At 38.7% G+C, this 121,896-nt stretch overlaps 4 protein-coding genes across 4 annotated transcripts; all 4 read right to left on the bottom strand.

Annotated features, from left to right (window-relative positions):
- Positions 1-1,802: 1,802 nt before the first annotated feature.
- LOC102795931 (T-lymphocyte surface antigen Ly-9-like) lies at positions 1,803-84,274 on the bottom strand. The gene is made up of 12 exons (XM_087836072.1): positions 84,173-84,274; positions 40,213-40,500; positions 39,893-39,969; positions 38,949-39,123; positions 38,299-38,586; positions 7,530-7,609; positions 6,909-7,074; positions 5,519-5,589; positions 4,819-4,993; positions 4,654-4,710; positions 4,441-4,517; positions 1,803-2,902 (listed from the first exon to the last, which is right to left on the bottom strand). The coding sequence occupies exons 1-11, from the start codon at positions 84,252-84,254 to the stop codon at positions 4,447-4,449; spliced, it is 1,530 nt and encodes a 509-aa protein (XP_087692198.1). The 5' UTR covers positions 84,255-84,274; the 3' UTR covers positions 1,803-2,902; positions 4,441-4,446.
- LOC148096305 (cell adhesion molecule CEACAM5-like) lies at positions 20,912-30,084 on the bottom strand. The gene is given in 8 exon segments (XM_087835764.1): positions 20,912-21,027; positions 22,627-22,695; positions 22,787-22,801; positions 26,344-26,509; positions 29,174-29,206; positions 29,208-29,254; positions 29,469-29,756; positions 30,021-30,084. Coding segments are annotated over 8 exon segments (795 nt in total). The 5' UTR covers positions 30,082-30,084.
- Positions 60,760-66,962, bottom strand: LOC148096304 (T-cell surface antigen CD2-like). The gene is given in 4 exon segments (XM_087835763.1): positions 60,760-61,002; positions 61,340-61,419; positions 61,636-61,918; positions 66,879-66,962. Coding segments are annotated over 4 exon segments (690 nt in total).
- Positions 79,122-82,405, bottom strand: LOC148096303 (T-cell surface antigen CD2-like). Its single transcript, XM_087835761.1, has 5 exons — positions 82,303-82,405; positions 81,223-81,519; positions 80,921-81,000; positions 80,406-80,583; positions 79,122-79,204 (listed from the first exon to the last, which is right to left on the bottom strand). The coding sequence occupies exons 1-5, from the start codon at positions 82,403-82,405 to the stop codon at positions 79,122-79,124; spliced, it is 741 nt and encodes a 246-aa protein (XP_087691887.1).
- Positions 84,275-121,896: the final 37,622 nt, after the last annotated feature.

Below are 121,896 nucleotides of genomic sequence, written 5' to 3'. Positions count from 1 at the left end.
TGTTGGCTACTGCTCACCGCTCGTCTGCAGGCTTTATGTAATGGAAAACTTCCACAACACGTTTTATTAAATTAATGTAGGGTTACAAATTCACCCACAGGAAGCACAGCAGGGGTTTAGTGTGATGTGGACTGCTCAACAATGAGAGACCCTGGTTTGAACCCCAGTTGACAAGAAAGGTTTTATACATCGAACATCACCCAGCAAGGCTGGTCCAGGATACCCACCATGATCTGTCTCTCTCTCGATGGCACCATCTTTAATAAAATGATCAATTTTAACATTAAGTCCAACATCCAGGCATCCATGAAAACAGAATTTATGAAATTTAACAGAGTTAGAAGTTAACAGGAAGTTAGCTCGCTAGTTTCCCCCTAAACATGACATACCATGTTCTGACTGAGAGATTTCTGAAAAAATGAAAACGTACAGCTCTGCTATCACGTCCAACATAAATGAAGACAGAAAACATAACAGCAGTGACTTTTAGGGTTACTGAAGTTGGACTAGCTGCTATATAATGATGTGCTATGTCAGCAGTCCCCAACCTTTTTTGTGCCATGGACCGGTTTAATGTCAGACAATATTTTCACGGACCGGCCTTTAAGGTGTCGCTGATAAATATAACAAAATAAATGATACGACCAAGACAAAAACGTTGGCATTTTCTAAATATAATAATAAACGTGAATTCACTGTGTAACTTTATTAGCAGCGTCCTCCTGAAATGCGCCAACAACATTGAGAGTAACATCCTCCTCTCTGCCCCTTAATGCTCTCTGGTCGCCATGGTAATGAGTCAATATTTCTTTCAAAATAAGACACACAACTACAACACGGGAAAAATCCTGTCAACCACAAAATTTCACACCTGAACTCTCACGGTCTGGTACCAAACGACTCACTGACCGGTACTGGTCCGTGGCCCGGCGGTTGGGGACCGTTGTGCTACGTGATCTCTAGCGACACAGTTATGTTAGCATGACATAAACACAGTGAAGCTGGAGGATGAACACTAACTATTTTCCACTCGATAAAAGTTAACGCGAGAGTTCCCGATGGTTAGGGACAAATGCAATTGCACGTCAGGATGCTGTAAACGGACCAAACTTAAGTCAGGAGAACAACTGAGATAATCCATCCACAATATGAGGTTAGTTATTAAAATACTGCAACAACATGGGAATAGAGCAGCTGTGAGAGAATTCAACATTTATGAATCAATGGTACGGAAGTGGAAGAAGCAAGAAGAATGAGTTAAGTAAAGCTTGTCTTATCTGTTTTGTCTCGCTTTATGTGCCCTATAATCCAGTGCGCCTTATGGTCCGAAGTACCATTTACTTCTCCAGCCTTTTGTTACCTGTTTCTACAAGTTGTGAATTCAGTGTAAAGATTAAACGTTTGAAGATATCATTTTAAAGATTTGACATGTTTCCTGTTTGCTACTGTGATTCAAACATAGATTTATGAGATTTGAGATCATCCTAACACTTTAGAACATTTTAGTATTATATGTAGTCTGCTTCAAACCAACTGGTCCTCACTCTTGAATTGTATGAGGTCTGTGATAGACAGTCTGTCTTAAAACTAAAGAACATTTAAACTGCAAGACATAGGCCTTTAGTTAGGCCCTTTTAGTGGTTTCAATCATAACATTTTACAATTCAATTCATTTTACAAGTGTGAGGTTTAACAGTGCATGGAGTCATGACTTTTGATCTGTCTAAACACTTCTTTGACACTTGGGACTCGAATATATGAGCATATACATTTGGTCTGACTGATTACACGGGGACTTGTGGTGCATCAGCACATTTTATTTTTGTAAATATATTAAGAACATTATAAAAATTGATAAAAAAAAACATGGTCATATACATATCAGTATAATATATTTAAAACATTCAACTGAAAGTGTCCAAGTAAATAGACTTATTAATTTTATTTTTGGTGAGGCATAAAGAGGAATACTAAGAGAAATATTCATATTCACATGACCACAATAAATCTATTCTGCTCTTAGTTTAACCAAAACACACACTTCTGTTCTTAATTTTTAATCCTTAATTCTTTTCTACAGCTCTGTATTCACTGAAAACCACAATGATGACGTTTAATCAAGTCATTTTTCCTCAGACTTGTTATCTTTAAGGATCCTTTTAGACGCACCATGCCATCATCCCAGGGAGGGAATCATGTTTTTTTCTTTGAGAAAAAATATTTTTATCATTTTGCTTTAATTTCAAGGTTAATTTCTTGTCCAGCACGTGATTCAAACATGAAAATCTCCAAATTAGAACAAAGAAAAATGCACAACAGATACTAATAAAATCCTGAATTGTCGCTCTCATTAACAATATACAGCACGAACCTGCCTAGCAAACAAGACTGAAGCTTATTTCCTCCAAAATGAAAGACCTAAACAAAAGCATTAACACATATAGCATAAACAATATTTCTTTGTGAAGGTCTGCTTACAAAACTACACATCAGGAGATGTTGTAATCAAATACATTAGTTTTACATATCACTGACAATCATAATAAGGTTTGCATTTCTGATCTAATCACTAAATGATCGTTAAATGACCCACTTATTTAGGGTTAAATTCCTGTAATCTATAATTTTCTTTGTACATTCGCAATGAACCTGACAAACATCAAAATGAAACTCTGTGGGCGTCCTGCGAACATCACGTCACCTCAGCACTCAGATTGAATGGTGTTTATGTCGTATCCTGTTTCCTGTTGTCTGTCTTCAGACCACAGGCTGCATAGAAGTATGGCTCTGGGACTCTGCTGAACATGTTGTTTATAGTGGTTTTGTCAAGTGGTTCTGCTGAAGGTGATGCTGTTGCTGTTCTTGATTCGTCCACTGCAAACAAAGGTCTCTGACCTGCTATCTGTTGAAATAAGCATAGGCGGCAGGTCAGACCTGCAGAATCATCTTTCAGTGTTTTAACAAGAAAAGAGTAATGCCTGCCACTGCTAAGAATATGTAAGAATATGGATTTGACGGGCCTGTGTCAGCTTAGAAAAAATAATAAATATAAAGAATCTGATTTCAGCCATATTACAAAGAATGAACAATGTTGTATTGTCAATCAGAGCTGGCAATGGCCCCTGGATCCCAGAACTGAAGAATCTCAAAGCTCCAAGTGTATTTAATGTTAACTAATGTAATGCTAATGTAAATAAAAATGACTCTGGTGCACTATTATTTGTTAATCTTGTTTTAAGACCATCATTATTTCAGCATGTTGCCAATAAGCATTGTTTGTCAGATCTGGTTTAAGAACCATGCAGTCCAGCTACAGCAGGAAGACAGCAGCTAAGAGACGAGATGTCATTTAAATGTAGGGATAACAGCAGAGTTTTATAGAAGAAGCAGTCGCAGTGATGTTGTTCAAATGAGTGTCACAGCTTCCCCATATTTCAACAAAGTAACAAATACAATGTAAACAAATGGCATAAAATGTTGTTTGTTTATTTAATGATGTAACATTATTATTATTATTATTATTATTATAGTTTAATGTCAGAGTGAATAATACACCCAAAAATGAACTCATCGTGCCAGAACAATCCAGCAACTTCTCAATTAAAAAATGAAGCTATGATTACCTTACATCTTATGATCGTCTGTAATTGTTTAGAGTAGCTACACAGCATTTACTTTGTGTTAAGAAACACACCTCTCAGCTACTGTTTACATTTCTGTGCCAGGGACTGCACAGGTCCTGGTACTTCCATGTTCATTTAAACAATGTCCCGGAAGATGAATAGTGAACATGAAGCTTATGCATAAGTTCAGTAAGAAACATCTGTAATCAGTTTCTCTGGGTGTTTAGTCTCTTCTGTCAATTTCAATACTGTCATCTTTACTCTAGTCTAATCTACTTCCTGCTCGCCTTCTTTGGGCCAATCAGCCTCCAGTTTGTGTGGTTTAAATCTCTGCTCACCATTATTCTACCTTTCAGACTGTAATTTGTGCAACCGACCTCCATCTCCATCTCACAGACTCCATCAAAGGCTCAGTCTTTATCTTCACCACCCCCAGCATCTAGACACTGGGGGGTCCTGTCCTAAACCCAGTCACTGCTGGGGCTCTGTGCAACTTGAAGTCTGAAGTCCCTTGAAGTGAATCATTATCTGCTGTATGTAAATATTTTGAACTGAATGCAAGTAATCTTAACCATAACCCCTACAAAAATAAAAGTACAAATAATATAAATCTAATGGACCTAAGACTGAGCCTTGGGGAGCTCCTCAAGTAACCTACATGCACAATGAATGGTGAATGGATGGGCTGTACATGGGTGAACTAAGTCATTTACGTAAGTAAAATAGTTTTTAAGATGTTCTGTCTTAGCGCAGTGGCTTATATTTTTAACATGAACTAAAATAATAATAATAACAATATATAAGTAAATACATTTACCGTTTATCATATGCGTCTCTTTCGTCTGGCCCGGACACAACAAACTGTGGCAGTGACGATCACCAAAATAAGAAGACCTGATGGAGAATAACATCAATTGTATTACACATGGAAAAAATAGAGAATTCATTGGTTTTGTATGTGAAGCTTGATTTCAATGCTTTTTAGAGTAACTGCATATAATCTGACGACTGCACAGAACATGACACGTACCTGCTCCGCCTCCTATGAAAACCCAGATGCTAATTCCAAATAATTCTTTAGGAAAAGCTTCAGGAATAAAACAAGAGAAGAAGAAATAGATTTTATCATGACATGAGTGTAAAATGGTCAGTGTCATAACTATTTGAATGGACAGTCGATAGAAATAATACTTACAGGGTTTTGGGCACTTTTGTACAGCAAGGTCACTGATCTCAGAGCTGATGGAGTTTGAAACATTGCAAAAGAAGTTGGTGTTTACCACATCGCCGGTTTTCCTTGTAAGTGTCTCTCCTGATCCCTGCAGCTTGTTTTCCTCGTTAAACCATTTAAATTCCAGATTATTGTCTTTCTGTTGAAAAAAAGATGATTAATTTTGACGGCAAATATATATTTTTAAATTTTATTTAGTTATCCAGTGTGTGTGTGTGTGTGTGTGTGTGTGTGTGTGTGTGTGTGTGTGTGTGTGTGTTTGTTTCAGTGTCGGGATCAGAAAAAGGCTTGTAACAATCTTTCTTTTGAAATTGCAAAATTACAGCTTTATATATGTGTGTGTGTGTATATATATATATATATATATATATATATATATATATATATATATATTGATACATTTGATACATATATCAAATGTATCAATATATATATATATATATATATATATATATATATATATATATATATATATATATATATATATATATATATTGATACATTTGATATATGTATCAAATGTATCAATATATATATATATATATATATATTGATACATTTGATATATGTATCAAATGTATCAATATATATATATATATATATATATATATATTGATACATTTGATACATATATCAAATGAAATGTATTCAACATTGTTCTCACCTGACTAACAGAGCACGTAAATGTAACTTCGGACTCGCCCATACAGTTCACCGTCACGTGAGGTTTCTGCACTGAGCATAGAAGATTTGGTTGCATCAATATTAAATACACATTGATTACACAACAAAGTTATCATCTATTGGACCAAACAGGCCACAAACATCGTTTGAATCTTTGAATAGAAAAGAAGAAATGGCAAGAACTGAAAAAACTGTACTTCAAAAGTCCTGAACTGTCACTTTCACAATCAATAAACATTTAAACTAAGGCAGCAGAAAAGTGTATTTCTGTCAACACGTGACAAACAATTCAGAAATTAATCGATTAATCAATAAATAAACCATCTATCCATCCATTCGCTTATCCTTTTCAGGGTCGCGGGGGGCGCTGGAGCCTATCCCAGCTGTCACAGGGCGAGAGGCGGGGTACACCCTGGACAGGTCGCCAGTCTGTTGCAGGGCCAACACACAGGGACAGACAACCATTCGCACTCACATTCACTCACACATAGTGGCAATTTGAATTATCCAATTAACCTATCCCCACGAGCTGCATGTCTGGGAGGAAGCCGGAGTACCCGGAGGGAAACCAAGCAAACACGGGGAGAACATGCAAACTCCACACAGAAAGACCTGATGGTGGAATTGAACTCAGGACCTTCTTGCTGTGCGGCAACAGTGCTAACCACCATGCTGCCTTATAAATAAATAAATCAGTAAAAATTAATTTTAACCTGAAACGTTTCTTTTTTCTTGTCTTTTCTATTTCCCACTGTCTACAGCAGACAGACCACACTGGACACCACAGCATAAACAACACTTCCGTGCAAAAGTGTCTACGTTGCAGTGTTTGAATGACTGCTGAGCGCGTAAACTGTCTGACTTGAGTGTCTGACTTCCTGCATGTCCCAGTTACTTTCAGTGACCTTTTGTGACAATCTACTTGCAAAACTACAAAGTCTGTGAGGAAATGTGCTTCTCTTCATATACAGATACAGTGAATTAGATACAACTCAGTGACTATCAGCTGATATTTCATAATAAATTTTGCCCTTCCTGGTCTGCAGTCACATCAGATCAGACAGTGATTTTTAATTGTTCAGGTTGATTTTTAAATTGATTTTCTTTACTTGTTTACATTTTTGTGAGCACTGAACCCAGTTTGGACGTTCAGTCTGAAGCTGATAAACGTCTATAAAATGAAACTGTAGGTGTCCTGCACCTCCTCACTGATGCTGCATGATTACATTATATCCTGTTTTCTTTCTTCAGACCACAGTCTGCAGAGAAGCCATGCACATCTGCACATGCACAAGTGATGCAAAGTTTTTCATCAATTGTGAGCAAAACATCTTTTGTTGTGAATATAAAGTTGTATCACTTATACTTACAGGGCTTATAGCAGTTTTGTTGAACAGGCGGACTGACCTCAGAGCTCACCGGGTTGGAAACATTGCAAGAGAAATTAGCGTTTAGCACATCTTTGGCTACTCTGGTCAGCGTCTTCCCTTTTTCTTCCAACATTTCACCATCCATTAACCATGTGATCGTCTCATTCTGTGGAAAACAATGTTATTTTCAAGGAGTGTGTGTTTATTGAACTCAGGAAAAAAAGAAAATATGACTGATCACGGAGCTGATAGTTTATCAGAGTCTCAGTTAGTGAACTTGAATTTAAAGAGGATCAGGAAATCTCTAGAAAAGCTATTTAGTGGATTTTGTGCCTCTTAACTAAAGTTGTGACCTGAGAAAAAGAGAACGGTCATCCACAGCAGCCTGCCATCATGATTTAACTTAACCTACATACACTCTGGTAAACGGGCTGGTTCTTATTCTGATCCCTTGTTGACAGAGCAGTGTCTGTGTGTGGATGTTTGCTGTCAAGTGTCTGCAGTTCATTCATGATGAGTTTCAGATTAAAGCAAGTGAGGTTACTGAAGCTCTTTTTTACAGGTTCTTTTAACCTTTAATTATGAGTTTGCCATTTGAAGAATAAGAATAGTTTTACTTACCTGACCAACACTGCAAGTAAAATGGACATGTCCATTATCTGTACACGTCTTTGTCGTCACAGTGGGCTTCTGCACACGGTCTGAGTAAAGCAAATTAGATTATATCAACAGTATATTAGGCGAGGCTGATAACGCATTAATTTAAAAAAAGAACAACAAATATTGCTGCATTACAAATCTGAGGAGTGGCTTCAGAATATTAACATTAATGTGTTTGTACATACATTTGTTTTGGTTAAACAATGTATTTTTACCTACCTAATACACACAAATGCACACTCTGTAAATTTTTCCCCACATTTACTCCATCTGCACTGTAAACCTCTGGTCTGTATCGTCCTGACATGTCTTTGGTCAGTTTTGTCAGCTTTAGTGATCCAGTTGAATCAACATCATCATTTTTCCCTGAGATCACCAGTTTCCGTCTGCGACTAAAGACTACACTTGCGTCCTTGAACCATTTCAGGTTATCTGATTCCTTCAACTCATGCTTTAGGGGCACAGTGAAGCTTGATCCTGTTGCAGCGTACACACAATCATCCTGAGAGCCTGAAAGATAAAGAAACAGAGAGAAATCTTGTGAAAAAATAAGAATAGTCATGCTAGAAAAGTCTAGTTTTCATCAACAATCATATGTCCAGTTATCATATTTGAAGGAAATTATTATCTTCTTTTGGCTTATGAGCTAGAAAACCTTTTTAGTGAGGAAAAAGACAAAATATGATAATAAGAGGAAAGAGCAGCACAATAATCAGCAGCAGCAAATCATAACAATGATATTGGGAAAAATTGAAACAGGCTATGTTCACATAGATATATTTAAGATATATTTAATATATATATATATATATATATATATATATATATATATATATATATATATATATATATATATATATTTTTTTTTTTTTTTTTTTTTTTTTTTGACAAATAAACAAAACAGAAACATGGAAATCTAAAATGTTTCTAATCTAAAATAGTATGTCATGCATTTGGGTATTTTACAGGTGTCACGGACAACAGATCAAGTATTTGTGGAGTCTTGAAGAATTATTGTTGGAAGCTGACATGTTAAAAATACTTTGAACATAACCAGTAAGTTTAGAAATAAAAGCTAAAAATATAAACACGAACACAATAATTTTTTACCGTACCTGTGGAGACGATGGAGAAGCAGGAGAGCAAAAACACAACGATGGTGGCAGCAGAAGGCATCTTCTTCATTACGTTCAGCTACAAAGAACAGCCGCTTTCCAGTATTGAGGTTATTTCCTGTCAGAGCACAGTAGTTTATGTGTGTGTGCCACCGTACATGTTTGTGTGTGCGCATGTACAGCTTTGAAAGGAAGTGATCCAAGAGGTCTCACAGAGAAAGAGCAAAGCAAAAGTCACACTAAGAAAACAGAGAGCGCGTCAAGTTTAAGTTTGGTTGCTCCTGCAAACATACACAAACATACTGCGTGATCTCCAGTTAGAGATATTCAACAAATAACCAACAATTCAAACGCTGAAATATTAAAAATGATGTGGTGACGAATATTTTAGAGCATAAAATGTTTTTTTGTAATTACTTTCAAGCAAAAGTACACAAATGAGACTGAAAACTAAAATAAAGACTCCATCATGAGCTCATAAGTTTAAACATATATTTTTGTATTCTTTAGACTTTAGACATTAAGAACGAACTACTGTGAATCTAATAGGAGAAATAACACCATATGATTTGAATTTGAGATTTCCAGTTGAACACCTGCAGCTAAAAAGGTCAAAACTAATCATGTTGAGGTTTAAGCATCGTACCGCTGAAGGTTTGACATGATGAAAGGTCACCGCACATGTTTTAGCTCTCAGTCTAACATACACATGAATGAGAGCTCTGCTTTTGCTTGAGTGCATGTTGTTTTTGTGCTGCCGCGCTGCCTCGGGGGAAAGTGACCCTCGTTTGTAGCTTGAAGAAGTTCATGGCTCATGGTTCCCTGACACCAACCTGAGCTGGCTGTAACTCTGTAGAGCTAAGACTTTTTGGTGATCTGCATTTTATCAAAAATTATTTGATTGATTTGATTTTTTTTTAATATATATATATATATATATTAATATATATATATATTAATATATATATATATATATATATATATATATATATATATATATATATATATATATATATTAATATATATATATATATATATATATATATATTAATATATATATATATTAATATATATATTAATATATATATAAAAAAAATCATCAAATCAATCAAATAATTTTTATTTTTTTATTGTTATTATTTATATATATATATATATATATATATATATATATATATATATATATATATATATATATTAGGGGTGCAACGATACAACAAAATTCACGGTTCGGTTCGGTTCGATACTTTGGTGTCACGGTTCGATATTTTTTCGATACAAAAAAAATGTTCATGCCTTTTTATTAATTTGTCATTTATTAAATTTTCACGGCACATTCTGCACCACATCTGTGCATTCATCATTTGTTTGAAGCCAGCTCACCTCCTGCAACCACTTTTCCGAGAATACGTGTTTCTTTTGTGGTTCGGACTCCTTCTGACATTTCTTTGGAGGTGGAGGAACATCACAGTAATTGCTTAAAGGAGCTTCTTCGACATCTTTAAGAGTTCTAAACAAATGTCTGTCCTCTTCCTTAAAATCTTATGTACGCAAACACGCGTTGCAACTTCTTATCTTGTGCGGGTTTTTATTTTGACAGCGAATGCGCACCTGCGGACCACTTATGTGCAGCCCTGGTTATTTAGCTCGTCATATTGCAGCCACAGAAATTCTTTTGTCCATGAAACCATAAAGCTGCACTTTCTTTTTGCCTTATAGTCTGATTTGTCATAACCTTTCCGTTTTGTCACTTCTTCACCCTGACCTGTCTTTTTTGGCTCAGCAGAACTAAAATATATATCCTGCTGCTTTTACACAGGCACTCACATAACGCTCAGCGATTCTCTGCGCGATCAACCTCTCACATGTTTAAGCTGCAGGAGATTTCACTTGTCATGTTTGCATAGTAAGCTAACGATTGATAAGACGATGTCAGAGGAATTGGTGCGCAAATTATCATCACTCACCAATCAGTACTGTCGCTCTCTATACACAGTTCACGGGATTGCAAAGTGAAAGCAAAAAACAAGCGCAAATTCAAACGCGATTTCAGTATGTCACATATTGACAGTGGCCGATGCCAATGACATAATTACCCAGCTACATTTCCGAAAGAATGCAAAAGCATTGACATATATTTTTCCTTCCTACGATAGGCCGACGGGCAGGGCAGAGATAGATTTTGGTAGCCCGACTGGAAAAAAGCCCCAGGACGTCGGGCTAGCGATTTTGCGAGCCCTGTATCTGATTGAGGAATCACTCATCTTTGGAAAAGAGAGTTTATTATGGAGAAATGTCTCTTTCCAAAATAAAAGCTATACTATACGCTTCTTCTGGGCTTTATTCTCAGCAGCATATTAAACATATCAGGTCCCCATAAGGAGAATCATGTGCTAACGGCTGTCTAAATGACTCGGGTAAAGTTTGTAGCATGCGTGCTTGTTTTTGTCTGCTTCCACTTGTCTTTGCACTAGGATGAGGTCAGAGTAAATGTGCAGTCATATTGGTTGTGTTCCCACTAGTGCTGTCAGCGTTAATCTGAAATGACGTTAAGGTCACAACACGGCAAATCTCCGTTAACGAGCTACCGCGGATCGCCTCATGAGTGGGGCTGGAAGACGTCAACACATTAACGAGCTAACTGCGCTAACACACTAGTTCCCACCAATTAAGCATTGCTGGCACATCCAACATACTGTTTTACTTTTGTCCATGACGTGCTTACCTTCAGGGTCATACGTCACATGAAAACCAAAATAGTTCCAAACGCCAGATCTGAATGAGGGTGGGGGAGGTTCAATTTGCCATGTTGCAACAAGCTTAACTTCTGTCTAGGTAGCTTGCCCTGCGCTCAGTGAATCTGTGTTCGACTACTCCGCCTAGGCTGCACTGTCGAGCGCAGATCCACTGAGCGCTCAACACAGACAGCATCGTCAGAAGGAAAGTTGATAAAATAAATTAAAAATGTTGTATCGTTCGATACATATGCGTACCGAACCGAAAGCACTGTATCGAACGGTTCGATATCGATACGAGTATCGTTGCACCCCTAATATATATATATAAATAATAACAATAAAAAAATAAAAATTAAAAAAAAAATACACATGACATATATGTAATTGCAAGGAGGTATTTCTGTAGTCTATTGATTACTAGATAGTGGAAAAGGGGCGGGATCAATAAGCTTATGCTTCTTCCTGCTCCTTTTTGAACATGAAAGTTATTTGTAGTTGTGGTTGCTCGTTTTCTTTTTGTTTTGCTTTGTTTATTTGTCTCTTTTAATTCTATGTTGTTGTACTTTTTTTAACATGTTCAAAATAAAGATTCAATCAAATCAATTTGTCAGGTTCTCTGGAAGTGAGCGAGCATCATCAAAGCTTTTTTTTAAATGTCTAAATGTTAATTAATTAAAATTAGGGCAATCGCTGTCCTGGATTTTAGACCCTGACTGTTCTGTCTTCAGACAGGAATTACTTTTGTTGTTCAACAACTATTCTGACTGTAGTTTGTTTTGTGATAGTAACAGTTCTCAGGTTTTAAATTTTCATGTTTTATTTTAATTTTTGATCTTATGCTTCTATGTGTTTAGTCTTATGGTCATTTGTATATTCCTATTTCTGTCAGTGGTTAGAGTTATATTTCCCAAATTCCTTTCTGTTGTCAAGTTTTCTTCTTTGTCATGTGATTTTTCTCATTAGTTACTTCCTGTTTGATCATTGTAGTTCTTTCTCTCTCATGTAGTGTGTTTAACTTTGCTCCTCTTGTCTCGTTACCCTGATTTAGTTTAGATGTGTTTAGTTCCAGCTGCATCTCAGCCCCCACTGACCCACGGTGTGTTTGTGTGTATTTAAAGCCTCTGATTGCTTTTTACTGTTGATTGTTTTCCACGTTTGTCTTCTCTGGTGTCTCCTGGTTTAAATTTATGACTTTATCAGTCTTGGACTTCTCTGCAAAGCCTGAATAGAGTTTTGTTTTTTTGTTCATGAACTCTGTCCACAGGGTCATTGTTCACACATCACATGACACAAGAGAAAAGATTAATAATGCTTAATAACAGATTAATAACAGAATATTAGTAGTCTTTCTTTTCGTATCCTCTCAGAAAAAAGGTGCAAGTTTCCGTCGCCACAGATGAAGTGAACTTTATAACACTGCTGAATGCTAGACAGTACAGTGTATACAGTATCGCAAACTCATTATTCAATCAATCACTCTGCGCTCACATTAACTCAAAAGGTTACTCTAAATTTTTAAAATCAGTATAAAAAAGGAGTCTTTTCACTTCCTGTTTCTCAGATGTTTTACAATAAAAGCCTTGAAGCTCAGTACGTCTCCAGTCCCCATCAGCAGTCTCTGCTTTTTTGTCGGGTCCCACCGCTAAATCCCTCACCCTGCTACACTTTCTTCTTTGATGTGTGCAAAGCAAAACTTCAGTTTCAGTCTGACTTTAAATTCAAAATGAAGATTTCTGTGCACAAATGCAAGAAGACACAACTGTGATTTAAACAGACGGTAAATATTTGTATGCTAATTATGTCGTAAACAAACTGCAGATCTGTGAGTTCAAATACGTTCTGCATGTGCCTTTAAGTAAAACAAACTCTCTAAGGCTATAGGAGTTTATCTACCTGTAGATGTTTAACAATAAGATACAAATACACAAATGGGCAATGAGGTACCACTTGTGTCGTGTGGTTTAACACCTCTCTGCAGACACTGATCACACAGGAAGAAGCAGGAAACACACTGAAGTAGTGTGTCCTTTAAAAAAGGGGGGTTTCATATCATATAGCAGCTCCGGTCTTCTTATGGCCTTGGGTTTAGTACCTATAACGTGTCTGTGTTTGCATGCCCATTACACAGGATGTGACAGCCTCACTATGGTGCTCTGAAACATTTCCAGTGACTTGCACCACACAACTCTGGTCTTTCCAAGTTGCAGCACTATGATTGTCCGTGAAAACATGTCTCCATCCACTGAGGGACGGCAAAATGGAGACACCCTTTATATTTCATATCTGAGTTTGTGCAGATATACAACCAAAGACTAAATTTGTGTCGCAGCCTCAGGAGGAAAGGCCTTTTCTCTTTTAAAAAGCTTCAAGTCAAGTTGTTCAAGCTATCAAACGATCTGCTGTACACAGTGTGGAGCAACGTCCTGTAAGCCTGGCTTTTAAATAACATAACTTTACAGTTCTTTACTGTAAAATATTGTTTTTCCATCTTTTCTATATGGTAAACTGTATTATGTACATCAGTACACTATTGCCATACTGTTTATTCAAATTCATCTTCAAAGTGGTCACCTGACAACATGTAGTGCAGCTATTATTGTAAATGAGTCAAGTTAATAACAGGTTTAGTGATTAACATGTCATGGACACTGACTGAACTATTTTGGGGTAACAAATTGTGTTTCTGATGTATTTCTATTTCTTTTTATCGATTCAATTATTCTCCAACATTGTGAGTCACTGTCCACAAGCACGCTGATGACGGCAGAAGCCGCGGAAGCCAGCAGCACGTTATCTGATATCAGAAAAGTTCATGCCCCTCAGTTTTTAAAGTAATCAGGATTTTTTTTACTTACTTGTCTATTTGAAACGGTGCCAACTGAACATCCTCATGTCCTCTCTGCTGAGTGATTCTGACCCACAGTTTCAGTCTTTTTCAAACTACCAGCCTTCCCTCTTCCCCTTTTTTGTTTGCCTTGACAGCAAGACTCTCTCTCTTGTGTGGTAGAGTTTCCAAATGTGGTCTAGTGTAACACTATTAATGGACACGTACGAAGCTTCCAGAATGACAAAGAAACACGTTCTCAGAACCAGTAGTTGGAGCAAATGGTTGATTAATGCGGATGTTTTGCAAAATAATAACTTAATTTGCTTCTTTAAAAGCTCAAAATTACATTCAGTAAAACTACAAAAACTACAAAAAACTATAAAAAAGTTATAAAAATGATACCTTACACCAGCGGTCTCCAACCTTTTTTGCGCCACGGACCGGTTTATGCCCGACAATATTTTCATGGACCGGCCTTTAAGGTGTCGCGGATAAATACAACAAAATAAAACTAGTACCGGTACCGAAAAAAAGAAGATTTATTCATAACACACGTGAAAAGACCAAGGAAAACAGAGTTAACGATAAAAACGATAACAAAATAACGCTGAAAACCGATAAAACCCTGAAAACTATACATTTCACACCTGAACCTCAACTCTCGCGGCCCGGTACCAAACGACTCAAGGACCGGTACCGGTCTGAGGCCCGGGGGTTGGGGACCGCTGCCTTACACTACTCACACTTGTTCACAGGGTGGCGCCATTGCATTACATATGTGTAGTCGTTTGGTTGGAGACCACTGCTTTAGACCACAATCTGCAAGCTATGCAAATCTAAACATGCACTGAAAATGACTTCAGTTTGTCAGCACTTGTAAGCATAATGTGTTTGATTTGTAAATGTTTAGACACTTGGAACAGAAACTGAATAACCTCATCCAGTCTTTAAGTGATGGCGTGATGAATCCTGCTTCCGGGCCCACAGTAGTCTGTTGTGTTTTTAACATGTTTTAATGCTTTGTATCTCGTTCTATTTAATCTCAACAATAAAGTAAGGCTTCTTGATGATATGCATTCTGGCAAAAATGAAAACACAAAAATGTAGAATAAATAGTAACAGATGTGTTTTATCCTCTTGTTTATTTTTCAAAATGTGTAAAAACATTTAACTTGTCTTCTTGTTCAGTTTTCTCAAAGTAAAGTTGGAGTTGCAATACAGTTATGCATCACAATGTAATGATCATAACGTAGTATTTCCGCTGTATCTCACACAGAGTGCGGGGCTTTGTTAGTTTAATGGTGCATTTTAAGATGAGCTTACATTAATTCAAAAGGTCTATTCAATTTTATAATCAATATAAAAGGAGTCTCATCCCTTTATATTCCTCAGGTCTTTTACAATTAAAGGATTCAAGCTCCGGAAGTCTCCAGTCTCCTTCAATAGGCTCTATTTTTTTCTTGGTCCTAGATCCTTCACCGTAGCTTCTTTTTTTTTGATGTGTGCAAAGCAGCATTTCAGTTTCACTGTGATGTTTAAATTTAAAGCTGTTAAACACACAGAAAACTATTGCACAAACAGGAAAAACAGCTTTTGTCTTCTTAGTAGTGATGGTAGTGGAGAGAGAGCACCCAATGAAGGCCTCTGAGGTACAATAATAAACGGCAGGAGTAATCAATAATAATATAAACAGATGGCAAAGATTTGTACATGAAATGAAAATAAAAAGATGGGAAAAAAACTAAGAGTATGTGCGTATGTGAACTTACCTGTTTGTTACCATGTTTGAAACAAAATAATAAAGCTCAGAGGGCAATGAGATGCCACTTCTCTCTTGTGGTTTAACATCTCACTGCTGATACTGATCACATGGTAAGAAGGAGGAAACACACTGAATAGTGTGTTCTTGAAACAAATATCTTCTATCGGGTTTCACATCATACAGCACCTACAGTCTTCTTTTGGCTTTGGTTTTTGTACCTTAAACTTGTTGCTTCTTATGTCCGTATTTGTATGTGACTAGGAACAAAAATAAAAGTCTGAGTCATACAGACTCATCTAAAAAATAGGATTCGGGCAAACTCTTGTCCTCTTTTGAAGCAAAAGGTTTATAAAGCATTAAGCCTTCAATCTTCATATCAGTAAGGATGTGGTCAACTTGCTATTAACTTTGTGCAAGTGTAGCACTTTGACGACTGCCTGTAGGCATCCATCCAAATCTTTCAAAATGAAGGAGAACTTAATGTTGTGCATCTGGTTCACTCAATTATGGAACCCAAGACTTTGGGCTTTTGAGAAGGTAGGAGGCAATATTTTTGGTTCCCAAACTTTTCCTATTATGCCCACCTTGAAAAACTAAAAACATCGCACGCCCCCTTTCTGTGTTAATATTCTACTTGCAATTGGGAGGACTGCATTTCTGGTCTAACTTAATATAGATCAGATTCTTGTTACCTGTCTAGATTGATTGTCTATGTGGGGTTAATGTTCCTTCATTTTCTCCATTACATGTAGTTTACACATTCAGTAAGAAGCTAACAAACATTAGTTGACTGAAACATGAGTGTTTTGCACAGAACACCTGACCTCAATGCTGAGGCTTGTTAGTGTATACTATACATAGTGTTTGTAGTGAGCAGAAACAGTGCACCTTATTTTATATGGTTATGCTTATTTAATGTTTATTAAAGACTAAAGACTAATTATTTGGCTCATTTATGTATTTTTATGTTGAAATGTTTTCACTTTCTCGCTTTACACGGCCTTAGTCCTATTGAAGGATTCCATTTGTTTGGAACTACCACTTATTTCTAGCCCAGGGTAGAGAATGCAAAGTTCCCTAATAATAGTGTGTTATTTCAAAATACAGTAAATGCAACCCTTTAAGTTGTTCATTTTGCTCCTCTAATGTCAAATATGGTGAATGCTACAAACTCTGTCAAAGCCTCCAACTATTTCCTTATAATCTCACACATTTTAGCGCCTATCTCCAAAACCTAAAGACTGGTCAGATATTTAGCTTACCCAGACCAACTGTGTGTCTGAAAATGTTACATTGTGTCATTGTGAGTGGATGGAAACTTCCACCATGTTCCTGAGTCTCCTTGCTATCTGCCCCTGGGCAGGGCCGTCATACCTTCAACAGCTCCACTCACCTGGAGCTGATTTGAGGCAATGAGGCTGGAGAGATTTGAGCCCTATGCTAACGTCCCTATGGGGCGTCTCACATTTTGACCTTGGGACTTCCAGGCCATACTGAGCACAGATGTTTCTGTATACTACGCCGGTCACTTGGTTATGGCGTCCCATGTATGCCCTGCCTGCTAGCATCTTGCACCCTGCTGTTATGTGCTGGATGGTCTCAGGGGCATCTCTACACAGCGTGCACCTGGGGTCTTGCCTGGTGTGATAGACCCCAGCCTCTATGGATCTTGTGCTCATGATTAGTGCCTCTGTGCTGTCTTTCAGTCCAGCTTTGTCCAGCCACTGGTAGGACTTCTGGATGTCAGCCACATCCTTTATCTGCCGGTGGTACATACTGTGCAGGAGCCTGTCTTTCCATAATGGTTCCTCCTCTTTCTTGGGTTTCTGCTGCCTGAGGTATTCAGTGAGCACGTGTGTGGCGGAAGTGTGGTCCCTGGTACAGCTACAGGGGAGGAGTGGTGCAGTGAGCTCAAGGGGGCGGTATCGGGAGGCAAGTGAGCCACAGGTGGTGGCGATTGTGTGATGACAGTGTCTTCTTTTCTGTTTGTCTATATAGTGATGGCAGAGGTGAGCGGGACGGAGAGCTGAACCGGAACGGACTGTCTCCTGTGCAGAACTGTCAAATAAATACATTTCTAGTGAGCAGAAACATTGTGTGTATCACTTCACAACGTGGTTGGATGGAGCCATCCTCCTGACGTATTTGTGGATGTGGATGAACCCCTTCAGTGAGATCATCAACAACACTGGCTACGGACAGTGTTGGGAAGGTTACTTTTAAAATGTATTCCACTACAGAATACAGAATACACACACACACACACACAAACGCAGCAAATCTGCATTTATTAGCCCTACAAGTGGAAAATCCGCATTGTCATTGCAGAAAAGTGGACAGTGCAAGACAAAAGCCGCAAAAATAAAAACTGTACAACGAGTACAGTATAGAAAGTGCACTATACAAACAATCTGGAGAAATAAATATGGACACGTGTATTGAAAATATATCTATATATAGGGATTGACAAGAAGTAATATTGCATATGAGAAATATTGCACATAGAAACTACCAAGGTGTATTGTAGGCTACTATACATCTACAGTAACATTAAACGACCAGTGGGTGGTAGGGTATAGACACATCAGTGCCCAGTGTTGTGGTTTATGTGCAATTATACCATCAACACTGACACAAATACAAGCACACAGCCTTTGAATAGCTGTCCACTGTAGTGACCAGTATGTGTGCAAAGGGCTAAACGTGGCTTCTGACTTTCCTGTGCAATTCTTCATCACTACAGAGTTCTGCACACAGTGTTGGGGAGTGTGGGGTAGTATTAGTATTTTAAAAGTATTTTACCAGTACAATATAATCTGCAGTATAATCATTGCCTTAACAATGTAAAAGATAGCTTTAAGATGGCCTTAAAATGTTTATGCATACTGCTATCATATTAACCTTTTATTCCAGATGATTCATTGTTATCTTTTAGTCATTTATATCTTTTTATTAAGCTTTTAGTAGGGGCATTCCTTTAAAACATTTATTCAACATATTACAGATATAGTTTCAGTTAGGTTATTAAGCATAGGAGAATTGGCCTCTCTTCTCATAAGACAAAGTTCGTGTGAGGTTGAGCCACATACACACACACACAGTAGATAGACTCATTTATAGGTGAGAGGTTAGTCATGTTTGTCTGCAACTGCAAAATTGTCTCTGCAAAAAGAGGAACAGTTTCTTGCAGGCTGTGGGCATATTAAATTTAAGCCCTGAAAGGTATAAAACACCTGCCTATGTAAGTTGGGGATCGGCGCTGTCTGCGTACAGCGGCGGTCTCCCCACGCGTGTCATTAAAATCATCGTTTGACTCCACCCGGCCGGATCAGTGTTGTTATTTTGAAAGTTGATTACCTCCTCTACCCCTCCTCAATATTGAACCCTAACAGGAGTAACGTAATACATGTATTGGCGTTACGTATTTAAAATACAAAATATGAGTAACTGTATTCTGTTACAGTTACCGTTTAAAAAGGTGGTATTTAGAATACAGTTACTTTGTTGAAATAAATGGATTACACGGCTGTCTTTTCCTGTTTCAAATGTTCGGCTGTCCCCTCTCTATTTTTGGTAATTCCACGTCGGTGGAAACCCAAACAAAACTCGCATTAACAGCCCACATAATGACTTGAAGAAATATTTATAAAATTGATTATTAAAAAAATTATTTAATATGAAGGCAACAGGCAAAGTGTTACAGGCATCGCCCTAACGAATGTAGCCTCATGGGCAGTGTAGCCCAGTTGTAAGTAAGCTGCTAACATTCAACTGTACACTGTGTTCATGTTTTTCTCCAAAACAATAAGTTCAGTTAGAGCAGCTTTTCTCTGGCTCCCGCAAGCAAAGTTGACCCAGACAACAAAGTAAAGCTAGTTTTCAGCTATGAGCCCGACACAGAACCCGACGTATTAGCCAGAGGTCCCTTTACTACGGTTCGGAGCCACGAACCTGTTTTATATATGCCCGGAATAGTTTTCTACACGAGATCGCTGCAAAAAGTGCAGCTTTACCTAATGTGCACCTACTGTTACTCATTTTATATTAAGATTTAAAAATCTAGTTGGTATTGGTATGGCGAGTAACCTTCAGTAACAGTAATAAATCACAGCAATAGTACATTCATGTAGTTGTAAACAGCATGATAATATATTAAGTAATCCAAAGTATTCAGAATACGTTACTCTCATTGAGTAACGTAACAGAATACGTTACAGAATACATTTTGGGGCATGTATTCTGTATTCTGTAATGGAATACATTTTAAAAGTAACCTTCCCAACACTGTCTGCACATAATCTGAGATCGTATTATATCTATATAATGTTTATACATTAATATTATATTATATGAAGAATTGCTGATGATGCATTAAATAAAGACTGATGACAAAGGTGCTTATGACAGCTTTTGATGCATCACAGATGTAACACTTTTTTAATGAGTAGATTAAAAATCAAAACATATAACCACATATAACCACAATAAATCTACTCTGTTGTTAGCTACCCACAACAAATAAACATATGGTCATCATTTTGTTTTTCTAATTTTCCATATTCATTGAAACAACGTTTCCTTAGTTGTTTGTCTTTAGGCTTGTTGGTTTGGATATGCCGGGTCCTTCACTTTTCTGTGTGAAAAGAATTTCCCACCATTGCACTTCCATTTTAAGGTCAATTATTTTCCCAGCTTGGTTTTAGACAAACAATAAAGATACTGTCTGTTGCACCATACAGGTCAAAAACATCCTGGGAATCTTTGAATCAGACAGAAAGATAAAACATGCCAGAAAGATTACACAAGTCATTGAAGTCTTGAAGGGTCTAACAGCCAAGATGAACTGGTCTAGAGGAAAAAAGTAGAGGTATTAACAGTCTGTTGTCTGAATAATGATTATATTATATCCCGTTGTTTCCCTCCAGACTACAGTCTGCACAGAAGTCAGGCTCTGGGAAGCTACCAACCAGCTGCTTCTGATGATGATGTTGCTGTTTCAGTGGAAGCTCATCCTTATCTGTTAACACAAGCACAGATTACATGTCAGACTTGTAGAATTACAGCCATAGCTCAATATTTTAGGTAAAAAGCAAATTCTGTTATGAATAGCATCATAGGTTTGATAGTATTTGGTCAGCTAAAAAAGGACACATGCAAAAAAAATGTAATTTGAATGAGCATAGTGCAGAGAATGGACACTGTGGTGGTGGTGTTTGCAGGGTTTGTGAATTTGGATTGCTTTGTGCAGTGTTGGGCAAGTTACTTTAAAAAGTAATCAGTTATATTTACTAGTTACTTCTTCAAAAAAGTAAATAAGTTAGTAACTGAGTTACAATATTATAAAAGTAACTAATTACTAGGAAAAGTAACTATTGTGGTACTTTAAAAAATGTTTAACCCTCTGGGGTCCAGGCTATAATTGGCTGTTTTTGACTACTTTTGATTTTACCTCCACATTTCACCTTTGAAAAGTATTTATCTTGCCTTGTTTGGTATCAATCTCACATGTCTGGATTTACAGTTGTGTTTTCATTTTGACAGACTGTATTAACATAATTAATGCACAATCTAAAATCAGACAAAAACATAAAATCAGAGTTGAAAAAGGTTATATTTTTTACTGCAACAAACACAAAAAGTAACAAATCATTTTTGTAGCTTGAAATACATATATGAATTGTACATTGTAAAGCTGTAGCTCCTAAAACTTCCCCCTCTTCCTAAACAACCAAATGCCATGTTGCCATATCATATTTTGATTGGTCGAAGTGGTACATTTTTCCACCAATAGGAAAGAGTGTTTTTGCAAGAAACAGCACTCCACCCTTTTCCAGCTGAGGGTGGAGGTGCTGACTCAGACTTGGAGGTGCTGATTCTCATTTCTGCCGCTTCACACTGAGCTGCAAACTGCTTCAGTGTGAGCTGGAGGCCATCGCACCCTCACTATACGTTTAAGCATCCTAGGTCTGTCCAGCAACTCCTCCACCATCTGATCCAACTTACCAATACATGGTGATCAGCTGAAAGCTCACCACCCCTCTTTACCTGAGTGTCCAAAACATATGGTTACAGTCTGATGATGCAAATAAATCATGGATTTATAGATCATCAATCTGTGGCCTAGGCGTCCTGGTGCCACGTCCACTTATGGAGACCCTTATGTTCAAACATGGTGTTTGTTATGGACAAACTGTGGTTTGCACACACTGCTACCCAGTACACACTTCTCTACGGCGCCTCCTGCAGGTGGTGTAACCTACAGGAGGGTCCCCATGGACTAGGGGGCAAAAGCAAAAGACAATGTAGCCCCTGGGATCCCTGAGAAACACAAACGCCTCCTCCTAGATAAGGTAGCGATTCCCCCTCGGTGGCAGAAGAAGAACAATAAATATGTTTTCACAAGTGATTTCTTTGTTCTTTATAAACAGCCTTTTTTGCCATCTCACTATATGCACTGTAATAATGGAGATTACAATAACACAATAAATTGACAAAAATGTCTGTGTTTTCATGCAAAGTGCCACAGGCTGGAGTTTGCTTGTAACAACAATAATAATAAAATTAACCATGATAATAATAATAATAATAATAATAATAATAATAATAATAATCTTACCCTTTATGCCTTTTGCTTTTTTATGAGTACAGCAAACAATGACAGTGAGGATCACCAACAGAAGAATACCTGATGGGGAAAGACAAAAACAACAGTGAACTATGCATGTAAAAAATAGTGAATTTGTGTTTTATTTCAGCATAACTGTAACACAACATACCTGCTCCAGCGCGCACTGGAATACAGACATCAGTGTCACATACATCAGGGAAAGCTTCAAAATAATACAAGAAGAAAATGTATTTGTAGATGTTTATGATAAAAGGGTCATTTCAGCCATCAACAGACAGTTGATAGCACATAATATTCACAAGGCTTTAAGCATTTGTGATAAACTGGCTGATTCCTGAAACACTGCAAGCAAAGAGCATGTTTACCACAACTTCAGCTTTTCAATATCTTTCCATAGACAGTATGAACCTGCTTAGGAGTTCAGATTAATGCTGAGATTGAACTCCGACAGAGGTTAAAGTCAAAAAAGGGTTTTTTTATTAACCCCATGGTCCAGAATTGTGGTATGACCAAATTTGCAGGTCTCCATATAGGCTTGCTCCACCCACTTTCCCTTGGTTGATGTTAGCTCATCAACCAAGGTAATGGGAGCAGCAGCCACTCAGAAAACAGAGATTAAATCATACATACATAGCAATGTAAACTAAAATGTGCGCACTTATTTTAGAATACAGTATTATGTGATTGTATAAGTAAATACATTTAAACCAAAACCAATTCTTTATTACCCTGTAAATTAAATCCTATATTTAATAAAAGAAAAATGTGAGTGTATGTTATAAGTCGCTGTGTGGCAGGCAGGAGTTGGACCCAAAATGCAGGCACTCAGGCATGAGGTTTAAACACAAAAAACTCAGCTTTATTTGCTGGCAGGGGAAAGTCATTAAAAAAGCAAACTAAACTAAACTGGAAACTCATAAACAAAACTCACAGAGATACACAGGGTGCTCCACACAGGATGAGGGACAACGCGACACTGACTCAGAGAAACACAGGGTTTAAATACACTGGGAAGTAACGAGGGGAATGAGACACAGAAGGAGAGCAGAGCTGGGGGAAATCAGAACTGACGAGACAAGGAAGCGTAACCTGAACACACTGAGATAAGACAGAGACCTTCAAAGTAAAACAGGAAACACATAACACAGACTGAACAAAAGACACAGACTCACATGCAGGCAATACAGAGGGAACAGAGACGTGGGACCAGGGCAGACACAGACACTGACTGGACACGGGGATATAGCAGACAGGGGAGACAGCAACCAAGGATTACACAGAGACAAACCATAAGACATGACTCTAACAAAGAAACCAAAGCATAGAAATGACAAATAATATATAAACTCAAAACCCTGGGTCAACGACCCAGGCATCCTAACAGTGTAGTGTTATGTGTAAGCCTCTGTAACACTCATGTTTGAGAGATATTACCACAGTGTGGCTGTAACTGCAGCCATCACAAATGCTTATCCTCCAGAAACTCCAATAAAAAAATGTTTTGATATTTAGATTCTTTCTTCCAAGTTGAATTTAAAATGGCGAAACAGTTTTAAAATTGTCATGTTTTTTAAAAATCTTATCTATTTTTTTTCTTGGTGGTGCACCCTGGATATTCACATAATTATTCAATGTAATATAATGATATTGTTTTTGTGTTGGTTTCTGATTTTTAAAAAAAACAATAATAAAATAACACAATTTATTCTTGTCTATCGAGGATAAAAATAACTTAGGAATGTCCTTAGGAAGTTATTGCTACGGTGGCCCTGATCAAACAACTACACCATTACTGAGCTTGCGGATCAGTTTATTGAGTCATTTTGCATCTGCAAACCTCAACCTGCTGCCCCATCACGCAATCCTCTGTGCTGTTACATGCTGGGGCAGAAGGTTGAGGGTTGCAGATGCAAAATGACTCAATAAACTGATCCACAAGCCCAGTAATTTTGTGGGTATGGAGTTGGACTCCCTTCAGGTGGTGTCAGTGTCATGATCCTGGGTCTTTTGACCCAGCGTTTTAAGTTTGAGTTTATTTTGTTCATTAGGTTGTCTAAGTTCATTTGTTTATTAGATTCCCCTTGTGTATCCAACCCCTGTTAAGTCTCCCTTGTCTTTCATGTGCTTCATGTCTGTGTTTCTTATGTTGTCATGTTTGCGTTTCATTATGTTTCCCATTTTATTTTGAAAGAGGTCCTGTGTTCCTGCATTTTGTTTTACTCTTCCCCTGTGGCGTTGTTATGTTCATGTTGTGTCTACTGTGCCTTTCTGTTCCATGTTTCAGGTCCCTATGTTCTGTCTCCCCAGTCTGTTAAGTTTACGTCTTGAGTTCCGTCAGTGTGTTTCCTGTTTTACTTTCTGTCCTATGTTAATGTTTCTAGTTTTGCTTCCCTTGTCTCGTCCTGCCTAATTACTCCCAGCTGTGCTCTCCTCCTGTGGCTCATTCCCCCTCGTTATCCCTCAGTGTATTTAAGCCCCATGTTTCTCTTTGTCAGTGTTGTGTCCTCCCTCATAGCTGTGTGATTTTCCCCTGTGGCTCCTTGCGCTTTAGTCTTCCCAGTTTAGTTTTGTATTGTTTTTTGTGTCCCACTCCACGCCAGCAATAAAGCTGTGTTTTTTGAGTTTAATTTTTGTCTCTGCGAGTTTGCATTTGGGTCCTACTCTTGCCTGCACACAGCCAAATTGTGACAGTCAGAGAGGCAGATGTTGTCGAAGATAAGAACAATGCTGGATGCACTCCTTGACCTGCTGGCAAGTCACAGGAGCACGTTCAAAAAGAGCCTGAGATTACCCAAATGCACCGCTTAACAACACAGGAAATCGTTCCTGCCCGTGGATATCTCCCTGTACATCTCCTCCATCTAGTGCACAGTACACAGTGCAATAGTTCCACCCTTTGGCACGCAGCACAAAAAAACAAGTTTTACAGTTTAGAGTAAAATGTCATATAAATTTCATCTCTGTAATGTTCTGGATATTTGTATATATTAGAGCTATTTCTTATATTTTGTAATATATTGTAATAATTATTTTAGTTCAGTCTGTCACTGTTCTCATTGTCTTGCAGCAACTGTTACAACATAGGATTAATAAAGTATTTTGACCCTGATTAAATAGAAAATGCTGCAAAAATATAGATCGGTAAAACTTCAATATAACACAATGGAAACAGAAAAAATATAATAGACAAAAAAACACAAATCTGAGAAAACACAACACTGGAAGTCTTTCTAGAGAGACAATAAGATGACAGAACAGCTACAGAAGTAACAGAAACTAAAACGTGAAGGACTGCACTGAGACAAGAAAGATGTGGAGAATTCGCCTGTGCTGTGATTCTATATTTATATTATACGTTACTGTCGATAGATCTTTGGTATTGGCTCTTTACTGTTAGCTTGTCACAGTTTTTCTGTTTCCTTTGTCTGTTTGTTTTTTTACTTTTTCGTCCTAGTTACTTTGAGAGAGCATTTTGTGAGAATAATGTACAACATGATACAACTTCTAAACTGAAAAAAAATCATTGACAATCAGCAGATATTTTTATAATTCCAAATAGTGTTTCAGGGCAAAAGCTTTAAAATAAAAGAAGAAGAAAAGTATCTTGTTAGCATATGAGTTAAATAAAATGACGACTTCAGTTCATGAACATTTGGAAAAAGGCACATTTGAAGATTTGTACACTTGATAGCACATAATACTTACCAGGCTTATAGCAGTTTTGTTGAACAGGCAGACTGATCTCAGAGCTGATGATGTTAGAAACATTGCAAGAGAAATGGCCGTTTGCCACGTCTTTGGCTACTCTCATCACCGTCTTCCCTTTTTCTGCCAACTGTTCATCATTCATTAACCATTCGATCGTGTCATCCTGTGGGAGAAAACTCAATGTGTGGATTAATTGAAGGTTTTGAGTTTAAGTCTAACATAAAAAGCCAAACTTGGCTAAACTTAGTAATATATTTATCTTTTCCTACACTCTGGTTAATTCCCCAGCCTATATAAAAGTAATACATGCACAGAGACTCAAACTGTGCTGAAACAACATTTGTGAGTGAACGCTTATTGACAGCACAGGTAAAACCTTGAATTAGTTTCAGTAGATGAGAAAAGAGGCCTTTGTCTACATAATCTTCAGCAGTTTAATTATGAGTAAGCTACTTAATACTCAAAATGAAATTTAAATAATGTAAAAAAAAACAAACACCCAGCACGCCCCTGCGGGCGGTTTATCCTTCAAGCTCGGGTCCTCTACCAGAGGCCTGGGAGCTTGAGGGTCCTGCGCAGTATCTTAGCTGTTCCCAGGACTGCGCTCTTCTGGACAGAGATCTCCGATGTTATTCCCGGGATCTGCTGGAGCCACTCGCCTAGCTTGGGAGTCACCGCACCTAGTGCTCCGATTACCACGGGGACCACCGTCACCTTCACCCTCCACATCCTCTCGAGCTCTTCTCTGAGCCCTTGGTATTTCTCCAGCTTCCCGTGTTCCTTCTTCCTGATATTGCTGTCATTCGGAACCGCTACATCGATTACTACGGCCGTCTTCTTCTGTTTGTCTACCACCACTATGTCCGGTTGGTTAGCCACCACCATTTTGTCCGTCTGTATCTGGAAGTCCCACAGGATCTTAGCTCGGTCATTCTCCACCACCCTTGGGGGCATTTCCCATTTTGACCTCGGGACTTCCAGGTTATACTCGGCACAGATGTTCCTGTATACTATGCCGGCCACTTGGTTATGGCGTTCCATGTATGCCTTGCCTGCTAGCATCTTGCACCCTGCTGTTATGTGCTGGATTGTCTCTGGAGCATCTTTACACAGCCTGCACCTGGGGTCTTGCCTGGTGTGATAGACCCCAGCCTCTATGGATCTTGTACTCAGAGCTTGTTCTTGTGCTGCCATGATTAGTGCCTCTGTGCTATCTTTCAGTCCAGCTTTGTCCAGCCACTGGTAGGATTTCTGGATATCAGCCACCTCCTCTATCTGCCGGTGGTACATACCGTGCAGGGGCCTGTCCTTCCATGATGGTTCCTCGTCTCCCTCCTCTTTCTTGGGTTTCTGCTGCCTGAGGTATTCACTGAGCACGCTGTCAGTTGGGGCCATCTTCCTGATGTATTCTTGGATGTTCGTTGTCTCATCCTGGACTGTGGTGCTGACACTCACCAGTCCCCAGCCCCCTTCCTTCCGCTTAGCGTACAGCCTCAGGGTGCTGGACTTGGGGTGAAACCCTCCATGCATGGTAAGGAGCTTTCTTGTCTTTGTGTCAGTGGCTTCTATCTCCTCCTTTGGCCAGCCTATTACCCCAGCAGGGTACCTGATCACGGGCAGGGCGTACGTGTTGATGGCCCGGATCTTGTTCTTACCGTTCAACTGACTCCTCAGGACTTGCCTGACCCTCTGCAGGTACTTGGTGGTTGCAGCTTTCCTAGCGGCCTCTTCATGGTTCCCATTCGCCTGCGGGATCCCCAGGTACTTGTAACTGTCCTCTATGTCTGCAATGTTGCCTTCTGGTAGTTCTGACTACCTTCCCTCTCTTTGTTACCATCCGACTACACTTCTCCAGCCCAAACGACATTCCAATGTCATTGCTGTATAGCCTGGTAGTGTGGATCAGTGAATCGATGTCTCGTTCACTCTTGGCATACAGCTTGATGTCATCCATGTACAGGAGGTGGCTGACAACTGCTCCGTTCCGTAGTCGGTATCCGTAGTCGGTATCCGTAGCCAGTCTTGTTAATGATCTCACTGAGGGGGTTCAGGCCTATGCAGAACAGCAGTGGGGACAGAGCATCTCCTTGGTAGATCCCGCATATGTTGTACCTCGTCAATCTCTAGCTGTGAAAGCTGTCCCTTCTTTCGAATGTTGGAACACTGAGCTACTAGTTGTTTCGCCGTCATTGTGGATGTTGGGTATCGAAGGATCCATAGGTCCCTTATCCTATTCATGTAGCCCCTTCCGCCGGGGTTACTTGCGTAGTAGCATTCCAACAACGCCCTGTTTTCATCTCTTGCCCACCGATGCCTTCTTGTTCCAGTAGCCCACTTCTCGTCAGGGTGCCCTGGTTCCTCAACACCTGACGCGGACCTTGTTGATCCGGGCGACGTCCGAGCCGGCATGCCTTCATATTTATCTGTCTCGCTCATGTCTGCGGTAGGCTCGCTTAGCATAGGGGGTCTAGCCTTAGGACCCTTACTGGATACAGACGCCCCAGGCAGGAATCGATATATATATATATATATATATATCGATATATATATATATATATCTATATATATATATATATATATATTGAAGGATAAACCGCCCGCAGGGGCGTGCTGGGTGTTTGTTTTTTTTTACATTATTTAAATTTCATTTTGAGTATTAAGTAGCTTACTCATAATTAAACTGCTGAAGATTATGTACACAAAGGCCTTTATATTTTATGCTTCATATATATATATATATATATATATATATATATATATATATATATATATATATATATATATATATATATATATATGAAGCATAAAATATAAATATTGTACTGACCTGACCAATATTGCAACTAAAACTGACATTTTTTTTGTGCCTCAATACACGTCATTGTCACTTTGGGCTTCTTCACAGGGTCTGAGCAAAGAAAATTTCTTTCAACATTATATAAATTAATGCTGATAATAACAAGTACTGTTGATTGATAAAACTGAACAGTACCTTTAAAATAAAAGCAAACACTTAATCACAGAGTGTAACTGGAACAGCTTCTGATACATTAGCACACTTGGTTGTTGTTATAGAAGAAATACAAACACAATAAACATATGTATAATGTGTTGTTACTTACCTAATACACATAAATGCACACTTAGTAAATCTCCCACATTTATTCCATCTGCATTGGTAACCTCTGGGATGTATCGTCCTGACATGTCTTTGGTCAGTCGTGTCAGCTTCAGTGATCCAGTTGAATCCACATAATTATTTTTCCCCGTGATCACATATTTACCTCTGCGATAAAAGATTATGCTTCTGTCCTTGAACCATCTCAGGTTAGCTGACTCCTTCAACTCATGTTTAAGGGGCACAGTAAAGCTTGAGCCTGTTGCAGCATAAACACAATCATTCTGAGAGCCTTTGAAACAGAAAAGAAGGTGAGGAATCAAATAATATTAGAAAAGCAAATTATGTGTTTGTAATTGCTTAAGACCTACAAAACCTTAACTTTTTTATTTAAAAAACAAGAAAAAAATATAGTACAGCGACAGACAGACAGACAGACAGACAGATAGATAGATAGATAGATAGATAGATAGATAGATAAAATCATAATCAGTAAGATTGGATTTTAGAGCTAAAGAATAAACCAGACAGAATAATAAGATTATTTGTACCGTACCTGAAGAAGCACTGAAGTAGCAGCAGAGCCAAAACACAGCGATGGTTCCAGCAGAAACCATCTTCTTCACCATTCTAATCACACTGGGCTAAAAAGAGCCGCCACTTTGCAGTATCAGTGTTATTTCCTGCCAAAGCGCAGTAACATTACATATGTATGTGTGCCATCATACAAGTGTATGTATGTGCATGTATGGTTTTAAAAGGAAATGACCAAAGAGGCCTCATCTACTTTCACAAACCAAACACTCAGACTGTGCATTTTGGTTTAGCTTTTTGCTACAGAAAGCAAACATAAATATAGCCAAAAGATTCTCAACAGGTAACCAACAAATCAAATGCTAAACTACTATAAAATATACATTAATGTTTTGAAATAAATTGTTTTCATAAACCTGAATGTATAAACTGATTTTTCTTGTGGCTGCTATAGAATCCTATCATTTGAACCTGATTTGTTTGGGTTTACTCAACCAGCAGAATGGCCGGCCTGGAGGTAACGTTTTTCCTGCTTTTGGGTTGCTACTAAACTGGACCAAGAGACAAACAATATGTTAAGGATAATTCGTATAAAATGTTTGAGCCCAGGCATTACAAAATTCACAAATGTCCATCAATGTTCCCAACGCCTTGGCAAGAATGTAGAAGCTAGGAGAGCATTGTGATTTTGGTGCCAATAAAGATGTATAGATATGTGATTGCAATATAGCCGATAGTGAAGTGCCCCAGAGACTGCAGCTGGAGTTCAACTTAACCCTGAGAAAAGGTATTGGTATATGAAGTGTCAGATATTAGTGTAGCTTGTCAGTCCAATGTGTTCATCAACAATTGTAGGAACAGTGGAGACTGTGTTACCGACTGCACTGATGGAAAATGGCTTTTGCAGTTGCCCATTAACGGTACATCTGAGACATTTACGATTAGCACAGATATTATTAAACTGTTAATACTAAAAGAAAGGGATGCCCAAACTCATTTTGGATGCATACATTAAGAGGTCCATTTACTAAAGATGTACTTGGAGAACAGGTACTGGTATGATGAATTTAATTCTGATGATCTCAGAATGTAAAATAAAATCTTCTTCAGTGGTTATTTTATTTTTATTCACAACTAAATTCATTTCATGTCAATAACACTGTTAGAAATATATCTACCTAGAAAATTGGTGACTTGTTCAAGACTTATTTTACCCGCTGTATGCAGATCAACTGTCTGCATACTCTTGAGGATGTGCATTAATGTGCACCAGGAGGAACTCAGGACCCACTACAGTCTGACAGTAGATCCAAGGATTTCATCCAGATATCTATTAGCAGTAAGGGTACCATTGCCTAGGCTGTAGTGTCACGGCCGAGGCCAACCAGGTCAACCAGACTCAAGTGCAGATCACAACAGAACTTTATGTTCAAGGGGGAGACCATAACGCATCTGTGAACTATGAAAACACAGAACTAAGAGGAATAACATGAGACTTTAATAACCTTAGCAAACAGGAGTGGATCCAAGAGCTGCTGTGATGCAAACAGCTGCAGAGTACAAAGTAGCTTCAGGATGGAGTGTATTGCCAGAGGATGGTGGTGGCAGATGACAGGGTGGCTGAGGGTAGGAAAACACAGTTTGAGTAAATATTTCTATGTACAAAATCCCTTTCTGTGAAACACTATGCTGGCGAGCACTAACTGTGGTTAGCTGAAGACAAGCTAAACTTAGTTTGTGCTGGTGAGCGCTGGTCTTAAGTACCGGCAGCTCAATTGCCAGCAGGTGTGGAGACATGCAGGAATACGGAGACTCCGCCCAGGGGGGGAAACTGTGACTCTATGGAAAAACCCCAGCACTCACTCATCAACATGTAGAGGTCAATCCCTCTATGGATATGCTTCCCCAGACCATCATTGACATCTTGGTAGTACATCAGCATGACCGGTTTGGTAGTACCGGTCATGCTAAACGATGTTACAGGCAGCATAAGCTGGCCAATTACATCACTGCTCCAAATGCGGCCGACAAATGCGTCCTTCATTTCCCCGAATTTGAAGGATGGGTCGGTGTATCCTTTGTGGCCCAACATATCCCAGAATTCATAGCGCGGCAGTGAGTGTGGATAATTAAAAAAAAAAAACGGCAGATGGCTGAAACGGGGCAGACGAAGAGTAAACTTTTAAAAGCAAGTACTGAATATTATGCCACTTATTTATGTGCAAATGTTTGACAACGAAGAACTTTAAAACATTACTATTAGCCACATGTCGGCAAAGTTATGTGACATTAGTGATGTTAGTACTTGCAGAGTCAACTTGGTTTTAAAGCCTTTACTTTAAATATATGCCAATCAGCAGTGTGTGCACCTGAGACTGTCACCTTTTTGTCTGTCCTGCTCTCTCTCTCTGTTTCTTTCTCTCTGATTGTGTAATAAGAGTATGAACATATATTTATAAGTTATACTTGTGTCTGAATCCCCCAACACAAACAGAGTAACATAGTGTATGCTGTTAAGTGTCATGAGAATTTGCATAATTATGAGAAATGAACTGACCTCACGGCCCATTGTTCCCTCAGGCTACGTCCACACTAATTCGTTTTCGTTTGAAAACGCATCGTTTTCTCTTCGTTTTGGCCTCCCGTCCACACTGAGACGGCGTTTGTTTCAGTCCTATGAAGCTTTGAATATTTTGGATTAGTAGCACTGCTGTGTTTGTTGCATCATATTGCTGTAATTGTTTATATGCTTTATATATTCTGAGGTAAGTTGATCTATAGTGTTACATCATATTCTATAAGGATGTTATGTGTTTGTTTACTTTCTGCCCAGTTTGACCCATTTAGCAGAAGTCAGCCTGTTTAAGGCTCTGATATCTATTCTGTATGACTTAAAGCAGTTATGACATGGTCTGATTTTCTCACCCAATAAAGGAATATTTAATATATCAGTCTACTCTTCATTCTATCAGAAACAGTTATCACAGCTCGTACATTTTTCTTTTTACACATGTTTGTAAGAACTGAGCCACATTTACTAATGCCAACATAATAAAGGAGCAATATTTGTCTCTTATATATAATACATCTATATATACACTCTCAAAGATACTTGAGTGTCTTTGAGTGAAGATTTAAGGTGATAGGGAATATAAATAACTGCAACTTCAATCTTTACTGAGGCTCAGTATTTGACATGGAGTTCAAGTTCACTGCTGCAATAACTAATAAAGTTTAATATAATAATAACTTTAATATTGCCATATTATGTTTACATTTCCAAAGTGAGATGACTTTAGTCTCATGAACAACATTAGCTAATTTTTATTTACTAGCTAATCTTAAAATGACTGTTCAGTACAGAAATGAAACCCAACAATCATGTTCTTATAGTCCCATGGTGTCAGCCTCAGATACTCAACAAATCAAACAAAGCTCAAATAAAAACAAACAAATGAACATTAAAAAAAAGTCCTTTCTGTCAAACAATGCTGTATGAAACGTTTCCAGTGATTAGTATCATGGTACTAGGCAACCTGAGCAGCTCGACGGAGGCTAGACCGTCCCATGTCACAAACCTCGCACTTCACTACATCGACTGCGTCCTCCGAAGGCCGGGTCCTCCGAAGGATGCAGACCTTGAATTGGGACACAGCTATAACGTTGTTACCGGCTTCTCCAGACCTTTTCACATCTGTCACATGTGCTCCGGGTGAAGCTGCTATCTGGGAACCCATGGTAGACCTGCCAAATCTGGTATTCGATGGCAAATTCCAGTTGAACGCAATGGTGTTGAGCATTGAGCACAGGACCCACCAGAGGACAGCAGGCCCTTAAGCCACCCTCATGAAGTCTGTTTCTGATTATTTGGTCACAGACATTCACACCAGTGTCCTGCTGGAGGTCATATCGTAGCTCTGGCACTGTTCATCCTGTTCCTCCTTACACAAAGGAGCAGATACCAGAGCAGTACTAATGGATTTTGTACTTTATATGCTTTAGATATTAAGAATGAGCGAGGAGGAAAACTTCAATGAGCATTACATGAAAAAGTTATGTAATTTTTATTATATCAGCGTTTCTGTACAATAGAACACCTGCAGTTAAAAAGGCCAAAACAATAATGATGAGAAGATTTATATATATCTTACCTCTGAAGGTTTGGCATGATGAAAGGTAGGAAAAAACCTTTTGGTTTATGTGTTACCCGACACTATAACAATAATGTAACGCAACAGTCTTCTTTGTTAGACCTAATAGGTGACATCTCGGTTTCACTCTGACATGTAACCTTAAAACTGATCAAAACAACAACTAAACAAACACACAAAATTAAAACAGCCACAAAGAACTGTTGTTGTCCTGCTGTGAGCAAAGATGGTAGTGAGTGCAACAAAATGTTTAATGAGTGTTTAAGAGATAAAAGGCTCCCTAGGACTATGTGTGTATGTGCATGATTTAAACCTGAAAAAAAAAAATATATATATATAATCATGTAACCCTTAAAGTGAGGCAGTAAGTGACAATTTCACAACCTTGTTTGTGCAGCTGTAGCACTATAACAACCATCTCTGAAAAAAGCATAATTTGACTTTATTATAGCCTCCTCATGATCAAATAACTCTATGAACTAAAAATATGAGAAAAAGAGACGTGTTGCCCACAGCAGCTCAATGTGGCTAACATTAGAATTCACCAGCTGACACCTCATCCTCATTTAGGTTTGACAGCGTTTCTAGTTGGTAATGGCAGATGCCTGAGCAGGAACTGAGGCTGCAGTTTGGAGAAGCCCTCAGAGGAGACTGATGGTCCATCCCCAAGAAGCACTGATGACTGTCTGCTACAAAGGTCGAAGACTAACTGGTGGGCAGGTTTAAGATGACGAGCGGCTCGTGACCTCAATCAGGTTGTCAGGGATTGCACTGAATGAAGTACCAGCATTATTGAATGTGCCAGCAAACATGAAAAAGGAACGCCAGGAAAAGAGATCAGAAGAAAGTGCAGATGATGAGAAAACTTGATGAAAGAGTGAGGGAACCTGAATCAGGTAGTGACTTTGTCGGGGTCTGAACAGAGGCTCTGGTGGTGAAGCATGCTGGGAATTTTTAGGCAGGAGATAATTGCTGACAGCTAAAGGCTTAAGGGTGAGTTTAACTTAAGCTGGAAGATGCAGACAGGTTACCAGGCTGGCTAGTTTGCTTCATTTGAGTAAGTGACTACTGATTGATTCCATAACAAATAAAGGTGATGTATCAGTTTTGGAGGTACTGGTTGAATTTGGAAGGTCACTTAAAGGAGCATCACCTAACACAATGAAAACCTACAAAACTAGCAGCTGTAGATCTGATCATCATCAAGCAGGACAGTTGATTATAGAAGATGTTGCCATTTGATATTGCAAGGAGATGTTGCCAGAACCACAAAAGACACTGTGTGCTCTCTGTCACTTTAACACTGTGCTTTAATAAACTAACAGGTTATTGTCGAAATGTTACTGCGGGAAACGCATTTTTGCAGCTCAATGTTGAAGCTGCAGTTAATAACGAAGGTTTGCATGTTTTTGTTGTAACATGTGACGTTTAGCACAATAATAGATATTAAACTGTTTGACATGTAGTTTTCTGTCTTCATTTATGTCGGAAGTGATAGCAGAGCTGTACGTTTTAATTTTTTCAGAAATCTCTCAGTCAGAACATGCTATATTATGTTTAGGTGGTTAACTTCCTGCTAACTTCTAACTCCGTTAAATTTAATAAATTCTGTTTTCATGGATGCCTGGATGTTAAACTTAATTGTTACACCTGGTAAAGTGGCAACACTGATCATTTTATTAAAGATGAAAGAATTTAGACAGTTTTTAACTCTCAGTGATGCTGCAGTGTTCGTTTGACTTTGGAACCTGAAGCGGAGTTTTGGACCCAGACTACTCTGTGAGGCTCCCGGCTATGGTAGCCGAAATGCTCCGACAATCCATCAAGCAGTGCAGCTTCATAGCTTTGTACTAAAACATTTTTTGACAGATTTTTGAGCAAAGATGGTAGTGCCACATAAAATACCGCATAAAATCAGTTCAAGGTCAGTAAGCACAACCAGAATTCATTCATAAGGTGCACCGGATTATAAGGTATGCTGTCGATCTTTGAGAAAACTAAAGGATTTTAAGTGTGCCTTATAGTGCGGGAAATAAGGTAGATGACAGTATTCCAAGAATAATGTAGTTTAATAATGTATCTTTTAAAAACACTGTAACACATGAGTCTTTAATAAAAGTGAGTCCATTAATGTTGATCAAATACTGATTAGCACTTGTTTAGATTTAGATTAGATTGCCTGTATGGATTCATTTCCTTTAACCTGCTCCATTATTGTGTGCACATTTAACCCAGTTTATACTGTCATGGCTGTGTGCAGGCAGGCAGGGAGGAAGGACCCAAAAGGCAGGACTCACTGAGGCAAAGTTGAACTCAAAATAAACAGCTTTATTGCAGGCTGCAGACTGAACAAAAGACTAACTATACTGGGGGGAAAATAAACTAACAGGCAGGCATAACGGGTAACGGAACACACAGTGAAATCTGAGGGTGAGCAGACGTTAACGACGCGACACTGACACAGAGAAACACAGGGCTTAAATACACAGATGGCAGTAATCAAGGGATGAGAGACAGGAGGGGAACACACCTGGGAGAAATCACAGCTGACGAGACAGGGGAAACGTAAACTGAGTACACTCACTAAAGACACAGACCTTCACAATAAAACAGGAAACTCAGACACAGGGAACCAGACAAGACGCTGAACTGAACAGACAGATTCACAAACAGATGGGGTGACACCATAGACAGAGATACAGACGCAGACTCAGAGGCAGACCGAAGAGAACTCAAACAATAATCATAATAATAAACTAGAAAATGATAATAATAAACCGACCCAGGACCATGACATATACAGTCAGTGTAAACAAACGAGGGGTCCTAAACACACTGTTTCATCTCATCACTGAGGCTGGATAATGATTTTTTTTTTCCTGTTGTCTCAGAGGTTCTGGGATGTTGCAGGCCAGCTCACTACAGCTGCTGCTGATGTTGCTGCTGTTCCTGAGTGATCTGCAAACGAAGCTCCTCCTCCTCTGTTAAAATAAGCATAGACGACAGGTCAGAGGGAGAATCAGCTCAGTTCAGTTTTGTCAGTACAGCACCAAATCACAACAACAGTTGCTGCGAGACACTTTATATTTTTAAGACCCTACAGTAATCCAAAGAAACAGAAAACCCCAACAATCATATGGCCCCCTATGAGTAAGAGCTTTGGTGACAGTGAGAAGGAAAAACTCTGTTTTAACAGGAAAAAACCTCCAGCTCAGGGAGAAGTGGTCATCTGCCCCGACCGGTTGGTGTGAGAGGAGGCAAACAGGACAAAACACATCCTGTGTCTTCACATCACAATCATCTCTCAACATTTCTGGCAAAATCTGCCATTACTAAGACCCTGGCTTTGATGTGGTGCTGTCAGCTAAACAAGGATGAGCCAGAATCAAACTTCATCTGCTTTCCAATCAACAAACTCTAAAACCTGAACAGATAGTGTAGGTGTCACTCAGATTTAAAAAAAAGAAAAAAGAAATTAAACCCAGACCACCCAGTCACAAAAAAGGTCATTTCTGCAACATGTGATGATTTCTGACCATGTAGTAAAAGATACACAATGAGCATATGAGCTAGCGTAAGCTGCAGAAAACCTAGCTGCATCCAGGTTATTTAATTTTGTTTACCAAAATAAACTTTAATATATAACACTATAATTTTAATAATATAATACCAAATATGGCATTAAGTTGTTTAGGAAGAGTGGGGAAGTTTTAGGAGTGATGGCGGTGAGAGAGAGAGATAATTTTGAGATGTGAGACATTTGTGACGTTTAGCGTTTTTGGAATGTGTAGTTAGTGTGTTGTGTTGTGTAGTTATTGTGTCTTGTAGTGGATAGTTTTGTTTTGTGTGTCAGAACAATAAGGCGACTGCTGAATGTCACAGCTGCTGCCAAAAAGCCACCAAAGCCAGAGTTAATAAAATGTAATAAATAACATTATATGAACTTCTGCTAATGATGTATTAATAAAAATAAATAAATAAAACTTGCAAAGCAAAACTGAACAGTGACTTTATATTAATATCAAACAGTTGTCTTTTGACTAAAATGTACAAATTAAACAGCTTCTGATCCATCAACACACTTGTTATGAAATATATTTGCATATTTACATAACCAGAAAAATGTATGTATAATATGTTGTTACTTACCTAATACACACAAACGCACACTTGGTAAATCTCCCACATTTATTCCATCTTCATCGGTAACCTCTGGTCTGTATCGTCCTGACTTGTCTTTGGTGAGTTGTGTCAGCTTTAGTGATCCAGTTGAATCAACATCATCATTTTTCCCTGAGATCACCTGTTTCAGTCTGCGATAAAAGATTATTCTTGTGTCCTTGATCCATTTCAGTTTATCTGATTCCTTTAACTCATATCTAAGTGGCACAGTGAAGCTTGATCCAGTTGCAGCGTACACACAATCATCCTGAGAGCCTGAAAGATAAAGAAATAAAGAGGAATTTCATGAAAAATTAAGAATAGTCATGCTAGAAAAGCTCTCAACAGCCACGTGTCAGTTCATCAAATCTGAAGGAAATTATTATTTTTAATTATTACATTTTTTTATCTTTAAAAAGGTGAATGAAAACCTGGTGTCAAGACAAGACAAATATGCAAAAAACATTTTTCAGTTGCTGAACTACGGCCCACAGGCAATGCTGCGGTGGTATACACACAACCACAGGAATCCAGACGCCACTTGGATCAGCTTCAGAATAAAACAACAGGAGTTGAAATGTATTTCATTTGGAGATGAGTGAAATAAAAATGGACAGGTGATAGCACATGATACTTACTGGGCGTGAAGCAGTTTTGTATAACAGGGTCACTGATGGCAAAGCTGATGGGGTTAGAAACACGGCAAAGCAAAGGGGTGTTTACCACATCTTCAGCTCTTTTTATTAGTATCTCCCCTGTTTCTTCCAACTGTGTCTCCGCACTAGTCCATTCAAATCTCACAGCGTTGTCTTTCTGTGGAAGAAAATATGAACAACAGTCTTTTCCATCTCTTTCCCTCACACTCTGCTTTTCCTTTTTCATGCTTTTTATAATCTGTGTAAATATTGTCACTTCTTCCCCTCATTACAAAAAGAAAGAAATGGTAGTTTGACAACCAAAATTCATAACCACATCTAAGTGCCTTCATCAGCACCAGAGTTAAATCTCTACCAGGATAATGAAGTCTCTATAAACAGATGTTTAGAGGACTTTGAGTCCATTTCAAATGCTCCAATTATCAAGGCGAGTAAAAGAGAGTGGTTCCTCACAGAAGCACAAACTCAGCTAAAACATTAAACAGAGATCAGTTTTAAGTAACATATGTGTAGTATGAAGAAACGCCAATCCAAACCTTGTGGATACAGCAGTTTCTGTGTGAATGTTCTTAGGATCTGATGATTTACATACTGACTCTGTGTGTCTGAACTCAGAAAATACAACAAAAAATAAAGAAACATGAGTAAAAGTATTGCTGACAATAGAGCTAGTGGTTTCACAGACGTTTTTAAGCACATTTTAGTGTCTTTATCAGTAAGTGGAGTTGAATCTTCTGGTGAATCAAGATGTCTAAACTATTTTATAACCTCCTCATATAAAACAGAATAGCTGCTCACAGCAGCTCAGCGAGGCTGAAATAACGAAAACTTTGTCTCCAAACTCACAAATATTGGTTCAACTCTTTGAAAAATATTCTGACCTGAAACCTGAAATGTAAATGAAACAAAGTCATAGTTGTCCTCACCTGACCAGCATTGCAAGTAAAGCTGACTGAGTCAGAGTCTGTACACGTCATCGTCACGCTGGGCTTCTGCACACGGTCTGAGTTAATAAAATGTAATAAATAACATTATATGAACTTCTGCTAATGATGTATTAATAAAAATAAATAAATAAAACTTGCAAAGCAAAACTGAACAGTGACTTTATATTAATATCAAACAGTTGTCTTTTGACTAAAATGTACAAATTAAACAGCTTCTGATCCATCAACACACTTGTTATGAAATATATTTGCATATTTACATAACCAGAAAAATGTATGTATAATGTGTTGTTACTTACCTAATACACACAAACGCACACTTGGTAAATCTCCCACATTTATTCCATCTTCATCGGTAACCTCTGGTCTGTATCGTCCTGACTTGTCTTTGGTGAGTTGTGTCAGCTTTAGTGATCCAGTTGAATCAACATCATCATTTTTCCCTGAGATCACCTGTTTCAGTCTGCGATAAAAGATTATTCTTGTGTCCTTGATCCATTTCAGTTTATCTGATTCCTTTAACTCATATCTAAGTGGCACAGTTAAGCTTGATCCAGTTGCAGCGTACACACAATCATCCTGAGAGCCTGAAAGATAAAGAAATAAAGAGGAATTTCATGAAAAAAATCCCCAAAAGTTGGTTCTGTTCATCTGGACGTAGCATTTTGTTTGGGAGAAATGTTTCGTCATATAAGTGACTTCTTCAGTCTCAGCTGACTGCAGGTTTTCCCAACCAGAAAGCTCCAGCCGATCCAGGAGAGAAGGACAACCGCTGCCTAAGTGAAAACCTGTAGTGATCCCGTACGTGTCAGGAGTATCAGAGCAGTTGAGATGCATTTTTTCTAAACACCGAGTCTCTGTGGCCTTTAAACCACAAAACACGCTGCGCCAAAAATTGGTCCACCCCAAGGATCAGGTCCCCCGACACAAACAGAGTAACATAGTGTACGCTGTTACGTTCCAGGAGGATTGCCAGGATTTATATTATATTTATCGGGAAAACCAAACAACCTCTGGCGAAGCGGATGGTACAGCACAGAAGAGCCACCTCATCAAGCCAGGACTCTGCAGTCTATTTACACCTACAGGTCAGTGGACACTCTTTCAAGGATGAGGATGTAACATCCTGGACAGGGAGCAACGCTGGTTTGAGCGCGGAGTCAAGCCATTTACGTGAAAAGGGAAAGACCATCTCTGAATCGAGGAGGGGGCCCAAGGGTACATCTTTCGCCATCTTACAATGCTGTGATTGCAGCCATTCCCCAACTCTCTGTGGATGGTACTCATGGCCATTGATCAGTGGTTGTTGATCAGTGGTCATGAGAATTTGCATATTAATTCGTATCAAGATGGCAGCGTGGACACACACAGCGGCTGCTCTCTCTCCCGACAAAACAGTATCCCCGTGGTTTTTTTGCTCTTTTTCTTGTTTTACACAACGTTCATACAGTTGCATGCTCCTTTTTCAAAATCAAGAGAAGCAAATCCACGAACTTTTCAATCATGGAAGAGCTACGAATTACACTGAGGAACAGGTGGTTCGAGAGGAAACAGAAGAGAGGTAAGCGCGGAGGCATCCGGAGTAGGTACTTTTCATATACTTTTCATCAAGTTTGCAGATGACACAACTGTGGCAGGTCACATCAGCAACAGTGATGACACCTACTACAGGAGTGAAGTTATCCATCTGGCCGAGTGGTGCAGCAACAACAACCTCTCCTTGAATGTGGAGAAGACTAAGGAGATCATCATAGACTTCAGGAGAACTCACTCTCTGCACACCCCACTAACCATTAATGGTGCTGCTGTGGAGAGTGTAAGCAGCACCAAGTTCCTGGGTGCGCACATCTCAGAAGATCTCTCCTGGTCAAAAAACACTGCGTCACAGGTCAGCAAAGCCCAACAGTGAGTCTACTTCCTCTGCAAACTGAGGAGAGCAAGAGCCTCAACCCCCATTATGAGCACCTTCTACAGAGGCACAGTTGAGAGTATCGTCACCAGCTGCATCACTGTGTGGTATGGCTCTTGCCGAAGCAAGCGGAGAGGATCATTGGTACTTCTCTTCTCTTCCCTCCCTCCAGAACATCTACTGCACCTGCCTCATCCGGAAAGCCCTCTGCATTACAGGTGACTCCACTCAACCGTCCAACAGCTTCTTCAGTTTTCTGCCATCAAGAAAGAGACTGAAGAGCCTCCAGGCTAGAACGAGCAGACTGAGAGAGAGAGCTTCGCCCGTCAGGCTGTCAGGATGCTGAATTCTCTCCCTGCTCTCACACACATGAACTCCAGACCTGCATTCACCTCTCCCCTCTGAACCCCCCCATTCCCCAGACATACAAAACTCTGAACCTCCCCCATCACCTGTTCACTGACTGCCCCACCCCCACTTGTACATGAACTTGTCCACAATCACTACGATTGTGTTGGACACCGCTGTTTATATAGTTGTGTAGTATTGAATTGTATAAAAGATGTTTTAGTGTACACTGAGGGCCATGGGGGCACATATTTACAGCTGACTTTGACTTGACTTTGACTTTGATTAATGATCAAGGAACTGACCTCACAGCCCATTGTTCATTCAGTGGTGCTAGTTTCAGTTATTATGCAACTTTACTGCTTATAAGGTTGGTGAAACCTGCAGTAATCATGTCATGGTCTGGGTAAGTGCGGAGTTTTTCCACTCTGCTGGGCTCCACCTTCAGGCGGAAACTCCAATCAGCCTTCACACTTGACTGCACCTGAAGTCACCGGCATTTAAGACCAGCACTCCCAACAGACCTCTGCCAGACCTTCAGCTAACTCGCATTAGTGCTAGGCCGCAAGCTCTCGTGAGATACCGTAACTTTTTTATTTCTACTCACAGTCTTTTATCCGCCTGATCATCCGGCTTCACAAGTTGGAACGATACGCATCTCTGCCTGGATGCTGGTTTTCAGCTATCTAGTTTCACTCCCTTCATCGTGGCACCTCTCCTGCCTGCCTCCCTGCCAGGACTGTTGGACTCTCTCTGGACCACTACTCACCCGGACCCTTTGGACACTCTCCTCCCTAGTCCCCCTTAGCCTGCAACGCGTAAGCCATTACCATGATAGTTTAATCAACCAGCCGTGATTCACTGGAATTCCACTGACTGTCTATCTCTTCTATTTCCACGTTCGCACCATCAGAAGTGGCAGAGTGTTCAGCCTCACACATCTCACACTCTGGAGAGGACTCACTGTGGTGAGGGGGCGCTGCTCTTGTGGCGACCTGCAGCAGGTGTTTACTGGCGTTTTCTTTTTCTTTTTAACTTTGTTTTAACTCTGTTCTTAACCGTGGTTTTAACTTTTTATGAAGTTTTTTTTACCGACATGGAGATCTTCTACACCTTAGTTTTATTGTTGTTGGCAATATTCACCTGGAGTCATTCACTCTCACTGACAATCACTTATACACGCGAGGAACTACTTGGATTACAGTGGTCCTGTTTGTCTATGTACGACTCTTCTAATGCTCGGACAGATGTGATTCTTCGTGAGGTTTTATTTGCCCGGTCAAAGACTAATTTTGGAAAGCCCCGCCGCTTGAGAAAACGCGGAAAGAAAGGCGGCGCGCGTCAGCGTGTAAGAAAACTTGGAGGAAGAATCGTGTTCCTCTTCCTTCTATGATTCTGGCCAATGTCCAATCTCCTAGGAACAAAACGGATGAATTACAAGGAAATGTGCTTCATCTACGGGAATACAGGGAGGCTTGTCTGATGGCGCTTACCGACACGTGGCTGACCGATATGGACAGTGACACTTCACTGCGAATCAGCGGCTTTGGGACCCCTGTCAGATTGGATCGGAACTGTGGAGTAACACGCAAATCTCACGGAGGAGGGGTATGTTTGTATATCAACCAGGGCTGGTGTAATAACTTTACTGTGCGGGAGCGGTTGTGTCTTCCTGACATCGAGCTCCTTTCAGTATCTGTCAGGCCTTTTTACTTACCGAGAGAGTTCCCTCAAATTTTTGTCACTGTTGTTTACATTCATCCTAAAGCTGACGTCAAAGTTGCTGCTGACGCCATTTTTAAAGTGGTACACAATCTGCAGACTCTCTCTCCAGATGCTCCTAATTTTATTCTTGGTGATTTTAACAATTGTAATCCTAAGAAATCACTGAACAATTTCTTTCAATATGTCACTTGTCCTACAAGGAATAACAAAACGCTGGATTTGTGTTATGGACCAATTAAGGGGGCATATAAGTCTGTGGCCGGACCTGTGCTAGGTTCTTCAGATCACAATGTTATTCACCTCCTCCCTGCTTACAGATCTGTGGTTAGGAGGGAGAAGGCCTGTGTGAAGCAGACTAATGTCTGGACAAAAGACAGTTGTGTTGCCCTTCAGGGGTGTTTTGATTGCACTGATTGGTCCTTATTTCAAGAGAGCACTTCTGATTTGGATGAACTCACCGATGTGGTGTGTAGCTACATCTCTTTTTGCAAAGACTCTGTGGTTCCAGTCAGAAATTTAAGACTTTCCCTAATAACAAACCGTGGCTCTCTAAAGATATTAAGGATCTGATTCTTAAAAGGAAAATTGCTTTTAACGAGGGAGACGTTCCCACTATGAGAATATTGAGGAAGGAGGTGAGGGCTGCAATAAAGATTGCCAAGATGAGGTATAGAAATAAGATTGAGGCAGAACTCAGCAGTAACAACCTCAAAAGAGCTTGGCTTGGTATGAAAACAATGGCAGGGCTACAGACGAAAGGTAAAAGTAATATTACCTTAGAGGGGTTTACCTCTGACAAACATCTGGCAGACAGTCTTAACAGTTTTTACCTTCGTTTTGAGAAGTTTGACTGTTCTAGGCAGACCAGCACACTGAGGGAAAAGACTATCACTCCTCCATCAATTTGTATTGATGAGAGGGGGGTAGCTAATCTCTTTAGACACACCAAAAACAAGAGTCCTGGACCTGACAACATCTGTGGACAGGTACTGAGAACTTGTGCTGATCAGCTGAGTGGGATTTTTCACCATATCTTCTCACTTTCTTTAGAGCTACAGACGGTACCTAAGATTTGGAAACATGCTGTCATTTTTCCTGTTGCTAAGGGCAGTTCTCCTAAGGCACTGAAGGATTTTAGGCCTGTGGCTCTGACTTCTTTAGTGATGAAGTCATTTGAGAAGATAATTAAGAAGGAGATTTTAATGCATGTTGAACACCATCTTGACCCCTTCCAGTTCGCCTATAGAGCAGGGAGAGGCGTGGAGGACGCTGCTGTCACACTCCTGCATCTCTTGTATAAGCATCTTGAGGCCCCTCACACCCATGCAAGATTATTATTTGCTGACTTTTCATCGGCATTTAATACAATTCAACCCCTCTTACTTGCTGACAGGCTTTACAATCATTTTAAGCTTGACACTAGTCTGATCGGCTGGGTGACAGACTTTCTGATCAATAGGCCACAATGCGTGAGGGTGAATCATGTATTTTCTGATGTGCTCTCCTCCTCTACTGGATCACCGCAGCGTGCTGCCTCTCTCCCCTTCTGTTCATTCTGTACACAAATGAGTGTTGCAGCAAATTCACGAACAGACACATCCTGAAGTTTGCTGACGACACAGTGATCGTCAGTCTTCTTGTGGGGGACGAGTCTCCCATGGACAGGTTGTAGATGATTTTTTGGATTGGTGTGATGAGTCCTTCCTTTCACTTAATGTGTCAAAAACTAAAGACATGATAATTGATTTCAGGAAGTCCTCTTATAGCTCATCACCTACTATCATTAAAGCTGCCGATATTGAGATAGTTGAGAGTTATAAATATCTAGGTGTGGTACTCGACCATAAACTGTGTTTTGAATCTCATGCTGATGCCACTATTAAAAAAGTTCAACAAAGACTGTTCTTTTTAAGGAAAATAAGATCTTTTAATGTCTCATCTCAGATGTTGTCTTTGTTTTATAGAAGTTTATCGAATCTGTGATGTCCTTTTGTATCGCTGCCTGGTTTGGTAACCTGACGGTGAAGAATAAGAATTGGTTGGGACTTCTGGTAAAAACTGCTAGCAAAATTTCAGGGCGCTGGCAAGATGGACTTTTGGCCATTTACAATAGAAATGTGCTTAGAAAGGCTCATTTTATTATTAATTGTTTGAACCATCCACTTCACAGTGAGTTTGAGTTGTTGCCTTCCGGCCGCCGTTTTAGAGTACCTGTGAGGAGGACTAAAAGACTCCAGGTCTCTTTTATCCCTACTGCGTCCTGTCTCCTTAATGGCAAATAACTGTCCTAGGACTTTCTATCACTATTATTGTCATTATTATTTTATATTATTGTTCTGTTTATTTTTATCCTGCTGCTAAACTAATTTCCGCTTGTGGGACAATAAAGAAATTGAATTGAATTGAATTATAGTGACTCTGTGCACCTCCACCCGGGCTACTGCTCCTTTTTCGCCCCTTCCCAGGATCTGTTCATGGACTCTTGTATCTAGTCATAGCACACAGTTGGAGTTTAATGTTTCATAGTCTTAGACTTCACAGTTAACAGTTCATAGGTTTCTTAGTTCACAGTTCATAGCCTACACATTTTCCCTGCATTGTAATTAAAGCAGTCACTGTAAATAAATCACTGTATTCACATCAGTTTGCCTTCCTTTGTGTCTGCACTTGAGTCCACACACACAGCCTGGTCCTCTCGGTCGTAACAAATCTGAGACTGAAGAACTAACTCGGATGAGTGATGAAACGTTTCTCCCACTGAAAACGCTACATCCAGATGAACAGAATCAACCTTTTGGAATTTTTTAGTTGCTGAACAACTTTAACAATTTCATTTTCTGTGAAGGAAATCAAAGGACATTAGCAGTTACATCTGTCATCTTGTTATGAGGCACAATGTTAATATTTTCATGGAGAATAAGGAAATCTTCATTTTCATGTATCATTCCAACTCCTTGAGTTCATTTGCCGCTCCCATTTCAGCGCCACTACCAAAAAATATCAAAATCAGCCTTTATATTGACTGTAAATTACAACATTTTTGTGGAGTTTTACCCCCAGTAAAGGACCAGTAAAAACTTTTTGGATGTTTTAGTTCAGGAATTATAGCTAAATTCTAGGTTTTTCTGATGGTAAAATGCATTTCCACCGAGAGCCTCAAAAAGAAAAAAAAGAAATATAGAAATAAAACTGCACGATCACTAAATCACATAGAACATCAGGCCAATCACAAGTGACATCTTAAAGAACAATTTAGTTGACAAGTTAAAATGAACTTTTCCTTTAATAAAGCCTGAGGAATTAATAATGAGATTCATTAAATTGTATATGTACCTGTGGAGCCGTTGGCTAAGCAGCAGAGCAGAAACACAGCGGTGAGAATGGAAGAAGACGACATCTTCTTCACTCTTCTCATCACATTCAGGTCCAAACAGTTACTCAGTCCAAATCAGGGGTACATGAATATCCATCCCACATAATAGGCCTTCTAATGACATGAAAAAAATACAACAGAACAAAAGAAAAATGAACAAAAAACATGAAACACAAACAAAAACAGCTGGAAACAAAGCAGAAAGCTGGCAAATGTCCAGCCACCTGTCTAGCATATTCTTAAGTTTCCCTTTTGGTTATCAATAAAATATATTCCAACAGGAATATTGCCTCAATTTCTGGCTATGCAGAGTGAGGATGACGTCACCGAACGCAGCAAACAGAAAGTGAAAGTAAAAAACAAAGAGAACAATAGACCAGACTGTGGTTAGAGCTGAAAATGTCTCTTGTATTTAATATTATTTAATATTATTTAAAGGAAGGAATTTACTGTGCAGCTCTCTCGCTCTCTCTCTCTTTCCGCTGTTATAAGTCAGCCCAGCTCACCCACTCTCTCTTTAGCGCCCCTTTATCAAAACGATCATGGACACTGACCGCGTTCGTCTTCGGGGTTCACAGCACACATAACGTTGATGGATTTGCATCGATTTCTTACTATCAGTAAGGCTATCAGACAGCAGATGATGATTAATAAAGTCCCTGTGATCCATAAAAGAATCATAAAGTAAAAAGATGATGACGATAAACGTGAATCTACATACCAATCAGATGGTGTGTTCTAAATTAGGGAGGAGGCGGTGTTATCCTGGGAACTGTGATCATGAAACCTGAAGCGACTGCGGACCCGATCCGCCCCCGGAACCGGTCATTTCCAGGATCTGTTTGGGATCATCGTGGTGGCGTGTTTTCAAAATAATCCTTGTGAAAGAAGCGGTGTGATCCTGGCAACTATTGATTATTGATTACATATTCCACCGCGGATTCCTCGTTTTCCACTGATAGCAGTTTATTAACCTGGCAGCAGGTCATGTCATACATGCCGTCTAAAGACAAAAACACAAAACATGCTGGTTATAAAGAATAAAAACGGAAGTAAGTGAATAAAAGTCACATGATTTGACTTGTGAATAGATGATTGTAGCTAATTCTGCTTATAAAAAATTATAAGACGAATAAGGGGAAGTAGAGTAACAAGGTCTCAATTGTCTAAGGTTTTAATCAAAAATTAGATTTTTGCTGCTTTTTGTATGATTTTTTTTTTTTCAAAGTTCTCACCAGCCTTGTTCATCTTTTTTCTGCCAATATTGAAAGTTGTGGATTAAAAGCGCATCGCCCATCACTGTACTGTGGGTACTGTAGGTTTCACTGACTTCACAGCCTACAATCTGCTTGTTGGTGCTGCTGAGGACTTTAAAGGTTTTGGGAGTTTGACGTGTCATCAGGTTTGTTTCAGTCCAGGCAGCAGCAGTCAAGTGTCCAAACTGGCGCAAAATACGCCAAAGCCTCAATTAGTAGTGGTCAGGTTACTTGGGTGTCTCCTACCAGTGTTTTAGAAACTGTGAATAACGGGTTTAAAGACTCTAACTTGGCCTGAGTCTGGCAGCCTTGTTGTCAAATCTGATAGATATGTTCATTAAATTCTCTAAACCAGGGATGTCAAACGTAAGGCCCGCGGCTATAATCGGCCGACAAAAAACTCCAATCTGGCCCCACTGCGCTGGATAGGTTTGGGAATTGTGAAGGAGGGCATACATTTTGGACTTTTAACTGAATTTTCATACAGCTACCAGAACCGCTTTTCCGTAATTTTACTTTACTTATTATTCATGCGCATTCATGTTCATGCCAAGCCAGGAAGAACCCTGCCCATGATACAAAATTAGTTTGCTCCAAACTTTCCACTTTGTCCTTCACTTGAGTCCTCAGTGTGAACCTTGATATGTGGTAACATATTAAGTCTGTTTTTTTTAACATATGAACAGATTATTTTTTGTTTTACAATTTAGATTTTATGATCTACTTACATGTGCAAAATCTTCTTTGTGATTTGTTCATCATATGAGTTGTGTTGGCCAACCTAAACATCCACCCTGTTGCTGCTTTGCACAGTATCGCAGTGGACACACAGCAATAGGAAGTGCATCATTTTCACATCAAAAAAATTCTAGAAATGAAAAGCGGGGATTTATTCTGTAAAATATTTTTAGTTTCAATACATTTCAGTGCATTCAAATAATTTACTAATAATTTACAAGACTGTCTGATTTTGTACAGATTTTGGCACTCTTAAAATAAATAAATAAGTAAAAATAAAACTCACACCCATGTGGCTCCTTCAGACAAATCAGTGTAAATTTCATCTTTTTGTAACTGAGTCTGTGTTGACTAATATGGTATTCAAACTGCATTTGTATCAGATTTATATCAGTGTAACTCTGTGTGTACTGTTTGCTCAAAGTCACCGTGATCACACACATCATGGCTCTCTGCAGAAACACCCACATGGATGATGGTGTCAGTGAAAACCTGGTTCTTTCTCCATCAAGCAGATTCTGATTCATTCCTTCAATTTTGTTTAAATTGTAAAGTGGTTTTTTTTCTACTTTTACTTTTCTGTTTTTCATCTTCTTCCCCATTTATTTTTATTTATGGTAATTGGTTGGTTATTTCTGATGTTCTGAAACATGAACAGTGATACTCTGTCAGTATTTGCAGATGTCCACAAGGTGGCACCATTCCATACACATATACATGGTACAAATGCTTATCCTTATGGTACTATTACGGTAATAATGAAGGAAATATCAGTTTATTTAAATATAGTGTGGCAGAACTGGCTCTCTGTTTAAAATAAATTAAATCTCTGATCCTATGATTATTACCCAGTAGGCAACCACAGCTTAGATCCGTAATTTTACCCACTTATTATTCATTGATCATGCCAAGCCAGGAAGAACCCTGCCCATGATACAAAACTAGTTTGCTGGGTATCTGAGTCTTAGAACTGAAGACTCCTACCCAGTTCTAAGTGCTTCTCAGTCCTTTGGATTTTAAATTAATCCTCCTCTTATGTCGCGGGTCAGACTGACCTAGAACAGAAGAGATGTCACATGTCATCTGCATCACTACAGAAAACGAAAAAAATCTAAATTATAAAAGAAAATTGTAAAATAATCAATGCCAGTGTTTCTGACACTTCTGGATGAGTAAGTTTGCCCAGGTTAAAATTAACCCAGGAGCATAATTGGTGTTCCTGGAAACCAACATAACAGGAGGGTTAATTATTATTATTATTAACATATTATAGGCATCCTGCACAGATCACATGACTTCATCACTAAGGCCAGATGGTGATGATAATGTTATTTTCTGTTGTCTCTCTTCAAATCACAGTGTGCCCAGGTGCCAGGTTGTGGGACGCTGCTGTTTTCAGCCTCTTTATTGGTGTTCACAGCTGGCTGCTGCTGGTAGCGATGCTCATAATAACGAGGCTTTTCCTGTTCTTGATCAGTCCGCTGAAAATAAAGCTCCCCCAAATCTATTAAAATAAGGACAGATGAAAGATCAGACCTGGAGAATCACCGGTCATCTCCTAATGTTTTCAGACAGGATTGTGTCAGTGACACAAGGATAAATAGAAAGAATTAGATCTCCTACTTAAGAGATTTTAGACATTCTTATCACAAAATGCATTTGAATTATTTGCAATTATTCAAAAAAAAGTTTTAAATGTGTTTGACGTACTACAAATATAAGTAATTTAAGCAAAACAACAAGTATAGTGACCCTCGACGGGGTTAGACACTTTGCAAGAGAAGCGAGCATTTAGCACATCTTTGGCTCTCGTCAGCATCATCTCTTTTTCTGCCAACTTTTTATCATCCATAAACCATTTGATCGTAAAGTTGTTCTCATTCTGTGCAAGAAAATATAATTTCTGGATTAGTTGAAAGTTTAGACTTAAAGAATAACATCAAAAATCCAGTAAAAATAAAAGACTTGTAATAGAAGGGTTTGAGTGTTCTGTTATCCATAGATTTGTGGATAATGTGTGTATGTGTGCACATGTGTGTGAGAATTTTTTTTTTCCAGTGCAAGGTTCAGCAAACAATTTCTCAGGGCTTTTTTTTTTGTTGAAAAAATATAAATATGTATGAGTTTTTATTTGGAGGGGACTTTAGGCAATAAACTCAACATTAAAAATTAACAAAAATGAGTGAAAACATTAATAACTGCAGAATTAATCTTTTGAAGACATGATCGACTAATGCTATGAGCTTAACTAGAAAAGAGAATAATTGCCCAAAGCAGCCAGTGCAAAACATCAGTTAATCTTTTCTTACACTTTTCCAGTTTATATAATAAAATAATAAATACATACAAACCCAAACCTTGCTGTTTCAGCAGCATCGTACAGTCAACACAGTTCAACTCATGCTTGGTTTCAGTGGAGAAGTGAAGACCTTTGTCCACAGAGTTTTCAGCAGCTTAATTATGAGTCAGTTATTTGAAGAACTCTCTATACGAAATATAAATAAAACATGAAATATTGTCCTCACCTGACAAACACAAGTAAAACTGACATTTGTCTTATCAACTGTACACGTCATCATCCCAGTGGGCGTCTGCACACAGTCTGAGTAAAGAAAATGTGATCATGTCAACATTATAAGAGGTAATCTTGATAATACATTAAAAATAATAATAATGCTGTATGGGAAAGCTAGACAGTAACTTTAGTACATTAATAAACCAGCAGTTTTCTGTGGGTTAAATGTGTGACTAACATAGAAACAGACAGAACATTTGCTATAAAGTACATTTTGTCATGGTCCTGAGTCTGTGGACTCAGTGTTTTTCTGTTTGTATTAGTTATCTTTGATTTCATGATGTGTTTTGATTCTCTTGGGTTTGATTTCTGTCGCTAGTATTCCTAACTCCCAATGTCCTTGGCATTTCTTGTGTTCTCCTTCTTAGGTCGTGGTTCTGTGTTACTTCTGTTAGTATACAGTCATTTCTGTCAGTGTGTCTCTTGTTCTGTCACTGTATCCCCTAGTTTAGTCCACGTCTGTTCAGTTTCCTGTTTTACTTTGAAAGTCTGTGTACTATGTCAATGTGTTGAGTTTTGCCTTCCCTTGTCTTGTCATGTCTGATGAGTCCCAGCTGTGCTCTCCTCCTGTTTCACATTCCCTAATCACCTCAGTATGTATTTAAGCCCTGTGTTTTTTCCCTGCCAGTTGTTGCGTCCTCCAAGTTTGTTGTGTGTGTATTCATTGTCGTCTACCTTCAGCATCTCCAGTCTAGTTAGTTTAAGTTGTTGTTTATGTATCGGCAAGGGTGACTCACCAGCAAATAAAGCTGTCGTTTAAGTTAATGTTTTGTCTCCGAGTCCTGCACGTGGGTCCAGCCACTGACAGCCACACAACTCATCGTGACACATTTGTATTACCAGAATGAATGTATGTATAATGTGTTGTTACTTACCTGATACACACAAATGCACACTCTGTAAATTTCCCCCCACATTTATTCCCTCTGTGCTGTGAACCTCTGGTCTGTATCGTCCTGACTCGTCTTTGCTCAGTTGAATCAGCATCATCATTTTTCTCTGTGATCACCTTTTTCTGTCTGCGATGAAAGATTACCCTTGCGTCCTTGAACCATCTCAGGCTCTCTGATGCCTTTAAACAGTGAAGTTTGATCCTGTTGCAGCGTACACACAATCCTCCTGAGAGCCTTTGAAACAGAAAGATAAAGAAAGAGATTAGCCATGTTAGAAAGGCTCTGAACGATTGTATGTCAATTTATAACATTTGAAGGACATTGTGTTATTTATACTAAATTCAGGGCTGTACCTAAACTTTGTTCCATCTACAGACCTCTTACAAATTGTCACGGTCTGGCTGGCAGACTGTGGGGGGTGTAGGGAAGGAGGACCCAGACGCGGTGCTCTATGTACAAGCAGTGCGTTTATTTACAGTGATGGACAGACATGACAATAAATCCCGTGCTCTCCCGACTCCCGTGACGTGTCCTCTTCCCAGTGCTAGTGCTCCTGTCTCCGCTTCTCCGTGATGAGCACCCCTGTGCTCGCTGTCCTCTCGTCTCCCCGTAACACCTGGGGACATAAGAGAGAGGAAGCCGTCAGACACACAATAGTGCAGCAGACACAAACTAGGAACTGGTTGAGAGACTGATGTGAAGCCACGCAATGATCCAGCGTCGGCGAGAGCTCCACCACACTCTCATGTAGCTCCTCCGACAGGCCTGATCAGCTGCAGGTGCGTCGAGGTCTTCAGGTGTGGCCAATCACCTGCCAGGGCCATACCCACACACCTACATGCAGGGAGAACGAGGGACAGCAATACAAAATACATACATTATAATATTAGTCCATAACTGCTCAGGGTCCCTGGGTCGCTCAGAGTGTCAGAGACTAACATTTAATTTCTGTGTTCATGAGCAACGCTGCTTTGCAAAGGTGTCCACATTGCATAGCTCGAGTTAGTACACAGCATGTAAACACATTTTCTGCATGTACAAATTTCTTTGTGAGAATTTTCAAAATCTCCATTGAGATGTTATATAGTGTCTTAATTTGATAAATCATTGACAATCAGCTGATATTTCACAATCTTCTCGATAATGTCGACTACTTTAGAAGCTGACTACTTTTAGATTGACTCATCATGACATTGCTAAGAAAACAAATATACTGTGAGTGTGCAGGTATGGTTTTGAAGAGAAGAGGCCTCGTCTGCTCTCATAGATAAAGAACAAAGCAAATGTGACACTTAGAACAAAGACTTGCTTCAGCAAATGATATATATAAATATAATCTGTGATTATATAGTCAGAGATGTTGAAGAGGTAAGCAAGAACTGTCCTAATTTGGGTGATTATTAATAATTTAGACATAAAACATAAATGTATGTTTTTCCAAAATGACTTCTTCTTAAAATCTGATAATACAAACTGATTTTTGTTGTTGCCACTACAGGGTCCTTTTCGTTTTTTCTTTCACTGTCAGAGGAAAGTAAATTAAATTAAATTGCATAAGAAAATTAATATCCCATCATTATTTTGTAAAATTAAACGTGTATTTTATTTCAAATAAGTGAGAAACACTTCTGTGAGTGTCGTGTGGCAAATAAGGTTTGCATTGTTAATTTCAGGAGATTCGGGGTGTCCCATGAAGCAAGATTAATGGGTTATTGAGATGAGCTGAACCTGAGTCAGAGCTCAAACTCTGCATCATGTTGTCACTGAAATGTGTAAGTACTCCTGTTTGGATGTCTATGCAGAAAATGTTCTCTGTTGTTGTTTTTTAATTACAGCCCAAATCTGCTGACAGGTCTTTTTAAATATTGCTTGAACTGCAACTATAAAAAGATGTAAGTGCTTTTTATGCAATTTTTGCAAAGATATGTGTGGAAGGAAACCGTGACCTAGGTGTAACCCATATCAACCACTCCCTGTCACATGACCCACGTCAGCTGATTTGAGGTCACTCTTCTGATTGGCTCCTTCCACGTCGCGGCAACTCTGAAAACCGGCTGTGGAGGGATGCTTCCGGGTTCGACTCCTGCTGTGGCTGTAAGCTTATGGCGTTTAGGACGGCGTTAGGAAACAAGGCGTTTTCTCCCCTCAATTCATCTATAAACTCATTTCACCTCAGCGGTAAGTGTCCTTCATATCTACCAAAAACAACCTTTTGGTTGTCAGTAAGCAGTCGATCGTTTTCGCGATTAAAAAATGACTTTGTTCGGCGGCGTTCCCACCGCGAGCAGAACTCCAGTTCAAAAACCGCTGTTTTTGAACTCTTTTATTTACTTAAGCACTTTAATGGGCTTACTTTGGAACAAAGTGAGATTGAATGATTATTGTTATGTGTTGCCTTGAATCCGGCTATGCTGTCTGTTAGACAGTTGTTTTTCTTTATTGTTGTTTTTGTATGTGGTTGTAGCGAACGCTACAAACTGATGGCATAAGATGTAAGTACAAGTCCTCTGGTTTGATATGCAAAAAAAATATTGCACTAACTTATGTGATTGCAGTTGTACAGGGATTTAAGAAAAAATATCCTTATTGAGGTTATCATAATTCATGCATGACAGGGTTAAATAACAATAATTACAATGACACACGTCATACATCTACAGTAACATTAAACGACCAGTGGGTGGCAGGGACACATCAGTGCCCAGTGTTGTGGTTTATGTGCAATTATACCATCAACACTGACACAAATACAAGCACACAGCCTTTGAATAGCTGTCCACTGTAGTGACCAGTATGTGTGCAAAGGGCTAAACGTGGCTTCTGACTTTCCTGTGCAATTCTTCATCACTACAGAGTTCTGCACATAATCTGAGATCGTATTATATCTATATAATGTTTATACATTAATATTATATTATATGAAGAATTGCTGATGATGCATTAAATAAAGACTGATGACAAAGGTGTAACACTTTTTTTAATGAGTAGATTAAAAATCAAAAACATAAAAATATAAAATACATTCATGTTCACATTGATGCCATATATGTTATTATATATATGTTATATAAATTCAAAGAGAAATGTGATGTTTATTGTATAACCACAATAAATCTACTCTGTTGTTAGCTACCCACAACAAATAAACATATGGTCATATTTTCTTTTTCTAATTTTCCATATTCATTGAAACAAAGTTTCCCAAGTTGTTTGTCTTTAGGCTTGTTGGTTTGGATATGCCGTGTCCTTCACTTTTCTGTGTGAAAAGACTTTCTCATCATTGTGTTTCCATTTTAAGGTCAATTTTTTTCCCAGCTTGGTTTCAGAGAAACAATAAAGATACTGCCTGTTGCACCATACAGGTCAAAAACATCTCGGGAATCTTTGAATCAGACAGAAAGAAAAAAAACATAAAAAGATTACATCAGTCATGCTACATGAGCCTTCAACGGTCGCTCTAACAGCCAAGATGAACTTGGCTGGAAGAAAAAAAAAATGAAAGACTGAAAAACAAAACAGTCTGAATGTTGAATAATGATTACATTATATCCTGTTGTCTACGTCCAGACCACAGTCTGCACAGAAGTCAGGCTCCGGGACGCTACCAACCAGCTGCTTATGATGATGATGATGATGCTTCTTCAATGGAAGCTCAACTTTGTCTTTTAACACAAGATTACACGTCAGACTTGCAGAATTACAACCATCTCTCACTACTTAAGGTAAAAAGCAAAGCCTGCTATGAATAACATCATAGATTTGATAGTATTGGGTCAGCTAAACAAGGACACATGCAAAAACATGGAATCTGAATTAGAGAAACATAGTGCAGAGAATGGACACTGTGGTGGTGTTTGCGGGGTTTGTGAATTTGGATTGCTTTGCGTCACTGATGTTAAATACGAGCCACAAAAGGCTCATCAACTGCGAAGAGCTGGTTATAGCCCCTGGAGGTTGGGGAGAGGGGGTGCCGTTTAAATGGAGCAATGAAAACTCTCCAGAAAGACACTTATTCATTCAATAGTTCACATAAGTGTCACTGTTTAACCCCCCAAAAACAAAGAAAGAGAGAACTGAGGATTTACACTAAACGTTTGTTTAATAGATGTTAAATTAAATGGTCATTGATAGTTTTTGTTTCCGTCGTTGTGTTTATATATTTCTACAGAGTAAAAAATATAGTGTAAACTATCCATTCATTCATCTGTCTTCTTCAGCTTATCCAGCAGCCCAGACCTCCCTCTCCACGGCCACCTCCTCCTGCTTATCCGACGGAACAACAAGGCATTCCCAGGTCAGGGGAAAGATATGATCTCTCCAGCGTGTTCTGGGTCTACCCCGAGGCCTCCTCCCAGTTTGATAGTATTGGGACATATTGGGACAGATTCCCAAACCAACTCTGTTGGCTCCTTTTGATGTGGAGAAGAAGCAACTCTACTCTGAGCCCCTCCTGGATGGCTAAACTCCTCACCAAAGCTTGTGACCATAGGTGAGAGTACGGACAAAGGGACATCGACCAGTAAGTTGAGAGCTCAGCTCTCTCTTCACCACGATGAATCGGTACAGCGTCTGCATCACTGCAGCTGCAGCACCAATCCATCTGTTGCTCTTCTGCTCCCTTCTCTCCTCATTTGTGAACAAGACCCTGAGATACTTAAAGTCCTCCAGTTGGGGCAGTAAGTCGTCCCTGTCCCGGAGTTGGCACTCCACCCTTTTCCGGCTGAGGACCATGGCCTCAGATTTGGAGCTGCTGATTTTTATTCCTGTCGCTTCACACTGAACTGCAAACTGGCCCAGTGCAAGCTAGAGGCCATCACCCAGTGCACCCTCACTATGTGTTTTGGCATCCCAGGTCTGTCCAGCAACCTCCCCCACCACCTGATCCAACTCATCATCAGTTAAAAGCTCAGCACCTCTCTTCACCTGAGTGTCCAGAACATGCCGCAGCAGAGCTGATGATGCAATTACAAAATAACTCATGGATTTATAGATCATCGACCTGGGGCCTAGGTGTCCTGGTGCCACGTGCACTTATGTGTTGTATGTTCAAAAATGGTGTTTGTTATGGACAGACTGTGGTTTGCACACACCGCCACCCAGCACACACTCCCCTATGACACCTCCTGCAGGTGGTGGGCCTACAGGAGGGTCCACATGTACCGAGTTAAAGAAAGCAGGAGTGACAGGAATTATTAGAAAAGTAGGGTTTTCATTTATTTAACCTCCCAAAATTATATTTACAAAAGTTATAAATGATGATCTCATAGAAAAAGGTCAAAGAAACAAAACTGAACTCAGGCAAAGAACTGCAAACTTAACAAACCAACTGACTGCCCAAACAAATATAACTGACCTAAACATGAAATATCACACAAGGTTATATATAATGGCTGATCAGACCACTATGAGACATGAGGGGTAACTAAACAAAACACAATCATAAACAACAACACACATTCTCCCCTTCAGCAGGAAGTGGTGGTGCGGTCCAATTATCCCTCTTTGCATTTAATGGTTTCAAACCCTGCCCACCACTTTTTGTCTGGCAACTCCCCGTGATCATGGCAGGTAAGAAGTAAAGAAACAAAGGTTTGACAAAAATAAAACTAAGTAATGAACTGGTATGAATACATAAGTAAACTAAATGTGTACGCTTACAAACCGAACAAATGTATCCAAACCAATCAATAAAGTTACTGGAAACTAACGTGTGTTACTGTGTTCAAATGAAGAAATGAAAATGCACAAGAGTTACTGACTTTAGAGTGTGGCCATGGGTTTGGCCATCACAGTAACCCTATCCCAGCCAAGGTGAACTGCTCCCTGGATCTTCTGCTGATAGGGGCTTTTGAACCACTCTTTGTCTGTCCCTCACCCAGGACCACTTTGCCATGGGGGTAAAAGCAAAAGACAACGTAGCCCCTGGGATCCCTGAGAAACCCAAACCCCTCCACCGAGATAATGTAGCGATTCAGCAGGAGGATAGTGTAAACAACCAGCATAAAATATTGCAAGGCCCAAACTATTTCTTTTCTTTGACACAGTAAGTTGTCTAGTAAAATCCAACACCACATGTTCAACCTGCTTTGTGATTATGAGTTTGATCTTAAAGTCTGCATTGGGTTGTGTTTGTAAATAAATTTTAATAAACAATTTGTAGTGCAGTGGCATGAACAATACATATGTTTTTATTAGTGATTTGTTTGTTTTTTATAAACAGCCTTTTTTTTTTAACATCTCACTATGTGCAGTGTAATAATGGAGATTACAATAACACGATATTTTCACATGTCTGTGTTTTCATGCAAAGTGCCACAGGCCGGAGTTTGCTCGTAATAATAATAATAATAATACTAAAATTAAGCATGATAGTAATAATAATCTTACCCTTTATTATGTTTGCTTTTTTCTGGATACAGCAAACAATGACAATGAAGATCACCAACAGAAGAATACCTGACAGTGAAAGAGAGGAATAAAATTGTACTTTATTTGTAATTGTACGCATGTGAAAAATAGTAAATGTGTTTTAGTTCAGCAAAACTGTAACATAACATACCTGCTCCAGTGCACACTAGAATACAGACATCAGTGTCACATACCTCAGGGAAAACTTCAAAATAATACAAGAAGAAAAATGTATTTATTAGATATGTATAATAAAAGGGCCATTTCAGCCATCAACAGACAGTTGACACCACATAATATTCACAAGGCTTTAAGCATTTGTGATAAACTGGCTGATTGCAGAAACACTGCAAGCAAAGAGCTTCAGGTTTTTGTTATCTTGTCCTTCAGATTTTCTTTCAACTCTTCATCTTTGTTAAGCAATTAATGTTGTTTGTCTTTCTTTAGAATAAATTATAGTTGACAGAATAATAATTAATTAATTATTAATTAATTATTATAATTAATAATTAAATTAAATTAAACATTTGAATATAAGTGCAAAAATAATTTATGTACAATACAAACAATTTCTCAAAGTTTTGCTTTTGATAAGACAAAATCTTTGTGGGGTTTTTGTTTTGTTTTTGGTGATTGTGTTAAAACCATGTTAAAAAAAACTGATCTGATCCATAAGCTCAGTAATGCTGTGGGTATCGAGCTGGACTCCCTGAAGGTGGTGCCGATGAAAGTAAAAACAAAGAATTACCAGATTTTTTTTTTTAACCTTATTTTCGTTTTTATGAAAAATGAGAGCCACATATGAGGATATTCGTTTAAAATTTTGATAGAACAGTAGCACTATAATGTACTCGTAAGTGGATATCAGGCCATGTAGACCAAAACGGAGTATTTTGGTCTAAATAACCCAAAATGTGATGTCCACATATGTGGACGCCAGGTCCTAGGAGGTTAAGGTGGTGTCGGCAAGATAAGGACAATGCTGGATGCACTCCTTGACTTACTGGCCAGTCACAGGAGCACGTTCAAAAACAGACTGAGATTACCCAAATGCACCACTTCACAACTCAGGAAATCACTCCTGCCTGTGGATGTCGTCCTGTACAACTCCTCCATCTAATAACAGTCACAGTGCAACAAAAAAACAAGTTTTACAGTTTAGAGTAAAATGTCAGTCATATATATTTAAGCTCTGCAATATTCTGGATATATTTATAAATGAGCTATTTGTATATATTAGAGCTATTTCTTATATTTTTTAAACTCTGTAATACACTGTATTATTTAATTTAGTTCAGTCTGTTAGTGTTCTCATTGTTTTGCAGCAACTGTAACCAAAAAGTATTCTGATTCTGATTAAATAGAAAATGCTGCAAAAACTTAAAAAAGAGTTTAAACTATATAACAGAAACAGGAAAAAACTGGGACACAAAATTTACTTGAATCTCTCTATCCAAAAAAATATAATGTACAATATGATACAACTTCTAAACTGAAAAAATCATTGAAAATCAGCAGATATTTTTATAATTCCAAAGAGTGTTTCAGGAAAAACTTTAAAATAAAAGGAGAAGAAAAGTATCATGTTAGCATGTGAGCTCAATACAATGACTACTTCAGTTCATGAATATTTAGAAAAGACACATTTGAACATTTGTACAGCTGATGGTAAATAATACTTACCAAGCTTATAGCAGTCTTGTTGAACAGGCTGACTGATCTCAGAGCTGACGTGGTTAGAAACATTGCAAGAGAAACGAGCATTTAGCACGTCTTCAGCTGGCCTTGTCAGCTCCTTGCCAGTCTCTTTTTCTGCCACAGGTTTATCGTCCATAAACCATTTGATCTGAAAATTATTTTCACTCTGTAGACAAACAGACAATTAGTGGATTTAGTGGAAGGTTCAGATTTTAAGTCTAACATAAAAAGTTCAACCTCAGCAAAATTAGAAATATATTCATCTTTTCATACATTTTTGGTAATTTCCCAGCCTATATAATTAAATAATACATAAATAGAGACCCGAGCCTCACTGAAACAAGATCTCTGAGTAAATGCTTGTAGACAGCACGCTGCAAATCATGCAGGGTTTCAGTGGAGGAAAAATGAGGCCACAGATTCTTCAACAGCTTAATTGTGAGTCAGTTATTGGTAGAGTACTCTAACTTAATTGTAACTGAAACAATAAATATTGTACTCACCTTAATAACACTGCAAGTAAAAGTGACTTTTGTCTTATCGCCTGTACACGTCACTGTTACTTTGGGCTTCTGCACAGGGTCTGAGAACAGAAAATTTGATTACATCAACTACTGCTGATAATGATTTTCTACATTTGCTGGTATTGTTGATTGATAAAACTCAACAATGACGTCATAATAAAACCAAACACTTTACTCTTAATTACAAAGTATGACTAAGACAGCTTAGCACACTTGCTTGTTGTGATAGAAGTAGTACAAACACAATAAATACACATATAATGTGTTTTACTTACCTAATACACACAAATGCACACTCGGCAAATTTTCCCCCGCATTTATTCCCTCTGTGCTGTAAACCTCTGGTCTGTATCGTCCTGACTTGTCTTTGGTGAGTTGTGTCAGCTTTAGTGATCCAGTTGAATCAACATCATCATTTTTCCCTATGTTCACCAATTTCCGTTTGCGATTAAAGATTATGCATGTGTCCTTGATCCATCTCAGGTGATCTGACTCCTTTAACTTATATTTAAGTGGCACAGTGAAGCTTGATCCTGTTGCAGCGTACACATCACAATCCTCCTGAGAGCCTTTGAAACAGAAAAGAAGGTAAAAAATCAGATGAAAAAATTAGAACAAGAGGGAAGAGCATATATATATGTACATGTATAAATATGTATATATGTCCAGTGATGGGAATAATGGCGTTCAAGTATTAGCGTTACTTTTTTCAGTAACGAGTAATCTAACTCGTTACTGAAATGAGTTCAGTGATTTATTCGCACAAGAAAGATTAGATTATCTGTCTTGCAGTAGACGGTCGTTTTTGTGACCTATCTTTGATTGCGATGGCGAACGCAGCTACAACCAGATTGGCGTCTCAGAATAGGCTGTGTGATTAATTCTAAGTCAAATTTATTTAGCTTGAAACAAAACACAAAGAAACAAAAAGGAGAAAATGGCAAAGATGAGAAAAATTGAAGAAGATTTGGCTGTCGCTTAATTCCTTGTCAACAGACGTCGAAAGAATAGTTAAGCAACAAGGAATGTTAACGACTTTAATGGACCAAATCAAAGAATTAAAAAGCTTTATTAAGGAAAAGGATAAAACAATCCAGCTCTTAGAAAGGAGAGTGGAGGATTTAGAACAGCATGCACGATTGGAGGACGTGATTATTACCAGTTTGGAAACCAAACATAGAAGCTACGCAAGAGTTACTGAGATTGGGAGTGGTGTGAGGTCTGGCGGAGATGAGCCCCCGGTGGAGGAGCAACAAACACTAGAGTGTCAGGTAGTGGAGTTTTTTGCGAGTAAAAAACTTCCCCTGCATAGCAACAACATTGCGGCGTGTTATACCCTCCCCAGAAAGAATGCCAGGGCACCTCCAGCAATAGTAGTAAAACTTGTGAATCGAAAACACAAAATTGAGCTACTGAGGCAGTCCAGACAACTGAAAGGGAGTGGAGTATATGTGAATGAACATCTCACGAAAAAGAACGCCGATATTGCCAGACAAGCCCGTATCATGCGTAAAGAAAAAAAAATCCAAGCAACATGGACAGGAAATTGCAAAGTGATGATAAAGCTCAACGGAACACCAGAAGAAGCCAAGGTTGTAATGATCAGGGATCTTCATGATTTGGACAACTACGGGGGATGATTACACTGTTGCAGTCGGATGGCAGAAGGTCTGTTATGATGTGTTTGCTAACAACTAGCCGAACTTATTCAACGAAAGACACTATTTCCGACTGTCGGAAGGGGAAAATGGCAAGGTATGAGACAGTAGACTGGAAGAGTATTACTGTGAAGCTGCCGGTGGATATGGAATTGGGACCGACGGTGTTACCATTATGCGCGGAGACGAGATATCGATCTGACCCGCAGTTATGTATGGATCAGAAAGAACTGTATAGCTATGAGTGGTTTCCCAAAATATGTTGTGAAATACTTGGGTATGTCATAAGGATAACAGACATTTAAAGAATACCCAATCACAATGACTGAAGATTCGGATTACAAATTACATGATTTTGAAAATAATATCGATCCAGAAAGGAATGTGCTTAATGCAATTAATGTTACATGCGAGTATTATACTAAGAATCAATTTAGGGATAATGTTGACTTAGGCAATACATTTTCATTAATTCATTTCAACTGTAGAAGCCTCTATAAAAGTTTTGTTCTGATCAATGATTTTTTGAATAATCTGAAAGGCAAGTTAAAGTGATAGCACTATCAGAAACATGGATAGATGAGGAAACGGGTTGGGACTTTCACATTGATGGGTATGAATTACATCATATAAACAGATCTAATAAGAAGGCAGGAGGTGTGGCACTTTTTGTTGATAGTGATTTGAAATGTAAACAGGTTGAATATATGTCTGTGGCTATTGATGATTCAATGGAGTAGAAATAGAAATGGAAAGAAAGAGTAATATAATTGTTACTTGTATGTATAGGAGGCCTGGGACACTGATAGAAACATTCACAGATGTAGTAGAAGTTTTATTGAGCAAGGTAAAGGGAAACAAGACAGTCTGTATTTGCGGTGATTATAATATTGATTTTTTTTTAAAAATGTCCAATCATAAGGTATCATCAGATTTTTTTGAGTTATTATTTGGAAGAGGGTTCTACCCTCTGATTACTAAACCTAGTAGAATAACTGAAAAGTCAGCCACTTCAATTGATCATATTTTCATCAATTGCTTGGAAAGCAACATAAGTGGTCTTGTCATAAATGACATAAGTGATCATTTACCTGTTTTTGTTACTTTAGATTATAAAATGACACAAAAGGAGGAAGTATGTGTGGACAGATATATAAGAATTAGAAATGATGACGCAATAAATAAGTTCAGGCAAGGTCTTATGAAAGAAGACTGGAATGAGGTTTATGTAGATGACGTCAATGCTGCATACGAGGCATTCTTTGGTTTTGTATGAAAATCACTGTCCACTGGTATTATATAAGCAAAAGAAAAAGAAAACTACTGGTAAACCATGGATAACAAAAGGACTAGAAAATGCATGTAAAAAGAAAAATAAATTGTATAGAGATTATATAAAACTTAGAACAAAGCCTGCTGGAATGAAATCTAAAGTTTATAAAAATAAGTTAGTATTAATTATCAGAAAAGCTAAGAAAGAGTATTATAATAAATTATTTTACAAAAACAAAAATAATGTTAAGGGTACGTGGAATATCTTAAAAAACGTATTGGGTAATAAATATACATCTTTAAATTTACCTACTTACTTTAATAAGAAAAATAAGGTCGTAAGTGATATGAATGAAGTGGTGAATGAATTTAATTCTTTTTTTGTAAATATTGGGCCTAACCTGGCAAACTTAATTAGAAAACAGGATGATTCAGAATGGAAAGGAGACAGCAGAGTGGTACAGTTTATGTTTTTAGGGGAAATCACTGAAAAAGAAATCATAGCTATTGTAGCAGAATCTAAAAACAAGACATCCACTGACTGTGATGGGTTAGACATGGTCATCGTAAAAAAAGACCTTGCTTTGTATAATCAAACCTCTCTGTTATATTTTTAATCTCTCATTTTATACGGGTGTATTTCCAGACCGAATGAAAGTGGCAAAAGTTATCCTTCTTTATAAATCAGGAGACAGACATAGTTTTAATAATTATAGACCAGTATCATTGCTATCACAGTTTTCTAAAGTGCTTGAAAAACTCTTTGCACAAAGATTTGATAGTTTCATTGAAAAACATCAACTGTTAAGCGAAAGTCAGTACGGCTTTCGACGGAACAGATCAACAGCAATAGCATTAATGAATGCTATTGAAGACATCTCATCAGCAACACATGATAATAAATATACTATAGGGGTATTCATTGATTTAAGAAAAGCTTTTGACACTCTGCAACACTCCATCTTGATTTCTAAGTTAAGTACTTATGGTGTGAGAGGAATAGTATTGAACTGGTTAAGCAGCTATTTAGATAATAGGTTTCAGTATGTGCAGTGTTTAGGCAATGCATCTGATAGAATGAAAATAGAATGTGGGGTCCCTCAAGGTTCTGTTTTAGGACCAAAACTTTTTAATTTATATATCAATTACATTTGTGATGTGTCAAAAATGTTAAATTTTGTTTTGTTTGCAGATGATACAAATTTTTATTGTTCCGGAGAAAACTTGAAATAATTGGCTAAAATTATGGTTATTGAAGTTAAAAAAAAATTAAAAAATGGTTTGATGTAAATGAGTTATCGCTGAATTTGGAAAAAACAAAGTTTATGATATTCGGAAACCGTGTAAAGGAGGAAGAGATAGTATTATCTATAGAGGGAGTATTAATTGAAAGAGTGACAGAATTCCGTTTTCTGGGTGTAATAGTGGATGACAAGTTAACATGGAAATCACACATTGAACATGTTAAAAAAAAGTTGGCTAAAAGTATTTATATCCTGGGTAATGTAAGATATATATTAGATTACAAGACAATGAGAATATTATATTTTTCATTGTTTCTACCCTATCTGAGTTATTGTGTTGAAGTATGGGGGAATATGTGACTAATATGAAACCATTATATTTATTACAGAAGAGAGCGCTTCGAATTATGCATAATGTTAAATATAGAGAACACACTAATAATTTGTTTATAAAATCAAAATTATTAAAACTAGAAGACATAGTGAAATTACAGACTTTAACTATTATGTTTAGGGCAAAAAATAAAACACTACCTCTTAAGTTACAAAGTTTATTTGTATTGTGTTCAGAAAATGGGGACGGCAGAAGGAAGTTTTATTTTAAGCACCGGTTTGCTCGAACCACACAAAGGCAAATGTCTCCAACAGTCATAGGCATAAGAAACTGGAATTCTCTCAGTCATCTTAAGTGTTGTATAAATGTTTCTCAATTTAAAATCTGCTATAAGAATAAAATGATAAACCAATATGAAGAAGTTGAAAATAATAGAATTTAATTGTAGAAAAATGATCCTTTTAGTTTAAGATTTAGTGGTATTGCTCATTGTTGAGTATATTGTTCTGTTTGCTTTGTTTTGTTTTGTTATGTGCAGAATATTGTCAGAGTGTAATTTTGGTTGTAAGTGCCTACTTGTATTAACATTAACATGTTTGCTTTTTGTCTGATTTTAGATTGTGTTAGTACAATATGTCAAAATGAAAACATAACTGTAAATTCAGACATGTGAGGTTGTGCTGAAAAGAATGATACCAAACAAGGCAAATAAACTCAGTTACTAACTCAGTTACTTTTTTTTTTTAAAAAAGAAGTAACTAATTACTATAATTAATTAATTTTTCAAAGTAACTTGCCCAACATTGTATATGACATAGTACTGAAACATGGAAATATAAATATATAAATATGGAGTCAGATCTCGCCTCTGTCAAGTCTTGAAGAATTATAAAGTCAGCAGATGACATGTTAATTAATTTTTCCTTTTAAAATATCATAACCAGCAAGTTTGGAATTTAAAGCTAAAACATAAACCAAAAAGAATAACAAAATTGTACCGTAAATTGTACTATACCTGAGGAAGCAATGAAGTAGCAGCAGAGCAAAAACACAGCGATGGTGACAGCAGAAACCATCTTCTTCACTATTCACATCACTTTTAGCTCAAAAGAGCACTTTCCAGTGTCAGTGTTATTTCCTGTAAAAGCACAACAGTGTCACGTGTGTGTGTGTGTGTGTGTGTGTGTGTGTGTGTGTGTGTGTGTGTGTGTGTGTGTGTTCCAGTGTAGCCATGTGCATGTATGGTTTTAAAAGGAAGTGACCCAAGAGGCCTCATCTACTTTCATAAGCCAAGCAAGCAGATCTCACACCCAGAACACAGACTGTGCACCTTGTTTTAGCTTTTTGCTTCAGAAAACATACATAAATATAACCAAAATATTTTCAATAGTAACCAACAAATCAAATGCTAAATTGCTATAAAATATAAATGACTGTTGTTTTGAATTAAATTGTTTTCATAAAGCTGAATGTACAAACTGATTTTATTTGTTGAATATTATTTGTTGTTTCCTCATTGATTTCAATTGAAACAGGACACCGCTGTGATGTGTTGTTCACAGTCTGTTCAAAGTGTAGCTGTCCCTAGTTTACACAAGGTATATACATCTGTAGTAGAGTGAGAATGAATGGCTATGGATTCTGGGAGTGATAAAGTTTTAGTGCATTTTTTTTGCAGTTCCCGTGACTTTTCATGGCACGGTGTCAGAAGAAGTTGCCCACCAAAGGTGTAGAAGCAGACGGGAGAAGATGCAAGCAGTGATAATGGCAAAGGTTAATGCACCTGATTTGTTTGACTTCACTAAACCAGCGCAACGGCCAATCTGGAGGCAACGTTTATCCCACTTCTGAGTTGCTACTAAACTCAACCAAGAGGACGGCAATATGCAAACGATAATTCCTACAAAATGTTAAAGAAGAGGTTTTAATGAACATTTTGAGCCCAAGCACAACACGATTCATGAACGTGTGAATTTCCATCAAAGTTCCCAACGACATGGTGAGAGTGTAAAAGCCTTTGTCAGAAATCTCTATCAGCTAGCAGAGCATTATGACTTTGGTTACAATAAAGAAAACAAATATCTAATTGCAATATAGCCGACAGTAAAGTGGCCCAGAGGCTGCAGCTGGAGTTGAACTTAACCCTGAAGAAAGATATTAGTATAGCTTATCAGTCCAACTTAATCAAGATGCAAATTATCGTTGCCTGTGAGATGAATACTGCGTCAGTGCCAGAAAGCTGTAAGAGCAAAAGCAAAGCATGAAAAGAGGGACAGCGACAGCTGCTCACTTTGTGGAAGATTACTGGAATGTGCTCAAATGTCATAAGACTGGATCAATCAATCAAAGCTTTTAGGGCCTGTGGATACTAATGCTGACACCTGTGAGGATGTATCTGATAAAATAACAATTTAAGATGGTTTTATTTAATTTTATTTTTTATTAATAATTGATTGATTAATAATTGATTTAATTTCATGTCAATAGCACCATTAGAAATATAGAAATATAATATTTACTTAGTGTCAATGGAAAATTGTACTTAGTAGTCAGTATAATCTTTTAATGATATAAGTTTGAATATGGTAGAATACTGCATGTAATCATTTGTGTTTAGAAGTATATAGTTTGTGGCATATTGAAAGAATGTCTCATCCTAGTCTGTAACATTCCAGGGTGTTCTGGAGAAACACTATTTTGGTATATAAAACGGCCACAAAGGTTTAAAGTAACGTGATAAATTAGGTTTAAGTTTGCCAAAAGGAACTGTGTTTAGACTAGTTTTAGAGGTAGCTGAAATTACTTCGTGACAAATTAAAATATGTTTAGGCAAATGAAAACACGTTGAGACAGAAATTAAAATAGGTTGGGTTCGCCGAAAGGAGCTGAATTAGACTTAGGTTTTAGAAGTAGCCTAAATTACTTCATGACAAATTAGCGCGCAAATGTCTGTGTGTGTGTGTGTCTGGAAGTAAGTTGATTTTACAGCACAATACGCTGCTGAACTACTTCCATTTTTGTTTTCTTTGCTGAGGCTCAAGTACTGGTGACAAAGGAGAACGGTTGAGTTTCAACTCATAAAACTGATACCGCTTCACCGTTAGGGTGAAGTCGAAGGCCGTATCAGTAAACCACTCTGAAGTCAAGCGTGCCAGCAACGGCCCAGCAAAATCTTTGAAAATGGGGAATAAACAAGTAAAATTAACACCTGATGAGAAATGGTTAGAAAAACAACAAGCCGGAGCAGGTAAAATCAGTGCAAATAGGGGGAGAAATCCACAAAAAGCAAAAAAACCGCAAATTCTTTAGATTGCCCTGATCAACAACAGCCGGTGCTCCAGACCATTAATTTAACCAGTTGTTAATAGTAATCTGCATTAAGCCAAGGGTTGCTCAAATTCAGTACAATGACATATGAAGTAAAAATAGGTAAATATTTAAACTAATGACGTGCATAGAGGCACTTGACCTGTTTGAAAGACTGTCGTCTTAATATGAGCCATTGTTGAGATATAGAGCACACCTATGAAAACAATTAATATGCTGAACCCTGTTTGAAACAGCTGAAAACTACATGATGGAGAAGCTGAATTGAATATGAAAGTGCAAGTCTTTGCCACTGTGGGCAAAGCACGCAACCACTGTGTGAGGTTGCGTTGTGGTCTCTTCTGAGCTGATGAGCAAGCTACACATTATCAGATCAAGAGCTGGCTGAGAACTCTTCAAAGAGAGGGAAACAGAACTATGATAACTGTGATAACTGGAGTGTGCAGAGTTTCCGTGAGCCGTTTTCCTGCATCTTGACTCATGTGTGTAGAGTGTTCATAGCATCAGCATCATGTTTGTGTTTATTTGTTTTGGTGGGTTGAAAAATAGTTAAATAAACTTGTGATCATACTTATGGATCACCATGGCACATATCATCAGCCATGTGATTTATTTATGCAGATGAAAAAGTGAGTGTGAATGTGTCTGACGTCACAGTGTTTTTGTGCGCTGTGTAAAAGTAATTGCCTCTGATTGTGAGAGCAGTGATTCTGCAGGTCACCAGCTATTGTCAAGAAAAAAAAAAAGAGTGAAAAAGAGACAAAATTTACATTGTAGATGAAAAATAATCATAGGGAAAAGGTTTTGTGTTGATCAGCCAAGAGCAACTACAATCTCATTTTCTGCTTAAAGGACTGTTCACAAAAACAGAGAGAGATGTGTGTGGATTAAGCAGTGATAATAATAATGAACATGTCTTAGTTTGTCACTTTCAGGTGACAAGCAGACCTGAATCAATTTTCCACATGCAGCGGTCGGAAGAAAGTTATAGTTTAACATCATTAGAAACATTCAGGCCAAGTTTCTGGCTGACTTATTTACAGCACCATGTGTCCCTCACCCTCACAAGCGAGCTCTCACTCCTCCCTGAAGACAAGGAATGCAGCTCCAAAGAGCAATAACATGGCAGATAAAGAGACAGCAGTAAAGTCCTGAGCAAAGAGTCCCAGCAAGCAGCAGCAGTGTGGACAAACAGCATCAGAGAAGAAGAGCAAACCCATCATCCTGCCTGATTGGATGAATGGCACTGTGTTCCCAGTCAGCTTGTTATCTTTCATCAGTGTTAAAATAGTGTGAATTTAACAGACACTTGTTATCAAATGCTGAATTTATCCAATGCAAAAAATTGACTCTCTAGGTTGCAGGACAACAGTTTAACTTTTGTGGGAAAAAAGATTCTGGTTTGACCAACCAGTGATCATAAATTTAGTTGTTAATACAGTAAATTGGGAGATGCTTTCTGCTTGATTCATGCAGCACAAGTAATTTACTGTATGAGGGAAATTCTATTTTTGTGATAACATTTTGAACATGCATTTCTGTTGTTCTGTCATCTTAGTGAGTTAATAGCTGATATGCAAATTAGTTGATCGTTCTTAGATTAAGGAAAGGTGACTGAATTCTAGCACGAGTGAATGGGATGTGTTGGAGTTTGTTAGAGTGGAGACTCTAAAACACTGAGTTTCCTGTTTTGATGTGCGAGTGAATCATGCACCCACATACACAACTCTGAATACATAAGAACAAACGTCTTTTGTGAAATAGCTGATGACATGTCACATGTTTTATGATGACGGGAAAAAAGAAAAACTGGATAAAATAGATCTGTGGCCTAACTGAGTGTGAAGCACAGACCTGGGGATTAAACTCATAGCTAATAACATATTAGGCTTATGTTGTGTGTTGTGCGGCTGATGGATGGTTTGGAGTGAATCTAGCTGATGATTTTTCTTTTGTTGTGAAGTTGAGCCTGCCAATTAGTATGATAGTATGATAAACCATGCTAATGGTATGATTTACCCTCCTGAGATGAGGAGCTTGTGTCATGACGTAACAAGGCGTTTTTATTTTGATACTTTCACAGTGTACTGAAAGTTTTGTTTGATAATCTCTGTTTGAGCAGATCTGCACGATTAGAAGCGCTATACGATACGTCGTCAAGAAAATTGTTACAAGTGAGTTTCTCCACATTAAAATGGGCTCTGGAGAAAGCCACTTATTTGGGACGATTAGAAAATGAGAGTCCCTGCCTAAAAAGGATTCAGCGAGGTAATCCGATCTAAAGTTCTTCTTTTTCTTTTTGAAATGACGTCATTTTGCTGAGGGTGGAAATCAAATGCGACGATAGTTTCCACTATCAGCAAGGAAAGAAAGAAAGAATGGATGAATGAATGAATGGAAATAAAAACAAACTGACTGACTGGTAAAAGCTGACAAGACTTGACCACGACTCAAAGTTAACCCCCACCTGACAAAGGTGTGGATGTATCTCTGTGTGTGTCTCTGTTGCAGGAGCAGAAGGAGACCACAGGAGGAAACTTGGGTCACATGACTATGTGAACTTTGCAAATTTAACCTTTTTAGTTTAAAATTTTCTGTGTCTGTGAATTTACCATGGGTGTGTTATTCACTACCTTGTGTTGCTCACAGAGATTACTGTGAGAAAGAGTGTATACACCCGCGCAGCGCTAACATTTGCATTTCTTTTTACAGCAGATGGTTAATCATGTGATTTACAGCAGGACACAACTTAATGATGTTTTTCTACCACAGGATTACTGAGATTTTGTATGAAGAAAACTGTAGTTACAGGCTATATGTTGATGATGAAATTACACTGTGTTGTTGAGAAAATGTTGGAGAAATGTGAATGTTACAGGGGAGAAATTAATACAGTTCGACACATACTGTGATGAGACCGTTGTTACTTTTTCCACAGCGAGTGTTAACATTATGACCTTTCACAGCTCCTCTGGAATCTGGATGGCCGACACCTGACAACCAGGATGAACCGTGTGTTTGGCTAATGTTTGTTTTTTCTAAGAATGCATGTAGAGGATTCAGCAGAAGCGGACAAGTGACATGAGAAAAACAAATAAGAGATGCAGTGTTTATGGAATAATTTAAGATGGGGCTCATTAGCTGACCACCATTGAGCTCATACTGATTGATGAGTTGAGTGACTTTGCTTAAGGGAAGTCACCGATTACATTAATGTTGACTGAGTACATGGGATGATCCATGTCTGAGGCATATTATGGAAATAATTGTAGTTCACTGATTTGAGAAAACCTGCACATGACACTTGTCTTGCTGGTGCTGAATACTTTATTACTTTAAGTGTGAAGTTTGATTTCACTTCCAGATCTTGTTTTTCAGGCCATGACGGTGTGTATGCAGGCTCCTGGCGGAGCCAGTTTTTAAGCAAACTTAATATGCAAAACACACTAACATCTTTTATTGCAGGATTATAGGTCCGGGGTGGTGCTGCTCCAGAGGAGGAGATGCCCTGATGTTGCCTGGGACATGATCTAGCTAACCTTTTTCTTTAAGACAGGAATTTGGTTTTGATGAGTTGACTCATGGGAGTGTCCATGCGTCAAGAGGAGGGGTCCAGGATTAACATGAAACAATGAATTAACATTAAACTATGTTTTATATGATTTTTGCAGCGATTTGTGTGATTAACAGTTCATTCAACGGGTATTAAGCCTATGCAAGTGGTGCATCCATGTTCAGATGAGGCTTTGATGGCCTATAAGTGAAGTTCACTGAACTAAAGAATGTGGTTTGATGATTGTTGACATGCTCTCCAAATATAAGTTTTTCCTCCTAGCAAGGAAATACAGGTGCAGCAGTCATCTCCTGAGAAATCTTCAGAGGCCCAGTGAGAAGCGAGAGCCATTCCAGGCATAGCTGACAGCCCAGGCAGTGGTTGAGGTCAAAGTTCGAGCTGGTTGGGGCCCATCATGAGATCAGACTTTGGAGCCACAGCAAGGACCACGAAACTGCGTTGGAATGAGAGCTGTGCCAAGGGGGATTTCCAGAGGCCAACAGAGGAGATTGTGGACAACAGACGGGCACCTGAAGGATGAGGGGAGCGTGCCAAGCTCCATCGACAGCAGAGGGGGAGTCCGAGGATGACATCATGATTCTGTGAAAGCACAGGAACCAGAAGCTATGGTGGTGATGACAGCAGTTTCCTATGAACATCACCTAATGCTGTGTCACTGTACTGTGCATACGATGACACTCTGAAGACTGCTGGGATCATAACAGCAGTAAGATAACTGGACCCAGCACCCTTTCCACAGAGGGGTTTTTCTGCAGAGGATGGACAGTAGAAGAGCCATAAGTATATCCAGGTATATATAAGTATATACAGGTGTTAAAAAGACTACTCATCGGAGTTGGGATATTTTTACTTTTATTTTGTGTTTTTGTAACGTGTATACTGCCGTGTCTAAAACTTATGATTAACTGCATAATATTTTCCACTGTTGCCGCATATACAGCCGTGACAAGTGATGATAATGACTCCGACCTGTTGTAACATGAAGACTTTGTGTGACTAATGACGATGTGACAGAAAATGTACAACAAGGTGTTACATACTGAAATCTCACTAAAAGTTATACGTGACAACAGGAGGGAATGTCAATGGAAAATTGTACTGAGTAGTCAGTATAATCTTTTAATGATATAAGTTTGAATATGGTAGAATACTGCATGTAATCATTTGTGTTTAGAAGTATATAGTTGGTGGCATATTGAAAGAATGTCTCATCCTAGGAAGTCTATAACATTCCAGGGTGTTCTGGCGTCCATCCCCACATCCTAGGAGTATGGGAAAGGTCGTACCTTGTTTTATTGTTTTACGGTAGGATTAACGTAGTTATATCTGTTTTAGTCTAAGTGCTTTTTGTTTAGATGAACTGCTGGACTTTCCAGACCAGCAGGTTTAGGGAAGTCATTTATGGGGTCACACTCTGACCACACACACACACACACACACACACACACACACACACGTACACCTCCACATTTCAATGTATGGAACAAACGCTCACTGAAGTGTATAAATAAAGGACCAGGGCAGTCCTCAGTGCTTAGTCTCTGAGCCTCACTCTTGGTGTGTGAGAAAATCTGTGTGTTTCTCTTCTCTGATTCTCTACTGAAGAAGTGTTTTAGAATATATCTCTTAACATTTGAAAATTTGTGACTTTTTCAAGACTCATTTTACCCGCTGAATACAGATCAACTGTCTGCATACAGTGGGTAAAATGCACATCCTCATCTTTCAGGATGAGGATGTGCACTGTTGTGCACCAGGAGGAACCCGGGACCAACTACAGTCTGTGGATCCAAGGATTTCATCCTGATATCTAATGGCAGTAAAGGTACCATTGCCTGGGCTGTAGAGGTCAGTCCCTCAATGAATATGCCTCCACAGACCATCTTTGACCCACCTCCAAACTTGGTCATACTGAACGATGTAACAGGCAGCATAAAGTTCTTTATGGCTGAGCACTGAGCACAGGACCCACTAGAGCTGCGGTCCCCAACCTTTTTTGCGCCACGGACCGGTTTATGCCCGACAATATTTTCATGGACCGGCCTTTAAGGTGTCGCGGATAAATACAACAAAATAAAACTAGTACCGGTACCGAAAAAAAGAAAATTTATTCATAACACACGTGAAAAGACCCAGGAAAACCGAATAAACGATAAAAACGATAACAAAATAACGCTGAAAACCAATAAAAACCCTGAAAACTATACATTTCACACCTGAGCCTCAACTCTCGCGGCCCGGTAGCAAATGACTCACGGACCGGTACCAGTCCGAGGCCCGGGGGTTGGGGACCACTGCACTAGAGGACACTGGGCCCTCAGACCACCCTCATAAAGTCTGTTTCTGATTGTTTGATCAGAGACATTCACACCAGCGTCCTGCTGGAGGTCATTCTGTAGTTCTGGCACTGCTCATGCTGTTCCTCCATACACAAAGGAGCAGATGTCAGACCAGTAAAAATGGATTTAGTAATTTAGATGCTTTACATATAAAAAATGAGCGAGAATGAAAACTTCCATGAGTATTACATGAAAAAGTTGAGTAATTTTTATTACATCAGCATTTCTGTACAATAGAACACCTGCAGTTAAAAAGGCCAAAACTATAATGATGAAAAGATTAAAATATATCTTACCTCTGAAGGTTTGGCAGGATGAAAGGTAGAAAAAACACTTTTAGGTTATTCATTTTACCTCAGACTCTAACATTAATGGAACACAACAGTCTGTTTTGTTAGACCCTCTCTGCCTAATAAGTCATCTTGGTTTCACTCTGATGTTGAAGTTCAAAACTGCTAAAAACATAAAAACTAAACGAATGAACAAAATTAAAACACAAGCACAAAGAACTGTTTTTGTCCTGCTGTAAGCAGTGATGGAAGAGGAAAGATTGATGTTAAACATGTCAAGATTAAGACTGATAAATGAATTTAACTGGAGTGAAATATACATGTGTGTGAGTGCAACCAAATGTTTTATGTGCAATTAAGACATAAAAGGCTCCCTAGGACTGTGTGTGTACTGTATCCTGCAGATGTTTGTTTTTAAAAAGAAAAAAACAAGTTTGTGGTCAATAATATGCCACTTCTCACGTGTGGTTTAACACTCACTGCAGAAACTGAACGCCTGATAAGAAGGGGGAAATACACAGAAGTTGTTTGTGCTAGAGAAAACTCCTCTGTATGGTTTTACAGCAGTATTCCTGTTTTTTGTTGCATTAAACTGGTTTCTTCTATACCTGTTTGCATGGTTGTGTGGGAACACAAACATCAAAAATCCTGTTTGTATAGACATGTTAAAATGCATGATTTGAACCTTTTAAATATATATATATGTATATATATATGAGAAAAAGAGACGTGTTGCTCACAGCAGCTCAATGTAGCTAACATTAGAATTCACCAGCTGACACCTCATCCTCATTTAGGTTTGACAGCGTTTCTAGTTGGTAATGGCAGATGCCTGAGCAGGAACTGAGGCTGCAGTTTGGAGAAGCCCTCAGAGGAGACTGATGACTGTCTGCTACAAAGGTCGAAGACTCTAACTGGTGGGCAGGTTTAAGATGACGAGCGGCTCGTGACCTCAATCAGGTTGTCAGGGATTGCACTGAATGAAGTACCAGCATTATTGACTGTGCCAGCAAACATGAAAAAGGAACGCCGGGAAAAGAGATCAGAAGAAAGTGCAGATGATGAGAAAACTTGATGAAAGAGTGAGGGAACCTGAATCAGGTGGCGACTTTGTCGGGGTCTGAACGGAGGCTCTGGCAGTGAAGCATGCTGGGAATTTTTAGGCAGGAGATAATTGCTGACAGCTAAAGGCTTAAGGGTGAGTTTAACTTAAGCTGGAAGATGCAGACGGGTTACCAGGCTGGCTAGTTTGCTTCATTTGAGTAAGTGACTACTGATTGATTCCATAGCAAATAAAGGTGATGTATCAGTTTTGGAGGTACTGGTTGAATTTGAAAGGTCACTTAAGGGGAGTGGGTGGGGGGTTAATATATATACAGAACAGGAGGGGGGGGTGTCAAGGTGTAGTCCTGCTCCTGAAGGTCGGGTGTGTTCAGGGTGGTATGGCCCTAAGCGAGAGAACCACTACATAAAAGGCCTATATATATTATTGTGCTAAACTGCATATGTTACCACGAAAACATGCAAACCTTTATTAACTGCAGCTTCAAATTTGAGCTGCAAAATTGCTTTTCCCGCAGTAACATCACCATAAGAACACGTTAGTTTATTTCAGCAGTGTTAAATTGACAGAGAGCACAAAGTGTGTTAGGACGATTTGTAGGTCAAACATTTTTGTCTTTTGGAGACTAAAACTTATATATAGAAGATAAGAATATGAGCATGTGTGTGTCATCACAGCACGTATAAAAAAGCAGTTTCTGCACTGTCCTCTCGTTTATGGCCATACCACCCTGAACACACCTGATCCCAGAAGCTAAGCAGGGTTGGTCCTCGTCAGTACTTGGAGTCCTGTAAGCTTTTTCACTTCAACACACAAACTGCAGAGGGCGCTGCTGCTTTCTCAGTGGAGAATACTGTTTCTCATTTCTTCACCTGGTAGTGGTTTTGAAATAATGAACTGTGAGGCGAGAGAAAAGAGTAAAATAGTTTATTTTATCAGTAAAGATCAACAGAAAACATGAATAACAGAATCCAAGGGCAGAAGAGAGACCAATGTCGGTATGTTATACAACCATGTGATCAGATAGCAAAATATACCTTTATATCCATCTAGCTGCAGGAGTTCATGGGTAAATCCTTGGAAGGCTGAAGAAATACTTCAGCAGGAAAAATCGCAGCCTTTTTTTTTTTTTTTTTTTTTTTTTTTGCCTGTCCCATTTGGTTCTTTAGCCGTCAGAATTGTTGTCTGAAGACCAACAAGGATACCCAATGGATTTATTTTGCCAAATGGATCATCATGGCATTGCCGTATTGGTCCATTTGATCAACCTTTGTTTTTATTATTTATTTTATTTTATTTTCAGTTGTTACAGACGGGACAGACATGAGTGAAGGATAGGAAAGGGAGAAAGAAAGAGGAAGGAAAAGAAAAACAGAAGGGGAGAGGGACAGTGAGAAAGGGGGGGGAAAAAAACATACCACCCTGAACACACCTGATCCCAGAAGCTAAGCAGGGTTGGTCCTCGTCAGTACTTGGAGTCCTGTAAGCTTTTTCACTTCAACACACAAACTGCAGAGGGCGCTGCTGCTTTCTCAGTGGAGAATACTGTTTCTCTTTTCTTCACCTGGTAGTGGTTTTGAAATAATGAACTGTGAGGCGAGAGAAAAGAGTAAAATAGTTTATTTTATCAGTAAAGATCAACAGAAAACATGAATAACAGAATCCAAGGGCAGAAGAGAGACCAGTGTCAATATGTTATACAACCATGTGATCAGATAGCAAAATATACCTTTATATCCATCTAGCTGCAGGAGTTCATGGGTAAATCCTTGGAAGGCTGAAGAAATACTTCAGCAGGAAAAATCGCAGCCTTTTGCAAAAATATATCCATATATAATTATACACTTTTTCTACATGTCGGAGCAAATAAATGCAGAAAACTATCCGAGGACATGAACTGCTGATGCGTTCATAAGGAAGGCCATGTTTATTATTCACATTAGAGTATCACTGATTAAAAAATAGAAGCAGAACTTTTTGTCAAACAGAAGAGGTACACAAAACATTTCAAACTGATGTTTATAGGAGAATTCATAGGTCTGAAAATACAAGTCAGTCCCTTTCAAGCAGTTTAAAACAGAAACAGTAAAGGAATGCCATGGCTTTGAGATACTTTGGTTGTAATACAAATCCCAGAGTTCACAAGCAAGACGACTACAGAGATGGCCATGCTATGCTAAATTACAACTGTTTAAAGGTAACATTTATTTAAAAAACCAAAAACCTACGAAAAAAATTAGAAAAAAATGTTTAAAAAGTCAAAATATAAGTGTCATCACATTTTTACAAGGACCAGCTTTTCCACATAGACAAGTAGACGACAGTATTCCAAGAATAATCTAGTTTTTCCACATCTTTTAAAAACACTGTAACACATGAGTCTTTAATAAAAATCCATCAATGTTGATCAAATACTGATTAGCACTTGTTTAGACTGATCGTCTATATGGGTTCATTAACCTGCTCCGTTATTGTGTGCACATTTAACCCAGTTTATACAGTCAGTGTAAACAAACGAGGGGCCCTAAACACACCGTTTCATCTCATCACTGAGGCTGGATAATGATTGTATTTTTTCCTGTTGTCTCACTCAGAGGTTCTGGGATGCTGCTGGTCACATGGTGTTTAGATGAGTTATTTGAGTGTTGCAGGCCAGCTCACTACAGCTGCTGCTGATGTTGCTGCTGCTCCTGAGCGATCTGTAAACGAAGCTCCTCTGTTAAAATAAGCAAAGACGACAGGTCTGTGGGAGAATCAGCTCAGTTCAGTTGTGTCAATACTGCGCCAAATCACAACAACAGTTGATGCGAGACACTTTATATTGTCAAGACCTTACAGTAATCCAAAGAAACAGAAATCCCCAACAATCATATGGCCCCCTATGAGTAAGAGCTTTGGTGACAGTGAGAAGGAAAAACTCCCTTTAAGGAAGAAACCACCAGCTCAGGGAGGAGGAGCCATCAGCCGCCACCGGTTAGGGTGAGACGAGGAAAACAGGACAAAAGACATCCTGTGTCTTCACATCACAATCATCTCTCATCATTTCTGGCAAAACCTGCTCATACTAAGACCCTGGCTTTGATGTGGTGCTGTCAGCTAAAGAAAGATGAGCTAGAATCAAACTTCATCTGCTTTGCAATCAACAAAATCTAAAAGCTCAACACATCTTGGAGGTGTCACTCAGATTAAAAATAAATAAAAAATAAAAAGGAAATCAAATCCAGACCACAGATCGCCCAGTCACAAAAAAGGTCATTTCTGCAACACGTGATGATTTCTGAACATGTAGTAAAAGATAAGAATCTGCTTAAAACATTAAAAACCTAATTTCCTTCTTTGACACAATAATTTGTGTCGTCTGTAGCCTAATTCAGCATCACATGTTCAGCCTGGTTTGTTCAGTCTTAATGTCAATACTGCACTGTGAAATTCATTACAATGGCTAAACTTAATAAATCCAATCATTTTTCTTTGTCTCAATACTCAAGGAAGGAAAGTTATCAAGCTTTCAGTGAAGTATACGCCCTGCCACCAAACACCAGCCAAAACAACCCAGCAACAAAATAAAAAGGAGACGACATTTTTAAAAAGAAATCTTACGGATTTTTTTAATCCGCTTTTTCCGTCTGGACTGGACGCAGCAAATGACGACAACAATGATTACCAGCAAACAAATACAAATGCCTGATGGTGAAGAATAACAGCAAATTGTGTTTGACATGTTAAAGTGGGACTAGAAATAGACAAATGATGAGTTCATTGTGTGAAGTTTAATTCCTCCACATTTCATATAAGATGTGAAACATACCCACAGCGATCCAGATGCCACTGTGATCAGCTTCAGAATAAAACAACAGGAGCACAAATGTATTTATTTGGAGATGAGTGACACGTGATAGCACATCATACTTGCACAACCCAGTGTCACTGACTTGACTACTCACAGGGCTTAATGCAGTCTTGTTGAACAGGCTGACTGATCTCAGAGCTGACACGGTTAGAAACATTGCAAGAGAAACGAGCATTTAGCACGTCTTTGGCTGGCCTTGTCAGCTCCTTGCCAGTCTCTTTTTCTGCGGGTTTATCATCCATAAACCATTTGATCTGAAAATTATTTTCACTCTGTAGACAAACGGACAATTAGTGGATTTATTGGAAGGTTCATATTTTAAGTCTAACATAAAAAGTTCAACCTCACCAAAATTAGAAATATAATAATCTTTTCATACATTTTTGGTAATTTTCCAGCCTATATAATTAAATAATACATACATAGAGACCCAAGCCTCACTGAAACAACATCTCTGAGTAAATGCTTGTAGACAGCACGCTGCAAATCATGCAGGGTTTCAGTGGAGGAAAAATGAGGCCACAGATTCTTCAACAGCTTAATTATGAGTCAGTTATTGGTAGAGTACTCTAACTTAATTGTAACTGAAACAATAAATAATGTACTCACCTTAATAACACTGCAAGTAAAAGAGACTTTTGTCTTATCGTCTGTACACATCACTGTTACTTTGGGCTTCTGCACAGGGTCTGAGAACAGAAAATTTCTTTATATCAACATCATATAAACTACTGCTGATAATGATTTTCTACAGTAACCAACACCGTTGATTGATAAGCCTGAAAAGTGACGTCATAATAAAGCCAAACAATCTTAATGACAAAGTATGACTAAGACAGCTTAGCACACTTGCTTGTTGTGATATAAGTAGTACAAACACAATAAATACACATATAATGTGTTTTACTTACCTAATACACACAAATGCACACTTGGTAAATCTCCCACATTTATTCCATCTGCATTGGTAACCTCTGGTCTGTATCGTCCTGACTTGTCTTTGGTGAGTTGTGTCAGCTTTAGTGATCCAGTTGAATCAACATCATAATTTTTCCCTGAGATCACCTGTTTCTGTCTGCGATAAAAGATTACGCTTGTGTCCTTGAACCATTTCAGGTTATCTGATTCCTTCAACTCATATCCAAGTGACACAGTGAAGTTTGATCCTGTTGCAGCATAAACACAATCCTCCTGAGAGCCTTTGAAACAGAAAAGAAGGTAAAAAAAAATCAGATGAAAAAATTAGAACAAGAGGGAAGAGCATATATATATATATATATATATATATATATATATATATATATATATATATGTGCATATATAAATATGTATATAAGTCCAGTGATGGGAATAACGGCATTCAAGTATTGGCGTTACTTTTTTCAGTAACGAGTAATCTAACTAATTACTATTTCTATCATTACAACGCCGTGGCATCTTACTGAATGGAGAACACCTGATTGTTATGTAAATAATTTGAAATGGTTATTTTAAAAAGGGTAAAAGGTAAATGGCTGCAAATAACTTTGATGTTTGCAAAACTTGTGCACATGATTTTAAAATTGACATTTTTTATTTGCATTTAAAGTTATGAAATATGATTCAATAAACATGTTTTCTTTTTGTCTGATTTTAGAGCAATTGTGTTAATACAGTTTGTCAAAATGAAAACATGACTGTAAATTCAGACATGGGAGGTTGTGCTGAAAAGAATGATACCAAACAAAGTAAATAGTTTTTAAAGGTGAAATGTGGAGGGAAAATCAAAAGTAGTTAAACATGGACAATTATAAGCTGGACCCCAGAGGGTTAAACGTTTTTTTAAAGTAACGCAATAGTTACTTTTCAAGTAATTAATTACTTTTAGAATCATGTAGCTCAGTTACTAACTCAGTTACTTTTTTTGAAGTAGTAACTAGTAACTATAATTAATTACTTTTTCAAAGTAACTTGCCCAACACTGGTCTCAGCTGACTGTAGGTTTCCCCAACCAGAAAGCTCCAGACAATTCAGGAGAGAAGGACGACCGCTGCCTAAGCGAAGACTCGTAGTGATCCCGTATGTGTCAGCAGTGTCGGAGCAGTTGAGACGCATTTTTTCTAAACACTGAATCTTTGTGGGTTTCAAACCCCAAAACACGCTGCGCCAAAAATTGGTCCACCCAAGGATCAGGTCCCCCGACACAAACAGAGTAACATAGTGTACACTGTTAAGTGCCAGGAGGATTGCCAGGATTTATACATCGGAGAAACCAAACAACCTCTGGTAAAGAGAAGAGCTACCTCGTCAGGCCAGGACTCTGCAGTCTATTTACACCTACAGGCCAGTGGACACTGTTTCAAGGATGAGGATGTTCACATCCAGGACAGGGAGGAACGCTGGTTTGAGCGCGGCGTCAAGGAGGCCATTTACATGAAAAGGAAAAGACCATCTCTGAATCGAGGAGGGGGCCTAAGGGTACATCTTTCACCATCTTATTACGGCACGGACACACAGGGCGGCTGCTCTATGTCCCGACAAAACAGTGTCTTTGTTTTGCTCTTTTTCTTGTGAAACAAGGCCCACACAGTCGTGAGCTCCTTCTCAAAATCAAGAAAAGCAAACTGACTTTATCAATCACGGAAGAGCTATGAAGTACACTGACGGACTGCGGACTGCTTCAGAGGCACCTACATTCAGCGAGCCCTGCTACTAGATCTCGCACACAGATGGAACGTGTCAGGCGCTGCAAGAGGAAGAAGACGGGTAAGTGTGGAGGCATCCGGAGTAGGCTAGCAGCTAATTCACACAAACCCGCTATTTCCCCCATCGTACTGTCCAACGTGCTCTCACTGGACAACAAGCTGGATCAACATAGAAGAGCCACCTCCACGGGACAAGACTCTGCAGTCCATCTGCATCTAAAGGTCAAACGTCACTCTTTCGAGCATGCCAATGTTCACATTTTGGACAGAGAAGAAAGATGGTTTGAAAGAGGAGTGAAAGAAGCATCTATGTCCACTGTGAGCGACCATCTTTGAACAGAGGTGGTGGTTTACAACACCAACTGCCTGCCATCTGTAATCCAGTTTTGAGATCCTTCCCAGACGCCTTAACGCCCACTCACATCCTGGGCCATCTGACCTCAGGAAATCACATGATAGGGTGGGGTCAAGTTTCACAATGAGCTCACCCGAAACCTTGGCTATGACCTACACCTGTTTTCACACCTTGGATCATGTGATTAGGTAGGGGATCAATAGGGGGTCCATGACCTACTTGAGGGTCCCCCCCAAAGGGCTTAAATCTGGGACTCTCCCCCAATTGGTCTTAGAACTGAAGAAGCTTCTCATATGAGAGGTGAAACGTCTTCAAGAAACTTGAAGAAAATTTTCTTTCCAAGCTCCTTAGACTACGATTACCCAGATGACTGAGAACCTTCACAGACAAACTGTCATTGCCTACATTTCAAAGTACATCAGTGATGTCACAGAGACCAGGACTGTCAATGTCCGGGCCAATCAGAAACCATGGCTGGATGTGGTGAGCCTAAGAACAGCAAGGGCAAAGCCATCACGCTGCATCAGAGATGTGAAAAGGCAATCCTCCAAGAGGATTTTGCAAAGCTTCAGTGACAGCAGAGATACTTTAGTTCTGTAATTATTGCTACATTCTAGGTTTTTTGATGGTAAAGCACATTTCCACTGAGAGCCTCATAAAGAAGCAGAGAAATATAGAAATAAAACTGCACGATCACTAAATCACATAGAACATCTGACCAATCACAAGTGGCAGAACAATTTAGTTGACAAGTTAAAATGAACTTTTCCTTTATGAAAACGTGAGGAATTAATAATGAGATTCATTAAATTGTATATGTACCTGTGGAGCCGTTGGCTAAGCAGCAGAGCAGAAACACAGCGGTGATAATGGAAGAAGACGACATCTTCTTCACTCTTCTCATCACATTCAGGTCCAAACAGTTACTCAGTCCAAATCAGGGGTACATGAATATCCAAAGACCTTCTAACGACGTGAAAAAATACAAAAGTGAGCAAAAATGAACAAAATGTATCAAACACAAACAGCTGCAAACAAAGCAGATGTGTTTTCGGGAAATTGTTGAGCCAACTGATGCAATCCAGACTGTCTAGCATATTCTTAAGTTTCCCTTTTGGTTATCAACATATTATATTCCAACAGGAATATTGCCTCAATTTCTGGCTATAGAGAGTGAGGATGACGTCACCGAACACAGTAAATAGAAAGTGAAAGTATAAAAAAAACCGAAAAAACAAATTGAACAATAGATCAGACTGTGGTTAGAGCTGAAAATGTATTTTATTTAATATTATTTAAAGGAAGGAATTTACTGCGCAGCTCTCTCGCTCTCTCTCTCTCTCTTTCCGCTGTTATAAGTCAGCCCAGCTCACCCACTCTCTCTTTAGCTCCTCTTTATCAAAACAATCATGGATACTGACCGCGTTCATCTTCGGGGTTCACAGCACACATAACGTTGATAGATTTGCATCGATTTCTTACACGCGCGTATTAAAAACAATGATTCTGTGATTACAAAGTTTAGACCCACCCAAAGCAGTGTGGATGTGGACGAGGCCTAAGTTGCAGTGAGGCTATTAGACAGCAGATGATGATTAATAGAGTCCATGCGATCCATTAAAAAGAAAAAAGAAAATAAAAAATCATGAATTAAAAAGATGAAAAAAGATTTCTTCTGACTCCGGGTGGAGGCGGTGTGATCCTGGGAACTGTGATTGTCAAAGCAGAAGCGACTGCGGACCCGATCCGCCCCCTGAACTGTCATTTCCAGGATCTGTTTGGGATCATCGTGGTGGCGTGTTTTCAAAATGCCTTCGTAAACATACTGAAGTATCAACAAAAAAAAAATCCATCTGGCCATTTAGACAGCTGTATAAACGTTTGGATATTTCTTATGAAAGAAGTAGTGTCACTCTGGCAACTATTGATTACATATTCCACTGAGGATTCCTCGTTTTCCACTGATAGCAGTTTATTAACCTGGCAGCAGGTCATGTCATACATGCCGCCTTCAGACAAAAACACGAAACATGCTGGTTAAAATGAACAAAAGTGGAAGTAGGGGAGACCGGGGATAGTTGTAACGTGGGTCACTTGTAACACTTCCAATTTCTCCAGTCAGGGCTAAGTTTCAAATGATGTGACTCATCCTGTGCATGCCCAATTCAGTTCTGCTATCACATGTGAAAAATCAGCACATTTTGTCAAACACAGGCAATTTAACACACAAAAAAGTAATTTGTATGCCAAAAAGTAAGTTTTTCTACTTTATTTCAATTTCTAATAGCATTATCTGCTTTGCAGTTAAACTAATCAAACTTAAATTATGTTATTTGTATGTCTATGGGGATATATTCTGTGTAGGTCTTTAGTGCTAATGTTTTAGCCGTTGGTTGTAATGTTAGCTAGTTCTTGGCTATAGGAGTCTGGGTCAGTTGTAACAGCAACAGTCTGGGTTAGTTGTACCAATAATGCAGATGTTACAACTTACCACACTATTACTTTAACTTATATTAAACAAGTTTGGGCAACGACATCAGCAGAGAGAGGTTCACTGGTCGCTTTTGTATATGCGGTTAATGCCATTGGCAACACAATTCCTCCACTGTTTGTGTTCCCGCACATACATTATGCAGACCACTGTGTCAGAGATGGACCAGTAGGAAGTATTGGTAGTGGAAATAAATCAGGAGGGTGCAAGAAACAGATTTCCTCATCTTTCTGAAGCACTTTGCAAACCACACCAAGGTAAGCCATGATAAAAAGTAATGGAATTGCGATGCTGGTGAACAACTACATTTTTTCAGCTTCATTGTTATGTTCAAAATTGGTGCAAGAGTTGTAGGTTATAATGCCCACTGAGCCAATGAGGCCAAACTCAAGGAAGACCAACCAAAATTAATGAAATATTCAGTTGCAGAAAATTCCATAATTTGTCTTTTTTGGGGGGTTGGAATATGTTCAAAAGCTAGATTTCTGCATTCTGTCAAACACACACACATAGCTACATAAATGGCTCTAAGTGCATTCATGTGTTGAATAAAAAGATTACATGTTAATGTTTTGTTAGTACCCTTATTTCATTGTGTTACATTTCACCCCAGGATATGTTACAACTAACCCAGACTGTGGGGTTAATTGCAACATTTCACTCTTTGTGTTTGAGACCATACCATGCAATGGGTAATTGTGCTGCAGAGAAAATAGCTGCACTATTTAATAGCCGAGACATGTAAATACTTTGCATTACATTTTGAATCCACTACCTTAAAAGAGCTCCAATTTACAGACAGAAATGTCAAAAATGTTACAACTATCCCCGGTCTCCCCTAAGTGAATAAAAGTCATATGATTGGGTTGGTGAATGAATGAAGCCAATTCTGCTTATAAAATAAGAGGAAGCAGAGCAACAATATCTCTGTCTAAATGTGAAGGTTTTAATTCATTAATTAAAAAAATAAAAAAGTTTTTTTATTTGCTTTTTGTCCAAGTTCTCTTCTGTGTTTGTTTGTTTTTATTTAAATACAAGTTCTCATCAGCATCGTTCCTCTTTTTTTCTGCCACTTGTGACGCACCACACATAGAGTCTAGGTCTGACCAACCGTCTCAGCCGTGGGCAAAAAGATGACAGTCAATAAAATTCTAAAAATAATTTACTGACAAATCATCAAAAGATAAAACAGTCCAGTGTCCTATTCGGGCTATAAGTAGACCAGTGTATCAGTGCAATCAAGTACACCTGCCTCTAATTAGTCCAACCCCATTACAGCCATTGACTCACCAAAAATGTGACACACACACACACACAGAGCCACTCCCAACCCAGTGCAACTTCACACAATAATACGGAGCTGAATTAATACAGGCACATTAGTCTACACAATATTGAAAACTGTGGATTAAAAACACACTGCCCATCAGCAGGTGCACTGTGGGTTTCACTGACTTCACGACCTACAATCTGCTTCTTCCTGCTGCTGCTGCTGACTTCCAAGCTTTATGGGAGTTTGACGTGTCATCAGGTTTGTTTCAGTCACGTGTCGAAATTAGCGTAAAATACACCAAAACCGTAATTAGTAGTGGTCATGTGACGTGGGTGTAGTACGCCACACTTCGGAGCAGAAACGAAAAGTCAGTTTGAGTCTTTGTGCGCGGCTGGCCCGTAGCTCCCGGTGTTTGATTCCTGCTGGAGAAACTGGGAGTAAAGGGTTTAAAGACTAACTTGGCCTGAGTCTAGCAGAAAAGCCTTGTTGTCAAATCCGAGAAATCTGTTGGTCAAATTCTCTAAACCAGGGGTGTCAAGGCTGGCGGCTGTAATCGGCCAACAAAATACTCCAATAGTTTTGGAACATGTGAAGGAGAAATGTTAAACTGTATTTTACAGATTTTCCATTCATGCTACACCGATTAAATACTACTACTACTACTATTATTATTATTATTATTATTATTATTATTATTATTATTATTATTATTATTATTATTATTAGTGTGAATGCTTGTAAAAGCATTCACAGTATTGTTCTTCTAATCTTTATTAGTGTGAATGCTTGAAAAGCATTCACAGTATTGTTCTTCTAATCTTTATTCTTCTATTTTATTATTATTATATATTCCGTACGTTTTTTGTAGTCCTACTCCTTCAAAACCGTTCAACTTAGAAAAACCATTCAAACACCATTAGATTCCTCTTCTTTTGGACATGACTGCTTGTATTTTTCTCATTTTTAACATTTATATTTTTAAAATTATTCAACTTTATTCAACAAAAATTTCCCATGTATTTCAATGGAGAGACCCTTCAAATTCTCATTCAACTTACTCCTCTTTAAACTCTTACTACTTCCACATACATTGACATAGATCCACCATTCAAACTTCAAAACGAAGCCAAGACATTCAACTATTGAACTTGTATTTATCTTTTCAATATCTATTATACTTTTTCTTCAGTTCCAGTTTAAGTTTCATCCTTTTTTTCAGCCGTTTCAGAGTTTATAATGGGTGTGTATGGGATGGAATGTTGGCGCTAGAGTGAGACAGCTCAACTGTTAGAGTGAGAGGAGGGGGGGAATTTATCTTAAAATCTTTTTTTAAAACTGCAGCTGTGTCCACAGGGTTTGCTCTACAGCCATCATTTTACCCTCAAAACGTAGCCATCGCTGTCCTCTTTCATCCAATGTGTTTACTATTTTAATAGGTGTTATGGTTCTTTCATAAATGTCACCAATGCACAGCCTCCTCCCTCCAACTCTTCCATAGACTCTAATGTTAAAATGGCTCAAAAGGTTCGTTTGAAAACCAGAAGTACAGGCTGTCTTTACACTGTCACCACGTCAATATAATAAACTCCACCGGCATGAAAACTGAGAATTCAGTAGACTAGACATTGCTGCCCCTCACGGTGAAAGAATTTTGTCAATACGACCTGTACTTTTCATTTGGGAACGATTTGTTTTGGCCTGACTTTTCTGTTCATTTTAAGCAGCAAAAGTGAGGTGCATGTCTGTGTGTATGCCATTGGGTGCAGTCACTATAGCAACCAGGCTCACACCTGCCTGCTTAACGAGCTCTCTCTCACTCTGCCAAGATTAAACCTACAAATGTCTACTGCATCTAAGCAGTTGTAGTAAGATGAACTTTTTCAATAGGTACAATAAGACAGATTTGACAGGGTTTTGCCACAGATTAATAGTTTGTCAGTAGTTAGTATATGCCAACTAAGTAGAGCATTGTGATTGGGACACAGGCTTTTCATATCTGGGCAGTTGGAGTCAGTTGATGATTTTAAAATCATTCTTTCTGACTGGATAATTAAAGCTCACAGCATCTACCTGTCTGTAGTTGATTTTTCCACATTTTAACTAACGTTTAACTAATCTAATCTCATTTAATGTCTCTGTTTATAGTCTGTATAGTTTATCACCCCACTAACACACTTAAAGTAGTCTTAAAATAAAACCTACAAAACAGTTCGAGATGAAATACTTTTTATTTGCTCATGTAATTCCAGTTGCCCTATTTTTCTGTATGTCACTCATTCGCTTATACTCGGGCAAAAAGTACCAATTTGTACACTAGTCTAGTGTATTTTTTTCCCTTTATCTTTCTATGTCTCTCTCACACAGACATGTATATGCTCATTATTGCTGTTCAAACTGATGGTCAAATTTCCAAGCACCACCTGAACGCCTCATCTGTTTTTAACCCATCACTGGACCAACTGTCTCATTCCGCTTTGCTCTCTGCTGTGGTAAGTACAGTATACTCAGTACTGCACTGTTTTACTTTTATGATGGTAAAAATAGATGTTTGACATTTAAACTCACACATCAAGTCGAACAGAGTTCAAAGAATAGATAAAGAAAGAAAAAAGAATAACCTTCGCTATCATTTATATACGTTTATGACGTTTTGCTGTTAGCAGCAGTTCTATCGCTAGCTTCAATGCTAATGCTAGCAACAATGCTAACGCTAGCTATAGTGCTAACACTAGCCTTACCAGTTGTTAACTGACAAAAAGAATATTCCTGTGATATTTCTGTGATATTTCTTGGTGGTCAGTGAGACAAAAGTAACAAATGAGCTTTATTATTGCCATTGTGGCTCAGTTTTAAAAGTAAGAGTGTTAGTGCTAGCAGAATTGCTAATGCTAGCTGCAATGCTAACACTAGCTGCAGTGCTAACACTAACTGAAGTGCTAATGCTAGCCGGAATGCTAGCGCTAGCAGCAATGCTAAGGCTAGTAACAGTCTAACAGTAGCCTTACATAAGTGGAAATACTTCAGGTAATTAGTTTGAATTATGAATAAAATGGCTGCTGTTTCTGTTGGTGTGCTGTATTATTATATAACCCGCTGACTATAAGTTCAGTGTATCATGTCGTGTGGGCTTTGTATTTCTGTTAGTCTGATAACACTGTACAGACAACTAACATTATTTCTCGTCTTACACTTTCAGGAACTTGACTCACATCTGTGCTTTGCCTGGTAGGTGTGCACATACTGTAAGAGAAGTAGACCAAAAAAAAATAAATAAAATATGACTAATATAAGCTTTGATGGGTTCAAACTTTGTGCTAGACCTTTTAAACACAATTTTATAATAAATACACATAAGTGCAGCTTAACAATTGGGCTAAAATATTTTTTTCGTACATTTTTGTAGTCACACTACATGTGATTAGTTAATCATATTTGTATTTAGAAATATTATTGCTGAATTTAATTAAATATTTATTCTTTTAAAAAGTGCCCAATTATGCAACTTTTTGCACATGGCAGCCAACAACAGTTTAGCTTGAATATTTGTTTTATCCTTTTCAGTAGTCACAATTAGTTCATACAATTACCATGTGATATAATTTTAATAAAATTATTATTTTTTTCTTGTTTTTTGTTCACAGTGTGCAGAAGAAGAACAAGGACGAGATCTCCAGTCTTCTCTCTCACATCCCAACCCCCCAATCCCTCTATCCTCTGTCCTGCTCCACCTGTTGTCTCTGCCTTCTTTCCATCTGTATTTCACCCTGTGGTTTGTGCGAAATTGTGCCAAACCAAGAATCTTATTGCGGTTTGATTTAAAGCCGTGTCTCTCCTGCTCTGTCTGTTCTCTCTGCTAAATTTTCTCTCTACCTGTTTTTCACTCTTGGCTTGCTGCTGAAAAACGCCAAGCCAATAAAGCAACGAAGAGTGCATAGTTTGCCTCAACCTATGAACAAACTGAACAAACAAAGAAAACTCTACGGTTTGATTTCCAAGCCGTGTCTTTCGTGCTCTGTCTGTTCTCTCTTCTAAATTTTCTCTCTACCTGTTTTTCACTCTTGGCTTGCTGCTGAAAAATGCCAAGCCATTAAAGCAATAAAGAGTGCATATATTGCCTGTACCCTGAGAACGAACTGAACAAACAAAGAAAACTCTAATTCACGGTGTGATTGTGATTTCCAAGCCGTGTCTCTCCTGCTCTGTCTGTTCTCTCTTCTAAATTTTCTCTCTACCTGTTTTTCATTCTGGGCTTGCTGCTAAGTTGTGCCAAGCCAATAAAGAGAGTGCATAATATTCTCTCGACTGATGAACAAACTGTCAACTGAAAGACAACTGTTTCAGACAAATAAAAACTGAAATATAAAAACAAAGACAACATCTCCTGGTGTGTGCCACTCTTATCTTGTGAACATATTTTCTAAAGACTAAGAAACACTTGCAGGTGTGTGAAAATGCCAAGGAAGCAGAAAAAGTCACAAGCTGCAAAACAACGCTGGAAGAAGTTCCATGAGTTTCACAGTGTACCAATATGTGCACAAGCTGAGTTTGATTTTCCTCAGAGCTCTGCAGAAGACAGTGTTTCTGCAAAGATCAATTCTGACAGTGTTAAACAGGCAGGTCAACATGTTCCTGCACATGTACAACAGGTATCTTATGCTGATGCTATAAAGATTGGACTGCAGCATGAATTTAATGAACAACATGAGGTTTCAAGTCCCCCACAGGTGGGTTATGCTGATTCTTTGAAAAGAGGCTGTCACAGTGATGTGGCACGACCATCTCATGCAGAAAGAGTGAACCTTGAAAATCAGCCCTCTGTGACACATGTCTGTGCATCTCACAGCCAGGCACATCCTAAATATGGAGACTCCAGAAACCACCAGTGCACATGTAACTCTCTCACATTTCTTGCATTCCTTCATGAGAATGAAAACATGACTGCAGCTGACCTTAATCTGGTCTTGGATAAAGGTGATGTGATTTACAAAGAGGCCAAGAAAAGATTTCCTAAAAATATTCATTTGGCAACCGATGAGCTGCCAGACAAAGTTGATGCTCGCAGGTCTATGTATCATGTCGACATGACACAGTCTTCCCGGTATGGGACATTTGAAGAACCTCCAGAGGAAGCAGTAGATACCTTTCTCAGCTTAGAAGCAGGACTGAGCTGCCTGTTGTCAGATGTGCAGTATGCCTTACTGATTATGAGTGGATTGTGTATTGCAGTGTTCAGATCCACATCAGGCAAATATGGTTTCTTTGATCCACACTCCAGAACACCCAGTGGTCTTCCTTTACCACTACAATCACGTAATCGTGGTACAGCAGTGATGCTGAAATTCACACTACTCAGTGACATGATTAAGAGGATCCAAGATTCTTATGAAATGATGGAGATATCACCCTCTTGTAACTATGAGCTGAAGCCTGTGCAATTCTACAGTATGAGCACAGTCAATCTGAGTGATACTATCACAGACACAGTCTGCAGACCAACAGCTGCCACTGCTGTGGGACCTACTGACTCTGATAAAACTGTTGATGAAGCAAACTCCTCTACTCCAAGGAGAAACACAACCACTGATCTGACTGGGAACATCTTTTGTCAAATGTCCATTTGTATGGCACTGGTGAAACAAAAAGAAGTCCACATGACTCAGTTCACATCATATGAAGATCAGAATGAGCCTCCTAATATACCAACTGAAGAACTATGCAGTGAATTAAGTTTCCTTCCATCAAGGGATGCTTTTTTATGTCAATCAAATGCTGCAATAACAAATGTTGCTGCCTGTGATCTTTCTGATATAGTTTTACAAAAACTGAAAAAAGTTAATAAACAACAAAGGCACAAAATGAAAAGAAGATCAATGGCATCAGAGAAACCCAGAAATCAGAGAAAAGAAAACCAAAAAAGGAAAGAACGACAAAAGTATGCTTCAAACAAAGAGTACAAAGAAAAGAAAAAATCTTGCACAAGCGAGGCATATAAAAACAATCCTGAAGTTAGACAGAAACATCAACAATACATTAAAAGATGTTACCATGAGAATGCAGAATTTAGACAGAAACAACAACAGTATGTTAAAAGACGTTACTGTGAGAATGCAGAATTCAGAAAGAAACAACAACAGTATGTTAAAAGACGTTACTGTGAGAATGCTGAATTCAGACAGAAACAACAACAGTATGTTAAAAGACGTTACTGTGAGAATGCAGAATTCAGACAGAAACAACAACAGTATGTTAAAAGACGTTACTGTGAGAATGCTAAAGTTAGACAAAAACAAAAACAATATATTAAAAGACGTTACTATGAGAATACTGATTTCAGAGAGGAGAAAAAAAGCTACACCACTAAAAGGTATCGAGAAAACCCAGAAGTCAGAGAGAGACAGAGATCTCGAGTGACTCAGCGTTATGCACGTGACAACGCATTCAGAGAGAGACACAGACAACTGATGAAACAACTAATGCGAGACAGGTATCAAAGTAATCTTGCATTTAGGATTATGCACAACATGAGATGTGCAATGAAAATAAAAAGGAAATACAGATGGGTGAACAGACAAACCCAAGAGAGTGACAACAGTGTGATCAACGAGGCCATATCTGTGTTCAAATCACAAATCAAAGCTGGACCATCATACCCATGTACTGTATGCTTCAAGGCTTCATTTCCAAACCAAGTGCGACCCTGCAGAAGGTCAAATTATGTGAAAAACCCACATGTGGTTGCAACATGTTTGACAGGAAAGTTTGTTCATGTTTGTGATGAAAACTGCAGAAATGAGCAGTGCAATGTGCCTGATGAGAGAAAGAGAGAGTGGATTTGTCACACCTGCCACAATCATCTTAAAAATGGATCCATGCCAGCACTTGCTGCTGCCAATAAACTGGAGCTTGCTGATATTCCAGCTGAACTGTCTGATCTCAACATACTGGAGAGACATCTCATAGCCAAGTGCATACCATTTGCCAAGATTATTCCTCTTCCCAAAGGCAGACAGAGAGCAATTAGAGGGAATGTGGTCTGTGTCCCATCAGAGGTACAGGAAACTGTTGAAGCACTACCTCGATTGAGAATTAATTCTCAGGTGATGAGAGTAAAACTGAAGAGACGCTTGTCTTACAAAGGTCATCAGCTGTTTCAGACTGTAAGCTGGTCTAAACTTGTGCAAGCACTGCATAAACTCAAGCAGATTCAATCACAGTATAAGGATGTGACCATCAGAGATGATCCTGAGCTCTGTGATCCAACACTTCCTGATGAAGATGAGGAGGAGGATGATGATGAAAACATGAATGAGGACGATTATGATGAGGCTGATTTAATGGAAATTGACAGCTGTGAGAAAAATGCACTGAGTGAAGCACAAAATAAAAATGAACAGGACATTGACATGTTACCCTGTGATGGTGAACAATCACATGAACAGATGAGAGATGATTCAGAGCAAGCAGATGGACTGACTAATGGTGGTTTTGCACTCGAGTCCTGTTTGCAGCCCCCTGATGTGGCTGAGGAGATATTATGTTTCAGTGAAGGAATCTACTCTGTTGCTCCTGCAGAGAGAAACAATCCAATAAGTTTTTTCAAAACACCTAAACTGGAGGCCATGGCCTTCCCTGTGCAGTTTCCTACAGGCCAAAACACACTTGATGAAAGAAGGCTGATCAAAGTATCCCCCAGTGGGTATTTCAAATCAAGACTTTTCTGCATTGATGATCGTTTTGCCAAAGACACAAACTATTTGTTCTTTGCACAGTTTGTGACTGAAATACACTTGGCTACTTCCAGCATGACAATACAGTTAAGGAAGGCAAAGCCTCTGACCAGAGATGGGAGAAAAATAACCTCAGGCATGTTACAAGATAAACATGAGGTGGAGAAACTGGTGCGAAATAAAGATGCAGTGAGATTCATGCAGCCTCTGAGAGGAACCCCAGCCTATTGGGAGAAAACAACAAGAGATCTTTTTGCCATGATCAGACAGTTGGGAACTCCCACGTTCTTTTGCACATTTTCAGCTGCTGAAATGCGCTGGCCTGAAGTGATTGAGGCAATAACAAGGCAGCAAGGTGAACAAGTCAATTTTGAAGGACTCGACTGGTCGGCAAAGTGTGACATCCTGAGAAGCAATCCTGTCACAACAATGCGCATGTTTGACAAGAGAGTTGAAGCATTATTCAGAGATTTACTCTTATCTCCTGCAGAGCCACTTGGCAAAGTCATTGACTACTTTTACAGAGTTGAGTTTCAGCACAGAGGAAGCCCACACATACACTGTCTCCTGTGGGTAGAAGGTGCTCCTGTGTTTGAGGAGGATGATGAGCAAACTGTTGTGGATTTTATAAACAAATACATCACAGCTCAGCTGCCTGATCCACATAAACAACCTGAACTGTACAAGAAAGTAACAGAAGTGCAAAAACATAGTAAGAACCACACAAAGACGTGCTTTAGGAGTTTAAGCTCCGGGTGCCGTTTTGGTTTTCCTAAACCACCCTGCAATGAGACAATGATCACAAGACCCAGTGAGGATGATGCACTGGAAGTAGAAACAGCAAAGAACAAGCTCAGACCACTGAACCAGCTGCTGAATGAGCCTGAAACTGCTTCCATGAGTTTAGAGCAGCTCTTGGCAAGATGCAAGTTGACACATGCAGAATATGAGAGATACCTGAATAAAATGAACACAAGGAGTACGATCATACTAAAGCGTGATCCAAAAGACTCTTGGATAAACGGCTATAATCCACATCTGCTTGAAGCCTGGAACAGTAATATCGACATAAGCTTTGTTTTAGATGCTTTCGGCGCTGCAAATTATTTAATGAAATATATATCAAAAAAAGAGGGCGGGCTATCTGAGTACCTGAAAACTGTCATTGAGAACTCCCATAAGGACAGTGTAAATGAGTGCGATGAAATGAGAGCCGTCATGCAGGCATATTCAAAGAAGCGAGAGATCAGTGCACAGGAGTGCGTTGCTCGTGCATGTGGTCTTCACATGAAGCAATGTTCACGTGCTGTAATATTCATACCAACAGATGATAATCCTGTGAAAATGAGTCGTCCCCTGTCAGTTCTGGACAACACAACACCCGAGTCTTCCAATGTTTGGATGACATCTTTGAATGACAAATACAAAGCCAGACCTGAAACACCAGAGTTTGAGGAGATGTGCATGGCAGACTTTGCTGCTACTTGCAGGATTGTCTATGGCCAACAGACAAAAGGTAAAGATGTTTTGCCCCTTCTCAATGAGATAGGATTTGTGCAAAGGCGCAAAAACGATAAGCCTGCTATCATCAGATTTCACCGCTGCTCACAAGAAAAACATCCAGAGCAATATTACGGAAGACTGCTTAAACTTTACCTTCCTCATCGTTCAGACCACGAACTGAAAACACCATCGTTGCCAACCTATCAGGCTTTCTATGGTGCTGGCTGTGTACAGCTACCAGGTACTGACCGTCTTGAGTACGTGCAACACATTGTCAAAAGAAACAGAGAAAAATATGAGAAAAACAGTGAGGAGATCGAGAGCGCTGTTGAGGAATATGAGCAGAACAGAGGTGTGACTGACGAATGGTGTAATCTGGCACCTGAATCAGATCTCGTAAGGTTGCCACTTGTTGAACAAGAAAGAGAGCGAGACAATGAAAATGAACAGGAAGATGTGCCCGACTACAGCCGTCAGGCTGATGCTTCAACAGAAGTCAGAGCCATCAGGGAACCCCCTGCTATTGATCCCACATTGTTACGTCAGATGTTTCAGAATCTGAATAAGAAGCAAGCCTGCATATTTTATGCAGTTAGAGACTGGTGCATTAAAAGAGTCTGTGCTCTAAATCCAGAGCAGTTTTTCTTTTATATTAATGGTGGTGCTGGAACAGGAAAATCACATCTTATCAAATGCATCTACTCAGAAGCATCTAAGATACTGAGCAAAGTGCCCAGATACGCAGACGACGTTGACATATCAAAACCCACTGTCCTGTTAACTGCTTTCACTGGGACTGCAGCATTTAACATTTCTGGAACAACACTGCATTCTCTTCTCAAGCTGCCTAGAAGCTTAAAACCTCCCATTCAGGGACTTGGCAATCAGCTGGATGAAGTCAGATCAGAACTTTTGAATGCTGAAATAATCGTCATTGACGAAGTGTCTATGGTGTCAAGACATCTCTTTGCATATGTAGATGCAAGACTCAAACAGATCAAAGGGACTCGGAGACCCTTTGGAGGCATGTCAGTCATTGCTGTTGGAGACTTCTATCAGCTACCCCCAGTGCGACAGTCTAAACCTCTCTGTGTGCACGACCCGTCTGAGATCGACCTGTGGCGGGAGCATTTCCAAATGATCACTCTGACTGAGATTATGCGTCAGAAAGATGATGTTGTCTTTGCTGAGATGTTGAACAGAATTCGTGTGAAAGGAAAGTTGGATGAGCTTTGCGAAGCAGATAGAGATTTGTTGTCACAAGCCATAACTGAACCAGCCCTTTGTCCGACTGATGCGTTGCACATTTTTGCAACTAATAAAGAAGTGGATGCACACAACTCTTCAACACTGGCTCTGCTCCATACTCATATCATTGACATCCATGCAGATGATTATAGAAAAGATCCTAGAACTGGCAGAATGGCACTTCAAGACAGACCATTGAAAGGAGGTAAAAACGAGTTACCAGACACGCTGAAAATTGCAGAAGGAGCTCGTGTCATGCTCACCAGAAACATTGACATACAAAATGGTTTGGTTAATGGCGCATTTGGAATACTACTTAGAGTAGTTTACTCTGAAAATGACCAACACATCATCAAGCTTGGACTTAAAATGGATAATGAGACATCTGGAAGGAATAACCGCACACCAGCAGACGACATGGTGTACATTGAGAGAGCAGAAGAGAATCTGAAGCAGAAAGGAGTGGTACAAAGACAGTTCCCAGTGAAGCTGGCCTTTGCATGTACAATACATAAGGTACAGGGTATGACAACCACATCAGCTGTTGTCTCTCTTAAGAGCATTTTTGAGCCCGGCATGGCCTACGTAGCTGTCAGTAGAGTGACGTCTCTCAGTGGACTGTATCCTCTTGATATGGAGGAGAAAAAAATATTCACCAACCCAAAAATCACTGCAGCGCTTGAGAACATGAGACAAGCCAACCTTGATGACATGATGCCTCTTCTACACGTGAGGCAAACACTGAGCAGGTCAGACGTTTTCACCATTGTTCATCATAATACAGAGGGACTGCCAGCTCACATTAATGACATCAAGAGTCACCATGAATTGTGTCTAGCAGATGTTTTGTGCCTAACAGAAACACACCTGCGGGGCTCTTTTGTCGCAGAGAGTCTCCACTTGGAAAATTACAATTTGTTCAAACGCAACAGACACCTGTCCTACACAAACTTTCCCCAGATGGCAAACAGAAGTGGTGGTGGAGTTGCTGTTTATGTGAAAAGTGACATTCAAGTGCATGAAAAACAGTACATCCATAATGTAACTGACCTTGAATTTCTGGCTTTAAAGGTTGAAGCACCAGTCAGTGCACTGATTGCAGTTGTGTACAGACCTCCAGACTACACTCTGAGGCCATTCCTGAAAAACCTGGTAAGCCTATTAGACTCATTGGAGATCATGGACTTTCATCCCATCATAGTTTGTGGTGATTTTAATGAGAATGTTTTATCCAGTGCAAACAAACCAATCCTGGAGCTGTTTGAGTCTAGGGGATACGCACAGGTTATCACTGCCCCTACCACAGAAAAGAACACACTGCTTGACCTAATTTTCATTTCTCAGCCAGAGCGATGTCTCCATTCTGGAGTCATGAAGACCTACCATAGTTACCATGACCCTGTATACTGTGTATTGTCCTGTGATGATTCATGATCTAGATCTTTGAATACAGTAAGTAATTTCTATATTTTTGAATGACATAAGAAAGTAGAGCGATATTTAAAAGTTGGCTTAAGAAAAAACGCCCTGCATTGCAGTATAATGTTTGAATTCTTTTACATAAAATACAATTAAATGAATTAAGTAATGATATCAGTAAAAGATGACAATTTTATGTATTACAGAAAATCTAAAAATCAGTAATCTATGAATGTCAGAAAAATCAAATATACCAGTTTAAAACGAACAGTGTAGGCATATCCTCTCTGCAGACAGGCTTCAAAATCCTGCCAGGCTGCCCCAGTCTCACTGTGGCTGGGAGGGAGGGAGGGTGGACCAGAGGATTGCCCAAACAACGCATATATGTTCAACAGCTTCTTCGTTGTTTCTGAGAGAACAACACAGACTAAAGGTTTAAAATACCTAATTACAGCAATAATGACAGTTAAGCCAGTTTATCTGTGCCTCTATTTTGAAATAATATTTACAAAACTGTTACTGATTTCGGTTTGTTATAATCTTTAAACTTTTTCAAAAGTATACAATTATATTCTTGGACAAATCTTTCGATGAAACATACATTTTTATGAGCTTTTATCATGTTTCAGCCAGTGCATTTATCAGGGTGGGTCTGGGTCTGGGATGATAAATGCACTGGCTGATAAATGCACACTTCTGGCCAGAAGTGTTTCAGCAGTGTCACATATGTACTACATATGTGACACTTGCTTTCTGTTACCAGCTGATACCCTACATTTGTATAGACATTGGATGATGTGAGGCTGGGGAGTTGAGTGGAGTGGGTAGGTGGGAGTTGAGTGGGGGGATGGGGTGCGGTGGGAGGTTGTTAGGTTTCTTTTTTTTTTCTTTTTTCTTTTTTGTTAAGAGAGACACAGTTCTCCTGTGTCTTCTCCAAGCTTCACATGTAAGATCCAACAGTGTGAAGCACATAGCAGCCAGAAACTGTAATGCCACAGATCAGAGAGGCTTCATCATCACCATCTTCGCCGTACAATCAGAGCGTGAGACTTCACATCTGGACCACAGGAGAGATTCTGTGATAAGTCCTCCTTCTAGCTTGTCCCACAAGCAGTTGGTGAGATTTACTCACAACAAAAAGGGTTAATGACATTATTTCCATGAAAACATGTATTAATTCTTTGTAAAGTGTTTAAATTGTGTTTTCACTTGACCTTAGGAGTGTTAGAGTGTATTTTAATGTCTATACTCAGGTGTTTCCCTCTGTGGTCCATCCCCTTCAGAGCTGAGACACTCAGGACTGAACAGACTGCACAGTTTCTGTGAGTGAGCCTCCAAAACACCTTCTTTGAAACCACACATGATAGAAGGGCTTCATATTTGCAGCAGCACTACTACAGGTATTCAGTTTATTACAGGATGTGTTTGTTTCTTAGGACCAGCTCTAAGTGCACACTACCTAACATATACATCTTTCTGTTCATTACAAACCAACTATTCTGGATCATATGGCCAGTTGGCAGGAATGTTGCTGCAGGAAAACATCCCTGGAGATCACCATCATTGTCAGACTGACTGTGCCTCCTCTGTGCAGTGTCAAGAGCCTCCCTAAATGAGAGTGTAAGTTAACATTTTCATTATTTTATTCCCTTTGACAAGTATCACTGATATTTACATTTACAACTACATATGTTCCTGTTTTCTGCTCTTCGTTTAAAGTCCTCAGCTAGCCTGCTTCTGTGCTGCTTGCAACACATCAAACACTGGTTGGATGACAGGGAGGATCCACTCTGAAGTCACTGGACATGATGAGGATCATCTGGGACTTTATAGTTTCACAGAAACGTTGTGCTCTGTGATTACAGGTTTTAAATGGACATAATGACTGCCTCTCTCTGATCAACAGGCTAAAGGATTGTTTTCATTGTTAGTGCTCTGTACAGTGTATGCTTATTTAATATTTCATCACAGAGCAAACCTTTATTTATTTATTTAACATATTTTTTATTTTGTTTTAATGTTGAATTAACTGTGGGGATTTTTTTAACTGGGGACTTGGGATGTCATATGACCAGAAATGTGGTAACTGGAATTTAACAGTATGGAAGAAAAAAATCTGCTAAGAACAAAACACACACAAAACCCCCAAGAGAACTCAAATTCATTCCATGTAATCCAATCTAAAAAAATTTTAAACTGCTGAATAGCAACACAAACAGTGTTAAAAAAACAGTGTTAACAGAATGATTATGATTAGTTTGAACCAAAGTTTCAGGTCACATGGCACACCTAGTGTGTAGTGTGGGGTATCAGCTGGTAAGTATAGTTTTGTTTTTTTTTTCATATTTGTGTCCTTAGAGTTCAGATAGATAAAGCCTTGTGTATAATAATTAGTCATAACCATAACTCAAAGTCAGGGACTAACTAAATTTGGGACTTTGTATCTAAGCCCAGGTTAAAACACTGTGTAAAAAAGCATTTAGTGGCATGGCTGAACAATGCTGTAAACTATTGATACTTATTTATCCATGTTCACAAAAAGGACTAATGTGTTTATTTGATTATTTGTATGTGTTAAACTGTGTCACCACCTTAGGCTTTCATTTGAGTTTACTCAAAAATCTCTATACAGTTCTCTCTTACCACTGTGTGGACTGTTTACATTAAAACATAAAAAAGAATGAGTAATAAAAAGATGTGTTGACAGAGCAGTAGATTAAGTAGACCAATAGCTGTTCAGCCATGTTCTAAGAAACCAACACAGTTTGAAGGTTCAGGATTGTGGTTTTAAAAGTTGAATTTTCATGTATTTCATATGTTGCTTATTATTTTTATTGACTTATTTAATTGAGTTATTTTTATTTATTCTCCTGTGAAGTGTTTAACAAAAAAAGCTACTTTAATTTCAATTTTATTTGTTTATTATTTTGTAATTTGTTCTTTAGGAATGGAGTCGGTGCCAAAAACTAAAGTTGAACAGACACATGACAGAATCAGATTATTAACACCTTAAAACATTGCAAACGTCTCTTTTTAAAATGATTTTTATTCTATTTTGAAAAAAAAAAAACATTTGTTGAATTAATTGAAGTCCTTTTCAGAAAGAAGCTGTAAAATATGACTTAAGATTTTTATGTTATTTTCTATGACATACAAAACAAATTGATGTATGTAATACCATTAAACATGATATACACATGTGTATATGTCTGAAAAACATTATGCTGTATATTAAAGCTTGTATTTTCTCCAGAATGTTTGTTCATCTTTTTAGTTCAATTCAACAAATTTGTTTTTACATTTATTTTTATTATTATATTTTTTTTTTATGAATTAGAGATTTATAATACATAATTCCACTCAGTGATTAGAAGAATATGAACTTTTGCTATTAATTCAGAGGTTTTTCTTTTCTTTTACTTTTTAAACATTTTCAGCTATTTTCCAACTTCTTCTGTGTGAAAATCAGCTTTCAAAAGTTCAGCACTTTTGTTTTGAGATGAAAAATTCTGTATTTTCCAGCTCATGAAAAAATTTTAACTTAAAATTCAGCAATTAATTCATTTCAGTGAATACATTCAGATTCAAGCATTCACACTGCAGTTTCTTCAGAAAATGCACTTTCTAGTTATTATTATTATTAGTGTGAATGCTTGAAAAGCATTCACAGTATTGTTCTTCTAATCTTTATTCTTCTATTTTATTATTAGTGTGAATGCTTGTAAAAGCATTCACAGTATTGTTCTTCTACATCTTTATTTTTCTATTTTATTATTATATATTCCGTACGTTTTTTGTACTCCTACTCCTTCAAAACCGTTCAACTTAGAAAAACCATTCAAACACCGTTAGATTCCTCTTCTTTTGGACATGACTGCTTCTATTTTTCTCATTTTTAACATTTATATTTTTAATTTTATTCAACTTTATTCAACAAAAATTTCCCATGTATTTCAATGGGGAGACCCTTCAAATTCTCATTCAACTTACTCATTTTTAAACTCTTACTACTTCCACACACGTTGACATAGAGCCACCATTCAAACTTTAAAACAAAGACAAGACATTCAACTATTCAACTTGTATTTATCTTTTCAATATCTATTATACTTTTTCTTCAGTTCCAGTTTAAGTTTCATGCTGTTTTTTCAGCCGTTTCAGAGTTTATAATGGGTGTGTATGGGACGGAATGTTGGCGCTAGAGTGAGACAGCTCAACTGCTAGAGTGAGAGGAGCAAAAAAAATTATCTTGAAATCTTCTCTTTAAACTGCTGCTGTGTCCACAGCGTTTGCTCTACAGGTATGATTTTACCCTCAAAACGTAGCCATCGCTGTCCTCTTTCATCCAATGTGTTTACTATTGTAATAGGTGTTATGGTTCTTTCATAAATGTCACCAATGTGCAGCCTCCTCCCTCCAACTCCTCCATAGACTCTAATGTTAAAATGGCTCAGAAAGTTCCTTTGAAAACCAGAAGTACAGGCTGTCTTTACACTGTCACCACGTCTATATAATAAACTCCACAGGCATGAAAACTGAGAATTTGGTAGACTGGACATTGCTGGTGCTCACGGTGAAAGAATTTTGTCAATACGACATGTACTTTTCATTTGGGAAGGATTTGTTTCGGGCTGACTTTTCTGTTCATTTTAAGCATCAAAAGTGAGGCGCATGTCTGTGTGCGTGTGCAGGGAGCCATTGGGTGCAGTCACTATAGCAACCAGGCTCACACCTGCATGCCTAACGAGCTCTCTCTCACTCTGCCAAGATTCATCTTAAACACTTCTCTTTCAACTGCTGCTGTGTCCACAGTGTTTGCTCTACAGCCATCATTTTACCCTCAAAACGTCGCCATCATTGTTCTCTGTCCAACACCGTGTCTTTAAAAGCTCAGAGATGTAAAGTTTTTAAACTGTGTGGATCCAAGTGGAGGGATCACATTTTAGTCATTCAGTGATTCAAAGAATATGAACTTTTAATATTCATTCAGATGTTTTCTGACTCTAAATTTCCTTTTCTCATTTCTTAGGTTTTTCTAATTTACAATTAAAACATTTTCAGCTATTTTCCAACTTCTTCTGTGTGAATGTCAGCTTTTAGCAGTTCAGCACTTTTGTTTTCAGGCAAAAATTTCTTTATTTTTCATCTCATTCAACATTTTTAACTTAAATTCAGCAATTAATTCATTTCAATGCATACATTCAGATTCAAGCATTCACACTGCAGTTTCTTCAGAAAATGCACTTTCTAGTTAGTGTGAATGCTTGAAAAGCATTCACAGTATTGTTCTTCTACATATTTATTAGTGTGAATGCTTGAAAAGCATTCACAGTATTGTTCTTCTACATCTTTATTATTATTAGTGTGAATGCTTGTAAAAGCATTCACAGTATTGTTCTTCTACATATTTATTATTATATTTTATTCTTCCGTACGTTTTTTGAAGTCCTACTCCTTCAAAACCGTTCAACTTAGAAAAACCATTCAAACACCGTTAGATTCCTCTTCTTTTGGACATGACTGCTTCTATTTTTCTCATTTTTAACATTTATATTTTTAATTTTATTCAACTTTTTTCAACAAAAATTTCCCATGTATTTCAATGGGGAGACCCTTCAAATCCTCATTCAACTTACTCATTTTTAAACTCTTACTACTTCCACATACGTTGACATAGAGCCACCATTCAAACTTTAAAACGAAGACAAGACATTCAACTATTCAACTTGTATTTATCTTTTCAATATCTATTACACTTTTTCTTCAGTTCCAGTTTAAGTTTCATGATGTTTTTTCAGCCGTTTCAGAGTTTATAATGGGTGTGTATGGGACGGAATGTTGGCGCTAGAGTGAGACAGCTCAACTGCTAGAGTGAGAGGAGCGAAAAAATTAATCTTAAAATCTTTTTTTAAAACTGCTGCTGTGTCCGCAGCGTTTGCTCTACAGGTATGATTTTACCCTCAAAACATAGCCATCGCTGTCCACTTTCATCCAATGTGTTTACTATTGTACTAGGTGTTATGGTTCTTTCATAAATGTCACCAATGCACAGCCTCCTCCCTCCAACCCTTCCATAGACTCTAATGTTAAAATGGCTCAGGAGGTTCGTTTGAAAATCAGAAGAGCATGGGTTCTTTCCACTGTCACCACGTCCATATAATAAACTCCACAGGCATGAAAACTGAGAATTCAGTAGACCAGACATTGCTGCCACTCACGGTGAAAGAATTTTGTCAATACGACCTGTACTTTTTATTTGGGAACGATTTGTTTCGGGCTGACTTTTCTGTTCATTTTAAGCAGCAAAAGTGAGGCGCATGTCTGTGTGTGTGTAGGGAGCCATTGGGTGCAGTCCCTATAGCAACCAGGCTCACACCTGCCTGCCTAACGAGCTCTCTCTCACTCTGCCAAGATTCATCTTAAACACTTTTCTTTCAACTGCTGCTGTGTCCACAGTGTTTGCTCATCAGCCATCATTTTACCCTCAAAACGTCACCATCATTGTTCTCTGTCCAACACCGTGTCTTTAAAAGCTCAGAGATGTAAAGTTTTTAAACTGTGTGGATCCAAGTGGAGGGATCACATTTTAGTCATTCAGTGATTCAAAGAATATGAACTTTTAATATTCATTAAGATGTTATCTGACTCTAAATTGTGTTTTCTCATTTCTTAGGTTTTTCTAATTTACAATTAAAACATTTTCAGCTCTTTTCCAACTTCTTCTGTGTGGATGTCAGCTTTTAGCAGTTCAGCACTTTTGTTTTCAGGTTAAAATTTCTGTATTTTTCATCTCATTCAACATTTTTAACTTAAAATTCAGCAATTAATTCATTTCAGTGCATACATTCAGATTCAAGCATTCACACTGCAGTTTCTTCAGAAAATGCACTTTCTAGTTAGTGTGAATGCTTGTAAAAGCATTCACAGTATTGTTCTTCTACATCTTTATTCTATTTTTTTTTTATTATTATATGTTCCGTACGTTTTTTGTACTCTATCTCCTTCAAAACCGTTCAACTTAGAAAAACCATTCAAACACCATTAGATTCCTCTTCTTTTGGACATGACTGCTTCTATTTTTCTCATTTTTAACATTTATATTTTTAATTTTATTCAACTTTTTTCAACAAAAATTTCCCATGTATTTCAATGGGGAGACACTTCAAATCCTCATTAAACATACTCATTTTTCAAATCTAACTACTTCCACATACATTGACATAGAGCCACCATTCAAACTTTAAAACGAAGCCAAGACATTCAACTATTCAACTTGTATTTATCTTTTCAATATCTGTCATACTTTTTCTTCAGTTCCAGTTTAAGTTTCATGATGTTTTTTCAGCCGTTTCAGAGTTTATAATGAGTGTGTATGGGACGGAATGTTGGGGCTAGAGTGAGACAGCTGACCTGCTAGAGTGAGAGGAGCGAAAAAATTAATCTTAAAATCTTTTTTTAAAACTGCTGCTGTGTCCGCAGCGTTTGCTCTACAGGTATGATTTTACCCTCAAAACGTAGCCATCGCTGTCCTCTTTCTTCCAATGTATTTACTATTGTACTAGGTGTTATGGTTCTTTCATAAATGTCACCAATGCACAGCCTCCTCCCTCCAACTCTTCCATAGACTCTAATGTTAAAATGGCTCAGGAGGTTCGTTTGAAAATCAGAAGAGCATGGTGTCTTTCCACTGTCACCACGTCCATATAATAAACTCCACAGGCATGAAAACTGAGAATTCAGTAGACCAGACATTGCTGCCGCTCACGGTGAAAGAATTTTGTCAATACGACCTGTACTTTTCATTTGGGAACGATTTGTTTCGGGCTGACTTTTCTGTTCATTTTAAGCAGCAAAAGTGAGGTGCATGTGTGTCCGTGTATGTAGGGAGCCATTGGGTGCAGTCACTATAGCAACCAGGCTCACACCTGCCTGCCTAACGAGCTCTCTCTCACTGTGCCAAGATTCATCTTAATAAACACTTCTCTTTCAACTGCTGCTGTGTCCACAGTGTTTGCTCATCAGCCATCATTTTACCCTCAAAACGTCGCCATCATTGTTCTCTGTCCAACACCGTGTCTTTAAAAGCTCAGAGATGTTTTTAAACTGTGTGGATCCAAGTGGAGGGATCACATTTTAGTCATTCAGTGATTCAAAGAATATGAACTTTTAATATTCATTCAGATGTTTTCTGACTCTAAATTTTCTTTTCTCATTTCTTAGGTTTTTCTAATTTACATTTTAAACATTTTCAGCTATTTTCCAACTACTTCTGTGTGGATGTCAGCTATCATAAGTTCAGCACTTTTGTTTTCAGGCAAAAATTTCTGTATTTTTCATCTCATTCAAAATCTTTAACTTAAATTCAGCAATTAATTCATTTCAGTGCATACATTCAGATTCAAGCATTCACACTGCAGTTTCTTCAGAAAATGCACTTTCTAGTTATTATATTTTATTCTTCCGTACGTTTTTTGAAATCCTACTCCTTCAAAACCGTTCAACTTAGAAAAACCATTCAAACACCGTTAGATTCGTCTTCTTTTGGACATGACTGCTTCTATTTTTCTCATTTTTAACATTTATATTTTTGATTTTATTCAACTTTTTTCAACAAAAATTTCCCATGTATTTCAATGGGGAGACCCTTCAAATCCTCATTCAACTTACTCATTTTTAAACTCTTACTACTTCCACATACATTGACATAGAGCCACCATTCAAACTTTAAAACGAAGACAAGACATTCAACTATTCAACTTGTATTTATCTTTTCAATATCTATTATACTTTTTCTTCAGTTCCAGTTTAAGTTTCATGATGTTTTTTCAGCTGTTTCAGAGTTTATAATGGGTGTCTATGGGACGGAATGTTGGGGCTAGAGTGAGACAGCTCAACTGCTAGAGTGAGAGGAGCAAAAAAATTAATCTTGAAATCTTCTCTTTAAACTGCTGCCGTGTCCACAGCGTTTGCTCTACAGGTATGATTTTACCCTCAAAATGTAGCCATCGCTGTCCTCTTTCATCCAATGTGTTTATTATTGTACTAGGTGTTATGGTTCTTTCATAAATGTCACCAATGCACAGCCTCCTCCCTCCAACTCCTCCATAGACTCCAATGTTAAAATGGCTCAGAAAGTTTGTATGAAAATCAGAAGTACAGGCTGCCTTTACACTGTCACCACATCCATATAATAAACTCCACAGCCATGAAAACTGAGAATTTGGTAGACTGGACATTGCTGCCGCTCACGGTGAAAGAATTTTTTCAATACGACATGGACTTTTCATTTGGGAACGATTTGTTTCGAGCTGACGTTTCTGGTCATTTTAAGCAGCAAAAGTGAGGCGCATGTCTGTGTGCCTGTGTATGGAGCCATTGGGTGCAGTCACTATAGCAACCAGGCTCACACCTGCCTGCTTAACGAGCTCTCTCTCACTGTGCCAAGAGTAAACCTAAAAATGTCTGCTGCAGTTGTAGTAAGATTAACGTTTTCAATAGGTACAATAAGACAGATTTCACAGGGTTTTGCCACAGATTAATAGTTTGTCAGTAGTTAGTATTTGCCAACTAAGTACAGCATTGTAACTGGCCTGTTAAATTCAAGCTTATTGTTTAGTGGTGGACTTGTCTTCTGCACACAGGTTTTTCAGAGCTGGGCAGTTGGAGTCAGTTGATGACTTTAAAATCATCTTTTCTGACTGGATAATTAAAGCTCACAGCATTTACCTGTCTGTAGTTGATTTTCCCACATAACTAACGTTTAACTAATCTAATCACATTTAATGTCTCTGTTTATAGTCTGTATAGTTTATCTACCCACTAACACACTTAAAGTAGTCTTAAAATAAAACCCACAAAACAGTTCAAGATGAAATACTTTTTATTTGCTCATCTAATGCCAGTTGCCCTCTTTTTCTGTATGTCACTCATTCGCTTATACTCGGGCAAAAAGTACCAATTTGTACACTTATGAGTCTAGTGCATATTTTCCTTCTTTCTCTCTATGTCTCACACACATAGACCAACACACAGACATGTATATGCTCATTATTGCTGTTCAAACTGATGGTCAAATTTCCAAGCACCACCTGAACGCCTCATCTGTTTTTAACCCATCACTGGACCAACTGTTGTCATTCCGCTTTGCTCTCTGCTGTGGTAAGTACAGTATACTCAGTACTGCACTGTTTTATTTTTATGACGGTAAAAATACATGTTTGACCCACATATCAAGTCCAACAGAGTTCAACAGAGTTCAAAGAATAAAGAAAGAAAAAGAAGAATAACCTTTGCTATCATTAATATAGGTTTATGACGTTTTGCTGTTAGCAGCAGTGCTAACGCTAGCTTCAATGCTAATGCTAGCAACAATGCTAACGCTAGCTATAGTGCTAACACTAGCCTTAGCAGTTGTTAACTGACAAAAAGAATATTCCTGTGATATATTCCTGTTATATGTCTTGGCGGTCAGTGAGACAAAAGTAACAAATGAGCTTTATTATTGCCATTGTGGCTCAGTTTTAACAGTAAGAGTGCTAGCGCTAGCAGTAGCACTAATGCTAGAAGCAGTGCTAACGCTAGCAGCAGTGCTAACGCTAGCAGGAATGCTAACGCTAGCAGGAATGCTAACGCTAGCTGCAGTGCTAATACTAACTGAAGTGCTAATGCTAGCCGGAATGCTAGCGCTAGCAGCAATGCTAAGGCTAGTAACAGTCTAACAGTAGCCTTACATAAGTGGCAATACTTAAGTTAATTAGTTTGAATTATAAAATGGCTGCTGTATCAGCTGGTGTGCTATATTACTCTATAATTACCCTGCTGACTATAAGTTCAGTGCATCATGTCGTGTGGGCTTTGTATTTATGTTAGTCTGATAAAACTGTACAGACAACTAACATATTACTTCTCGTCTTACACTTTCAGGAACCTGACTGACATCTGTGCTTTGCCTGGTAGGTGTGCACATACTGTAAGAGAAGTAGACCAAAATAAAAAAATAATCTGACTAATATAAGCTGTAAAGTAATGGGTTCAAACTTTGTGCTAGACCTTTTAAACACAATTTTATAATAAATACACATAAGTGCAGCTTAACAATTGGGCTAAAATATTTTTTTCGTACATTTTTGTAGTCACACTACATGTGATTAGTTAATGATTCACTCAATCATATTTGTATTTAAAAATATTATTGCTGAATTTAATTAAATATTTATTCTTTTAAAAAGTGCCCAATTATGCAACTTTTTGCACATGGCAGCCAACAACAGTTTAGCTTGAATATTTGTTTTGTCCTTTATTTAGTAGTCACAATTAGTTCAAACAATTACCATGTGATTTCATTTTAATAAAATAATTTTTTTTTCTTCTTTTTTGTTCACAGTGTGCAGAAGAAGAACAAGGACCAGATTTCCAGTCTTCTCTCTCACATCCCAACCCCCCATCCCCTCTATCCTCTGTCCTGCTCCACCTGTTGTCTCTGCCTTCTTTCCATCTGTATTTCACCCTGTGGTTTGTGCGAAATTGTGCCAAACTAAGAATCCTATTGCGGTTTGATTTAAAGCCGTGTCTCTCCTGCTCTGTCTGTTCTCTCTGCTAAATTTTCTCTCTACCTGTTTTTCACTCTTGGCTTGCTGCTGAAAAACGCCAAGCCAATAAAACAATAAAGAGTGCATATTTTGCCTCAACCTAAGAAAAAAGAAAACTCTAATTCACGGTTTGATTGTGATTTCCAATCCGTGTCTCTCCTGCTCTTTCTGTTCTCTCTTCTAAATTTTCTTTCTACCTGTTTTTCACTCTTGGCTTGCTGCTGAAAAACGCCAAGCCATTAAAGCAATAAAGAGTGCATATTTTGCCTCTACCTAAGAACAAACTGAACAAAGAAAACTAATTCACGGTGTGATTGTGATTTCCTAGCCGTGTCTCTCCTGCTCTGTCTGTTCTCTCTTCTAAATTTTCTCTCTACCTGTTTTTCATTCTGGGCTTGCTGCTAAGTTGTGCCAAGCCAATAAAGAGAGTGCATAATATTCTCTCAACTGAAGAACAAACTGTCAAACAAAGGCAACTGTTTCAGACAAATAAAAACTGAAATATAAAAACAAAGACAACATCTCCTGGTGTGTGCCACTCTTATCTTGTGAACATATTTTCTAAAGACTAAGAAACACTTGCAGGTGTGTGAAAATGCCAAGGAAGCAGAAAAAGTCACAAGCTGCAAAACAACGCTGGAAGAAGTTCCATGAGTTTCACAGTGTACCAATATGTGAACAGGCTGAGTTTGATTTTCCTCAGTGCTCTGCAGAAGACAGTGTGTCTACAAAGACCAATTCTGACAGTGTCAAACAGGCAGGTCAACATGTTCCTGCACATGTACAACAGGTATCTTATGCTGATGCTGTAAAGATTGGACTGCAGCATGAATTTAGTGAACAACATGAGGTGTCAAGTGCCCCACAGGTGGGTTATGCTGATTTTTTGAAAAGAGGCTGTCACAGTGATGTGGCAGGACCATCTCATGCAGAAAGAGTGAACCTTGAAAACCAGCCCTCTGTTATACATGTCTGTGCATCTGACAGCCAGACACATCCTAAATATGGAGACTCCAGAAACCACCAGTGCACATGTAACTCACTCACATTTCTAGCATTCCTTCATGAGAATGAAAATATGACTACAGCTGACCTTAATCTGGTCTTGGATAAAGGTGATGTGATGTACAAAGAGGCCAAGAAAAGATTTCCTAAAAATATTCATTTGGCAACCGATGAGCTGCCAGACAAAGTTTATGCTCGCAGATCTATGTATCATGTCGACATGACACAGCCTTCCCGGTATGGGACATTTGAAGAACCTCCAGAGGAAGCAGTAGATACCTTTCTCAGCTTAGAAGCAGGACTGAGCTGCCTGTTGTCAGATGTGCAGTATGCCTTACTGATTATGAGTGGATTGTGTATCGCAGTGTTCAGATCCACATCAGGCAAATATGGTTTCTTTGATCCACACTCCAGAACACCCAGTGGTCTTCCTCTACCACTATGGTCACGTAATCGTGGTACAGCTGTGATGCTGAAATTCACACTACTCAGTGACATGATTAAGAGGCTACAAGATTCTTATGAAATGATGGAGATATCACCCTCTTGTACCTATGAACTGAAGCCTGTGCAGTTCTACAGTATGAGCACAGTCAACCTGAGTGATACTATCACAGACACAGTCTGCAGACCAACAGCTGCCACTGCTGTGGCACCTACTGACTCTGATACAACTGTTGATGAAGCAAACTCCTCTACTCCAAGGAGAACCACAACCAGTGGTCTGACTGAGAACATCTTTTGTCAAATGTCCATTTGTACGCCACTGGTGAAACAAAAAGAAGTCCACATGACTCAGTTCACATCATATGAAGATCAGAATGAACCTCTTAATATACCAACTGAAGAACTATGCAGTGAATTAAGTTTCTTTCCATCGAATGATGCTTTTTCATTTCAATCAAATGCTGCAATAAAAAATGTTGCTGCCTGTGATATTTCTGATATAGTTTTACAAAAACTGAAAAAAGTTAATAAACAACAAAGGCAAAAAATGAGAAGAAGATTAATGGCATCAGAGAAACCCAGAAATCAGAGAAAAGAAAACCAAAAAAGGAAAGAACGACAAAAGTATGCTTCAAATAAAGAGTACAAAGAAAAGAAAAAATCTTGCACAAGCGAGGCATATAAAAACAATCCTGAAGTCAGACAGAAAAAACAACAGTATATGAAAAGACGTTATTGTGAGAATGATGAATTCAGAACGAAACAAAAACAATATGTTAAAAGACGTTTTTCTGAGAATGCTACAGTTAGAAAGAAACAACAACAATATATTAAAAGACGCTATTGTGATGATGCTGAATTTAGAAAAAAACAAAAAAACTACATCACTAAAAGGTATCAAGAAAACCCAGAATTCAGAGAGAGACAGAGATCTCGAGTGACTCAGCGTTATGCAAATGACAACACCTTCAGAGTAAGACACAGACAACTGATGAACCAACTAATGCGAGACAGGTATCAAAGTAATCTTGCATTCAGGATTATGCACAAAATGAGATGTGCAATGAAAATAAAAAGGAAATACAGATGGGTGAACAGACAAACCCAAGAGAGTGACAACAGTGTGATCAACGAGGCCATATCTGTGTTCAAATCACAAATCAAAGCTGGCCCATCATACCCATGTACTGTGTGTTTCAAGGCTTCATTTCCAAACCAAGTGCGACCCTGCAGAAGGTCAAATTATGTCAAAAACCCACATGTGGTTGCAACATGTTTGACGGGAAGGTTTGTTCATGTTTGTGAGGAAAACTGCAGAAATGAGCAGTGCAATGTGCCTGATGAGAGAAAGAGAGAGTGGATTTGTCACACCTGCCACAATCATCTTAAAAATGGATCCATGCCAGCACTTGCTGCTGCCAATAAACTGGATCTTGCTGATATTCCACCTGAACTGTCTGATCTCAACATACTGGAGAGACATCTCATAGCCAAGTGCATACCATTTGCCAAGATTATTCCTCTTCCCAAAGGCAGACAGAGAGCAATTAGAGGAAATGTGGTCTGTGTCCCATCAGAGGTACAGGAAACTGTTGAAGCACTACCTCGATTGAGAATTAATTCTCAGGTGATGAGAGTAAAACTGAAGAGACGCTTGTCTTACAAAGGTCATCAGCTGTTTCAGACTGTAAGCTGGTCTAAACTTCTGCAAGCACTGCACAAACTCAAGCAGATTCATCCACAGTATAAGGATGTGAGCATCAGAGATGATGCTGAGCTGTGTGATCCAACTCTTCCTGATGAAGATGATGAGGAGGAGGATGATGAAAACATGAATGAGGACGATTATGATGAGGCTGATTTAATGGAAATTGACATCTGTGAGAAAAATGCACTGAGTGAAGCACAAAATAAAAATGAACAGGATATTGACATGTTACCCTGTGATGGTGAACAATCACGTGAACAGATGAGAGATGATTCAGAGCAAGCAGATGGACTGACTAATGGTGGTTTTGCACTCGAGTCCTGTTTGCAGCCCCCTGATGTGGCTGAGGAGATATTATGTTTCAGTGAAGGAATCTACTCTGTTGCTCCTGCAGAGAGAAACAATCCAATAAGTTTTTTCAAAACACCTAAACTGGAGGCCATGGCCTTCCCTGTGCAGTTTCCTACAGGCCAAAACACACTTGATGAAAAACGGCTGATCAAAGTATCCCCCAGTGGATATTTCAAATCAAGACTTTTCTGCATTGATGATCGTTTTGCCAAAGACACAAACTATTTGTTCTTTGCACAGTTTGTGACTGAAATACACCTGGCTACTTCCAGCATGACAATACAGTTAAGGAAGGCAAAGCCTTTGACCAGAGATGGGAGAAAAATAACCTCAGGCATGTTACAAGATAAACATGAGGTGGAGAAACTGGTGCGAAATAAAGACGCAGTGAGATTCATGCAGCCTCTGAGAGGAACCCCAGCCTATTGGGAGAAAACAACAAGAGATCTTTTTGCCATGATCAGACAGTTGGGAACTCCCACGTTCTTTTGCACATTTTCAGCTGCTGAAATGCGCTGGCCTGAAGTGGTTGAGGCAATAACAAGGCAGCAAGGTGAACAAGTCAATTTTGAAGGACTCGACTGGTCGGCAAAGTGTGACATCCTGAGAAGCAATCCTGTCACAACAATGCGCATGTTTGACAAGAGAGTTGAAGCATTATTCAGAGATTTACTCTTATCTCCTGCAGAGCCACTTGGCAAAGTCATTGACTACTTTTACAGAGTTGAGTTTCAGCACAGAGGAAGCCCACACATACACTGCCTCCTGTGGGTAGAAGGTGCTCCTGTGTTTGAGGAGGATGATGAGCAAACTGTTGTGGATTTTATAAACAAATACATCACAGCTCAGCTGCCTGATCCACATAAACAACCTGAACTGTACAAGAAAGTAACAGAAGTGCAAAAACATAGTAAGAACCACACAAAGACGTGCTTTAGGAGTTTAAGCTCCGGGTGCCGTTTTGGTTTTCCTAAACCACCCTGCAATGAGACAATGATCACAAGACCCAGTGAGGATGATGCACTGGAAGTAGAAACAGCAAAGAACAAGCTCAGACCACTGAACCAGCTGCTGAATGAGCCTGAAACTGCTTCCATGAGTTTAGAGCAGCTCTTGGCAAGATGCAAGTTGACACATGCAGAATATGAGAGATACCTGAATAAAATGAACACAAGGAGTACGATCATACTAAAGCGTGATCCAAAAGACTCTTGGATAAACGGCTATAATCCACATCTGCTTGAAGCCTGGAACAGTAATATCGACATAAGCTTTGTTTTAGATGCTTTCGGCGCTGCAAATTATTTAATGAAATATATATCAAAAAAAGAGGGCGGGCTATCTGAGTACCTGAAAACTGTCATTGAGAACTCCCATAAGGACAGTGTAAATGAGTGCGATGAAATGAGAGCCGTCATGCAGGCATATTCAAAGAAGCGAGAGATCAGTGCACAGGAGTGTGTTGCTCGTGCATGTGGTCTTCACATGAAGCAATGTTCACGTGCTGTAATATTCATACCAACTGATGATAATCCTGTGAAAATGAGTCGTCCCCTGTCAGTTCTGGACAACACAACACCTGAGTCTTCCAATGTTTGGATGACATCTTTGAATGACAAATACAAAGCCAGACCTGAAACACCAGAGTTTGAGGAGATGTGCATGGCAGACTTTGCTGCTACTTGCAGGATTGTCTATGGCCAACAGACAAAAGGTAAAGATGTTTTGCCCCTTCTCAATGAGATGGGATTTGTGCAAAGGCGCAAAAACGATAAGCCTGCTATCATCAGATTTCACCGCTGCTCACAAGAAAAACATCCAGAGCAATATTACGGAAGACTGCTTAAACTGTACCTCCCTCATCGTTCAGACCACGAACTGAAAACACCATCGTTGCCAACCTATCAGGCTTTCTATGGTGCTGGCTGTGTACAGGTACCAGGTACTGACCATCTTGGGTACGTGCAACACATTGTCAAAAGAAACAGAGAAAAATATGAGAAAAACAGTGAGGAGATCGAGAGCGCTGTTGAGGAATATGAGCAGAACAGAGGTTTGACTGACGAATGGTGTAATCTGGCACCTGAATCAGATCTCGTAAGGTTGCCACTTGTTGAACAAGAAAGAGAGCGAGACAATGAAAATGAACAGGAAGATGTGCCCGACTACAGCCGTCAGGCTGATGCTTCAACAGAAGTCAGAGCCATCAGGGAACCCCCTGCTATTGATCCTACATTGTTACGTCAGATGTTTCAGAATCTGAATAAGAAGCAAGCCTGCATATTTTATGCAGTTAGAGACTGGTGCATTAAAAGAGTCTGTGCTCTACATCCAGAGCAGTTCTTCTTTTATATTAATGGTGGTGCAGGAACAGGAAAGTCACATCTTATCAAATGCATCTACTCAGAAGCATCTAAGATACTGAGCAAAGTGCCCAGATATGCAGACGACGTTGACATATCAAAACCCACTGTCCTGTTAACTGCTTTCACTGGGACTGCAGCATTTAACATTTCTGGAACAACACTGCATTCTCTACTCAAGCTGCCTAGAAGCTTAAAACCTCCCATTCAGGGACTTGGCAATCAGCTGGATGAAGTCAGATCAGAACTTTTGAATGCTGAAATAATCGTCATTGACGAAGTGTCTATGGTGTCAAGACATCTCTTTGCCTATGTAGATGCAAGACTCAAACAGATCAAAGGGACTCGGAGACCCTTTGGAGGCATGTCAGTCATTGCTGTTGGAGACTTCTATCAGCTACCCCCAGTGCGACAGTCAAAACCTCTCTGTGTGCACGACCCGTCCGAGATCGACCTGTGGCGGGAGCATTTTCAGATGATCACTCTGACTGAGATTATGCGTCAGAAAGATGATGTTGTCTTTGCTGAGATGCTGAACAGAATTCGTGTGAAAGGAAAGTTGGATGAGCTTTGCGAAGCAGATAGAGATTTGTTGTCAGAGGCCATAACTGAACCAGCCCTTTGTCCGACTGATGCGTTGCACATTTTTGCAACTAATAAAGAAGTGGATGCACACAACTCTTCAACACTGGCTCTGCTCCATACTCATGTCATTGACATCCATGCAGATGATTATAGAAAAGATCCTAGAACTGGCAGAATGGCACTTCAAGACAGACCATTGAAAGGAGGTAAAAACGAGTTACCAGACACACTGAAAGTTGCAGAAGGAGCTCGTGTCATGCTCACCAGAAACATTGACATACAAAATGGTTTGGTTAATGGAGCTTTTGGAATACTACTTAGAGTAGTTTACTCTGAAAACGACCAAAACATCATCAAGCTTGGACTTAAAATGGATAATGAGACATCTGGAAAGAATAACCGCACACCAGCAGACGACATGGTGTACATTGAGAGAGCAGAAGAGAATCTGAAGCAGAAAGGAGTGGTACGAAGACAGTTCCCAGTGAAGCTGGCCTTTGCATGTACAATACATAAGGTACAGGGTATGACAACCACATCAGCTGTTGTCTCTCTTAAGAGCATTTTTGAGCCCGGCATGGCCTACGTAGCTGTCAGTAGAGTGACGTCTCTCAGTGGATTGTATCTTCTTGATATGGAGGAGAAAAAAATATTCACCAACCCAGAAATCACTGCAGCGCTTGAGAACATGAGACAAGCCAACCTTGATGACATGATGCCTCTTCTACACGTGAGACAAACACTGAGCAGGTCAGACGTTTTCACCATTGTTCATCATAACACAGAGGGACTGCCAGCTCACATTAATGACATCAAGAGTCACCATGAATTGTGTCTAGCAGATGTTTTGTGCCTAACAGAAACACACCTGCGGGGCTCTTTTGTCGCAGAGAGTCTCCACTTGGAAAATTACAATTTGTTCAAACGCAACAGACACCTGTCCTACACAAACTTTCCCCAGATGGCAAACAGAAGTGGTGGTGGAGTTGCTGTTTATGTGAAAAGTGACATTCAAGTGCATGAAAAACAGTACATCCATAATGTAACTGACCTTGAATTTCTGGCTTTAAAGGTTGAAGCACCAGTCAGTGCTCTGATTGCAGTTGTGTACAGACCTCCAGACTACACTCTGAGGCCATTCCTGAAAAACCTGGTAAGCCTATTAGACTCATTGGAGATCATGGACTGTCATCCCATCATAGTTTGTGGTGATTTTAATGAGAATGTTTTATCCAGTGCAAACAAACCAATCCTGGAGCTGTTTGAGTCTAGGGGATACGCACAGGTCATCACTGCCCCTACCACAGAGAAGAACACACTGCTTGACCTAATTTTCATTTCTCAGCCAGAGCAATGTCTCCATTCTGGAGTCATGAAGACCTACCATAGTTACCATGACCCTGTATACTGTGTATTGTCCTGTGATGATTCATGATCTAGATCTTTGAATACAGTAAGTAATTTCTATATTTTTGAATGACATAAGAAAGTAGAGCGATATTTAAAAGTTGGCTTAAGGAAAAATGCCCTGCATTGCAGTATAATGTTTGAATTGTTTACATAAAATACAATTAAATGAATTAAGTAATGATATCAGTAAAAGATGACGATTTTATTTATTACAGAAAATCTAAAAATCACCTACAGTAATCTATGAATGTCAGAAAAATCAAATATACCAGTTTAAAACGAACAGTGTAGGCATATCCTCTCTGCAGCCAGGCTTCAAAATCCTGCCAGGCTGCCCCAGTCTCACTGTGGCTGGGAGGGAGGGAGGGTGGACCAGAGGATTGCCCAAACAACGCATATATGTTCAACAGCTTCTTCGTTGTTTCTGAGAGAACAACACAGACTAAAGGTTTAAAATACCTAATTACAGCAATAATGACAGTTAAGCCAGTTTATCTGTGCCTCTATTTTGAAATAATATTTACAAAACTGTTACTGATTTCGGTTTGTTATAATCTTTAAACTTTTTCAAAAGTATACAATTATATTTTTGGACAAATCTTACGATGAAACATACATTTTTATGAGCTTTTATCATGTTTCAGCCAGTGCATTTATCAGGGTGGGTCTGGGTCTGGGATGATAAATGCACTGGCTAATAAATGCACACTTCTAGCCAGAAGTGTTTCAGCAGTGTCACATATGTACTACATATGTGACACTTGCTTTCTGTTACCAGCTGATACCCTACATTTGTATAGACATTGGATCTTGTGAGGCTGGGGAGTTGAGTGGGTAGGTGGGAGTTGAGTGGGTAGATGGGAGTTGAGTGGGAGGGGGGTGGGGGGGGTGGGAGGTTGTTAGGTTTTTGTTTTTTTGTTTTTTTTAAGAGAGACACAGTCCTCCTGTGTCTTCTTCAAGCTTAAAAGCGTAAAATCCAACAGTGTGAAGCACATAGCAGCCAGAAACTGTAATGCCACAGATCAGAGAGGCTTCATCATCACCATCTTCATTGCCGTACGACCAGAGTGTGAGACTTCACATCTGGAGCACAGGAGAAATTCTGTGATAAGTCCTCCTTCTAGCTTGTCCCACAAGCAGTCGGTGAGATTTACTCGCATCAAAAAGGGTTAATGACATAATTTCCTTGAAAACATGTATTAATTTTTTGTAAAGTGTTTCAATTGTGTTTTCACCTGACCTTAGGAGTGTTAGAGTGTATTGTAATGTCTGTACTCAGGTGTTTCCCTCTGTGGTCCATCCCCTTTCAGAGCTGAGACACTCAGGACTGAACAGACTGCACAGTTTCTGTGACTGAGCCTCCAAAACACCTTCTTTGAAACCAGACATGACAGAAGGGCTTTATATTTGCAGCAGCACTACTACAGGTATTCAGTTTATTACAGGATTTGTTTCTTAGGACCAGCTCTAAGTGCACACTGCCTAACATATACACCTTTCTGTTCATTACAAACCAACTACTCTGGATCATATGACCAGTTGGCAGGAATGTTGCTGCAGGAAAACATCCCTGGAGATCACCATCATTGTCAGACTGACTGTGCCTCCTCTGTGCAGTGTCAAGAGCCTCCCTAAATGAGTGTGTAAGTTAACATTTTCATTATTTTATTCCCTTTGACAAGACAAGTATCACTGATATTTACATTTACAACTACATATGTTCCTGTTTTCTGCTCTTCTTTCAAGGACTCAGCTATCCTGCTTCTGTGCTGCTTGCCACACATCAAACACTGGCCGGATGACAGGGATCCACTCTGAAATCACTGGACATGATGAGGATCATCTGGGACTTTATAGTTTCACAGAAACGTTGTGCTCTTTGATTACAGGTTTTAAATGGACATAATGACTGCCTCTCTCTGATTAACAGGCTAAAGGATTGTTTTCATTATTAGAGCTCTGTACAGTGTATGCTTATTTAATATTTCATCACAGAGCAAACCTTTATTTATTTATTTAACATATTTTTATTTGTTTTAGTGTTGAATTAACTGTGGGGATTTTTTCAAGTGGGCACTCAGGATGTCATATGACCAGAAATGTGGTAACTGGAATTCAACAGTATGGGAAAAAAATTTGCTAAGAACAAAACACACACAAAACCCCCAAGAGAACTCAAATTCATTCCATGTAATCCAATCTAAAACATTTTAAACTGCTGAACAGCAAAACAAACAGTGTTTAAAAAAACAAAACAAAACAGTGTTAACAGAATGATTATGATGAGTTTTTACCAAAGTTTCAGGTCACATGGCACACCTAGTGTGTAGTGTGGGGTATCAGCTGGTAAGTATAGGTTTTTTCATATTTGTGTCCTTAGAGTTCAGATGGATAAAACCTTGTGTATAATAATTAGTCATAAACACAACTCAAAGGCAGGGACTTACTGAGATAACTAAATTTGGGACTTTGTGTCTGAGCCCAGGTTAAAACACTGTGTAAAAAAGCATTTAGTGGCATGGCTGAACTATGCTGTAAACTAATGATACTTATTTATCCATGTTCACAAAAAGGACTAATGTGTTTATTTGATTATTTGTATGTGTCACCACCTTAGGCTTTCATTTGAATTTACTCAAAAATCTCTATACAGTTCTCTTTTACCACTGTGTGGACTCTGTTTACATTAAAACATAAAAAAGAATGAGTAATAAAAAGATGTGTAGACAGATCAGTAGATTAAGTAGACCGATAGAAACAGCTGTTCAGCCATGTTCTAAGAAACCAACACAATTTAAAGGTTCAGGATTGTGGTTTTAAAAGTTTTCATGTATTTCATATGTTGCTTAATGTTTTTATTTAGTTATTTTTATTTATTCTACTAGTCCTTTTCAGAAAGGAGCTGTAAAATATGACTTAAGATTTTTATGTTATTTTTTATGACATACAAAACAAATTGATGTATATAATACTATTAAACATAATATACACAATATGTCTGAAAAACATTATGCTGTATATTAAAGTTTGTATTTTCTCCAGAATGTTTGTTCATCTTTTAAGTTCATTTCAACAAATTTGTTTTTACATTTATTTTTAATAAGTTATTTTTTTATGAATTGGAGATTTATAATACATAATTCCACTCTTTAAGTGATTAGAAGAATATAAACTTTTAATATTAATTCAGAGGTTTTCTGACTCTAAATTTTCTTTTGTCAATACTCATCTTTTTCTAATGTTCAGCTATTTTCCAAATTCTTCCTTTGTGTGAACGTCAGCTTTTAGCAGTTCAGCACTTTTGTTTTCAGGTTAAAAATTCATTTTTTAAATCTCATTCAACATTTTTAACTTAATTTCATCAATTAATTCATTTCAGTGCATACATTCAGATTCAAGCATTCACACTGCAGTTTCTTCAGAAAATG

This window comes from Neolamprologus brichardi, chromosome 23 (assembly GCF_056152115.1).
Source record: "Neolamprologus brichardi isolate AB-2024 chromosome 23, ASM5615211v1, whole genome shotgun sequence".
NCBI lineage: Eukaryota > Metazoa > Chordata > Actinopteri > Cichliformes > Cichlidae > Neolamprologus > Neolamprologus brichardi.
The sequence above is the reverse complement of the archived record's forward strand: the minus strand, read 5'-3'. Positions and strand labels throughout refer to the sequence as shown.

Coding starts and splice junctions, on each gene's coding strand:
- LOC102795931 (XM_087836072.1), bottom strand. CDS start 84,254: ATGAGAAGAGTGAAGAAGATGTCGTCTTCTTCCATTATCACCGCTGTG. Junction 39,970..40,212: donor TGTGCGTTTGTGTGTATTAG/GTAAGTAACAAC, acceptor TTATTAACTCAG/ACCGTGTGCAGAAGCCCAGC. Junction 7,610..38,298: donor TGTGCGTTTGTGTGTATTAG/GTAAGTAACAAC, acceptor TGCTTTACTCAG/ACCGTGTGCAGAAGCCCACT.
- LOC148096303 (XM_087835761.1), bottom strand. CDS start 82,405: ATGCGTCTCAACTGCTCCGACACTGCTGACACATACGGGATCACTACG. Junction 81,520..82,302: donor GAATTGTCTGGAGCTTTCTG/GTTGGGGAAACC, acceptor ACCTTCTTTTCT/GTTTCAAAGGCTCTCAGGAG. Junction 81,001..81,222: donor TGTGCATTTGTGTGTATTAG/GTAAGTAAAACA, acceptor TTCTGTTCTCAG/ACCCTGTGCAGAAGCCCAAA.